Raw genomic sequence first — 144,179 nt, forward strand, 5'->3', positions numbered from 1 at the left:
ATTAGATAAAAATTCAGAAATTCCCAGGAGAAAACCCCAAGCATGTGACAACATGGCAAATGGGAGGAGACAAGTCAGAGCAAATTTCAAAACCTGCTAAATCCTTCTAAAGTCTGTTTGAAACCTCAGTCTGGTTCTCTCTCAAATATGCAAGGTACACACATACATACACACACACACACACAGAGGCATATATGCACACATTTGCACACTCCCCTTCCAGCAGCTCAAATTTCCATGAACTTAAAGAATAAAGGATGACATGACATTCCATTCTTTACAAAGGGAGGCCCTAGCTTATGTGATAAAGGGAGCACCTACCCTTAAATTGTATTAATATATGCTAATCTGACTTGAATTAAATCAAATAATGAAAATCGTGTCCAACCACAGCTGAATGCAACCTGTTGAGAATGATGCATTTCAATCCTCGAGGGAGGATATCCTATGATGCCATCAACTGAGTTCCTCAAATGAAGCTTTGGGCTGCTTTCCTTGCCTGTCCCACCTGTGGGCAGGAGTAACTCCTATAATCCAGTAGAGAGGGCCTTCGCAGTAGCAAACTCCCAGGGTTCAAGTCCTGCCTCTGCCACTCTCTGAGAGCCCTGAGGGGATGTTTCTGTGCTTCTCTGTGCATCTGTGTCCCCATGATGTGATACATAGACCATCATTAAGAGAGCACCTGGTGCTTGGTGAGCCATCCATAAATATGAGCTGTTATCATCCTTCAGTTTTCATTTGCCCAGCAGGATCCTAACTTCAAAATATAAGTTACCTGATTAAAGTCTGGGACCTGATTATTAAATATGTTACCAGATTAAAATAAAAGTCTCCCGGCTAAAACTAGCTCCAATGGTACGTTCCCCAGTAAGGCATCTTAGACTCTGAGTGAGGAGGAATCTGTGCTGTAACTGTCATCCCACCTGCATTCTCTGGGTGTCCCTGACAGCTTGGGCTGTGTCTGGGTGCTTGTACCTGCCCCCTGCGCTCCCAGTGCAGTCCCAGCCACACAGAGGTTCCATGCATGTGCTTGGCCAAGCCAAGGCAAAGCCATTTCTGGGTGTGATCAGAGATGTGCTCAGCTTGCCCAAAACCCCGAGGTGTAGGCAAACCATGGTTCTTCTGCCTGCTGAATCATATGCATGTGTAGTAACCGATTTCCTGCTGGGGGTATGGTTCTCACAGGTACAGCTCACGGTGGAAGCTGAGTAGGGAATCCGTCATTCTGACCAAGGACCTTCGGCAGCTCTTTCTAATAGATGGTCACTGCATCTGCAATAGGCATCACACATTTCAAACAGTCAACAAAGCCTTGTGCTTTCTTGCAGTAGGAGCTAAAAAGAAAAACTAAGAAAAAAGAAAATAAATTGTCACCTGCCATGACTATCACAAGAAAAACATTGGTGGGAAGCAGGGTGGGAATCCTCAAATAACAACCCCAAAAAGAAATTCCACCTTCTAGTATGGACATGATTTAAATTTTCATGAACAAATCATCTGGTTTGCACAAAGGCAGCAGTGATAGAAAAAAAGTAATAAACCACTGGGGGTGGGGAGAATCTGTGACCTGACAGGGTCCCCTGGAGGACCCCTCTGACCAGGCTTCAGTGCGTGCTCCTTGTCGCAGAGAGCACCTCCTGCACTGGGCTAATTATCTTTTAAAATTCATATCTAGAGCCACGGGCTGCCTCGTGGGATTAAGCACAGTATGCTTTGCAAATTGAAAATAAGATAGCTGTTAGGAATATACACTTGCCTCTATGATTACTGCGGCAAACAAAGGCAAAACATTAATTTACATCTATTATAATAGAGAAACAAAGCCGGAGATATTCCTTGTATCTCAGGCAAGAGATGAATTTGCAAAGGTGATGTTCCGGGAAGATGAGGTGATTGACGGGCTGCAGAGGTAAGGGGCTTTAGAGACAGTGTTGACAGACGGCTGATTCCTTTGGAGGTCATGGCATCCCCTCATTCACCTCACAGACAAGGAAACAGGTTCATAGAGGAGAGAGACAGGGTCTTTGTACCCAGAAGCTAAGGAGCATAAAGACTTTAACCTTCCTTAAATCCACATTTGATTTTCTAACAAGAAGGTAGCCATTGCATTTTTGGTTTTTAATCGGAACATTGTTACGATCACATTAAAACCCCTATAATAATGTATTTATCTTATTGAGCTTGGTGCTTACCATGTGTGAGGCATTATATCTGCTGTGGTGGGTATTATTATTTTTTCTATTTCATGGATGAAGAAATTGACACCCATGAGGTTAAGACACTTGCCCAAATTCAAACAGTCAGAAGATGGCAGTGCCCAGACTATAGCTCAGATACTTGAGTCCAGCAGCTGCTGGTGCCATCCTCCGTGCAAGGTGATCTCTAGTCTCTCATTCCAGATATTCTTGATCAAGTCAACCCAACAGGGAAAATGGATCCTCCTTTTCTCTGCGTCTGCCATTTTACTCCTCGTCACAAAACCCCCACATGGCACAGGGCACATGGCCTCATATGGGAAGGCAAAGACCATCTCTTCCCCTCAGAGCTGCTACGCCTGCCCTTCGTCAGGACTCTGGGGATATCTCCTTAAATGATCCTCTCTTCCACTTTACAGTCTCTTTCCAGTTTTATCAGCATAGTGCTCCTCTGGATCCTCATCCAGACCTTTTAGCATCTCCCTGGCACATGTACATCATGCCACATCCTCCCCATGTCAAAGGCTGGTCCCTGAACACAAGCTGCATGTAAAACCCCACCAAGTTGACCCTCACTGCTACAGAGAGCTGCCTTGACAGAGTCTCAGTGTAGTCAGATATCTGAGAGCTGTCAGAGTCTAGTGTACGGTGCGTCTTGCAATAGGGCCACTTGACTAGTAATGGGTCCAGATAAAATAGTTTCATATTGGTGGATACAACAGAGTTAAAGATTTTGAAGTAAAGGTTTTTAGAGATTCTTGGGGCACAAACTCCAAATTTACTGCTATCTAGTGAGGAACAGAATACCTTTGATTGTCTTTTACACAGGTTTTCCGGGCAGTTCCTAGAATAAATAATGAAGATATTTAGAACGTTTTACTCCCTGGGTAAGGATTTCCTGAAATAGTGAAGTCACATTAATGTAGCTGGAAAACTGTGTGGGGCAACTTGTTCTGGTTCTCTAACATGTAATTTATTTTACCTCATGTGGAGTCCCATGGGGGGCAAACCCTCTGTTGATCTTCATGCCACCATCCCCCCAAAAAAAATAAACACTGGGCTTAGGAGAGACACAGCCTGGATTCTGGTCCTAACCATGTTACTCGCTCATTGCCAGGCCTTAACGAATCACTGGCCTTCTCTGACCATCAATTTTCTCTTCTGTCCTTTCAGGCTTATTGGGAAAGTCTCCACTGCATCCCATCACTGCATGACTAAGTTTCCTTGCCTAAAATGGAGGCTTTGGGTAGTGACATGACTTCCTAGCAGAGGCAGGAAAGAGGAGGAGGGGGCCGTAGAACGGGAGGAGATGAAGAGGCACAAGGGGGCAGGTACAGAAAGCTCTAGAGCAGCAAGGTTGCTTTACTCGTGTCTGGGATTTTTAAGTGTTTTATCTGGTAGAAATGCATACAGCATTTACAAATTGAAAATAACTCTGTAAACTCAGATAAGATTGTCTCAGTAATATTGTAGCCAGAAACAGCTCACCATGGCTTCCTTTCAATTAACCATTTAAATCACAGCCCATGCAAACCCCAACCCCTGCTGCTTTATAATAAAGAAGAAAGTTAGACCGGAGCTGAAGAGTTTTGATTCACGCTGCTGAATATGGAAGATCTACAATCTCTCTGGAGCCTATAGTCTAATGTGACTCTTTGAAAGAACATTCCTGCAGCTGCTGGCAAAGATATCTTTCCCCTTGTCCCCCGCCCAACCCTTTCCTCCCGAGCTGAATGGTGATTCATTATAGATAACCCCTCCATATTAATTTTGTTTTGACTTTAACTTCGACATTAAAAAAAAGAAGAAAAAAATCTGTAAGAGGTAAAATTCTCCCCTCAAACATTCACTGCTCAGCTATTTTTAGCTGGCTTTGGTGTTTGATGCAAGAAAAAAGAAAAACCTAAATTTAGGAAAAATTGAATTGTTGATTCTTATCAAACGTCCTGGCTGTCAGATTAGAATGTCATCATGTTAGACTCTTTGTGATAAATAATACATCAGCGATTTTCTTGAAACCTTCATTTGAGTTCTTTTCCTCTGTCAATTGGATCTATCAGACGATCCCTAGGTTAGCGAAGCACACTCCGAATAATCTGCACCAAAGCGTTCTCAATGCGCAGCTGCAGGTTAGCACCGGAGTCTGCACAGACCTGCCCCCAGCAAAGGGACTGGCCAATTATCTGCACACCTGGACAAAGCAGCATGACTGAGCTGGACAAGGAGGGGAAAACAAGGCTGAGCTTGGATTCTGCTTCTGAGTAGTGCGGGGACCCAAGTATTGTTCTTTATTTCTATGAACCTCCTAGGAATGGCTTGGATAACACGTATTAGGCAGGAATGCTGCAGGGAAGTTGTGAGAACAATATGCAACACGTGTAGGTGTCAGGGCATGGAAACAGTTACCATGATTATAATAATTATTAGTAGCAGTGTGGACAACTACAGTAACTCGATAAGGAATCCACAAGGAAGTCTGACAGTGACTTTCAAGTGTGTTCTGCCCATTTCGGTCGAAGTTAATGACCGAATGGTGCCACCCCTTATATACACTAAGCTATGTAGATGGATCTAAGATCAAGATTTCACTCTCTTTTATGATAGGAGGCACAGCTGTGTTCTAAACCACTCTCAAGTGTCAGGATTCGGACTTAAACTCACAGAAGAGAACTAGAATTAAACCCTGTAAGGAGGCACAATTATATGGTAGAAACTAAACTAAATGGGAAACTCAGCAGCTTAAAATCAGGCAGGCAGAAATTTTTGATGAGTCTCTTTTCACAAGTCCCTTTCCTGCCCTTGTGCCCTCACCTTCAGATATGTGCCTAGCCTGCAACAATTTCTATCTTCTCTGAAGCCCTAAGGGGAATATGATGGCTAGATGAAACTTAGGGCAGATCATTTAAAGCAGATAAATTGTTGTTTCATACTTGTTGACAGAAGTATGAAAAAAGGGATGGAGGGAGGGAAGAGAGAAGGAAGGAAGGAAGGAAGGAAGGAAGGAAGGAAGGAAGGAAGGAAGGAAGGAAGGAAGGAAGGAAAGAAGGAAGGAAGATGTAGTACATCTTTATAGTATGAGCCATTTTACAGATACACAGCACGAGTTTGAGGTTCTTAAATCACGGACAGCTGATTGTTTACTGCTCTGTACACGATAACATGCACATAGAAGTCCATAGATATAGATTGCTGATTAATTAGATTTTAAATTTAAGTTTGGATAATGGCTGCCATTTTTATCATTGCGAGCAAACTTTATTCTGCATAATGCCCATACGACACTATCTAATCTTTCTTCTTAGGCATATCCAAGCTTCCTGAATTAAAATTGAGTAAGTGCCAGGTAGAAAGAAGAGATATTTATTATTGTATATATTGAAGGCATACAACTGGATGCTGTGATACAGGTATGCCTTGTGAAACAGTCACCACGATCAAGGTAATTAACATACCTGTCCGTCCACATAGTGACCATCTGTGTGTGTGTGCGTGCATGTGTGTGTGTGTACGTGTGTGTAGGGTGTGTGGGGGGGAGGGGGGGTTGGCAATACAGAGGGATGGACCTAGAGGACATTATACTCAGCCAGACACATAAAAGCAAATACTACAGGGTCTCCCTTACTTATGGGATATAAAGTAGAGATGCTGGACCCTGTGTTGGGTTCTCCCATGAAGCCCTTGCCTTCTTCACCAACACTGGTTGTGAGTATTTGCAGGAAACCGTAAATATCCCAGCCTAGTGGGAAACAGGCCCGAGGCTCGCTGAGAACAATAGTTGTAGCTTAAGCTTCAGCTCGTTTATGTCACTAGAACACACCTGGGAACCCAACCGAGGACTCAGCCGGGCAATCACAGGAAGGGTCTTCATCTCAGGAAGGATCTCTGAGGCCTGGCTCTGCGGGGATCCTGGGGAACAGCTCATCATGCCTAACTGCGCACCAGAGCTGGTGACTTTCTGGTCTGAGAAGGATAGTGACTCGCCTCATGTCTCTTCACAAATTAGGACCGAGACTCAATGTAGAAAACAAATTGTTTAGAACCTCAGTGTCAGGAGGGCTCTTTTAATTGGGATGCTTCCTCTTGCTTATAAAATAAGGATTTTGAATCAGACCCCTTTGTCATGCTATATGGACCTCACAGCATATGAAACTGGGCTAGTTGTGATTGGGGTAAACAGAGGTCTAGATTTAGGGGAATACTTGTAACGTCCACCAGACCCATTGCCTTCTCTCTAGTGGGGCAGGCAGGTAAAGCGAGATCCTCAGAGGAGGCCCCTGAGGCCTTGTTTCTACAGCTGAGGGCTCGACCAGCTCAGTGTTGAGTCCCGGCTTGCCGGAGGTCAGCACTCATGTTGGTCTGTGATGGGCACCTGTCCCACCCTGGACACAGGGACACAGAAGCCCTCACTTGTGTCATATTAGTGGAGAATGCAGCCTCTGCATTTAGGAGAAAGCACATGTCCATAATTTAATTCTTGGTGCCATGGCATAACTTATTTGGAAATAAAAACTTTTTCTCCTTTTAATTTTAGAATGAACTGTTTTGCTATAGATGTTTGATAAGCACAAAGCTGTCACATTTATACCAGGCTCACAGAAGTCCCTTTCATTAACTAGCCTCTCTTTACCTGAGTGATGTCCAAAACCGTGTCCCCTATATGTATTTAGACAGATTTGTATCAACATCACATTGTTACACTTGACTTCCCCCTTTTTTTTAATTATGTAAAAAAAAACCACATTAAGCCGAATCTAATTACTGCAATGTATATTAGAAGCAGGGCACCATCAAAATTTTATTTAAATTAATCAGGTTTTGATTTAAGATATTAAATTCAAATTAATCATGTAAAAATGGAAATGATCCTTGACGCGCTTCCAGCTGTGACTTCAGTCTGTTTTCTCGTGAGTCACTTTCGGGATGTCTTAGGGGGAACATTACAAAAATTCACGCCGGTGCTATTTCAATTAGAGTTATTTAGCAGGACAGATGTAAAGAATATGGTATAATTAAGAAGGAGCTGATGACATGGCTACAAATTTTCAGGATTAAAAGAAAAAAAAAATACATGAACTAGAGTGAAAATTGACTACTGGCCATGATGCCCAAGTTCAAGTGCAGGGAGGTTAAGCATTCATTAAAGACAGAAAGAAGATTTGCAGAACCACAGGACTTTTTCTCTGGAGCGACCTGCAGACTCCTGCTTTGGTGTCAACTTTGAAGTTTCATTAACAAGTGAGTACTAACTGATATTGCAATTCTTATAGTTCCTGAAATTATCTTTCCCCATGGCAATCCTAGCTGTTGACTAATTTGATTCCAGGGCCAACAGAAAGCTAGGAGCATTAAAATAATACTTCAAGACTTATTCTAAATCAAATCTAATATATTGGTGTTATATAATATTGCTTATAGAGATCCATTTATATTTATACTCATAAGCACATATATACATATTAGATATATCAATAAATTCTTAAAATAATGCTAATTCTTCATATTCATAATGTATAGGAGAGATTATAAAGTGTTTGAACATACATTGATTCATTTTTAACTGCATTTAAATGGAAGGGGCACTAGTCCTCTATTTGTGAAGGATGAGGTTGGATTTTGAAAAGTTATTAACACTTGCCCAAAGCCTCATACCTAATTGGACACGAAGGTCCAGAGCCCACTGGATCTTCTGGGCAATACGTTATTGGTATCCATATGCTCTGCAATGGCCTCACTACTGGGTGATTTTAGTTTTCAGGTCTTTAGAAAGCCCCAAGAGTCAGAATACAACTTCACGGGCCCATTGAGGGCACACCTGGGCAGAACAGAAATCCTGGCAGTGTGATCTCTGCACTGGGCCCCTCATCTGTTTCCAGTGTTTTGGCTGCACCCAGAGAGGGACTGGGGTGGGGGGTTTCCTACTAGAGGATGTGACTCAGTCTGAGTTTCAGAGTCTCAAATAATCAGTATTTCCATGCAAAGAACATGGTGTATATCCTTTCTTGCATTCCCTCTGACAAACACCATTGCTGTGTCATCTAGTCCTGATCGAACCCCTGTGGACTAAGCCTGCATCCCTCCACCCCAGGGGAGCCCACCCGGGCTTGGAGGCAAGCCAGACCTCTGGTCCACTCAGTCTTCTCAGCCATGGTGTGAAGAGCCCCAGATCCCTCTACCTGAATGTGGACATGATCCTTATCACAAGTGAACTCTAGTGTCCATAGCTGTAGGGATGCCCCTGGCACATAAGAACCTGATGGGAAAGAATCTAGCCTTGTTTTTGGAAAATATCTTTGATTCAGGAAAATGCAAGGACTATATTTTATTGGGTTTTGGGTGCTCAGCAGCTAGCATGGAAATGGAACTCAGTAGGTGCCCAGTAAAATCTTGCTCAATGAGGAAGAGAAGAAGGGAAAGGAGGATAAATCAGCGAACAAATGTTTCTACTACTGAATTTATCACAAACTCTTTGTAAATGAGGACGAAGATGCCAGAATCACTCCTCTCTTCCTCATCCCAACCGGCTTTGTGTAGCTGTCCAATCAGGAGATGTTCCCACACCACAGACATCAACCACGTGTTGTCTGGATTAACTTGAGAATTGTAGAAAGCAGGTGAATCATTGACGGGTCCTGCTTCCCACTCATGTGACATAAATGTACATAACTTCTTTTTCACAACCATGTTCACTCTTTTTAGAAAATGAATCAGGTGGGAGACTAAAATAACAACTTTTTTTTCTTGGTGGAAAATAGTCTTTGTCAGTTAAATGCTATTGCTGATCGGTCACAAATCTGGTCAATTCAATAAAAGGAGGGTTTCAAATACAAGTACAAAAATAATATTTTTCTGGTCTCTGTTTGCTTTTATTTTTCAGTCTCCTTTGACACATGTATATTTGTAACAAGCAACCTAGCAAACGGAAAGAATTTGAATTTTTACTTCACTGTTTGCACACTGAGGACCTTGGATGAGATGCTCAACCCCTCTGGACTTCAGTTCCATAGCTGTGGGTGTCAGTTGTTTGGGGGCTTAGATTTCAACCTATCACCATGCCACTTCCTGCCTCTTCCCAGAAGCAGGGACTGAATTTTTAGGGTTGTCACTTGTGGTAACTGTTCCTGACTTTGAAGATTGGGGGCAATTGTTGAGTCCCTACACTGTTCTTAGCTGGGTGAGATCATAATAGCTGGCTGGTTCTTGTAGTTTCATTCCACAGGGGAAGAATCTTAGCTTAGTAACTAACTTGACATTTCTGAGATATTGGGAAAATAATTTAAATTTTCTGATCCACAGTTTTCTCATTTGTAAAAAGAGGCTAATGACCTGTCTCTAGAAGAAAGACTGCAAAGATGAGGTGAGAAAACATTAAGCTTCTCTGACCCCTCACTCTATCACCTTGTGCACTCTTCACGAATCCTTACATATGCCCAGCAGGTTTCTGTCACAGGGCCTTTGCACCTTCTGTTTCCCTCTCCTGTGGATACTTTTCCCCTGGTCAACAACACACTTTTCTTTGTTACTTCACTCTATATGCCTCCGGTCTCCTTGACAATGAACCCCTCTCTGGTCACTCTCTCTTGTCCACAGAACTTTTAATGCTATTTTCTGCTTTTATTTTTCTTCATAGAACTTATCATCTTCTGAAATACTAGGTCTTACTTAGACAAACCTTTATTGCCTTTCTGCTAGCCCAAGATTGGGGCTAGGACTCCCTTCTCCACTGCTATATTCCCAGTGCCTGGCAGGTGGCAGGTAGTCCTTAAATATCTGCTGAATGAATACTTCTGTTTAAAATATAATGGAACATCCTCCCAGAAAATGCAGGCTATCCTGTATCCATTCTATGAATTATCTTCTTTTTGGAGAGAACCCTGGGCTCAATAGAAAAGTTGGGACCACCAGCCACCACGTTGTCATAGCTTTGTCCATGGAGGGCAGCTAAATTCCCTTGAGTGTGCACGTGAGAAGAGACAGTGGCAGAGACACAGGGAGGAAGGCCCAGGGAGACACCAAGAGTGATTGAACCGCAAGGTCAGAGGCAGAGACGAACATAGAGAAGCAGAGCTAGACGGGGGCCCCACACAGGAGAAAAACAGAGAGATGAGAACAGAGAGCAAGGGGGAGAAAAAGGAGAGGAGGAGAAAAGATGAAGAGCAGAATGGGAGGCTGAACCTGCAGCTCTGGTCCCAGCCCATCCTTCCAGGGCCTGCCTTGCACCTGCTCACAGGGCGAGCCTTCTTGCATCATCATCTCGGCCCTTTGGAAGCCGAGCTTCATTCTATTTACTCAGCTCGCGTGGTCAGAGCTGAACTCCTTTGTGAGTGGCAACATCTCTGAGTGCTCCCGAGAGGCCTAGAAGTCCCTTGCAGCACCAGGTCAGGGACAGCTAATTAATACTGAGAAGGTCTGGGTGGCTCCTGCTAATTGCTGTGGCCTCAGCAGGTCTGGCTGTGCTGTTACCTCCTCCTTAGCCCTCAGCTCCCAGGGGCCTATTCTACTCCAAGCGGAGGGCAGCAAACTTGAAGAGGCAAAAGTATCACCACATCTTTGCATTCAGTCTGGAAATTATTATAAAGAGCATAAGAAAGTATGGATCACCTTAAAGTGCCCCTAAATGGCCATTGCATGAGTAATCTTTACATACTTCACCCCATATAAATCTCACAGAAACTGAAAGGAAGACGTTGTTGTGATGCATCTTTGAAACTGGGCAGCTCGAGGCTCTGGTGAGTTCCAAGTTGGCTGAGGATGTCACAGGCCCCAGCCATGTAAACCAGGTGCATGGATCACTCCAGGCTCCACAACTGCCTCTACCTGACTGAGCAATGAAATGGGACTACAGGTTTGATTTGTAGGCCCCTGACTCCTTTCTGAAAACCTTGGGGCCAGATGTATTTCAGAAATCAGAATTTGGTACATTTTTAAAAATTAATACATCTCATGATTGTATACTGTAAACCACCACCCAGAGGGTCTGGGGTAGCACCTAAGGACAGAACACCTTAATATTTCTACAGTAAAATGTACGGCTATTCACGCTAAGTGGGAAACATAAAGGCTATCTATAGCCTCATAGTAGTTCTATCAGCTCAGGTCAGGTTTTACTAGCAGATAAATGATGAAAACGCCTTTGGTTTTTGACTATGACAGTGCAGGCCAGTGAGGGAAGAAGAGGCAAGAGAAGGCCTTTCTTCTTTTCTGTGGGATAGACAGCACGTTTGACAACTGAGAGCCTCGCACAGTTTTAATTTATAAACAGGGCACTGTTTTTAAATATAACATACATGAAAAGCAAAGAAGGTTCTTCCCCAGAGCATACGAGGGAAGACCACCGTTAACCTGGCTGGGTTTAATGTGGGGTGGTGGCCTCATGGATGTGTCACTATACTCAGGTAGTTCAACTGTGATCCTCAACTTGGAGGCAGCTGGGACTGAACAAAGGCCCAGCTCAGGGTCTGATGCCAGTAAGTGTTCTGTGAATGCTGCCTGCACTTCCTGCTGCTCGGGCAGCCTCCATAGCAAGCATGCTCCACTTGCAGACTCTGAGCATCCAATAACTGGTGACTCTTAGTGCTCCAGGTCTTTCTCTAATCAGGGACCTGGCAAGGCTGTGCATATGATTCGGAGCAGTCTTCAGGTTGCCCTCCTCCCTTGCTTTCCAGCACCTGGTTTTCCACCATCTAAGCTCATGTATCATCCTTGTTAGAAATACAGTTGTTAGAATAAGGTGGAGATGGTAGGAGAGGGCTTTCTCTAAGACTTTAATTCAGAACACCCTCTCCAAAGGTCTGGAAGGATCTGGAGGCATCTTTCACCCCACTCAAGGCGACTTCTCAGAAAGAAATAGGTGTCTCTTCACACTTAGACTTGCATGAGAGACAGGCTATTTTTTTCAAGGCCCCATAAAAACCTCTCCCTCCTTCCATCTGATAGGGTTGCTACTTCCTTTACAGTTCAGAGATCAGAGGTGCAGCCCCCAACCCCCCGCGAGTGTGCGGCAAAGGCAGAGGGCAGAAAACAGGGCAAGTTTTCACAAAGGAAGACCAAAAGCTGAGATTACGTAACGAGGTACAGTGTACCCCAGTTCATGGGCTAGCGGGTAGAAAGGCAATAGCAGGGCTTCTAGGCAGGGCATCTGCTTTCTACTTGTCTGATTCCAGCACTTGAAAGACCAAAAATCACCCAGGCTTCCTGTGGAGTGAACACCCTGGTAGCCTCCCCACGGGGGGGGGGGGGGGGAGCCTCCCCGTATGGAATTGCATCTCAGAAAAGATTTGCTGCCTCAGTTTTCTTATCCTAGGACCTCTAGGACATCTTAAAGTATGGGAACGAATCTCACACATCACAATGGAGCTAATGAATGAATTATTCCTAAGCTTATGATTTTGCAAACATCATTTCATTTGATCCTTTCCAATCTGTAGAGTTTTAGTTCCATTTACCAATAAAAACATTAAGATACAGTTTTCTCAAATAATTTGCCCAAGGTCATACACAGGGCAAGTGGTAGAACCAAGGCCAAATTTCAACTCTTTCTAACTCTCTACTTGTATTAATTTTGCTCACTATGCTAGTTTTAAAACTCAAGCTAAAATGACAAGACATAAGCAAATAACTGGGCAATAGCAATAACAGTACGAACACAATGATTTTTCCCATCAAACAGTCCATCTTTGCAAAGACTATTTTTGTAAGTAAATATTAGATGTTCCTATTTTCAACAGTATACATAATTCTCAGCCCAGGTAGCAGGTCAAGAAATAACTGTTGTCTTAATCTGCATCTAGATTGCAACCTCTCTTATAGGCCTTGGGACACAAAATGCAAAGATGAACATGTCCTGTGTCAGGGTAGGTGACATGGCCCAGGAGCCTCTCAGGTTCGCTACCTGGGTTAAGCCTCTGGATCCTAGTGGGGAGTAGTTTCACCTTTGAGACCTTCAAGAATGGGGACTTGCGTCTTTAACTGCTTGGCCGCCTGTTTTGCACAGTCTCTGCAGCCAGCCTGGCTGCTGCCCTGGGAGTCTCCCGGCCACAGGTGAGGTTCTGCGGCCCTAGCAATGCCCAGGGGGCCAATCAAGCTGGGCCTGCATGAAGTAAGATGGAGAGTCGCCCTGTGTGCTCTGGGCTCTCTCAGAAATCTCAGCAGATCAATGTCACCGTGGCTTTTAATTACACCTCCTAGGCCTCATCATTATTTCATGGCCTTTAATACGCCCAGCAGGCAGCCCTGGGCACACAGATAAACAGCCACCCAGCATGGCCTGGCCCTGGAGGTGGTGCCCACTGTGGCTTCCTGGCCCGAGGGACCGGGACTGACAGGGCTCTGGCCCTACAGAGAGCAGAGCATTTGGACATCTGGAGTCTTTGAGCATCTTACAACAGCCCTGTCTTACGGCAGAGGCTTGGTACCCATTTGCTGAGGACCTACTGCGTGCCAGGAGTAGGCCCCAGGCTGGAAGTGCTGCAGCAGTCCCACATGACTTCTCTAGGCTGTTGTCTGGCCCAGGTCCCTCTAGTCACTGGCTGCCTCTCCTTGCTTGCGGCCTTTTGCCTAGAGCAGTATTCTCAACCCAGGGCAATTTTGCCCCCAGGGGACATTTGACAATGCCTGGAGACATTCCCCGTTGTCACAACTGGGGAAGGGCTGCTACTGGCATCTAGTGGGTAGAGGCCAGTGACACTGCTAAACTTCTTACGATGTACAGGGCAGCAGCACACAGTGAAGGATCTGGACCCAAATGTCCACATGGCCAAGGGTGAGTAGCCTGGCCAGGCATAGCAAAGGACTTCCTCAGCACAGAGCCTGTAAGGCCTCCTGGGTCCGCAGCAACTTCCCAGATCACCCCCAACTGACAGTTTATTATTCAGCAACATAAATCCCTCCTCAGTGGGCTGCTCCCCACCAGCCACCCACCACGCTGAAGCCTGCCTCTTGCTTACTTCCTCTCTCAAACATTCTTCCTGGTTATTCCCACCTGGGACACCCAGGCCTCCTCCCTCAGCCCTTCCACCCTGGGGAGGGTCTGACTAGTTTGTGCTCCTCCCTTCACCACCCAGCAAACCAACAGGCTGCCTGCAGAGTCCTGTCCTTGGTTAAGAGTCACAGTTAAAGTACTGGACCTTGGGAATGGTTTGTGTTTTTAAACAAAGGAGAACATTCTGGTTCCAGCCTCCTAGGAGGGCCTCTGGTCACAGGCCCGAGCTGCTGCATTTCTCTGCATGAGTGGGGACCCTGGCTTGTGGGGGAGGCTGCGCTCTGTGCAGCTCACCTGCTCCATCCCTGGGGCACACATGCCACACATTGGGATCAGTGGTTGGGATAAGTTCATGCTCAAGAGATACCTGCTGGGTGGCACCTGCAGCTCAAGGAGTAGGGCAACGGCCCCATATACTGGGGGTGGCAGGTTCAAGCCTGGCCCCGGCCAAAACTGCAAAAAACAAAGAAAAAAAAAAAAGACTAAGAAATTTAGGTTTAGTAAAAAACATGCTCTAATTAAAAAAAAAAAAAAAAAAAAACAGAGAGAGAGAGAGATACCTGCTGTGTGGGCGAATCCCTGGTGAGTTCTGTGATGCAAAAGAAGAGCTCAACCCAAGTGGTGAAGGCTAGGATCTCCATAAGGTCAGGGATAATGGCTTCTTTATTCTTCTAATCCCTACTCCCATCCCAGGATGGCCGAACCCACACTTGCTAACCTTCATGGTGCTGTCACTGAGATGAGTGACTTACTCCCTCTCAGATCTGGTTCTTTTAATCAGTAAAATGGATACAACACAGGGACCTAAATCCAAGTGCTGGTGTCCCCAGCTCAGCCCAGGTGAGGCCTGGAATGCAGTGTCCATGTCAAAGACTCGGTGTCCCCAGAACGCAATAAGCTGAGTCCTGCTTCTGTGTGTTTGCAAGTGCCATCCCTTCTGGCTAAGATATGTCAAGTGAGGAAGGCAGAGGAGGACATGGAGAACTTTCTAGGGCTTCTTCTCAGTCCCAGTCAAGAGTTTCTGAGGTATCCATGCACGAAGCTGGAGGGATTTGACACAACCGAGAGGCAGGGTCTCCTGCTGAAGAGTCACCGATCCGGGTTCATGGCACACTCTGACCACAGGCGACCCCAGAAGAACCTTCCAAACCCTTGTGTCCCAGTTAGAATCTTCTCTTTTCACATACGCAAAGCACCACTTTTGAGGGGGCAAGTACAAACACTTCTCTGGTTCATGTTGTGATACTGGTGCTTGGCACTAAAAAGAACCATTGCTGGGATGTATTTTTTGTTTGTTTGTTTGTTTCTTAATCTGAACTGAATCCATACTATTTTTATCAGGTCAGTAAACTAATCAGTTGGCTAGCCGATTGTTGATTAGACAGACGTACCAGAAAGAAAATCACTTGTTGCTATTCGTTAGTATTAAATATTTTCACCCTTGTAAAAATATCTTCATGTTATCTTATTACTAACCATGTATTCAAAGAAAGCTGAAGGAGCTATAATGAAATTATTCCAATTGAAATATTATTGAGAAAAAAAATCCTAGAATAATGAAAACATTACAAATAATGTCTTAAATTATTCCCTCTAAATATGTAATTCACTCTCCCTTATCCTTATTCATACAAATGTGTGTGAAAATTTTAAAAACCCAGAAGTTAAAAACTAGAGGCCATATAAATGAATAGTTGATTATAATTGATATGTATTTATTTTCTTCAGTGTTATAAATGTGCTGAGTAAAACAGTACCAACAACAAAAAAAAAAGAAAATCACTTGTATTTACTTGGGAGAGATTTTGTGCATAAATAGGTTGTCACACATTCAATTTTAAAACGTCTGAGTTTACTTAAAGAAAAAATTATTTCAGGAAAGAATTCTGAAAAATTTGAAAAAAAAAATCAATGTAGGATTTTAGAAACTACACATAGGTCTCTTTATTAAGTTTCCCTCCCTCACTGTCCTTCTCTCTTCTTTTTTCTTGCCTTCCTGTAGACATTCTGGAATTCTTGCATGTTAAACAACTTCCAAAACTCTGCCTGCATGAAATTCAGGGAAGAAGAGAGTCATGATGGTCGACGTTATAATTTGCACCAAAGCCTCTTCAAGGAACTTTGTGTGTTATCAAATATCACCCTCATGATAGACCTACAGGGTCTATTTTGCACAGATTTTCTGATTTTCCCAGGTTCACAGAAATTGCAAGTTACAGATCTGGATTTTGACCCAGGTCTGCCTGAATCCATAACTGTTGCTCTTTCCCCCACGAACATGTTCATGAGGAACCCAAAATAAAAGAGGTGTTCAAACGCAATTAGTTTGCTTAGTCATTGGCTGCACTCAGCATTTTGAATTGTAATCTCAATTTAAACGGTGATGTTTCATGGATTAGAGAAGGAGATTTCTGAAAGTTTTCCCAGAATGGGGTTGAAGAACTTCATGTGTCATTTGAAGCTGGATGACTGAAACCTGGGGATCTCTAACTGAATCCTGTATGTCTCAGATTGAACAAGGGGCTTCTTTGCCTCAATTCAAGATGCTCCTAACTAAATCCTACACATCCGTGACTAAACCCTGGGCATGTCTGAGTGAACCCGGGACATCTCTGAGTGAACCCTGGGCATCTCTCACTGAACCCTGGGCATCTTTCACTGAACCCTGGACATCTATCACTGAACTCTTGGCATCTGTGACTGAACCCTGGGCATCTCTAAGTGAGCCCTGAACATCTCTGACTGAACCCTGGACATCTCTGACCGAACCCTGGACATCTGTGACTGAACCCTGGACATCTGTGACTGAACCCTGGGAATCTCTGACTGAACCCTGGCTATCTCTGAATGAACCCTGGACATCTCTCACTGAACCCTGGACATCTCTGATTGATCTGGGCACCTTTGCCCTAATTCTCCAATGTGGTGAGCACAGTGTGTGGCCTGGGCTATTGCTGGAGACCCCTGTAGGACTGATTGGTCCTCTCCCCTTCTCTTAAGGTCTCCCCTTCACATTCTATGTTTTTTGTTAGTACCCTAATATAACCCCTCACACCTTCCCAGCCCCCTCCCATTAGGATCGTTCAAGCCTTGCTCCTGCGTCACAGCATCCCCAGGATGACACAGGGCAGGAGCTGTTTCCCAGCTAATAAGCCAGTTAATGGTCTTTCAGTCCTTGGGCCCCTTTTTTCTCACCTCTGTGTGTATAAGGATCTGCCTCTCAAACTTTTTCACTTCTACTTACTCACAGGCATTTGTTTCCCTTTGTTCAAATTTTTACTATTATTTTAGTGTAATAGAGAGTGTGGGAACAAAAAACAAACAAACAAAAAAAACCTCACAACAAATCTGTAGAAAAATATGCCATTCTTACCCTTCCCCCATCCTGGAGACCCCTACTGTTTTACGCCCACCAAAGGAGCTCTCTCCTTCACATGCCTTTTGCCAATAGAACCCTGAGCTCGTGGCCTGGACGTGAGTATCACATTAGGCTGACTCGGGAGCTCTGCATGTTGGTGGAGGCTTTGGCAGAGCAAACCACAAGCCACGGTGTCAACTGACTGAACACCCACCGGGGTATACCACCTGCATATCTGCTCAAGCTGGAGGGCAGGGCAGTAAGGTCAAGTTTGGGCAGGAAGACCCAGAGCAGAGGAGGGGCAGAGCTGGCAGAGGCCCGCTCTGTCCGTGGGGCCTCCTGTGGGCTCAGGCTTCTCCCCTGCCAGGGATCCCCTTCCTGACAGTGGGATCTGGAGACCTGAGGCACACAGCCACCCTGCCATCCTGCTGAGCTTGCATTTCTAAACATTAGTCACCCTCAGAGTAGCTCCTTGTGAGGCGCCTGGATGCAGAAGTAAATATTTTTAAATGCTAGGGCTTTTCAAGGGACTTTATAAAGAAAACACACATCCACATCCCCCTCTGGGGGGAGAGTGTGGTATGCAGGATAGTCTTTGGCTGGCTGGTGCAGGGTCACCCCCTTTTAACAGAGAAAGCTCCTCTCTAGGGGCACAGCTGCCATGAAGATGCAGAGAGAAGCCGGTGGGAGCCTTCAGTCAGGAAAGGCTGGTTTTCTGGGGAAGGAAGTCTTTGGACTCATGGACAGTCAGAGCTCCTTCTCTGGCTGATTTTTCTGCAAATGTGATCTCTACTTAAGATCCAAAAAACTCAGGCTCACAAGGCGTGCAGGCTTACTGCTAAGTGGTGAAGTCAGCAGGGCCAGAGGATGACCATGTGAGTCTGGCTTTCCAAATGCTGAGCCCCATCGTCCTGCGACCCCCAAAACCCTCAGTCCTTGCTTTCTGCTGGTTGAGGAGAAATCTCCATCTTCCATCAATCAGGGGTCAGCAACCAGCTCAGAGCGTGGCCAGGTCTGTTTGTCAGTGTTGGCTGTGGAAAATTGCAGAAGAGAGCCAGAGACCTGTTGGGAAACCCCAACTCCTGGAAACCACAATTGGTGAGAGCCTCTTTTTTTTTTTTTTTTGAGAAAGAAATTGGGAATGCCTGGAAGTCCCTGGGGTTGGTGGAAAGCCAGCGCCTCAGAGCCAGCCCCGAGCCTTCAGAAACATGCAGGAGTGTGCGGCCAAAGCACTTCAGCCAACAGGTTCCCACTCATTCTAAATAATTAGGCTGACATCTGGGGATGATTTATAACCACAGTTTATTTGATGCAACAATAAAATTCCAGAGTTTGGCAGGGCGATGAAGGCTGCCGAGGCCGAAATGTGAACGTGATATTGTTAAGCTAAAGAAAATGCATCTATAAATCACATTATATATCCTTACGGGGATTGCAGATTCATGTTCTCAAGTTGACAGGATTTTGGACTCCAAACCCATTTTTACGAAATGGTCACAAGGAAAAAAATAAGTTATACCAACAAAACAAATTTGAAGAAATTGGGTGGGGCTAGGAAGAAAGGGAACTTAAAGGAGGGTCCACACCTCTGTATGTGTGAACTCCAATTACAAAGTAAAGTCAAAAAGAGGCCACGTTGGGTGATAATGTTAATTGGGGTTTACTGAACATTTACTATATGCCAGGCATGATGCTGGGAGCTGCTAAGGGCTCCTTACTTAGTCCTCACCACAGCACAACGGAGTAAGCACCACATTACGGCTGAGGCAAAGAGAAGTGATACGATCACCCCAGTCGCCCAGCTTGGCAGTGGTAGAGATGAGATGCAAACCCAGGGCCCCCACATGCTTAGCCCACAGGCTTAGCAAGCAGATGTGACAGAAGGGGTTTGGGCCATGGGGTCTGAGAAAGCCACATCCTGTCAATTCCACCTCGCTTAGCTGGGCCTGGGTGTGTGTATGTGTGGAGTGTGGATGGTGACACTTACTACTTAGAGTTGTCATTGGGATAACGTATAATTCAATCCGATAATAATATTGATCTAGCACAGTGCTTAGAGCCTCATGGGCTCTCAAAGTTTGGCAGCTTCTCCTTTTTCCTACAGAAAGTGAACTGAATTCCACTTGACTTGTAACCAGTAGACTAGGGGTTTGCTGTACTCCAGAAGGATGCTACTCTGCTCGCGGAGATTGAATGCAAGGGCTCTAAAAAAAAGTAATGTACGAGACCATTATTCCCTGTCCAGTCGCTGGTTGGTAATGAGTAACATGTAGGCCTTTACATTGTGGCAGATTAGGAGCAGACTGATAACCTGTATTCAGGAGGTCATTCACTCAGGAATTAGCCAAGGTCAATCACAATAGTCCTGCTAATTGGCCCATTTATCTGATGAGAAAGCATAGTGAGCAGGACAGCAAAGAGGGACATGAAGGCTTTTGCTCGGTGCTTAAGCCATGAGGAAGACATGCCATGTGTCCCTTCCTTAGCCCAGGCTCAGCCTAAGAGGGTGAGTCCTGACTTGTGTAAACTGGGCTGAAGCTACCCACTTCCTACAAACCCATAGCTGAGCACATCCACCCTGCCGAGACTATTGGCATTTTAGGATGGCCCCAAGGATCTAGTAGAGCACTTAAAAAAAAAAACTAACTCAAATTTTATGGCAAGTAATACTTACACATTGCAAAGAAGAAATCAGACCAAATAAAAAATATATATAAGGAAAATTCTCCTTTGTTCTGGGGATGACTGCAGTTGATGGTTTTAATTAATTCTTTGAGGAATAGTCTGCATATTATTAAGTGTGTGTATTTGCTCATCCCTTTTTGTAACACGCTGCTCTGCCCCTTGATTTTTTATTTAATTAATTAAATTGTGTTCAATTTACTTATTTAATTTGTTGTTCTGTGTCAGTCCCTTTCGCGTGACCGCATTTTTCTTTTTCATGACTGCATAGTACTCTTTTGCATGGCTGGATTATCGCAGTTAGTGACTCCTATTAGCTGAACATTCTGGTTGCTTACAGAATTTTCTTATTACAACAAATGAAGTGGCAAGGCCATCCCACTGCAAAAACCGCATCTGCTCTTGGAACTTGGTTTCCAGCAGCAAAGCAGAATTTCTGTCTCTGAGGACACCTATGTGCCGGATCCTGGAGTTATAGATCTGGGGAGACACAGATGGCCCCTGCTGGCCCTGCCTAGAGTTCACAAGGAACAGAAGGCCATTTGGTAAGTGCTTCAAAGGTAGCTCTCAGAAATCAGCATCAGTTTCCAGCTCTCAGCCCTACATCTTAGGTAATTTTGACATTCCAAAACCTTGTTCCGGGTCCTCCCTGCACTGCTAACCTCAGATAGAAAAATGAGGAAGCTGTTTGGTGGTAAATAACAGGTTTTCCTTCCATTTGAGTAATGAGAACAGAGCTGTCTTGTAGGGTTATTGTTAGGATTACTGAGGGCTCTGTGTGTACAGAGGTGCTGACGGGTGTCATCCTTACTGGGGACACCCACATACACATGGATGGTGTATAATAAAGCTTAGCGAGTGCCCTTACTAAGAGGTGAGGAAAGCACTGTGGAGTTCTTTGGATGTGAGCCCAGCCTGTCTCTAATGCTTCTTGAGGGGTAATAGGAGATTTCACAGAAGGGAAAAGGCTTTAAAAGATGAATAGGAGTTTGCCCTAAAAATAAGAAAAGAACAGAGAGAATTCTAGGATTCCAGATAGAGAGAACATAACAGACAAATTCATTCATAGGGAGAACATAGAAGGGGTGTTGGGGGAGCACCAGGCTGCAGCTAGCAAAGGGGGCTCAAGGGAAGCTTGAGCTTGGGGGACTGGTCCTGAGCAGAGCTGGGCAACATTGCAACCCCCAGTGAGGCAGTGGCAGCAGACAGGGACAGTGGCACCAGGACAACAGTGTTCCCAGACACCATTGCTCCTTCCTAAGACCTGGCTGTGCCAGAAAGTTGTTTCAAAACCTTCCCTATCACTTGTGAACACTGACTGCAGGGTTCACACCCTCTGTGTGTCCCTTGCTCGCTCTTTGTCCTTCCACAAGGTAATCAACGCATCTTTCTGCTGCAGTTTCCTCATATATATAATGAGGATGTGAGCAGCCTATTTTAATGGGTTGCTAGGAGTCATCAATGGACTAATCCACCTGCAAAGTTCAGAGTGCAAAGAAAAAGCCTGAAGAAGTGTCGTAGTTACAGGAGGACTCTTAGTAGATGGTTCAAATCTTGTAAGCATAAGTTTCCAGGATGGACTGGGCTAATGGGACGTGAAACAGACAGTCGTCACACACGTGCTGCTTCAGGGTAGGTACAGGGGCACGAAATGGCATAAGACTCTGGGCCCACTCGGCAGGGAAAACGATTTGCTGTGACTCTTGAAAGAAGACTGATAGGCGGTTTGCCAGGCTTGAACGAGGGCATCGAATCATGGGGCTACTTTTCTTCTAGAGCTTTCTGTTCCCTCCCACAAGGAGAGCAAGCCTGAGTGTTCACAACCAAGTCTCCCCCTAATCCGGATGCTTCTTTCGCCTCAACTGGCATTTATTTAAATAATGCAGCTTCGGTGGGAGGTAGGATGGGGTCGTAAGAAACATCCTGATTCGCCTTTCCCCGTATGCTGGTGCCGCTGCATAATGATTTGGGCTGGCTCAGAAGAAGGAAACTTGGTTCAAAATGTATGAGTTCATTTTTATGTTCTACTGAGAAAATTTATTCAGTGTGACTGCTTAGTAGCGGTGCCGTAAAACACCTTAATCCCTGGTTGAAGAAAGGTAATGCCTTGACAGATGTGTGCCTCCTACTTTCCTCCCGGCCATGTTTCAACAACAAACCTTTATTTCTGCTTCTTGGCTGTAGCAGGCAAGTGAAAAAAAACGAGGAGAGCAATAAAGCAGTCAGAAATCTCAGGAGCCAGGCGGCGATGCAATCGTAATGACAGATTTTTAATGTGGCGGGAGAGATTGACAAGGAAATGTCTTCGGAGCAAACGCTCACCAGATGGAATGCAAACGGTTTATTGGAGTAGAGAGGTGCAGCTGAACCGAGGAGAGGGCGGGTGGAAGGTGGTCTTTCCGGCTGCTGCAAGTAAACACACCCGAGACAGAGAGAGGGGGAAGAGAAAAGACAAAAAGGAAATGAATAAATAAATAAATAATGCCAAAAGGTGGGAAGAGAAAGGCATCATCAGGCATTGGTTGGGGGTGGCAGGGGAGAGCCCAGATAGGCCTTTTCAGAGAAGGATTTGGCATCTCCTCAAATCCCAAACTGGAAGCCAGCCTTAGACTTCCAAAGCCTGAAGATGGGGGACAGGGCCACACTGTCAAGACTAGGGTTCAGCGGACCTCCATCCTCAGACATTGTTCTGTAGCTTTCAGCTCTTCCATGATGCAGATGTTTCTGTTTAGCGAACATTTTCAGCATGGACTTGGTGGCAGGTCTTGTCTGGAAAAATCACTGCAGACGGCAAGGAGAGGGCAGCTCTATCCTTAATGAACTCAGTGAGTGTAACCTTTATTCATTCTCTTTAAAAAGATAATATGATTTATTATTAAATTGATGTGTGCAGACATACATAAATATATATCTGTCTATCCATATACTTGCTGACATATACCATCCATCCATCTATTCATCCCCTTTTCCTTCTTTTTAACCTCCGTTTCTTGTATGCAACTCATCAACTGTTTGACATAGCCAAAAAATAATAGTGCTGTCCAAATCAGAAATCTACCAAACGTACGATTTCCAGTACAACAGGTAGAATGGGGAAACCAGTTTACAAACTTCTACAAAATAATCAAATACTAATATGTTTGAGTCCAGAGAGATGGTATTACATTTAAGGGCCACCTGTTTTTAAGTATATACAACTATAGCACTGAAGACTATAAGAATGAGAAAAACAAAAAATAAAATGAATATTTAAGGAATCTGAAGACATAGGTTGGTGACATCCATGATCTGAGGTCCCCACCTATCCTGACTTAAATTTAGGGATGGTCCCAATGTTGTCATAAACCAGCTTTGACCTGGTGGAAATTCCTTCTCTTTTCTGGCCTCACTTTTTCTACCTTATGAAATCAGGTTCCAGGACAGCATGAGTCCCAGCATCCTGTTGTTAGTAACATTTTAAGATGCGCTTAAGTACAGGTTTCTGGCAGTGGTGGCTAATGGTAACTTTAAAACAACAAATCAATGAAATGACATGCAAAAGTGGAATGTGCTTTCACAAGACATAATACAATAAAAATACTTTTCTTACATCATACACGATGGATGAATTCATTTTCTCCTTAGAGGAATCCAATCCAACATGAAGATGCCCCTTTTCCACACCAGGAACTACAACCCTCCTCGTCCTCCGAAGCAAACAAATGAAACTCCATGTTTCATGAGGATGGCAAGTCAAGTTGAAACCTGTTGTCATAGCCCTGCAGAAAATGTTAGTCCCTAAGATTTCATGCCAGACGATGGGTACCAGGCATCTTGCAATGGGGAGGGGAGATGCGGTACAAGAAAAATAGAGGTTAAATGGAAGAATAGAATGGGAGATGTTACAACTCCACTTCTCGCCATCCTGGCTGCATTCTTCTCTGGCACACTCATGGTACTGATCTCTGCCAAGACCAAAGCCCATGGTGAGAAGCTATGTGCCCTGCGGGGTGGAAGGGGTTTATATAGTAAGACTGGCTTGGTGCAAAGGGGCCTTTATAATCACTTCTCATGTGACTATTTTCTAGTTCCATAGAGTGTTGAGGGCATCAGTTTCTGAGAAAAAAAAGAAATAACTGAATCAGCATGTGATAGAAAGTTTTATTTGTATTTGTACGGCATGCATCTGGTGTGTTTTCTATTCACGTTTTATCCTGCCCAATCCTACGGTCTCAGAGGAAATTGCCTGAAGCTTCTCCTCTCTCTGTTCAGCCCAGCGTTTCTACTTTTGTCTTAAAACAAATGGTCAAATAAACAAATGATTTGTTTTTCATAAACTACTGTTCCTCCAAGCTCCCACATCGTCCTGTTCACATTCACTTCTTAAAAAATTAAAATCCTGCTTGGCATGAAAATCTGGCTGAGTGAAGACATTTTGGTCCAAAAACTAAACGAGGTGAAAGGGTTAGAAGACAGACAAAATAGACAGCTGGATTTGTAGAGTATGTTTTATTGAGTATTTAAGAAAAAAAGAAAGAAAGAAAGAGGGGGAAGGCAATGAAATAAATTCTCGATTTGTTTTTGCACCACCTTTCCAAATTTATGAAAAGAGTTTTTAGTTCAAAAGACTTTTGTCTTGCAAGAAAGAGCAATGAGTTGGTGCGAGAGGGCTTGTCCCACCTCAGTTCCATTTCTGAAACGTGACTGCAAGTTAGCTACTAGGGCTAGCAAAGCCTCAACATGCCTGCCTGTGAGCTGGGCACAAGATCAGCATGACATGATTCGCTGGAAAATTACATGACTGATGTACGTGGATGGAATCCATAAGTCATAACATGCTCTACAGTCATGTCCTAATAATTATCCTAATATTATTGGTAATGGTGATGACTTGCTGCTTTCCAGGTAACTCAAGCATTTACAAATTTCTAGTACTATGTCTTGATCAAAACAGGCTTGAATAACATAGGTTCAGAAATAAAAAATCATTTCTTCGTCATTCATAAATACTGCTCCTACCTGATGTCCATTCTCACTTTCCTTTTGCATGTGTGCAGGACATAAAAACTACTTCTGTTGTAAGGGGTTTTAATGATAATTTATTTAACTGTGCTCTGCTTTTGTTTAGAGGTAGGACCTATTATGGAATTGCTAATAAGTTTTGGTGACAATTTTACTCCTCTCCCTATCCTCTGCCATGTTAAGCAGAAACAGATAGAGGGTCAAACTGGGATCAGAGAGAGGGTCGTGAAGTTGTCCATTGAAAATAACCTGAAGCAAAGTTTGAGTAGACCAGTCCCTGTGGTTAACATCCTGGGCAAGACTCCTAAATTTCCTTAGCTATGAGCTGAGTTTCGGGCTGAAGATGATTTTTAAGTTCCTTTGCTTCTTTCAGAGCCTAGGACAAAAACTCTTCTGTATTATTAAACACAAAATCTGGAAAATGACCTAGCACTCATTTTTGTTATTGATCCTAGTTATTGAGAAAGCAAATTGTGAGGCTCCCATGAAGTATAAATCAATTGTATTTCTTTTTTTTTTCTTTTTTAGAGACAGTCTCACTTTGTCACCCTCAATAGAGTGCTGTGGCATCACAGCTTGCAGCAACCTCCAACTCTTGAGCTTAAGATATACTTTATGGGGGCAAGACATGATTGCAAGAGGGACTTTACCTAACAATTGCAATCAGTGTAACCTGGCTTATTGTACCCTCAATGAATCCCCAACAATAAAAAAAAAAAAAAAAGATATTCTCTTGCCTCAGCCTCCCGAGTAGCTGGGACTACAGGTACCTGCCACAACACCCGGCTATAATCAATTGTATTTCTAAAAGTGGAATCAATAGCTAACCATTGGAGCTATGTATATATATATATACATACTCCATTTCCCGGAAAATAAGACAGTGTCTTATATTAAGGTGTGTTCCCAAAGATGCTCTAGGTCTTACTTTCAGAGGACGTCTTATCTTTCCTGTGAGTAGGTCTTATTTTAGGAGGATGTCTTATTTTTGGGGAATCAGGGTATATATATCTCAGTAATCTTTTTGCTTTGTTATTTATTAACTTTTATTTATTAACTTTAAAATAACAAACTCAGAAAATTTAGGAAATAAAAATTCTGGAGATTTGTCATATAGCCTTTTGGTATTTTAGAAATGCATGCACTTGAATGTTTCCACTAATCAACATTATAGCTTTCTAGTATTTCAGAAATGCATGCAGTATTTCAGAATGTTTCTACTTATTAACACCACTGGCTTCACACTGTGTGTGCTGTCCTATAACCATTTTCACTTCTTAAAACATGTTCCCTGCCACACACATCACTGAATACACTTCAACAACGTAATGTTTAGTTCTGCATTTTCTCTCTTCCTCAGTAGAATGTAAGCTCTGCGAGTATAGGGATTTGTTGCTTCAGACACAGCCGTATCCTTTGCATTTAGAACAGTGCCTGCAACACAGTAAGCCCTAAGTCAATAGTTTGGATAAACAAATTCATGATATTCCATCGCATGCATGTACTGTGATTTGATTTTGATCTCCTTGGGCTATGATTGGATATTTGTGGGACTAGGGTCCAGTCCGGTCTGTCCACAGCTCTGTCTCAGCACTTGTCTACTCAGGTGCCAGGTTTTCAGCAAATTCCGCTCAATGAATGAACACAATCTCCCAGCACTGGACTCCGGTGCTTCCAGTATTTTGCTGCTATAAACAATATGAAGGACACTTTTGTAGTCAAACCATTGCTAACATCTCAATCTCCCTCACTGTTTTAAGGGTAAACGCCAGAAAAGTATCAATATAATTGTTGGCTCAGTAAGTAGGTGTATATTAAAACATTTGAACCATATTGAAAATGTGTGGCCCAGAAAGTTTCCTTTCTTTTTTTTTTTAATCAATTTACAGTACCAAGAGCTGAAGAAAAAATACCTCTTTTTCTGAAGCCTCAGCACCAGAAATGTCAGATTTTAAAAGCTCATTAATTTGATAGATTAAAAATAAAGCACATTTCTCCTTGATATCATCTTCCATTTCTTTAACTATAAGGATATTTAAGATTTTTTGCATATTACTTCAATAGTGTGTACTCACTTGTTCATCTTTATTTGAGTTTTTCTGAGCTCATTAAATAAATTAAAACACATAGAAGATTTAGGAGTGGCTGAGAATACTAAGCATCCTTCAGTATTATTATAACTCATATATTATTTTATTTCTCCTTCTTTTGATCAACTTGTAAGAATTTACATATTACGTATAATATAAACTCTTACATATTGTCTAACACATAGGTTGAAGATATTTTGTCTATTTTATTTATTTGATAGATATTTTATTTTTATATTATCACGTCTACCTAGAGTTTCCTTGGATGTCTTCGGCCTTTGCAGCTCGTTTATCTCGTGAACTGTGTGGGTAGCATTTAATATACTTTTCAGACTCATGTAACATTTGCAGGCTGGATCAAATTTAGGGGAAAATGCCAGTAGGCTGAATTCTATTCAAATAAAAATTCTGTTTTGTTACCATTTACAATTTTCTTTTGTTCTTGTGTTTTTTGTTTTGTTTTGTTTTTTGTCTTATTTTTGTTTTGTCTTTTGTTTGTTTGTTTGAAACAGGATCTCACTGTGTTTCCCAAGCTGGTGTTGAACTTCTGGCCTCAAATGATCCTTCCAAAGTGCTGGGATTACAGGCACGAGCCTCTGCGCCTGGACATGATTTGTAATTTTTCAAAGCAGTTTTAGAACGTATATTTCTTTTTAGTTTTCTAATAATCCTTGCTGCCACAGATGACATTGATAGACCCATTTTTACAGATGAGGTTAATGGAGATTCGGGCATAAAGGGAGCACATATATATTAAGCAAGCGAGACAGAACTAGCATACATTCTGAATTTATTTTCAGAACTCCATGCATTTGGCTTTTTCTTTGAACACCTGAGGAAGTGATGATGATGATAATGGCGATAATGACAAGGACGGCCAACTCTAGGTGTGATACCAGAATTTCGGTGATCTCTGGTCCTCTCACATTTCCTAAGTCTGACGTATAGACAGACAATAACTTTTTCTGGAGTGCCCAATATGGGCCAGAGGCTTCCATACCCATGATCTTTGTTACTCCCGCTGCAAATTTAGGCAGTAAGAGTTACAATTCCAGGTGTCTCCCTCCCACACCTTTTAAAAGGCAAGAATTTCAGACTCCCAGGACACACTGCCAGTGAACAGTGGAGGCAGGATTCCAACTCAGGCAGTGAGCATCCAAGGCCAAGACCCTCCCCATTCAGTCTGCAGCATTAAGTCTGACAACGCCAGCTCCTGACTTTGAGTGGCAAATTATAGCCTGGTTGTATAATAGCTCTCAATCTTATTTATTCATTTTTTTTTTGAATTCCTAAAAAATCATGGCAAGTAGATCAGCATGGCCCCCTGCCCCCCGCACTGTGGAAGTTTGATAATGTATGTCCTAACCGCTTAATTGATTGATTACCTCACTGCAGCTTCCTGAGGTTCTGAATTTATCTCTAATAGCCAGAGTCAGGCTCTGCAGGCAACCGTGGAGGGGACGGGGGTCCCTTGGTGTCGATTTGCTCTTAACTGGAAAGTCATTACCACTTAATACATGTAGATTGTGTTGAAAGAAAATTATGTGTAATGAAATGAGGGAAAAATTAGTGGAGTGTTATGGGCGAAAGCAGATGTTAGGGAGGAATTATGCTAGCAGAGATAATCACCTTCGTTGGTATTGTGTGTGCTGGGGTGTTAACTGTGTGGGGGGGAGCTAAGTGAATGCAGCATCGATACAGATTCACCCCTTAGAAGCGGCAGCAAGAAATGGTCCCCCCAGGCTGGGCCTTGGTGGCTCTTCCCACTCGGATCTCTGGCTCTTTCTCCCTGCTGTCTCCCAGGATGCCTGGACACAAAAAGTGTCCCTGCTGGGGAGGAGGAAGACAGCAGGGAGCATCCTCGGGGAGGCGGCTGCTCACTGAGGCCAGGTGAGAACGGTACTCTAATTCTTCCAACAGGAGCTAAATCTGGGAAACCAAACCAAACCAGACATCCTCCCCGTCCCCCCCCCAAAAAAAAAAACCAAAACAAAAGAAGACAAAACAAAGAAAAAACCAACAAACCAACAACTAAAAAAAGCTTAGCCTGTAAGAGGATAAGGCTGTTGAGTCCTTTTGTAAATAGCCTTATCTCAAATGGAGGCCTTGAAGTGCCTGTGCTTGCGATGCCAGGGAGAAGAAAAACTCTTTGTTTTTATCTCTTAGGATCCTTGGGTAAAAGAGCTTGGTCCTCCCGCTTGATTCATTTGCTGCTGAGGAAACTAAAGGCTGCAGGGAGCAAGTTCCTTGCCCACAGGCCCAGGAGGGAAAGTTGGCCCAGGAGCCCAGGGGCAGCTCACTGCTTCTTTTAGGACCCTCCGTTCTGACCTAAGGTGAGGTGAGGTTGAAAAATGGTCAGATGTTCTAGCAAATGTACAAATACCTGCAGGCATCACAAAGCCATCCAAAGTTTGGATTTAGCCTCAATTTTCAGCACATGGCCTCTCCCGTAGTCACCCATGGGTATTTAGAAATAAATGAATTGACCGTTTTTTGCAGGAGTTCCCCGTGGAAGGGCCCAAGATGACTTGGGGTTCAAGCCTTCTTGGTCCTCTTCGCTCTTTGCTGAACTAAACAGGCTTTGCAAAACCACAGCCAGTTGTCACCAACCACCTATAAGCTCAAGAGTCAGGTTAAGTCCATTGTGTGACCATGCCCCTCAAGTCCAGTATCCCATCTATAAAAGAGGGGATGTCAGTTAAACAAAAATAATATTTATAAAGCCTTGAGCACAGTGCCTGGGGCATATAGTAAGTGCTGATTTTTCTTGTTCATATGAATAACTGTTTTGCACAGAAATATACTAATATGCTAAAAATGCACTTGTGCACGTAAAATATGGAGAAATAGAAAGAGAGATACTCTCCTGGGATTATCCAACAAATAATTTTTAAAAGTTACTAAATTGATGCATCAAAGCCTTTCATTTATAGGCATGTCTTCATCAATTAATCTGAGCAACACTACATTCTGATATTATAGACTTTTTTTTGTCAAACGTTAGGAAGACACCCTAATAATTGAAATTGTTGAAGGTGCCTACTCTACACACAGTACATTTACTCTGTTCTGGAAAGAACTGGCAGAAAAACAATGGAGAAAGAGTTTAAATAAACAAAATCATGTTACCTCCACGGACAGTGTCCTTGTATAAAGTCTGTTCTACTGCAAAAAACATTGCTACTTCATCTTACCAGCCCAAGTGGAAATGATAGAAATGTTCCTCCATCCACTTGTACACGTTTAAGACAAGTACCATGCTATGGAGGCCAGCATCATGGTTTCATCAGAGCCAGCAGCATTTAACAGAGGTCCACTACTACCAAGGAGACTGTGCGGTTTACTGGGGCTGTGAAAATGGCACACTGGTTCCAAGACAAGGTCTTGTTTGAATGGTAATAATGCTTATGGTTAAGAGCAGGACTCAATTTTACCACAGCATATTTTATTTTCTAGTTACTAAAGAAATCATATTTAATAAGGAAAAGCTGGCAAACAGAAAGTAGCTTGACAAAATACACACATGTGCACACACTAGCACAACTTATCCATAATCCACCTCCTCACCCAACATGATGCCACTGTTAAAGTGTCCTGGGTGTTCATCCACTCTCTGCTTATGGACGTGTGTAAGGGTGTGCCTGTGTGTGTGCATGTGTATGTACATGTATGTATCATCTTTGTGGATTTCATGGTATGCAATTAAATAGGTAAACGATAACTTACAATAACCAACCACAATCTGTAGAATGTTCTCAAGTTTTTATTATGTTGTATTAATCTAGCAATAAACACCCTTAATTAATATGTGGCATAACTGATTATTTGCTTAGGATAAATCCCTAAAACAGCGGTTCTCAACCTGTGGGTCGCGACCCCTTTGTAACAATGAAAATACATCCTAAATATCAGATATTTACATTACGATTCATAGCAGCAGCAAAATTACAGTTATGAAGTAGCAATGGAATTAATTTTATGGTTGGGGGTCACTACAACATGAGGAACTGTATTAAAGGGTTGCGGCATTAGGAGGTTGAGAACCACTGCCCTAAAATGTAATTTCACTGCCATAGCATGTGATGGTTTTAAACACCTTATAAACATGCAGTGAGTGGCTTAACAAGAGAGTCTAGGTAAAAAAAAAAAAAAAAGACACTAAAGTATCCTACTTACCTCTGAAAAAAATACATCTGACTCTTTGTCATGCTGATATCATAAATATTAGTGGATTAGATGCAATAATTTACCCATCAAAAATATTTATTCATCACTCTTTATGTTAGGCATATATCACAAACTATTCCATTTTAAATATCACAAAAGCCGCTGAACTAGGGATCAAGCCCTTTTAAAAAAATGGAGAACTATCTTTGCATGTTCACTAATGTTAACAATAACTTTTCAAGAACGCCATCATGATTCTAGTAGTACACATGCCCAGTACAGTGAATTTAGCAATTATTCAACCCAAAACTGTCACTTGATGTTTTATGTTTTCTGTGTGATCTTTACTTCATCATTCAACTTCTTTGAGTTTCTTTCCTTATCTGATAGTGAGAATAGTTTAACTTGGTAGAATTTTTTGAGAATTCAAAGAAATCACATAGGTAAAATGCCTGGCACATTGCTTTCATCGGTAACCATGATCAGCATTGCTACAATTATCTGCGAATTTTATGATCCTGGCAAGGGTTTTGGACAGACCTATGTTCCAATCCCAGCTGAATGTGTGGCCTTGGTGAAGTGGTTTTAACTCCCTGGTACTTAGTTTTCTCATCTGTAAACAGAATAAAGATGCACGTATGTGTCTCACTGGGCTTGAGTAATGCAGTAAGGAGAACATTTAAGTAAAAGAACTTACTTCACACACACAGTAGGAACTCATAGTAAAAACACAAGTCTTTTCTTTCCTAATCCATGGACGGCATCTATAGAAATTACACTCTTAAAAGTATCAGAACCTCCTTCCCCAGATTCACAGCTGAGAGAGTTTTCCAAGGACAGCCCAACTTGCTTTCCATTCAAAGGTGTATTAATGGCTTCAAGAGACAAGCAGACTTTCTTGGAAGCACTGGAAAACTATGATGAATGTTTCAGTGACTCCAAGATTAATTAAACTGCTCAGTTCTGGGTGCCATTAAATGAAATGGCACTGTGTTGGTGTTTCATTGTTTGTATTGTTTACAAATACAAAAAATGGAACATTTAGCTAAAGCTTTGGGCCTGTCTGCAGCTGATCACTCACACAAGGAGTCTGAGTGTGAAGCCCACACCGGGCCTTCCTCTCTGTTCACTAAGGGTGATGTTCTCCAATGCATTTTCTTTAATACTAAGACCTCAGCTCACCTTGCTTCAGCTGGGAATAAAGTGTCACTTTCAAGGATCATCCAGACATTTTACAGCATGAGCTTTGGAAAATAAACCCCCTGGGTTTGAAACTCACAATGTGATTTTAAGCAAGAGGTTTATTCCTGACCCTCAATCTCAGTTGGAGAAACTGAGATATACTAGCTCTGAAAGGTTCCGTAACTACGGGAAATAACCTGGAAAATCTCAGGGGTTATGGTGGGTCCTCAATAAAGATTAATCCTTCTTCTTGTTCTGAAGACATATTTGTTTCTATTGTTTTATTTTTATATGTTTGCTTATTGTATTTCAACATGGTAGAAAAACAATCCAACATATATTTAGAACTACTTGTTTATTTTTCAGCATTTATTTTGTATATTACCGCTTATTACTAAGTAAACAGTCGTGACTTTGAGAAGCTCTATGCCAGATGTCCTTGGAACACCATGATTCTTTATTCTTACATTTCCTAATTTTTAGAAACCATTATTTTTTGCCTTTCTCTTCGTGGTTGGCCTGCTAATAGCCAATTCTCTGGGTACTAATACTTTCATCAGCTCCCTTTGCCCTTTATCCTTTTGAGCAAGCGTAAACTCAATTGATTATCATCGTATTTATTGATTCTGAATTCAGACCCCAGTGTAGGACTTGGGCCTCCTTTATGATTAAAAGTCTTGGCTCTCAAGAAGCCCTTTCAGTTTCTTGTCTATGCTGTGGGGAGTTGAGGACTCAGATGGATGACCTACAGATAAGGGTGTCCAAGACTTGAAGTGTGGAATTAGGATAATGACATTTAATGACCTTCACATTCTAAGGTTGGATGGCTCACAAGGCCAGGTCATAATATTATGTGCCGGCACTAACACTTTCAGCTGAATTTTGGATAGTGAATTTACCAGTAGCTACCAACGTGCTTAGTAAATCTCTGAAAAACATTCCATGCAAGGCATTGGGTCACACTGCCTGCGACTAGGGTGAGCTCCAGCCATTTAACTCCATCGCCTCTGGTTCCATTGGAGGGACAGTGTGTCTTGATGGACCCTGGGGCCAACTTCAGTAAGCTTGTCCTTACCATGGTGACCCAGTGTTTTTATGTGTCCCTAGGGATCTGTGGCAGCTGAAGACCCCCAGCCAGTAGCCTCTTTCTAGATTACTCACACATCTGCTATCATTCATGGTATCACACAGATAAAACCATTTATGTGTGCTCCAAAGAAAGAAAGTTAGGCAAGTGCTACTGGAGGGTCCCTCATCTTCCAAGGGTATCAGCTTCTAATGTCGACAGGACGCCTCACACGTCATAGCTTTCTATTAGCCTCTTCTAGTAAGACAAAATGTTTTAGCATGACTTCCCACTCTTGACTCCAATCTCTTAGCACATCATCTGAGACACTTCCTGTGACAGACTTGTGCTTAAATCTATTTGCTCCTTGGCTTCATCAAGGACCCCAGAACGGAGGAGGACAAAGTTCAGGGCAGATCATGGGTTAGATGGTAGGATTGGCCGACAACAAACCTGTGTATGATTCACCATCCTCCTGCTTCTGAGCTGTGTGACCTTGGACACATTCTTAGCTTCCTTCAGCCTCAGTTTCCTCATCTCTGAAATGACACTACTAAAGGAAAAGATGTGTGTGTGTGAGAGAAAGAGATTCAGAATCCAAATATTAATACATTCTGACCATTTCAGGAGGTACAATTTGAAATCATTACCTTTTAATAAATGAAACAGCAGATATATTCCAATATTAAGTCAGACTTCTCTGGGTATATGCTCTATGCTAGAAATAAGAAACAAGAAGACAAATATGTATTTCGTGTCCAGTTACCTTGCTGATTAATAGGGGAATATATGTATAACATTTATATAGATATAAAACCCACTACATTTGGTTATTTGCTTGTAAATATTTACTTTCTCTCCATTTGCCATCCTGAGGAAGAAAAAGTTTACCCATTCTCTTGACATTAAGTTTAATTGTATGATTTTCTTTAGGCAATGGGGTGTAAAAGAAGGTAACGTTCACTGCATCTAAATAAGAGCTTTTAGATGAAGGGCAAGTTTCAGCCAATTCTCTTATTCCTGACCTCTGCCATAAGCCAACAGCAGGCAGGAGATCTTCCTTTAAACTGGGCCCCAGAATGAGAAGCCCAGTGGTGCAGATCCATATTGCACTAGCAGATTGGAGTGGAAACTCAGAACACATAGCTGCAAAGCTACAGACTCACATATAGTATCAGGTAATAAGTAATTGGGAGAGGGCCAGGCGTGGTGGCTCAGACCTGTATTCCTAGCACTCCTGGAGGCCGAGGTGGGAAGATTGCTTTGAGTTTGAGACTAGCCTGAGCAAAAGTGAGACCCCATCCATTAAAAAAAAAAAAAAAAAATTAGCTGCGTGTTGTGGCAGAAATACATTCCCAGCTATTTGTGAGGCTGAGGCAAGAAGATTACTTGAACCCAGGAGTTTGAGTTTGCGGTGGGCCTATGATGACACCCAAGCACTCTAGGTGACAGAGTGAGACTCTATCTCAAAAATAATAATCATCATCATATTTGGAAGCTGTTTGTTACACAGCATTGTTACAGAACAGCTGACAGATGCGGATAAGAGCACAACAAATGCATTTTATAAGACAGGAACTATGAGAATCCTAACAAGCATTTAGCTCTATTATGAAGTCATAAGGGAAATTGCACAGATTTTGAATTGTGGGTCAAGGATGATGGTATGAAGGGTAACTTTGTTTAGATGCTGATAACATATTTGGTAAAATATTGAGTATGAAAGGTCCACAAGTCAGTTTAGACAATGGGACAACCAGCGGAGCATGTTCAGTGACTACCTTTCCTGCATTATTCTTGAGTATGGGCTCTGCAATGGCACAGAGACTAAGGGCCTCCTTCTGGCCTTTACTTGCTTTGATTCCTTCAGGAATCCAGAAATTGATTTGTAAATCCAAAGCTTAGGCTCAATTCAATTGGAAGAAAGCACGAAAGCTCACCTGGCTCAGCATCAACATGAGATTCGTACAGTCTCTTAATATAAATTAGTATCTATGTTGAAAATCACAAATACAGATTTTTGTGTTCAGGTGCTTATTGCTGAATGGGTTGTTTAAAGGCATTTGAAAATAAAATATAATGATCATGATATTTCCTCATGTGTCTATAATGGTGTTTGTTTATAGAGTTCGTTGAAAAGAAGTTTTTGAGATACATGTATGAGAATCAAACTCGGGTTATTTATTACCTGCTATTATATAACTTTGGGAAAATCACTGAAATTGTCTGAAACTCAGTAGCCTCATTCCCAAACTGGAAAATTTATTCATATTTGCTGTGTTTTTTGGAAAATAAAATGAGACAACACTTGTAAAATGACTGAATATAAAAGTAAATACTACCTAGCCTCCCTTTCATCATTCTTCTTTCTTTCATTGCTTCTGTCTTTCTTTTCACTCCTACCTAGAAACACATATGATGTGCATGCACTTAGCCTGCACACACATTAAACAATGGTGTGTTGCACAGGCATGGCACAGTGGCTCACGCCTGTAATCCTAGCACCCTGGGAGGCCAAGGCAGGAGGATCCTTTGAGCTCAGGAGTTCTAGACCAGCCTGAGCAACAGAAAGACCCTGTCTCTATAAAACAGCCAAGTGTTGTGGCCTGTGCCTGTAGTTCTAGCTACTTGGGAGGCTGAGGCAGGAGGATCCCTTGAGCCCAGGAATTGAGGTTGCTGTGAGCTGTGATGATGCCATAGCACTCTAGCGTAAGTGACAGAGTAAGACTGAGACTCTGTCTCAGACAAAACAAGCAAACAAGAAACACCAAAACAGTACAAAACAAAACAATGGAATGTGTTCAAAATCCAGCCCAAAGCTTAGAACTTAGGAAAGAATGAGTATTTCTTTATAATAAAGTAATGTGTCTGAAGTCAGAAGGGGTTTTCTCGTACATACGCTTAACTCTGGGGATAGTCCCATACATTTCATATGCCTTTGTCCCAAATCAATAACGGTCACTTTAAACACAGAGGTGGGTAGCAATGTAGGCAGGCTTGATGGACAGAGATGCCTGCAGTGTGGGCAGATGTCTGAAGGGCTTTTCCATTAATGGAAGCCTGGTGGTCCATTATGAGAGATGGAACCTGCCAACATTATCTGAATTTTGCTCTTCGGTCAAGGGGTGTCTGCTGACTATTTTTGTTCTAGAGTGGCATTTCTTAGTAGTAACAGATGTTACCTAAAAAGACTGGTCTTTGGTCACTTTTGCTTGGCAAAATTATGGAATAAACAAAGAATTTTTTATAGCAGAAAAATCCCAGAGCTTTTAATATGTTGATGTCTTGGTTTATTGAGTCTTCATTTCTCTCTCTCTCTCCCCCTCTCTTTTCTCTCATCCTGACTCTCTTCAATCTCTCTCTTTTGTTTTATAATTTTGAATGACCTCATTTAATGCTAAAAAGACACCATGAGGTAGTTATTAGTTTATATTGATTTACTTCTCTAGACAAGGAAACTAGGTTTAAGGAAAGCTAAGCAAATTATTGCCATGATCTCAGAGTGAACCCAGATTTGAAACCATAAGGAGATTTTAACCACTACCACTTTTACCTCTTTCAAAATTCTATTGTTTACTTTAAAATCTAAAATTTATCTTGCTTACTAGCAAACAAAATCGTTGTGTCAGATACTTGCACTGTGTTTATGTGAGGATGCCATTGGCCCATGTGCCCCCTGGTCCTCCCCCGCCCCCAAGAGTTTGTATGCACCAGTCTGAGAATCAGGGGTGGTAAATGAGACTGAGATCAGAGTATCATATGGTGGCAAGTATTTGGACAAAATCAATGTGGTTCCTCAACAAAGACTCCAGGTACAGAGTTCATGTGATTAAGAACTCACTAACTATATCGTAATTCCAAATATTTAATTTAAAAAAAAACCCACAATTGGAAGGTTACAACAGCCAGGGATTTTTTCTTTCAGAAGGCCTTCAGATAGAAGAATTTTACCTTCTCTGCCTTGTTCACCAAGCTTCTCATAGAGAAAGCAAGCTGACCTGATGTTCAGGGTTTAATCGTGCAGCCTTTTTAGCCAAGCACCAGATTTATTTTAATGATTCTCTTAAGAGTGATTTCATCCAGGAGCCTCGCCTTGTCCCTTTTGTGCCTGAGTACAGATGTGCATCTAGAACACGCTTAGTTCTACGATTTCAAAGAGTGGACGCCCACTTTATGCATATGATTAATTCTACATGCGGCTAATTATACCCACAATTGACTAATTGTGGATGCAATTAGCCCATTGCAAGCCCAATTGGCCACTTGTCCCATAATTTGAAGGTGCAAGTGGACAACTGAAGGAACAATTAGATGCATGCAGAGTTTTACATATTTAAAGAGGAGGCTGGGGAGGCGGGGGGAGCAGTTGAAAATGTGGTCTTGAATGCAAAGTAAAAAATCCATATGGGTAGGTCTTTGGGAAAGAAAGTTTTAGTTCATTGGCCATTTTATTTCCATGCAATTCTCAAAGTCAATATCCTCCCACCCCCCCAAAAATTATAAAATAAACAAACAATAAAACTTCCAGCACTGACACAGCTGAAGCCAAACTTTAAATCAGTGAAAACTAACTCCTCAATCTCAAAGCCTGTGAATTCTAAGGGTTGCTAGCAAAACCAATAGCCCTCCGAGGAAAATAGCAAATATGACTTGTCTTTTGGCCAAAGCTCTCTGACTTCACTTATTTTCTTTCTAGTTATTTTTAATTTTCTTCATTAAGAAAGTTCTTGAGGTATCAATGTTTTTTATTCTTTTTTTTCTTCTAGTAGCTACATTATTCAGGAGCTCGAGAGAAAAGTGGTTGCTTTCACCTTCAACTTTATACAGTCACATTCAGGGATGATGGTATCAGAAAATATTTGCTCAAGTACATGGCACCCAAACCTATAAATATTCTCCCTTCTGTGTGTGCTTTCTACTCAGGTGTCTCACCACAGGAAGTCCAAAGCCAGAAGTAGGAGCCTAAAATAGCCAGAAATGGTGTGAAAAGTGGCACATTGTAGGCACTTAGTAAACAGCGCTAAGATGAATGCCCCTCAGAAGAGGTTGTTGAGTTAAGAAAAAGGTTTGGATGCATTTTGCCTGGTGTGGACTTGTTTGCTTCTAATGTCATTGTGTGTTAAAATTAAACAAGGTTGGGGTGGCACCTGTGGCTCAAAGGAGTAGGGCACCGGCTCCATATGCCGGAGGTGGTGGGTTCAAACCCAGCCCCGGACAAAAACTGCAAAAAAATAAATAAATAAAAATAAATAAATAAACATGTTGCTGTGATTTTCCTCATCGCTGCAGTTTATATTTTCAGAGATTTCAAACTTCCATCAGTTGGTCACACATTCAGAAATAAACCCATCAGACTTTCAGGTATCGGGAACCCCTGCTACAAACAAATGCGCTAAAACCCTGCAGAAGATCCCTCTGCACCCAAGTTTTTCCCAGATTGTGTGATCTATTAAACATGAGCCTCAAGGGATTTTTATGAGAGCAAAGAGTCTTATGCTCAAAGATAGATGGGAGCACAAATACAAAACACAAAACTCAGCCATAAAGACCCAAAAAAGCATAGTTTAACGCGAGCTGTCACCCAGTACATTTCAAATGTAATTGACCAAGGGATCCTATTTTTTACACAACAGCTAATATTGTGCTATGAAATTAGAGTTAAATGGCATGCATTTGGGGAAATGCAATCCTGGACTGTGATTTAGAGTTAAATTGATAAATTAATAGGCAACTTTAAGAAACTTGATTATCTGGTTTTCAGATCACAGGAAATTAAAACAAGTCACTTTAAGGGTTTGGGGGGTACAGGAGTGGGGCCACATAAAGGAAATCCAAAATGAAAATCAATTTGGAACCTATATCACAATTCTGTTCAGTAAGGTCATCATTCACCTCTCCAGACCTCAGTTCCCTCATTTGTGTAAAGGAAGAGCTGAGTTTGATGGACACCAAGGTACTCCTGAACCTGGGCATCTTATAACAGTCAGTGACTGAGCCCCCAAAATGCTTTACTTGATAAATTTTTCTCTCCTCTTTCTACTCAATCTCCAGCATTTGCTGCACTAGTAGTCAAAAGACAAGAGTTTCTAATGCCAAGTTTTCTGCTTATTAGTTTATGGGATAAGTCTCTTAACTTTCCAAACCTCAGTTTCCCCAAAGAGAAACTAAGGATAATAATATATCCAAAGAAGACTGCATGAGTTGATGAATGTGAAAGTTACTTAGAAATTATAAAACTCCCATTCAAGTACTAATATAAATGTCTTAACGCAATAACTAAGAAAATGCCAGGAAGGCTATGTCAACCAGTGTGATGAAAATGTGTCAAAATGTTTATAAAACCAGTGTATGGTGCCCCATGATTGCATTAATGTACACAGCTATGATTAATAATAAAAAAAAAACAAAAATAATAATGTATAGGAAACATTGTCAAAAAAATAAATATATCTAACACAAGAGAGAATATATTTTACAAAAAAAGAAAGTATAAAGCTCTATTACCATTTGTTTTTATTAAACAATATATTAGCAGTTTATAATATCACAACTAGTGATTATACCAGTGACTTTAGCACTGATTCAATTATGATTGTTAGTTATTGCTTTGTAACTACTATCTAGTACGCTCACCGTGACAATGAACCAGTGCTGTGCATGATGCATTTCAGCAGCAGATTTTGTTCTGCTAAACTTGGGGTTTTGCTTGGAGGGGAGAATAGCAGTGCTGGCCTTCGGGCCGTGCCAGGAAAATGTGTGGGCCAGATGGCAATCCAAGTTGGTCTGATAGAACATTTCTATTTCTGTGGATTCTCAAAAATGAACTGACAGGCACGAAGCAAAGTGGTGACTCATAGCCTTCAGGTCCCTGAGTTACAGCTTCTGGGCTGCAGCTTCCTATTGTCCTGGGAAATCCATTTATGGGAGGAAACAACCTAGAGCCTTCCATCCCCATTGTCATCATTGCCGTCATCGTGGCCCTCTCAGCCACTCTTTAGAAAGTACCTACTGTATGCCTGGAAGTATTCCATGTTATGGTTTATTAAAGTGCACCATGTTAATCTCTGTAACTACCCTGTATTGCATTCATTCTTATCACCATCCATTTTGTGAGGACACTGTAGGTCAAAGAGATGAAGTCTGCCCACAACCCCAGTATGCTGAAGATCCTGAATCCAGGTGCCTACTCTTTTTCTTGTGTAGCGTATTGTCTTTACAGTGGACAGTATCCTAAAGATTGTCATCCTCCTGTGGGCAGCCACTGTCATGTGTGTGTACGTGCACGTGTATTTGCGTGCACATGTGCATACATATATATGTATATCTTAATCCCACCCATCGGATATTACAGAGACTGTAATTCTGGTACAGAATATTTATTGGATAAATGCTAGCTGGCTTGAATTTCCAAATCTAAAAACTGGTCTATGGCCATATTTTTACCTTTGTAAACTGATAACGTATTGGCAGTCCCAAATTCTCATTACATAAATACAAAGGGTGCCAAAAAATGCACGCACAGTTTAAGAAAGCAAAATATGTATTGAAAACACTCAAGTCACATTTGGCTCTGCAATTACAAGAGAGAACAATATATAATGTACAAGATAACAAACATTATCGGGATATATCATTACAATTTTGAGTATTTTTGGCACCTCTGTATAGATTCAAGAGCTTGAGCAGAACTAGGCTTAGAATCTAGACATTCTGACTTCTGAACCATCATGCCACACATCACACCTCAGGAGAAAGAGGAAATCCATTTGTTCTTAGTCACTGTTTCTCCTTAATCTTTTCTTCTTGTCAAGAACATTTTAAGAAGGTTGGAATTCTTAGTATCTCAAGGTGCATTTGGGTTTGAGGTTGAGCTGTGATGAGAATCACTCCTACAACAAGAGTCCATATGGACTCGAGTGCTGTGGATGGCTTCAGGCTGGGGTGGCCATCCAGACCCCAGACTCAGAAAAATACCACCCCAGGCCCTCAGAACAGATGGGATGGACACTCAGCACAGTCATTGTGGTAGTGAGATAGTAAAGTACTATTTTGGACCACATTCTTGCAAGAGATTGACTTTTTTAGACACATACTGAGTTGTCTCTACCAAATGAACATTCTATTTAAAAAAAAGTATTATCAAATTAATAGCATAACAAGTTTTCAAGGGAGGTTTATTAGAGTCAAATATTTTAAAAGCTGTCATTTAAACAGAAATAGTTGTTAAATTGAGGAGATAATTAGGTACCTGAAATTAATCAAAGTATGTTTTAAAAAAAAATAAAGATCTATATTTGACTCATTGCAAATATCTTTCAGCTTTGTCTGTTTCCCTGTAATATATTGGAAATTGCCAATTATGCAAACTAATCTGCAAATTGCCTTTGGCCATTAAAATCCTGTTCTTCCCTTAGCATGATGGATTCTACACAAGTGTGCCCCAAATTGAAATTCAAGCTATAAGATATATGGAGTCTACAGATATCAAAATATAATATAAAAAGATGGAGATGTTAAATTGAACATCTTTATGCTCAGTTTTCTACTAGATTCCTCTTTCTCCCTTTGTTTTATTCTCTCCCTTTTTTGAATTGCCTTTTTCTACTGGCTAAATATGCCAGGATCGCACCAGCTTAATTGGCTGGGGGAATTTATAAGAGAGAATAACAAGGCTAGTGATATTCTACCAAGGTGAGAGCAGAAATGAATTGAAGTTCATTTATTTTTCTTAATTTATTGAGCATTTATTATATGGTAGGTTAGAAGGTAATGAATGGAGACAGTATATGGCAAAAATGAGGAAAGAAACAGTATATACGGTAGACCATAACAACAGTGAAATAGGTTATATGTCAGGTGAGAATATTTTCTGTAAAAACAAAGAATAGGTAAAAAGGTAAAAGATTCAGGAGGGATGGGGGAGAAGGATGAGGGGACTCCATGGGAGGCAAAGGTAAAAGGAATAATCCCATCCTTGTGGGGGTGAATATTTATGGGGTACGTGATCTCTGACACTTCTATTTCTGCTTCATCTTTATTTTTTAAATACAATTTCAGTTTTCTAAGAGCCAAAATGATGAGTGAAACAAAGGTTTTTCCTTAGCGCATGGGCAGTTCAATAGCAAAGGCAGAATATCAGGTCTTGAGCGAACAGGCAAGAGCTACAATAGTTCTCACTTACATTGGACCAGCTAAACTCAGTGATCCTTGTCTTACATCAACCCCAACCTGGAGGAAATCAGACCAACACAAGCCATACCTATTATGGAAAATACCTGTAAGTCCACCCTTTCTTTATAACCTCAGCTAATTGCATGCACATTTTCTTAACCCCACAGGTAAAATGGACTCTGCCTAAAACTGCCATGGCATAGAGGCCTTTTCTCTCTAAGATAACCACTTCACAAATTTGTTATTCTCTTCTTTTCCTACCACTTTTCAAACGTGTTTGTCTTGTATTTGTAATTCTGATGAGGTATGGTTTGAAGTTAGAGCTATCCGGATTAGAAGGAAGGTAATATCGGGCACCAGTGATGTGCCAAGACCTGGGCTAATTGTTTTTTCATAGGTCGAATCAGTTCACCCATGTTAACAACCCCAGAAGTAAAGATTACTCCCTTTGTATTAAAAAGGTCACAGAGATGATGAATTGATGAGCTGCTGAGCAGAAAGGATTCACCCTGTGGCCCTTAGAAAGCCTTGGCCATAATAGTCCAGGGCTTCTTAAATCTGGTTTCACATCTATATTATCTTGGGCTCTTTTTTAAACAATATAGATTCCAGGGCACCAGGTCCAGAACAGACAGATAGTTTGAATCTACTGGTATGTCTGGAATTCTATACAGTTTGGAGGAAAAAAAAAAAAAAAGGAAAAAAACCTCATTCTAGTGATTCCAAAGATCACCAAATTCAGAAACTTTCACTGAATGAAACATGATGCCCAGAGGGAAAGACTTTCCCAGGACAGATCTGGGGTGGGTTCCCACACGCCTGACCAGGCCATTGCATACTGAAACCAACACCACTCCCATTGCTGCCTGAGCCGGCTCCATTTTTTCCATGGCAATTATTGTCTTTGAACATGCTGTTCTGTCACTTGCTGTCAGTCTGACTCCACAGCCAGAATGTTGCAAGCATCTTTGTCTTTGTTTCCCTGACACACTCCAAGCACCAAGGATCATGCCTAGCTCATGGTGAGTTCTCAATAAACATTTGTTGAATTAATTACAATTTTTTACCATTTTTCTTGACTTTCAGGGAAAGCTATTTCCACTAGGCACGGTTATGGCTTCCTCTGCAGGATTGGACAGAAGTGACTGAAACTTCCTTTTGCCACTGTCAGTCTAAAGAATGGGGTAGGCATGGTCCCTTTCCCTACAGAAATTAGTGACTGTGGCAAGTGGGACTCCCATTTCTCCTATGTCAAAGGAGCTGCCAAAACTCTGGTGCTCAACTCCATTACTGGGTGATGCTGAAGTCTCTGCCTGCCTGGTCAGAATCTGAACACTGAGAAATAAAGGTCACTGAACACTTTGGGGTGAATGATGCTGATGGAGATGCTGGCAATAGGCTCAGCCAAAAAACAGCACTCTTATGTCATCTCACAAACCCAGCTTGAATCACATTGTTGTCAAGCCCCAGCTGTGTGACCTTGAGCAAGTCCCTTTATCTCTTTGAGCTTCTGTTTTCTCTGCTATCAAATGAGAACATCAGTCTCTATCTTATAAAAGTAGTAAAAAGGCTAGAGTAAAATAAGGTGCATAAAACTAACAAGCCAAAATAAACATTTTGACATTTCTCCGGACTATGAAGTAACAGTGAAGGGAGTAAAAAATAATTTCTCTACATGTGCATAAATATAAACATAATTTGTAACTTTACATATGTAACTTTACATATGCATTTAACTTTAGAAGTAAATGTTGATGACTTAATAAAAGAAAGAGGAGTTGAAATTCAGTTGTGGGTAGACTGATGGCCGGGCCTTAATGCATTTCCTGCACGTAGTAAATGTTCACAAAAGTGTGTTGAATTAAACTGTGAAGGGCCCCTTCCTAAGTCCAATACCTATAAACCCAACGGACGTGCCATAATGTCAAGAGTAACCAAATACAAAAGGTTCAGCATCTGTCTGCATGTCATGTAAACAAGCGTCAGACGTACCAAGACAAAGACTCCCTTGCCTGGATCCAGTATTACCAGCACATGATAATAAGATAAAACCAATGTTACCTTGGGTGGCATCAGTACAGACTACTATCAAGAGGACCCCCGATATTATTACCAGCTGCAATAAAATAGCACTTCTTTGAGTGCTTTCTTTTTTACCTAATTGTCAAACCCGAATAATATTATCAGCTTTTTTATCCTTTGAGTATTTTTCTAATAAGGAAGCACGGAGATGCATTGCAAATAAAAGCAGAAGATTTGCGGATGCAAAGCAATCGTGCAAAATGACTTTCATATCAGTTTGATAAGCAGCTGAAATTTAATAACTACATCTCTCCTATGGTGCTGGATGAAAGTTTAATACTTTTGCTTTGGCTTCTTTCTTCTGCAAGATGCTTATTCAGAACTGTAGTTTCTCCTTTATAGTCAGGAAAATGAGAGGTGCAGTGGATTAATTGAAGCTTTGAGAGGCTGGGCACAGCCCCAGCCCCAGACCAGATCAAACCACAATGACATAGAATCTAAACTGAACCAAGCTCAAGGCTATCCACGACCATTGGGAAATGGGTCAAGATGTCCAAATATCTCAAAAATACAGGTAAGATATCAGTCACTGTGGAAAGCACATGCCTTATTAAAAACTATGAAATAAGAAAAGCTCTTTATGCCTTGGTTGGGGGCAAATTATACAATCCCCACAGCCCTCAAAAAAGGAATAAAGAAAACTACTTAGAATTGAGGGAAAATTCTATATTTAAAAAAAGAACAATTCAAACCCCCAGAGCCTGATGACTCCTACACACAGAATGTCTTCAGCAGATCAGAACGCGTTTAGTAAAGAATGAATGAGCAAATAATTGAATATGTGATTGGTTTGCAATTTATAACTGGAAGAGCTCTGAGATGATATCTAACCCAACCTCCTCATTTTAGGTCTAGGGAGACCAAGATGCAGAAAGAGGTCTTGATGGCCAGATTCATATGGCAAGGAACTGAATCAGCACAGGTCCTGTGGCACTAGACATTCGTCTCATTAGCAAGATCTTCAGAATCCCAAGCCCAGGAGTCTCCCATCCCCTGGATTACCTACTCAATGTAGGCAGGAACCTGCCTAGTCACAGCTGACCAACAGCCACGGCTTTCAATGAGCCTCTTTGAAAAGCTAAAAAACCTAAAGGAGAGGGAGATGCATTTGATTAGATGTTATCTAGGCAGTTGGGAAGATGGAGTCAAAACCAGTGTTCTGTGCTAACGGATCTTTCCAGCTCCAAGTTCAAATGTGGGCCAGGAGGGGTGAGTCTCCCTGAGCTGGTGGTCTGGCCTCTGCTGAAAGGCCCGCCAAAATGGGTTTTGGGTGGCTTGCTCTTCTATTGCCCCCTACTGGGCAGTTTCTTGACTAAGAATGAAGCCGGCTGCTGCTTAAGTTGTTTTTCACAGTGGGGGCAATTGAAGTCAACAGGGCATTCTGACTCAGGTGTAGAAGAAACCAGAGATCATTTTCAAACACAGGGGCAATGCAGAAGCGAGCAGGAGCCTTCTAAAGGATAAAAATGAATCTTGATAATGACGTGGGTTACCTGTCTGAAAGACCATGGGCACGTGGCTCCCTGGCTATTTCTGCATGTATGCACGCACATGGATGGATACATGCTGAATATTGGATTTTTTAAATATAGGTATAAACAGACAGTAATACAATGAAGGAACATCTGATCCAGCCATCAGATCTAACTACAGCCTTTTAAAAGAAAATGTAACTCCAGATGTCGTCTTAAGAAAATGGATCAATTAGGCAAATGAGGACTTCCCTCATAAATCAGAAGATGAGAAGCTAATGTCCACTGCTTGCCCTGGGGAGGGGGCAGCGGAGGGGGCCAGCCAGGAGGCTGCCATTTTTATGGCCAGGTAACCCTGAGGCCTCCTTAATCTCCTGAAGTTGTGTGTTTACCTTATTGAATGCTGGTTTGATTTGGAAAGAGTGTTCAGAATGTTCCAAACCTTTTCCCCTGAAGATAATAATGCCTCAGCCTTCAGGAGTGGGACCCAGTATAAGCTGGTGTCACTATTCATAAAATAATTGAGTTTACACAAAAAGTGATTTCAGTAATAGCTGCCTTTTTATAAGTATGTACATTTTATTTAAAATTACTGACTCAAAAGGCAAGGTAGAAAAAAAATCACCTCCAACAACTTCCTGTAATTGCGAATTATTGTGAGGGAAACAGAAGGAAAAGATTTCGAAATTATGAGCCATTATGCTCCAGAGAGAGAGACAGAGAGAGAGAGAGAGAGAGAGAGAGAGAGAGGGAGAGAGAGGGGCAGGGAGAGAGAGAGAGAGAGAGGCTGTGGAAAAAAAAAAAAAAGACAGCTCGGCTTCATGAAACACAGCTGACAAGCTCGACTAAATTACCCCCGGACCATTACAAAAATCACTTAATTGCCAAGCATTTTGTTAGGTCAATTGACTCTAATTGAAAAAATAACAAAAAGCTTATTATGCTGCAAATGCGGCCGTGGAAAATGAGTCTTCTGTTAGAAGGAAACAATAATTCTAAATTTCAGCTGCTGCTAACACTACAAAGTTCAGCGTTTCCTTCGGATAGAATCCGCCTTGAAGGAGAAAGTGAATAAGCATCGATTGATTTTTTTTTTTTCCTTTTCGCTCCTTCTCCCGCCCCTTTCTTCCTAATTGTCCCCTTCTCTGCCTTGCTGACCCCCCCGCCCCCTGCTTGCCACCCTGTCCCCACATGAGTACCAGGGACCCCACACACACACACACACACATACTTCCTCTATGAGCAAATATGTACCACACTCCAGCTCCCTCCTCAGCTTCTTGTGTGAAAGGGCCAGGGACAAAGAGCAGTGGCTGGTTCCAGTGGGGCCTGGATCTGGGGGCTGACCCTGAATGTGTCCACCCTTGGACCAGGCCTATCTCCCAGCACTGGACTGTGAGGTGGGGCTGGCTTCCCCCACCCTTTTCTACCCTGTGAGCTGCTTTCTCCCTCTCCTCTCCTGGCTGCACACTGTCTCCTCCCCTCCTCCTTTAAATGCAGATAATAGAATAAGGAGAATGGCTTATGTCCACGAAATTCCCTGGAAATTGCCCCATAACACGCGCACCCCGCACTGGCCTTGATTGACATCAAGTGTAGTAATTAAAAACCCCGCCAGCTGACATAGGTGAAGGTTTATTTATAATCACACATGTTTAGGGTGCTTCGTTCAGGGTTGGTGTATTTAAAAAGATGAATCGGCCCTGGCTCTGTTATGGACCAATTATAGATTTCAATGGTGAGAGTTTATAATGGAGGTGATTTTGCTTTGCAGTAAAGTGATTATTTGCCCCTAAGACCAGAAGGATGGAATGGGGAAGTCTGGTGGCAGAGTCTTTGTTTAGAAAGCTGTGGGGGAATAAGTGCGTGTCTACGTGTACATGTGTGTGCCTGGTGTGGTCATGATGTGTGTGACTCTCTGTGTACACAGTCGTGTAGGCCTGTGTGTGTGCGTGAATGCACGGATGTCTGTGTATGGGTGTGTGCCTGCACAGTTGGGTGCTCTGTGTGTGCACCTGGGTCTATTGAAGGGGTATTGTGGAGTGAGGGAGAAAACACCTTTGTAGCCCCCTGTATAAACACAGAGCTATTGCCACAAGCCATTTCCTTGCTTGCTTTATCTTAAATATTCAAAATCATGCCAAGCTCCAAATCCAAGGCCATCAGATCTGGCTTTCATGAGGCCCCACTGCCAGAGAGGCCCTGTCCGTGAGAGCTCACAGAGCTGGGATAGAAGCTTAAGAGAGCCTGTGCCGGCCAGGCTGAGCGTTCCAGGAGGCGGAAGAGCCCCTGCCCCCCGGCCACCTTCCACACTTGAGCCTCGTGCACAACAGGATGTTCAACACCAGCGGCCGGCACCCTGAGACGCAGCCTGCAGATCCTCTCTCTGCAGACATCCGCTCCACATCGTTGCCTTTTTTAGAGCCTGGTGTCACTTACCCAGAGGGGCAGAGCCACCCATATCAGGCTGTGCTTCCCATGTGTGTGGTTTCTTGGGCCCCACAGCTGGAGACCATGGCAGGAGTGGCTGCGAAGAGCTCTGCATGTCACCTGGCGTCTTGGCAGGCGGTGGGACCCAGGGGTAACTGAGCCATTCCATGCCCATGCCGGGCCCTACAGGTGTCAAAGCACAGGAGAGCGAGGCTTGGCAAGTCAGATAAGAGGAAAAGGGGACAAACAGGAAGCTTTTTGTGGTGGTGGGGGCTTGTCCTACTGGGTTTCAGATGTGCCTGGGCCAAGGCTGCAGGACACAGGGCTTCTATAAGAAAGCAGCATAAGGATTCTGTGGCTGACCAGTGAGTCCTAAGAGCTACCAAGGTCAAGATGAGACACTGGGGAACAGTCCCCTGCCCTAGGACGCCACCCAGAGAGATTGCCTGGAAAGAAGCAAGTGCTTCCGATTAAGTGCCAGAGCCCTACTGAGAGAAATAAAAGTGAGGAATGGTGAATTCGGCACCACTTGCCAGACCAATGGGCTTCATCAATTAATCACAGCCAAATAATCACCATCTACATTAAAGAATAATACATGAAAAGGACAGGAGCCTGGCTGTAACTTATTCAGAAAGGGCTGCCTCCCTAATCCCTCTGAGTCCTGACATGTTAACTGGGTAGCGACTAATTAGATGTCAAAAATTCATAAGCGCTCTTTAATATTGCATATATCTGCAGCCGACATTTCAATATGAGAGTTGTATACACAGAAGTCACTATAGCATTAAAACACAGCAGGGTGGGAGAAATAAAAGGGAACCAATAAAAACAATGTCCCTTAAAAACCCCAGAGAGTGCCGGCTTTGGAAGTGTGTACTTTCTTATTCAGAAAAGGTATCACCTTAATAAGAATTATAGGCAGAGGGGCTTTGCTGCTCTGTGCTGCGTGGACAGAAAGGGGCAGAGGAGACGAGCTTATCAAAGGCACTGCCAGGTAAATAGTAATTTATTGTGCATGCACAATGAACATTACCCAGTGTCCTGACACTGGGTGATAATGAAAGACATGTTATTGCGGCCCCCACCAAGGGAATATCCACTCCCTCCTCCTCCCTTCTCCCCTTGTCTCTGTTGAGCAAAGAAGCCGTGATGGGTCCTGGCAGCTTCTGCCTGTTTCAAGCCATTTCACATAATATAGGAAGTACCTGAAGTTTAGTGGATTAGGTAAGTGAGTTAGTTTGCTGGCTCGGTGATATATATGTTGCCTGCACGTGAACTTATATTTCAAATGCTGGAGACCATATTTTTATGAAACAAGCCTTTTCCTGTCGGAAGAATTATAGGAATGTGATATAATACAAGGCAGTGAGATTAAAAACAATGCATCATAGCAGGGAGAAAATGCACTGTTTTATGACTTGCATCCGTTAATTGAACCTCTCAGGAATAAAGAGAAGGGCTTTGCAGGAACCTGCTGGAAAAAAAAATCACTCTTTTTTTGACTTCTAGAAGGTGATTTCTTTATTTCTGATTGTTGTTTTATTTTTGGATTTTTAGTCTTCATAAAAATACCTATACACATGCATATAGGTACACGTGCACACATACAGACAGGCGCAGAGCAGTGCGTGAATGTATGCTACTTTCTCCGTAACACGGGTCTTTAGAAAGAGCTATTTTTTCTTTTAATTCTGCTCACATTTGACAGAAGAAGAGAGTAAAGAAGTTGTGTTGAAGAGCATAAAAAAGCTATCAGAATACAAATCATTAGGTGAACAATTGTTAGCAGATTTACATACATCCCGCTAGCATTCTGGGCCTCAGTTTCTATTTTTCAGGACAGAGACAAATGAGGGATTGCCTTCCCGGCAGGTTGATTGGGGCAGGGTGCAGCACAAACATCTGCAATGCTAAGGCAGCCGTGAGATGCCAAGAGCTATATAAAGGCTATATGTCCTAATTAATTTGGATTGAGACCAGGCCTACGCCGTTCCCTGTTACATATACTGTGATGTTGATGCAGACTTATGTTTTTAGTGTCAGGTGAATTTTTGTTTTTGCTTGAATTCCTCCATGACTGCCGTGATGCAAGCCCCACAGTAGTGATCAAGGATTAGTTTCCTGGTTTGAGGAAAATCCCTTTCAAAGACAGCCCAGCGCTCCATCTCTGATTCTATCTATGCAGACTCACCACCTCCGTAAGCCGCTGGACTCATGCCTCTCTCTGGAATGTCAACTCCAAGGAGAACCTTCCCAGGAAAGAGGATGAGACCGGATTTAGGCATCTGGCACAGTGCCATGGTCAGTGGTCAATCTTTATCTGATTATACAGGGTCTTTGATTTGACATTCACTACTTAATTCAGGTTGAAAAAGTCCTTTCTGATCAATATTTAAATAATAATTAGCTGTATTCATTTGCTAGTTTTGTACCCCTGATTCTTTCTTACAATGCTAAGTAGGGTTCTTCTCTGGTTTCAGTGTTTCTTATTAATATTTCAAAACAGCAGTCTCTACCAATTTTGACCAGTAGCTAAAAATAAACAACAACAAACAGATCCCTCTTGGCTTGCACAGAGTGTAGAAAAGGAGACTTGCATTCTTTCAGTTGATTAAGATTAAAGTCCAGGTCACTTCACTCATTCACTTTGTTACTCACCCACTTTATTCATTTGCTCATTCATCTGTTCCTACATTCTCCTTTCAAATAGTTTTGGGCACAATTACCAGTACCTGAATCTGTGCATTTCCTCTTGGCTATATTGTGAAAAATAACTCAGTGTGTCCCCTTCCCCCAACAGGAGGAAGTAGCAAGGAGGGGTAGCAAGTGTACAGGTGGTTGTAGTACAGTGGTAGAAGTGCCAGGAGAGCAGCAGGTGCTTGTTTGGGGACTTTTAAGGGAATGAACAGCAGGGACGCCTAATCTAGTCTAGGAAGAGAGTGGTTAGGAGAACATCCCCAGCGGGGTCAACCTCTACTGGGAGCAGAAGGACTTAGTCTGAGATGGGAAACGAGGGTAGGAGAATTGCCAAAGGTAGAGAAACCACCACGTAGGGTTGAACTGAGAAGGTCAGTGGAGTGAATGTTTGTGTTACTTGTTCTCTTTACTCCACCCAACCATCTTCAGGAAATAATAGGTAGCATTGTTTGGAGGATCCACACCTCCTATTCTAAGCCATGTGATTTCGGTGTAACTGCCCCCACTCAATGAAGAGTGGACACTCCCTGGCTGTATGAATTGTTGTTCACATCCCTTTGGCCACCATGATTGGTTCATTAATGAGCACAGACCCCATCCTGAGACAATGAAAGGAGAGATGTTTTCTGGGATTCTGGGAAATAGACATCTTCTTTTCCTTAGCAGGATCTCTCGGGAGTCTCAGAACTCTTTCTCTTTTTCTGGGTAGTGTATGTATGAGGTTGTCATGGGAAAGAATCCTAGAATCCTTGGAAACCATTTGAGGACAGATTACTTTCACTTGAAGCATAATATTTCTGAAATGATAAAATCAGTGTGGCATAAGCTGGACTAGATTATGTTGATAATGATGTTTATGATGAAGGTGACAGTGCTGGTGTTATAAAGATGATACAGTGATGAGAACGATGGTGGTAATGATGAAGATGATGATGATGAGAAAGGTGATATGGTGATGATGGTGGTGGTGGTGATGATAAAGAAAATGATGAAACTAGCTACCATGTATTGCTTATAATAAATCAGGCATTGAGTTAGTGCTTGAAAAATAATATCTTCTTTGGTTCTTATATAACCCTGTAAGGCAGATATTATCATTTCCAATTTATAAATCGGAAAACTGATGCTTGTAAAGGGAAAGGGGTTGTGTCTGTCCAAAGTCTCCTACTTAGCGAGTAGAAGTGAGATGCAAACTCAGGGTGGTGTCGCTCTAAAGCCCAGCTGAGGGAGGAGGTGCCTCTGGAGAGGTGTGGAGGTGGGAGCCAGACACAGAGATCTCCTCACAGAATAGCCATTTAGATCTGGGTCTGGATCTTTGTGGTGGAACACCACCCGACATCTTCATCAGGACTGTTTCTCTGCCCTCCTCAGGTTTACACTTCACACGCATCTGGACTACCTTCCGCCAAAGCACTTTCCATGTTACTGCTGTAACAGGCTTCTTGTCTGCACCCCGTGCCTTTGTCCCCAAACACCAGCTGCTGACTGTGAACTCCTTGAGGGCAGCATGAGTAACAGCTCTCTAGAGAGAGAATGGGTAAATACATGTGTGTACGTGCGTGTGTAGAGCAAGAAAAAGAGAGAGAGATTGATTTGTTATAAGGAATTGGCTTTTGTGATTATGAAAGCTGATAAGTACCAAGATCCACAGCTAGTGACCCAGAGAGCTGAAAGACCCCGATATTGTATTAATAGTTCTAGACCTTGAGGTATCTCCATACTTCTTTCCAAAGAGACTATAGTAGTTTGCAGTCCCACCAACAATGTAAAAGTGTTCCCTTCTCTCCATATCCAAGCCAGCATCTGCAACTTTGGGACTTTCTGATGTGGGCTAATCTTACTGGGGTTAGGTGATATCCCAGGGTGGTTTTGATTTATATTTCTCCAATGATTAGGGATGATGACTAATTCATACATTAGTTAGCCATTCATCTGTCTTCCACAGAGAAGGTTCTCTTTATGCCTCTTGCCCAGTAATAGATGGAATTGTTTGCTTTTTTATTTTTATAGATTAATTTGAGTTCTCTGTAGATCCTAATTATCAAACTTTTGTCAGATTAAAACATGCAAATATCTTTTCCATTCTGAATGTTGTCTGTTTGCTTTGATTATTGTGCTCTTAGCTGTGCAGAAACTTTTCAGTTTGAAATTTCCATTTGTTCATTTTTGTTATTGTTGCAATTGCCACAAAAGTCTTCCACATAAAATCTCTCCCTAGGCCAACATCCTCAAAAGTTTCCCCTCATACACACTTTCTTATAGAATTTTCATCATTTTATACCTTAGATTTAAGTCTTTCATTCCTCTTGAATCAATTTTTGTAGATGGTGAAGTGTGGGTCCAGTTTTGGAACTCAAATTAGACTTCCCATTTGACCCTGCAATCCCACTACAAAGCATCTACCCAGAAGAAAAAAAATTGTTTATCATAAGGACATTTTCACTAGATTGTTTATCACGGCTAAATTTACAATCATCAAGATGTGGAAACAACCTAAATGTCCCTCAACTCAGCAATGGATTAACAAACTGTGGTATATGTATACCATGGAATACTATTCAGCATTTAAAAAGATGGTGACTTTACATCTTTTGTATTAACCTGTGTGGAGTTGAAACACATTCCTCTTAATAAAGTATCATAAGAATGGAAAAGCAAATATCCAATGTACTCAAATACTAACATGAAGCCAGTAGATGGTCTAATGCACACCCACAGAGGAAGAAAACTCATTTCAATTCAATTTTTGTAGGTGGTAAAAAGTGTGGGTTTTTCAATTGAAGAGTTTTCAACTGAGAACTCATTTCAATTCAAGTTGAGGCGGGGGAATGAGGGATGGGGAGAGAGGAGAAGGAGGGCTTGGGGTGCTCCCACTACATGGGCATAACACAGGGGTGTATGGTACACCTTTTGGGTGTGGGACAAAACTTCAGGAGGGACTATACCTAACAAATTCAAATATTGTGAGCTGGTTGTTTGTAACCTCACATTAACCTGAAATTAAAAAAAAAAAAAAAAAATAGTTCTGGCCCAAGTCTGAAGGTGTGAGAATTAGGAGAGCCTGTGGCAAAAGTTTCAGTCTGAAGGCCTGCAGGCTCTAGACTCAGAAAGAGCAATGTTTTAGTTCAAATTTGAAGCAGAAAGCAATCTGTATCCCAGCTGAAGGCAGTCAGGTAGGAGGACCTCCTTCTTGCTGGAGAGAGGGTCTGCTTTTTTGTTCTATTCAGGCCTTTGTTTGCTTAGTTAACTCCACAAAGGGGAGCGCAGTCTGCTTTACTTAAAGTCCACCAATATAAATGTTAATCACATCTAAAAACACCCTCACAGAAATACCCAGTATAATGTTTGACTGAGTATCTTCTTACCCCAAGGCCCAGCCAAGCTAAGGAATAAAATTAACTTGCAGGCAGGAACTAGGACTGTGTGCGAATATCCACAACAGTTAATTTAGTGCCTGGTAAGTAGCAGGTGCTTAATAAATACTTCTGGATGAAGTTCAGAAAACAGCCATCCTAGCTGACGATTTTTAGCAGAGAAGACATGGCATCAGGATGCATTATATTTAAAAGCATCAAAATTCAGTTGGGTGATCCCTGGCTCACCTACCAGTCATCAGCTCATCACTGGCAAACTTGACCTCAAGGGCAGTTTTAGCTCTCTCTGACTTCTGGATTGGAAGGATGTCTTCAGAGGTCCCTTTGGAACTAGGTACGAGCCTCTGGCACATGGCATCACAGACATGAGCTGCCAGCCACTGTCACCCTCTGTCCCCAGGCTCCAGTGTTAACCAGTGCTCCCGCCGCAGAGCCACTGAGCATTTCTGCAGCCTCAGTGTGCAGCTCTGCAAGTGAACTCCTTTGGCTCTGGGACATGCCATTCCCTAGGGACTTGCCACTGATCACCAAATCCCAAGACCTGTCCCCTGCTTTCAGGCCTCTTTCCAGAAAAGCTGTATTTTCTGAGTCCTAAGGTCTGTGTGCTCAGACCCCCCCCACACTGTTCCATACTGACCTAACATTTACTCTCTCCTCTAGTTCCAAGCTCTGCCTCTCCCACTTTGAGTGTTGCCCATGGAGTCAACATGCCCGAGCCTGTCAGTGACCTTAGAAATGACAACTGTAGTGAAATAAAGTGAAAAATAGAGGCTTTTTTTTGTGTGGACACACAGGGGTAGAACTAGACCTACCATACAAGGAAGATGAGAGGATGTCTTTGACTTAAAGCAAAGAGCATGCTATCCGGATACAACCAGGGACAGTTTAGGTAGGAGTGGAGAACTTGCAGCATTCCGATTTCCAGATCATTCTTTTTTAAGCACCAGAGGAGATAAGAAAAATTTCATCCTTCTCTGCTGCACCACTTTTAATAAAAAGGATTTGTTATATAAAATTTGGATTCAGTCAAAAGGCTTCACTTCAGGATCAGGAAGGTCACAAATGTCTTTGAGGCCACAATACTGTGGGCAAGTTTTTAATACCCATTTTCCCCAGTCTAGTTTACTGTGCATTTCTGCTCTCCCATGTTTAGGACACAGAGGGATGAGAATGACCCAAAAGTAGAGAGAGGATGAAGGAAGCAAAGGTGGATGAGAAGAGAGAGTTTAGGAAGCTCAAAATTATGCAGTTGATTCAAAGAGATCTTTAGGTTGAAGATGAGGCACAGGGACAGGTGTGTCCTGTGTGCACATAAATGATGTAGCTCCCTGTAGCTTTTCTTTAGTGTGTGGCCATGGACAGGTGGTGGTCCTCCCTTATTTACTTTCACTATCTAGGGGCGAGTGCAATCTCTCCAGTTCTTTCTGGAGTTTTCTTCTAGGGCAGGTTGGGAGCTTCTGCTTCATTACCTACAGTGGCCCGGTTGAAAAAAGTCAGTCATTGCAAACCTCCACTAGGTCTCCGCATATCGGACATGCCTGTCTCTTGTAGTGGCCTCCATTTCTGTCCATGGGGAGCCCCAGCACAGGCAGGAATTGGAAGGTTTAGTCAGAGGGACAGAGCCATTCTATGGAGTAATGTGAGTGACACAGGGTGCCAGCTCCATCGCACACAGGAGCAGATTATGTTATAGGTGCGGCCAATTCGCTCTTACCATGAAGCTGCTCTGCTCTGAGAACTGGCATGCACCCCTGAAATGACACCTCTGTGCAAATGTCTATGTTTGTACTTGTGCGTCCACAGATTTTTACTGAGCATCTACTGTGGGGCGGTAATATTCTGGATATAGTGGGTGCAGCAAACCATCTTTCTTGGGCTTAAGTTTGCTACCACATTAAATAAATAAATATGAATGCACTTAGCAGTTGGGATTCTAGGACACCATCAGAGGCAAAATCGAGCTCTGAGGAACTATCATTTCCTCTAGGCACTCATTCAAGTATCAGGACCACCCCCCAGTTTCCATGTAAAATGGGATCAATGTGTGCATCAGAGACCCAAGAATGGAAAGTCAGTGGAGTGGTTACTATGGGACTTTGCATAGCCCTGCTTTAACCAGTGGGAGCTCCCATCCTCCCAGGTTGAAAGTGTTGGCTGTTGTAAGCTCAAAACTGTGCCTTAACTCTGGAGAACTGCCCTCTGATGATGGAAGCTCTGGACCCAGAAATTGCATTCTTCACCCACCCACTCTCAACACATGTGGCCTGCCATTAATGGATGACTAATGTGTGGGAACAAATGGCTGGTGTCCATGTCACAAGGGGGGACTGTCTTTGCGGTGGCATTCACACTTCACAGCTTACTGTGGTGGCAGCAGGAGTAAACTAGACTGCATCTGAGACTACATCTTTGTTCAGCATCTTCATTTCCCTTTCCCTGTTTGCTTCCCTCTTTTTTAAAGTTTCCCTTTCACTAAATCACTTACACAAAGATCCCCATTTCAAGGTCTGCTTCTTGAACCACCAACCGCCAGGATGTGCAGGAGGGCAGTGTGACTACACAAGGGGTGAGAGGTGAGGTCTTCTTCCAAGTGCTTATGTAGCCACTGGGACCTAACTCTATCCTGAATGCACCCCAAATGATGGTCAACCAGCAAGCAAATGGACAACTTCAGTCCCTACTAAGTAATCCAGGAGAAGCTCCTGGTTTATTCCAGGACAGATTCTCCAAGTTCTATTGCTTTGAGCTTCTAGAGAGAAAGGCAGGGGATTACAACAGCTGCAGCAAGTCAGAAGTTGACAAAAGAAAACCAATTTGGGTTCACCCAGGATAATGCACTGGAAAGAGAAATGGATTTCAAGTTTTAAGAAGAAAGGAGAAAGTGGGTATTGGTGCTTAAATCTTTGTCCCTGAAGTCATAGCTCAAAATACAAGCCACAAACATTCAAATGTTGACAATTATTCTATTTTGGAGACTCCCCAAATGGTAATTAAAGTCATGATGGTTACCATTCATTAGAATCTTAAGAAGCGCCACTCTGTATACAATACACATTATTTCACTGGCACCCCCCAAATGCCTATTGTAGCAAATGTTATTATCTCAGTTTCCCAGATAGAAAACTGCATTTTGATGAGAGTTATCTGTGTGGGGGAGATGGGCCTTCAAGTTCGCTCTTGCAGATCCCAAATCTAGTATGTTATTTGCCAACACTGAGCAGCAGGATTTTTTTGTGCTAAGACACTTAATATGTACATGGTGAGTAATAAAGAGTGACCCCTGATGAGTGGTGCTTGGTGGCTGCTGGGCAGTGCCCAAGTCAACATTAATTGGCTCCTAAAAGCAAGATTGGTACCCTGCTGTACCTGTGCTCACATCATTACAACAAAACCCTCTAGGTATATGGGATGTGAATCGAAACAGCATTTGTGCTTTAAATTTCCCTGATCATTCCTGCAATTCTACATTTCACTTTGTTATAGCCCATTCTTTGTGAAATGATGTGGAAATAATAAATTCTAGAGAAATGGCACCCAAATTGATGGTTAAAACTTACGGCTGAGTTTGGACATAAATTCATACAATATACAGACAAAGTTTTGTGTGGAGAGGATGAATGGAAGAGGCTGGTGGTCTAGACTCTGGATGTGTGGACACAGTTATAATGAATGTAGAAACATTCACTTTCAAAAGTGTCTGTTTAGTCACAATAGGCTGGTAGGCAGAGGAGATGAAGAGTGAAAAAGCAGGGAAAGCATAGCCCAGAGCAGAGGAGACAGGCATTGTGATACCTTTGCTGGTACACTCATCCTTAGTGTGTAAGGAACAGAGTCCTCTTCTGCAGATAACTACCTTTCTGCTTTACTACTTCAAGATCTGATGTATAACTGCTCTGGGGATTTATAAAGTCCTGCTCAGCAGGTGACCCAGATGACTTAGACTCATCTCTACTCGGATGATGGTGATGGTGATGATGATGATGATGATGACAAAAGTAGCAGCAACAACCAACAACCAACCGACACCGTCAAAATGCTTCTCAGTAAAGACTAAAACTGGACCCAACCCCCATTCTAACCACTTACAAAAATTAATTCACTAATGGATAATATATTAAAATCTAAGGCATGAAACAATCAAAATCCTCAGAGAAAGTGTGGGGAAAACACTTGAAGTATCAGCCTGAGGAAAGATTTTATGAAAAAAACTTCTGTGGCAATGGCTATCACAACAACAATAAACAAATGGGACTTAATTAAACTGAACAACTGTATAGCTAAGGAAACAACAACCAAATGAAATAGATAACTTTCAGAATGGGAAAAGATATTTGCATATTATGAATCAGACAAAAGCTTAATAACTAGGATCTATAGAGAACTCAAATTAACCAAGAAAAAAAAGAGCCAACAACCCCATAATCACTGGACAAGAAACATGAAAAATAAAACCTTCTCTAAAGAAGACAGACAAATGGCTAAGAAACATGAAAAAATGCTCATTGTCTCCAATTATCAGAGAAATGCAAATCAAAACCACCCTAAGATATCACCTAACCCCAGCCAGAATGACCCACATCACAAAATCTCAAAGCTACAGATGCTGGCATGGATGCGGAGAGAAGGGAACACTTTTACACTGCTAGTGAGACTGCAAACTAATACAACATTTTTGGAAGAAAGTATGAAGAATCCTCAAAGAAGTCAAATTAGACCTCCCATTTGATCTTGTAATTCCATTATAGGCATCTACCCAGGAGAAAAAAAAAAGTCTTTTTATCATAAAGACATTTGCACTAGACTGTTTATTACAGCTCAATTTACAATCGCCAAAATGTGGAAACCTAAATGCCCATCAACCCAGGAATGGATCAGCAAGCTGTGGTACATGTATCCCACAGAATACTATTCAGGCATTAAAAGAGATGGAAGCTCTAAATGGATGGAAGTGGCACACGTTCATCTTAATAAGCATCACAAGAACGGAGAAGCAAGAATCCAATGTACTCGGGAGTGAGAGAAAAATGGCGGCCGAGTAACAGCTTCCCTGCAACTGGGCACTGTGAGTCTGGGGAGATAAGAATCCAGGCATCTCTGGCTGGTGGGAGCTGCCTATAATCATACCTTTGAGGACACAGGGAATCAGTGAGAGACTTCTGGACCCCAAAAGGAGGACAAAAACAGTGGAAAACTGGCAAGTGGCTGCGTGTGTTCCATTGGTCTAATCCTGCCGGCAGCAGTGAGAATGCAAACTGGAAAGGCCTTACCTGTGAACTGTTTTGTTGTTTTTGGACTTCGCACTAAGTTGAACTGCCTTGGGGAGAGCTTGGGCAGGAGTGTGGAGAACTTTGGGTGCTGTCTAGGGCTCCAGACTGAACCATTAAGCCAGACGGAGCTAATAGTTAGGCTGTGGGCCGCAGGGAGCCATTGTGAGACAACTGCCCCGGCAATCTCTGCCCTCAGGGTCAAAGAGCAAGGATCAGGTGGGAGCCAGTAATCTATTGATGGAGCAGCCCAAAGGTTGGGACTGAGCCTCCTGACAGCCTTAACCCTCAGGGGCAGAGTGAGACCGGTTTGGCACACTGGGTAAGTGGATAGCCACTTCAGCAATGATCCCAGCAACAAGCACTTTCCTGGGAAAGCTTCTGCTTAGACAAGTTTAGAAGTTTAAAGTGCCTTTTAAGAGGGCTGAGGAGAGATTTAGGGTCTCGACCCTGTGGGGTTTGAGAAATCAGCAGAGGCCTCCAGTCATATCAGCATTGTGATTAACATCTCATTACCTCAGAAGACCACCTGTTACCCAGACAATATTCAACAAGATACTGGAGTTTTTTGTTGTTGTTGTTTTGTTTTTTAATTTGAACCTTTTCCCTACAGATTTTTTCTTTTCTTTTTTCTTTCTTTTCTTTCTCCATTTTTCTAATTTAAATACAATTTCCCATTGATGCCTTTTTCAATAATTACAACTTCATTTTTGCTAGTGTTTTTTCCCCTATTATTTGTTTCTTCACCCAATCTTATCCTGTAAAGTTTTCTGTTTGCTTCTTTTGGTTTGATTGATAGCACTTTTGTCTTTCTTCTTTATTTGGTAGAGGTGGGGTACTGTGTCTGATCAAGTTAGAAAAGAGCTGCTGACCTCAAGGGAACCACCCAATCAGGCACCCCCAGAGGTTCGGGTTTTTTTAAGACTGTGTTAAAGTACCCTACTATACACCTACATTGCTCTGTCTCCCTCTTTCTGTGCCTCTCTTCTTTTTGTCAATATTCCCTATTACCAACTCCCTCTCCTTTCACTATTTTCCTTTCTTTATTTTCCTTTCTTTTATCCATTCTTGCTCTTCAACCTTCTCATTCTTCTGGTCCTGTACCAAAAGGACTCATTGAAACCCTAGTCCACAGGCATGGGAACTTAAAGAGCAAGGGAAAGTGAAAGGAAAATTAAGGCAAGGAAACATATAAAAGAAATCACTCATGAGGAAGAATCAGCAGAAAACTCCTGGAAACATGAAGAACCATTCCAGAGCAACTCCTCCAGGGGACCATGGGTAGCTACTGCAGAGGATTCCATCTATAAAGAAATGTTAGGAATGACAGAAAGGGAATTTAGAATACACGTGATGAAAACAATGAAGGAAATGATGGAAACAATGAAGGAAACTGCTAGTAAAGTGGAAAATAACCAAAAAGAAATCCAAAAACAGAATCAAGTAAGAGATGAACAATATAAAGAATATAGAAAGGATATAGCAGAGCTGAAGGAACTGAAGCAGTCAATTAGGGAACTTAAAGATGCAATAGAAAGTATCAGCAACAGGTTAGACCATGCAGAAGAAAGAAATTCAGAGGTAGAGGACAAAGTTCTTGAGATAACTCAGATAGTTAAAGAGGCAGAAAAGAAGAGACAGCAGAACATTCACTGACAGAATTATGGGACTTGATGAAGCATAAACGAGTTATAGGAATCCAACATACAACTCCAACATATGAGTTATAGGAATCCTAGAAGGGGAAGAAGAATGCCCCCAGAGAAATGGAAGCCATACTAGAGAATATTATAAATGAAAATTTCCCAAATATCACTAAAGATTCTGACACACTCCTTTCAGAGGGATATTGGACCCAAGGTTGCCTCAACTCTAACCAAGCTTCTGCAAGACACATTGTGATGAACCTGTCCAAAGTTAAAACAAAAGAAAAGATTCTTCAAGCTTCCAGGAGTAAGTGCCAGTTGACCTATAGGGGCAAATCCATCAGAGTGACTGCAGACTTCTCTAATGAAACTTTCCAAGCAAAAAGACAATGGTCATCTACCTTTAATCTACTTAAACAGAACAATTTGCAGCCTAGAATTCTATATCCTGCTAAGCTAAGCTTTAAAATTGATGGAGAAATCAAATCATTTAAGGATATACAAACATCGAGGAAGTTTGCCAAAAAAAGACCAGCTCTACAGAAAATATGTCAACATGTTCTACACACTGACCATCACAATAGATCAGCAGCAGAGTAAGAACTCAGAAATTAAAGGACAGAACCTAATTTCCACACTGTTGCAAAAGATAAAACTAAGCAATGGACTCTCACAAAATAAGATGAACAGAATACTACCATGCTTATCAATTATCTTAATAATGTTAATGGCTTAAATTCCCCACTGAAGAGACATTGATTGGCTGACTAAATTAAAAAATACAAGTTATCCATTTGCTGTCTGCAGGAAACACACACGGCTTCAAAAGACAAATTAAACTCCGAGCCAAGGGTTGGAAGACAATTTTTCAGGCAAATGGAATTCAGAAGAAAAGTGGAGTCGCAACCTTATTTTCAGATACATGTGGATTTAAAGCAACTAAAGTCAAAAAAGACAATGATGGTCACTTTATATTGGTCAAGAGAAAAATACAACAAGAAGTGTTTCAATTCTAAATATTTATGCAACCAATTTAAATGCTCCCAAAGTCTTGAAACAGACCTTACTCAGTCTGAACAATATGATATCTGATAATACCATAACAGGGGACTTTAACACTCCTCTTACAGAGGTGGACAGATCCTCTAAACAGAAATGAAACAAAGATATAAGAGATTTAAATGAGACCCTAGAACAACTGTGCTTGATAGACGCATATAGAACACTCCAACCGAAAGACAAAGAATATACATTCTTTTCATCACCCCATGGAACATTCTCCAAAATTGGTCATATCCTGGTACACAAAACAAATATCAACAGAATCCAAAGAACTGAAATTTTACCTTTTATCTTCTCAGACCATAAGGCACTAAAAGTGGAACTCAACTCTAACAAAAACATTCGACCCCACACAAAGGCATAGGAATTAAACAACCTTCTATTGAATGACAGATGGGTGCAGGAAGAAATTAAACAAGAAATTATTAACTTCCTTGAGCATAACAACAATGAAGTCACAAGCTACCAAAACCTGTGAGATATAGAAAAAGCAGTTTTGAGAGGAAAATTTATCGCTTTAGATGCCTACATTCGAAAATCAGAAAGAGAGCACATCAACAAACTCACAACCCATCTTATGGAATTGGAAAAAGAAAAACAATCTAAGCCTAAACCCAGTAAAAGAAAAGAAATATCCAAAATCAAATGAGAGATCAATGAAATTGAAAACAAAAGAATCATTCAGAAAATTAATGAAACAAGGAGTTGGTTTTCTGAAAAAATAAATAAAATAGATAAACCATTGGCCAGACAGACTAGAAACAGAAAAGTAAAATCTCTAGTAACCTCAATCAGAAATGATAAAGGGGAAATAACAACTGATCCCACAGAGATACAAGAGATCATCTCTGAATACTACCAGAAACTCTATGCCCAGAAATTTGACAATGTGAAGTAAATGGATCAATATTTGGAATCACACCTTCTCCCTAGACTTAGCCAGGAATAAATAGAGTTCCTGAACAGACCATTTCAAGCACTGAGATTAAGGAAACCATAAAAATCTCCCCACAAAAAAATTCCCTGGTCCAGATGGCTTCACACCAGAATTCTATCAAACCTTCAAGGAAGAGCTTATTCCTGTACTGCAGAAATTATTCCAAAAAATTGAGAAGGAAGGAATCTTCTCCAACACGTTGTATGAAGCAAACATCACCCTGATAAAAAACCAGGAAAAGACCCAACTAAAAAGGAGAATTTCAGATCATTTTCACTCATGAATATAGATGCAAAAATTCTCAACAAAATCCTAGCCAATAGATTACAGCTTATCATCAAAAAAGTCATACATCATCACCAAGTAGGTTTCATCCCAGGGATGCAAGGCTGGTTTAACATATGCAAGTCCATAGACGTTATCCACTGTATTAACAGAGGCAAAAATAAAGATCATATGATATTCTCAATAGATGCAGAAAAAGCATTTGATAAAATCCAGCATCCTTTTCTAATTAGAACACTGAAGAGTATAGGCATAGATGGCACATTTCTGAAACTGATTGAAGATATCTATGACAAACTCACAGCTAATATTTCACTGAATGGAGTAAAACTGAGAGCTTTTCCTCTTAGAACTGAAACCAGACAAGGTTGTCCTCTGTCACCTTTACTATTCAACATAGTGCTGGAAGTTCTAACCAATACAATTAGGGAAGACAAGGAAATAAAGGGAATCCAAATGGGAGGAGAGGAGGTCAAACTCTCCCTCTTTGTTGACGACATCATCTTATATTTAGAGAATCTCAAAGACTCAACCACAAGACTCCTGGAAGTCATCAAAAAATACAGTAATGTCTCAGAATATGAAATCAATGTCCACAAGTCAGTAGCCTTTGTATATGCCAATAACAGTCAAGATGAGAAGCTAATTAAGGACACAACTTCCTTCACCATAGTTTCAAAGAAAATGAAATACCTAGGAACATACCTAACGAAGAAGGTGAAGGACCTCTATAAAGAAAATTATGAAATCCTCAGAAAGGAAATAGCAGAGGATTTTAACAAATGGAAGAACATACCATGCTCATGGATGGGAAGAATCAATATTGTTAAAATGTCTATACTTCCCAAAGCAATCTACCTATTCAATGCCATTCCTATTAAAATACCAACATTGTACTTTCTTTTTTTTTTTTTTAATTTGGCCGGGGCTGGGTTTGAACCCACCACCTCCAGCATATGGGACCGGCACCCTACCCGCTGAGCCACAGGCGCCGCCCCCAACATTGTACTTTCAAGATTTGGAAAAAATGATTCTGCATTTTGTATGGAACTAGAAAAAACTGTATAGCTAAGGCAGTTCTTAGTGATGAAAATAAATCTGTAGTACAGATTTTAGGCTGTACTACAAAGCCATAGTGGTCAAGACAGCATGGTACTGGCACAAAAATAGAGATATAGACACTTGGAATTGAATAGAAAACCAGGAAATGAAACTAACATCTCACGACCACCTAATCTTTGATAAACCAAACAAGAACATACCTTGGGGGAAAGACTCCCTTTTCAGTAAATGGTGTTGGGAGAACTGGATATCCACATGTAAAAGACTGAAACTGGACCCACACCTTTCTCCACTCACAAAAATTGATTCAAGGTGGATAAGGGACTTAAATTTAAGGCACGAAACAATAAAATTCTCAAAGAAAGCATAAGAAAAACACTGGAAGATATTGGCCTGGGGAAAGACTTCATGAAGAAGACTGCCATGGCAATTGCAACAACAAAAATAAGCAAATGGGACTTCATTAAACTGAAAAGCTTCTGTACAGCTAAGGAGACAACAACCAAAGCAAAGAGACAACCTATACAATGGGAAAGGATATTTGCATATTTTGAATCAGACAAAAGCTTGTTAACTAGGATCTATAGAGAATTCAAATTAATCCACATGAAAAAAGCCAACAATCCCATATTTCAATGGGCCAGAGACATGAACAGAACCTTCTCTAAAGAAGACAGATGAATGGCTAACAAACATGAGAAATTGTTCATCATACCTATATATTAGAGAAATGCAAATCAAAACCACCCTAAGATACCATCTAACCCCAGTGAGAATGGCCCACATCACAAAATCTCAAAACTGCAGATGCTGGCACAGATGTGGAGAGAAGGGAACACTTTTTACACTGCTGGTGGGACTACAAACTAGTGCAACTAGTGCAACTTCTTTTTGAAAAGAAGCATGTAGAAACCTCAAAACACTCAAGCTAGACCTCCCATTTGATCCTGCAATCCCATTACTGGGCATCTACCCAGAAGGAAAAAATCCTTTTATCATAAGGACACTTGTGCTAGACTGTTTATTGCAACTCAATTTACAATCACCAAAATGTGGAAACAGCCTAAAGGCCCACCAACCCAGGAATGGATTAACAAGCTGTGGTATATGTACACCATGGAATACTATTCAGCCATTAAAAAACATGGAGACTTTACATCCTTCGTATTAACCTGGATGGAAGTGGAAGACATTATTCTTAGTAAAGCATCACAAGAATGGAGAAGCATGAATCCTATGTACTCAATTTTGATATGAGGACAATTAATGACAATTAAGGTCATGGTGGGGGTGTGGGAAGGGGAGAGCAGTGAGAGAAAGAAGGAGGGAGGGGTGGGTGAAGGAAGAGCAGAAAGAGGGAAGGAGGGAGGAGGGTGGGGCCTTGGTGTGTGCCACACTTTTGGGGGGCAAGACACAATTGCAAGAGGAACTTTACATAACAAATGCAATCAGTGTAACCTGACTTATTGTACCCCCAATGAATCTTCAACAATAAAAAAAAAAAAGAATCCAATGTACTCAATTCTAATATGAAGGCAGTAGATGAGCTAATACAAGTGGGGGTAGGGGAATGAGGAAGGAGGGAGGTGAATGGGGTGTCGCTGTGTATGGCACACCTTTTGGGGGCAGGACATAATTATAAGAAGGACTTTATCTAACAATCAGTGTAACCTAATTCTCAATGAATCTCAAACAATAAAAAAAAAATGCATCTCAGTTTTGAGTGTTTAACGCTTTTCCACATGAGGCACTAAACAGAATGTAAAAGCTAGAAGTTCTCTTTGGTTACGAAAAAATGAAAAAAGTAAAGAAAAGAACATTTTTGAGGACCTTGATTTGTAGGCAGGTCAGACTGAAGTTGTGGGTGACCTACTACTTGCCATGGGCTTCTGAAGTCATGGCCAGGCTTGTGAATCTGAGCCCATAGGAAGCTGGCTGGCACAATAAACAGGCACATCATTTAATACTAATAGCAGCCCTTGTAAGGTACAGGGTATAGTCCCCATGAAGAAAAGAAGGCTTGGAGGAGTTAACTGGCTCACCCAAAGCCACACAGCAAATCAATAGCAGGGTATGGATCAGGAAAGCATGCATTACATCTTCCTCAGGAATAGGTAGGGTGAATTCCTGAAGCTCAGGAGCTACTTGACAGAAAATGAGCAGAATAAACGTCTGATCATGTTTTCAAGATGCTGGTTGGGCCAGTCGGCCTCTCTTTCTCTCCCCCTACCTGTGTAACAAAGTGTCACTTTTCCCCTGAGACAACTGAATTATTACTTATAAGGAAAATTCATAGACAGGTCATTCTAAGTAAGCACCTCGAATACAGTGCCAGAGTCGATAACTCCAACATCACATCCCGATGACTCTTTGGAATCCGTGAATCTGCTTCCTTTTAATATATTTAAAGAAAATCATTCAGAGGATAAAATAAACCCTAAATGAAACAAATACTCTAGATTTTTTTAAATAGCAGATCCAAATTGAGAGGTGCTCCTATATCCAACTGAAAAATCTCAAAAAAAGAAACATGCCTTCCTCTTTAAACTAAAATGCAACTTGTTGTAAAGCAGAAGACTGACTCCCACTGAGATTTCTGAAAATAAAACCAGCATAAAGATATGAAACAGAAAGCAAAGATAAAATGAACTTTTCAAATGAAAGATGCAAAATTTACTTTATTGCAAAATTGTTAGTATTGCATCTGCTATGCGTGTTTACTTCAAAAACAAAAAGAGAGAAAATCCAGTGGTGTATAAACTGAAAAATTTTGGAATTAATTACTGTTAAGTAAAATGACCATTTCCAAAGACATACCCATAACTCAATATATTAGCAACAATTTTCTATATATTAGCAACAATTATTTAGAAAATATTGTGGAAAATTTAACTAATTCTCTCCAGAAACCAAAAAATGTAACTGGTCTGAAGTACTATGCATACAGCACTTATAAAGGGAACATTACATAAATTTATTACTCAAATATAATCAAGGACTGGATTTAGATTCTAGGTCATTACTGCCTGGTAGGTAGCATTTTCTGCAATTCCAGGCATTTGCCCTTGACAGTCTCTCTGCCCCAAATGCCTTTACTCCTGATTTCATAATTGGTTAAGGGTTCATTTGCATCCAGGTCAGATATAATCTCAAAGAGGGTTCACTTACTTCTTTATTCAAAGTTTCTCACTGTGATATTGTTTTCATAATAAGATATATATTTGGTCTTTATTTCATTCCTCCTCTGCTCCTAAAACCCTTGTTACTGTTTTAAGTGCTAAGCGTCGTATTTAGGTACTAAGGACATGGCTGGCGGCTGGGAAGGCCTGGACGGTCTCTGGATGGACTGGTTGCCAGGACATTCACTCTTGTGTTTGGAAGATTAGAACGTTGCCTCCCAATGCTTGTTTCTGAGGTAGGAAGAAGGGCTGATGATTGAACTAATCACCAACGACCAATAAGGTGTCAATCATGCTTATGTAATGAAGCTACCATAAATCCCCAAAAGGACAGAATCTTCCAGACTGTTGAACACATAGAAATTTCTGGGGTGTGGCTCTCCTGGAGAGGACACAGAAGGTCTTTATCCCTTCCTTCCTACCCGGTCCTATGTACCTCTTTATCTTGCTGTTCATTTGTATCCTTCGTAATATCCTTTATAATAAAGTAGACATAAGTGTTTCCCTGAGTTCTGTGAGCCACTCTAGCAAATTAATCAAACCTAAGAAGGGGGTAATAAGAACCCTGATTTGTAGGCAAGGCAGACTGAAGTTGTGGGTCAGTGACTACTTGCCCTGGGCATCTGAAGTCAAGGGCAGTCTTGTGGATCTGAGCCCTTAGCTCATGGGATCTGATGCTATCTCCAGAAAGTTAGCATCAGAATTGAATTAAATTGTAGGATATCCAGTTGTGTCCAGAGGAGAACTGATGTGTGAGGAAGTCCCCATGTATCTGGTGTCAGAAGTATTCAGAACTTGTGAGAGTAGAAATGACGGTTTGGCTTTTCTTCTCTCTTACATCCACCATCAGCCCAGTCACTTTTGTCACTTTACCCTATTCTTCTGGGCATTTACCATTATTTGAAATAATTTCATTGACTTGTTTACTTATTTGTCATCTGTCTCTTTCACTATTAAAACTCCATGGAGCACAGTTCTTTGTTTGCTCATTTCTATGTCTGCGGAAGAGTTTATACTCAACATATGTGTGTTTAATTAAACTTGAAAGAAAAAGCTTGGTTTATCTAGAAAGACTACATTGTGCAAAGGTAAAAATTCTCCTCTAATATAAATAATAGGTTCAACTAGCTCAAAATCAAATTTCAAATGCGTTTCTAAACCAGCATTTTTCAACCTCTTTTATCTTATGGCACACTTGAACCTATACTTAAACTTCCATGGAATACGTAAATTATCTTGTTAAAAAAAAAAAATGTTGGACTGGGCATGGTGGCTCATGCCTTTAATCCTAGCACTTTGGGAGGTCAAGGCAGGTGGATTGCTTGAGCTTGTGAATTTGAGACCAGACTGAGCATGAGCAAGACCCCCATCTTTAAAAATAGCAAGGCATTGTGGCAGACGCTTATAGTCCGAACTACTTGGGAGGCTAATGCAAGAGAATCACTTGAGCTCAGAAGTTTAAGGTTGCTGTGATGTTTTGGCATTCTACCCAGGGTGATAAAGGGAGACTCTGTCTCAAAAAAAAAAAAAAAAAAAAGTCAAAAAACAAGAATATATACACTGTGCTCTGAACTCCTTTTAAAAATAATTTAATTAATGACCTTTAAAAATTTGGGAAGGACATGGATTAAAAATCACTGCTCTAGACTGAAGAATTGGGAGAATGAATATAGAAATGAAAGAAAATGCAGACCAATATTTTTGGAAGACAAAGTAGTGGGCATCTAGTTTAACTATGTCACAAAACATTTTAGAATCCTATAGCATTAAGAGAAATAGAGCAAAAGCCCAAGGACAGATGGCAATGAAAACAGCAGCCCTTAGCAGTAAATCACAATGTATACAACCAAAATGAAATATGGTAACATAATAAAGAAGTTAACAAAAATGAAATAAAGCAGCCTATCTATGATAAGGAAGTAAGTGAAATGTTGTGATGGCCCTCAAGATCCACACTCCCTAATGTACATACCCTACATAATCTGACCCTCCACACACACACACACAGACACACACACACGCACACACACACACACACACACACACACACATACTCCTGGGTGTCATCAAGACTAGTGAATATAATGAACTGGAGCCCCTCTCAGTAGGTTACCTGATATGACATAGGTGAAGAAATTTTTTTTTTTTTTTTTTTTTTTTTTTTTTGTAGAGACTAGAGTCTCACCTTATCGCCCTCGGTAGAGTGCCGTGGCGTCACACAGCTCACAGCAACCTCCAAATCCTTGGGCTTAGGCGATTCTCTTGCCTCAGCCTCCCGAGTAGCTGGGACTACAGGTGCCCACCACAACGCCCGGCTATTTTTTTGTTGCAGTTTGGCCGGGGCTGGGTTTGAACCCGCCACCCTCAGCATATGGGGCCGGCGCCCTACCCGCTGAGCCACAGGCGCCGCCCAGGTGAAGAAATTTTACAAATGTAATTAAAGTTCCTAATCAGTTGACTTTGAGTTAGGAAGAAGGGAGATCACAAGAAGTAGGCCTAACCCCATCAGATGAGACCTTAAAAGAGACAGGTCCTTCCCAAAAGTTCAAAATGCAAGAAGGGTTATGGAGGGGACCACCTGGCAAGGGTCTGGGCACAGGATGCAGGAGCTGAGAATGAGCAAGAAAATAGGGAGTTGGTCCTAAAAGGAAAGGAAATAAATTCTGCTGGCAATCTAAGAGATCTGGAAGCAAATCTTTCCCTAGTCAAGCTTCCAGATGAGGACACATCCACAGATGCCTGGATTATACTCTTGTGAGGCCCCAAGTAGGCCCCAAGACACACTGTGCCCCACTTTTGATCTACAAAACAGTGAGTTTTAAGTGGCTGCCACTTTCAGTCACCAAGTTTGTAGACTTTGCAATACAGAAATAGAAAATGAATGCCATGGCAAAGGGAAGGACAATATGTGTGTATGTATGTACACAAGCCTTATACCCATACACATGTACACACACACACACACACACACACACATAAATATGTAAATGGGACAGTTCATTAACTATTTGAGAAATATTAGTATGGTTTGGCAGAAAATACTCCACATCAAAATAAATTCAAGAGATTAAATAATTAAATGAACAAATGAGAAACTGTGTTTCCTTAGTTCATTAGGGTTGCTATCACGGAGTTCCACAGACTGGGCAGCTTATAAACAGCACCAATCTGAAATCTGGAAGTCTGAGATCAGCATCCCTGCATGGTTGCATCCAGTGAGGGCCGTACTCCTGGCTTACAAACTACTGACTTCCCATTGTGTTCTCACATGGTGGAGAGAGAGAATGAAAATGCTAACAGCAAAGTGTTTACGTCGTAAATTTCTGTATGACAAAATTAGAAGTGATTTTAAAATTTCTTCTGTAGATTAAAGAGCAAAAGCCCAAGGACAGATGGCAATGTACTTTTCTAAAAATGTACTTTTAGAAAATTATTGTACTTTTCTAAAATTATTCTGTTAATGTTAAGAATATATGAAAATAATTAAATATATTAACATCTCAATGTGTTACTATGGCAAAATAGTAAGTTATTTAATAGGATCAAATATATTTTTAATTTTTTGTAAATATTTAACGATAACGGGAGCTATTAGAACACAGAGGCATATGTATGCTGTGATAACGACTGTGTAGAAATGTTGCAAGCACATGGATGATTAAAGATTGGAAAACACCATGTTGCCATTAAAATAGGTTTTGTTTTAGAATAATAAGAATGAGAAGAGTAACCTCCTTTTGACTGTTTCATATTTGGAATAAATATGTCTCTGTAATATTTACATATTGATACAAGATTTATTAAAAGACAGATAGCTCTAGATACAGGTTGAGCATCCTTATTGATTTTTTTCATTTTTATTTATTTTTTATTGTTAAATCATAGCTGTGTAAATTAATGTGATCATGGGGCACCATACACTGGTTTTATAGACCATTTGACACATTTTCATCACACTGGTTATCATACCCTTCCTGGCATTTTCTTAGTTATTGTGTTAAGACATTTATATTCTACATTTACTAAGTTTCATGTGTACCCTTGTAAGATGTACTGCAGGTGTAGTCCCACCAACCAACCTCCCTCCGCCCATCCTCCCACCTCCCTCTCCTCCGTCTCCTCCTTTCCAGTATTCTTAAGTTATAACTGGGTTATAGCTTTCATGTGAAAGCCATACATTAGTTTCATAGTAGGGCTGAGTACATTCGATACTTTTTCTTCCATTCTTGAGATACTTTAGAAAGAAGAATGTGTTCCAGCTCCATCCATGTAAACATGAAAAAGGTAAAGTCTCCATCTTTCTTTAAGGCTGCATAATATTCCATAGTGTACATATACCACAATTTATTAATCCATTCGTGGATCGATGGGCACTTGGGCTTTTTCCATGACTTAGCAATTATGAATTGGGCTGCAATAAACATTCTGGTACAAATATCTTTGTTATGACGTGATTTTTGGTCTTCTGGGTATATACCTAGTAGAGGAATTACAGGATTGAATGGCAGATCTATTTTTAGATCTCTAAGTATTCTCCAAACATCTCTCCAAAAGGAATGTATTAATTTGCATTCCCACCAGCAGTGTAGAAGTGTTCCCTTTTCTCCACAACCATGCCAACATCTCTGGTCTTGGGATTTTGTGATATGGGCTAATCTTATTGGAGTTAGATGATATTGGAAAGTACTTTTGATTTGCATTTCTCTGATGATTAAAAATGCTGAACAATTTTTCATATGTCTGTAGGCCGTGCGCCTGTCTTCTTCAGAGAAGTTTCTCTTCAAGTCCCTTGACCAGCCTATAATGGGATCACTTGTACTTTTCTTGCTTATACGTTTGAGTTCTCTGTGGATTCTGGTTATTAAACCTTTGTCAGAGACATAACCTGCAAATATCTTCTCCCATTCTGAGGGCTGTCTGCTTGCTTTACTTACTGTGTTCTCGACTGTGCAGAAGATTTTTAGTTTGATCAGGTCCCAGTAGTGTATTTTTGAAGCTTTTTCAATTGCCCTGGGAGTCCTCCTCATAAAATACTCTCCCAGACCGATTTCTTCAAGGGTTTCCCTGTACTCTCTTCTAGTATTTTTATAGTTTCATGTCTAAAGTTTAAATCTTTAATCCAGTGAGAGTCTATCTTAGTTAATGGTGAAAAGTGTGGGTCCAGTTTCAGTCTTCTACAGGTTGCCAGCCAGTTCACCCCAGCACCATTTGTTAAATAGGGAATCTTTTCCCCATTGAATGTTTTTAATTGGCTTGTCAAAGAAAAAATAATCGTAAGTAGCTGGATTCACCTCTTGGTTCTCTATTCTGTTCCAGACATCTACTTCTCTATTTTTGTGTGCCAGTACCATGCTGTTTGATCACTATTAATTTATAGTATAATCTTAGGTCTGGTAGCATGATTCCTCCTGCTTTGCTTTTATTTCTGAGTAATGTCTTGGCTATATGAGGTTTTTTTCTGATTTCATATAAAACGAAGTCTTATTTTTTCAAGATCTTTAAAGTATGATGGTGGAGCTTTAATAGGTATTGCATTAAAATTGTATATTGCTTTGGGTAGTATAGACATTTTAACAATGTTGATTTTTCCCAGCCATGAGTATGGTATTTTTTTCCATTCGTTAATGTTTTCAGCTATTTCTTTTCTAAGAGTTTCATAGTTCTCTTTATAGAGATCTTTCACATCCTTTGTTAGATAAACTCCCAAATATTTCATCTTCTTTGGCACTACTGTGAATGGAATAGAGTTCTTAACTGTTTTTTCAGCTTGACTATTGTTGGTATATATAAAGGCTACCGATTTATGAAAGTTGATTTTGTAACATGAGACGCTGCTGTATTCCTTGATCACTTCTAAGAGTTTTATAGTAGAATCCCTGGTGTTTTCCAGATATTCAATTATATCATCTGCAAAGAGTGAAGGTTTGATCTCTTCTGACCCTATATGGGTACCCTTGATCACCTTTTCTTCCCTAATTGTGGTGGCTAAAACTTCCATTACAATGTTAAAGAGCAGTGGAGATAATGGGCAGCCTTGTCTGGTTCCTGATCTGAGTGGAAATGATTTCTACTTAACTCCTTTCAATACGATATTGGCTGTGGGTTTTCTGTCGATGGCCTCTATCAGTTTAAGAAATGTCCCTTCTATACCAATTTTCTTAAGTGTTCTGATCATGAAGGGATGCTGGATATTATCAAAAGCTTTTTCTGCATTAATTGAGAGAATCATGTGGTATTTGTTTTTAAATTTGTTTATGTGCTGAATTATTCTTATAGATTTACGTATATGGAACCAGCCTTTAGACCCTGGGATAAAACTGACTTGGTCATGATGTATAGTTTGTTTGATGTGTTGCTGGATTCTGTTTGTTAGGATCTTGTTGAATATTTTTGCATCTATATTCATTAGTGATACTGGTCTATAATTTTCTTTTCTTGTTGGGCCATTTCCTGGTTTGGGGATCAGGGTGATGTTTGCTTCATAGAACACATTGGGTAGTCTTCCTTCTTTTTCTACATTTTGGAACAGGCTGAGTAATATAGGTACTATTTTCTCTCTAAGGGTTTTGTAGAATTTTGACATGAAGCCATCTGTTCCTGGGAGTTTCTTTCTATGGAGATTTTATATGGTTGATGGTATTTCAGAACTTGATATTGGCCTGTTCAACATTTCCACTTGATTCTGGCTAAGTTTTGGAAGGTGATGTGCTTCCAAGTATTGGTCATTTTCCTTCAGATTTTCATATTTCTGAGAATAAAGTTTCTTGTAATATTCATTAAGGATTTTTTGAATTTCTGAGGAGTCTGTTGTTATTTTGTCTTTGTCGTTTGTGATTGATGAGATTAGAGATTTTATTCTTCTTTTCCCGGTTAGGTTAGCCAAAGGTTTATCTATTTTATTGACCTTTTCAAAAAACCAACTTTTTGATTTATTGATCTGTTGTATAATTCTTTTGTTTTCAATTTCATTTAATCCTGCTCTAATTTTGGTTATTTGTTTTCTTCTACTGGGTTTGGGTTGGAATATTCTTCGTTTTCCAGTTGCTTGAGAAGTCCCATTAAGTTGTTAACTTCCTCTCTTTCCGTTCTCTTGAGGAAGGCTTGCAGTGCTATGAATTTCCCTCTTAGGACTGCCTTTGCGGTGTCCCTGAGGTTCTGATAATTAGTGTCTTCATTATCGTTTTGTTCCAAAAATTTGGCAATTTCCTTCTTAATCTCATCTCTGATCAAGCTATCATTCAGCATAAGGTTATTTAACTTCCATGTTTTTGTATGAGTATGCAGATTTGTATTAATACTGAGTTCAACTTTTATTCCATGGTTGTCTGAGAAGATGCAAGGAATTATTTCTATTCCTTTAAAAATACTGAGGTTAGACTTGTGACCAAAGATGTGATCAGTTTTGAGGTATGTTCCATGAGCTGATGAGAAGTATGTGTCTTCAGCTTTGTTGGGATGAAATGTTCTGTAGATATCTGCTAAATCCAAATGTTGGATGGTTAGAATTAAATCTAAAATTTCTTTGCTCAGCTTCCTCATGGAGGATTAATCCAACACTGCCAAAGGAGTGTTGAAATCTCCGACTATTATGGAGCTGGAGGAAATCAAGTTGCTCATGTCTGTTAGAGTTTCTCTTATAAATTGAGGTGCATTCTGGTTGGGTGCATAAAAATTAATAATTGAAATCTCATCATATTAGGTATTATCCTTAACAAAGAAAAGTGACCATTCTTATCCTTCCTTACTTTTGTTGGTTTAAAGCCCATTGTGTCTGTAAATAGAATTGCAACACCTGCTTTTTTCTGGTTACCATTTGCCTGAAATATGGAGGACCATCCTTTCACCCTGAGTCTATATTTATCTTTTAAGGTAAGATGTGACTCTTCTATGCAGCAAATATCTGGCCTGAGTTTTTGTATCCAGTCTATAACCTGTGCTTCTTTAGTGGACAGTTTAAGTGGTTCACATTAATGAAGAATATTGATAAATCTGGTAAAATTTGGGGTATCGAGTTTTTCAAAAGTCCAGTGGACATTTTCAATCCTTTCACCACTGTGGAAGTTGGAGTTTGATCAAAAGTAACTGAGTGAGTGAGTTTACTTTTGTGGTAGAGGATTGGGCTGGTCATTATGGAGGATAGGTCTGAGAATATCCTGAAGAGCTGGTTTGGTTATGGCAAATTTCCTCAACATGTGAATGTCATGAAAGTATTTAATTTCTCCATCATAAATGAAACTCAGTTTAGCTGGATACAGGATCCGGGGTTGAAAGTTATTTTGCTTTAGGAGACTAAAAGTCGATGACCACCCTCTTCTGGCTTGAAAAGTTTCAGCAGAGAGATCTGCAGTCATTCTAATATTCTTCCCTTTGTAGGTAATGGCTTTCTTATGTCTGGCTGCTTTCAGAATTTTCTCCTTCATATTAACTTTAGTGAAGTTAATTATGATATGCCTGGGCAGTGTCTTATTCAGGTTGAGTCCTGCTGGGGTTCTGAAAACAGTCTGCTATCTGAATTTCAGCATCTCTTGGCATGTCTGGAAAATTGTCTTTCATAATTTCATGGAGATGTGCCACTGTGCCTTGTGAGGTCACTTCATCACTTTCAGGGATTCCAATGAGGCGGGTATTAGCCTTCTTTGAATTATCCCAGAGCTCTCTGAGAGAATGATCCATTTTTGCTCTCCATTTCTCTTCCTCTTTGAGTTTGGGTGCATTCAAAAGTGTTGTCTTCAATTTCAGAAAACCTTTCTTCTTCTTGCTCCACTCTGTTACTGAGGGATTCTACTGTATTTTTCAGATCTTTGAGGGCTGCAAATTCTTGCTTCAGTGCGTCAAAATCTTTGGTGGTTTTGTCTTTAAATTCGTTAAATTCTTGAGACAACTTTTGAATGTCTCCTCGAATTTCTAATTCCAAATTTTCCTTTATGCTATTAATCTTATTTGCAATCCAAATTCTGAATTTGATTTCTGATATCTTGGCCAGCAGTTATGAATGGGATCTTCAGTTACATCTGCTTTATCTTTCCTTGGGGTGGGTTGATCTGTTCTGGTTATTCATGTTACCAGAGTTTTTCCGCTGACTCTGCCCCAGGATTATTTTACATCATTTGATTTTCCCCTGAAGCTTTGTTGAGGACCCGTACAGTGCTATGGCCTGAGAAACTGGGGCCCTGTTTGATCTGGTGGGGCTAAGTGGTTCTGTCTTGTTTTCAGCTGGTCTCTGTTTGACCCTAGTGAAACAGTTACTCTGGGTTGAAGTCTCAGCTGTGGAGACTTCACCACCGCCCCCCACAGGCAACAATTGGAAAAGGAAAATCAAACCTTCCTATAACCACACACCTAGGGCACCACTTAAATAGTCCTCAGGCAATTAGCTCAGTTCAAAAGGTCCAAATCAATTGTCTCAGTCAGCACCTGTCTCAGGTGGCAGAGTTTAAAAGGTCTGTGGCAACTGGATCACAGGGGTCTGATGACAACTCAGATATGGCTTGCTCTGGTGCTCCATGGAGTCAGGAGAACCCACCCAGCAAATAGGTCAGTCTGGGAAGGTTGCTGCCTCCTGCATCCCCTTGCACCTCTGTCACACCCAGTCCTGATAGCCCTGCAGGACTGTGGCCCAGTTGCTTATAGTGAACAAATACTCTAGGGGTTTGCACCTGCCTGAATCACAAGGAAATCTATTTCTGCTCAGCCAGGTCACTGCGCTCTGCCTCTATCCAGCAGGGGGAGGTGAGGCCTGACAACCTCAGATGCATGATGGAGGCTGGGAGGTGTTCACTCAGTTCCAGCCCCACGCCTGAGTGATGTTACTGACAGAACAGAACAGAACAACTTTACAGGAATTTGTTTCTGACCCTGCTAAATTCCCCTGCAGAAGAGGAGCTGTTTTGAGTTCCCAGAGCCTGCACCTCAGGCCCTGTCTTTGCTCCTGCAGGTTTGTGTTCAGTTAGCTGTCAGTTCTAGCCTCCTGTCTTCCTTTGTCTATAGGGTGATAATCCCCTGAGGGCTGGGTGCGTCTTTGGCTCAGTAAAGCGTTCCTCTGGGTCAGCCCCGCTGTGGGAACTTCTTGGCTCTGTGCATGCGTTTCTAGTCCCCGCGCTCTACCCAGGCTGGTACCGCTTCAGGCAAACCCTTTACTCATGGGGGCCTGTGTTTCTGTCCCAGGTCTGTTCCATGCTGGTTGCCACGTGAGAAGATGCCCAGCCCACTCTGGTTGCCCAGGGAGACAGGGGGTGTGGCTTCAGAATATCTGGGAGTGAGTCCTATTGTTGCCCGAAACAGCTGCTGCTCTGTACCTCAGGCAGAGGTTTTCTCCTCACTCCCGTGCCATAGAATCAGCTGCAGTCTAGGCCCTGTCTGCACCCCTCGAGAAATCACCCAAGAATCTGGACTCCTGGGGGACAGGCCTCCAGACCTCAGAGTGAGAGTGGAGGGGAGTGCTAGGAGCTCAGAGTTGCAGGTCAAGTATATATACAGTTCTATACAGTTTTATGCTTGGCAGAAGAACACTATGGCACCCTAGTAGGGGAGGTAGGTCCAGTTTTTAGAGGGTCTCTCCCATGGAGTGTAGTGGAAGGACCTTTGAACTCTGCTCATTTGTTTGTAGGGCATTCCGAGCCATTCTCATGGGGGAGGGGACTCCTGTCTGCTTGGTGATGGATTTTGTACCTTTTGTTTGTATCCTTGGGGTCGCAGCTCGCCTCAGCAGCATTGATGTGCATTCTTCAACTTTCTCTCTTGGTGCAGCTCTAATCCACCAGGTTTACTTGCTAAATTTCTGTCCTTTAACTATCCTTCTGGGTGGGAGTTTCTGTGTAAAGCTGGCTTCAGTCAGCCATCTTGTCACTGCCCCAGGTTGAGCATCCTTAATACAAAAAACAGAAATTCGAAATCCTCCCAAATCCTAAACTTTTTGAATGTTGACATAATAGGACAAGTGAAAAATTCTATACCTGACCTCATGTGACAGGTCATAGTCAAAACACGGGTGAACAACACAGAGTTTATTCAACATTGACAGAAGACCATCCCCATCCCCTTTTCAGCTCCAATATAGCTTTTCTGCACATCTACAGATTACCCTACATAAGCCGGCTCTCAAAAGGCAATCAAATGGCCTGAGTATAGACCACAATGCCTCACTTGTGACCAAGGCCTACATATATCACTACATTTGCTTGCTTGTTCTCCCCTTGGTGGTGTGAAAATATTATTGAAAATGTCAAAAAGGGCTGTAAGATAGCCACAGGGCAATAAAAATATTCAAAAATTAAAAAATATATATGAAATGTGAAACACTTCTGGTCCCAAGTATTTCATATAAGGTATGTTCAATCTGACATGGAGCTAGAGCTAGGGATGCTTAGGCATGGAGAAAGCCTTGTCATCAGTTTCTATGGCTTCTGTAACAAAAGTCCACCCACTGGAAGCTTATACCCATACAACTGCAATTTCTATTCTCACAGTTCTGGAGGCTGGAAGTCCAAGATGGGGTGACAGCAAGGGGAGTTTCTGTGGACGTCTCTCTCCTTGGCTTAGGCATGGCTGTCCTGTCCCCAGTCTTCCTCTGTGTGTCAGTGTTCTAATCTCTTTTTGTAAGGACATAGTCATATTGCATTAGGTCCACCCTAGTGAAGTCATTTTTACTTAATTATCCCTTTAACGACCCTATCTGCAAATAGAGGCACAGTCTGGGCTACTGGGCCTTAAGGCTTAAACATATGACTTTGGGGGTGATGGGACTCAATTCAGCCCATACCATTGTAACTCCTTCTAAGCAAAGAACAATTGATGTGAAATTTTGTATCTTTCTGAGGAGTGGCCTTAGGAAAATTACTTAATATAATGGTGATAACATTTTCACTGTTAGTTTTAATTTGCTCTTTTAACCTTGATTTTGTTAAAGGGGTAACTGTTACTGTGCCCTATGTATTATTAGGATTTTCATTAAGATGATGTGTGAAGAACATCACAGGTAGTTTCCTGTGCTCAGAAGGCATTGATGGGGTGTGCTTCCCCTTCCCCACTAACTCTAGGGCCTAATCAGTGTTTCCCAGATTTTTCTACCCAGGTTCTCTATCAGTAGGGGAGCCAGACCTTGAGGCAAAATCTAAAGAGAAACTCCACAATGTTTCTCTTATATTTACTTAGATGCAACAAAAAATGTTGACCTTTTCTATAATAGATATATATTGATGATAACAGAACATTTTCAACTCAGTGATTTAAAATTTCTCTGGGAAAACAAGCCACCTTTCCTTTCTGTCCTTAGAAGCAAGTGGCTGTATATCCCATAGACACAAATTTCTGATGAAGATATGTATTCCCAGAGGAGTAATACCCCAAGCTTTTCTTCCATCCTAGAATTCCTCATAGTATGCCCTCAAAAGGAAGAAAGATAGAAAGATCAAACCATAGACTGGTATTAAAAAATTATTCAAATGAAAGGGTAAAAATACCTAGAAAAATATTTCAAAAATGGGCAAGCAACCATGCCCAAGGACAAATAACAGAAGGGCAAATAGATTTAGAAAGCAAGTGTCAAAGACTAGGAAAGGCAGTAGTTGAGTCAGACACTTATTAGAAGGGTTGCAAAATAGCAGGTTCCACCTGTGTGAACTTTTTGGGGGCCCATACAAGAGTTGGCACAAGAACATCTGTACACAAACATATGCCTCTGCTTCTTGCATTTATTTTCTCACAATGGAACTCAGAAGGTGGGAATTCCTACATTTAAGTATTGGACATAAGAAATAGTCTTGAAGATTAACCTGCAGTGGAATTTTTCCACAAGGAACCACAAGCATTTCTTTTATCCAAATGCTCATGACAGCCCCCATCCAGTGGAGGCATAAACTCCATGGACCACTGATGACCATCACAAGGACAGGACAGAACCCATGCCAATGACATGATTTTCCTATCAAACAACCTTTGGAAAACACCCACATCAGTTCTTTGCTATTTAGTCATGTGGCTCATCGATGTTTATTCATATAAACAAAAATAATTTGCTTTCCTCAGTTCCATTAGCTGTCTTAGTATCTGCTAATGAATAAGCCTCCTGCACTTCCCAAGGAGGAGGCAAGTAGATGGATCACTGTCTATGTACTGAGGTGAAACCCACTCAGAGAGGAGCTGATGACTCTGCCGGCTCTCAGGGAAGTGCACTGAGTGGATGAATGCATGCAGAGACCATACGCAGGGAGGTGAATGTTCACCTGCATAAAGGGTGATCGTGAGCTCACTCTAGGGTAGAGGTTAAACCGAGGTCTTATATAAAGAAAATCAAAAGAAATAGACACTGTAGGACTGGTTAGACCAGGGATCAGCAACCTTCAGTTGGTGACAAAATCTGGTCATGGACTCTTTTTGTATGTTCCTCCAGCTAAAAATTGTGTTTTTTAAATTTTAAAGATCTAGTTTAAAAAAAAACACACACACAAATACAGAGACAGAGAAAATAATATGGAACAAAGACCAAATAAGGTCTACATATCCTAAAATATACATTATCTGGCAATAAAAAAGAGTGACCTCCACTCCTTTCCCCTGAACTGGCTGATACTTTTTATAGTAGTGATTATGAATTACTTATGGGTCTTACATTTTCTATCCATTAGCTTCCTGGTCACTGGGGGAGAATGGTTTTAGAACTATAAGCTAATCATAGGAAATATTCCTTAATTACCTTTGATATGCCTGTGATAAATATGAGATTTGTATGCATTAACTAACTGCATCCACGTGATGACTCTTTTAGAGATGTACTCTATATACTCCCAAGATGAGACAACTAAGCAATGGGGACACTAAATAGCCTGGCCAGGCACACAACTAGGAAATAGTGTGAGCCAGGATTTGAACCAACACAGTCTGTACTTAAGATATATAAACATAGATGAGTTATGATAGGTTAACATGCTACAATAACAAATCATTGAGGTGCTGGGTGCAGTAGCTCATGCATATAATCCCAGCACTCTGAGATGCTGAGGTGGGTAGATCGCCTGAGCGCATAAGCTCGAGACCAAGCTGAGCCAGAGTGAGACCTTGTCTCTAAAAATAGCTGGGCATTGTGGCAGGCACCTGTAGTCCCAGCTACTCAGGAGGCTAAGGCAAGAGAATCACTTGAGCCCAGGAGTTTGAGGTTGCTGTGAGCTATGATGCCACTGCATTCTACCGAGTGTGACAAAGTGAGAGTCTCAACACCCCCACCTCAAAAAAAAAAAAAAAATCACTGAGAATTTTATGTGGCTCTCAATAGGGAACAGTCATTTCTTGCTCATGCTGTGGGTCCATGGTGTGCTGGCATGGTCCCTCTGCAGGCTTCCTTGTCTCTGGGACCCAGGATGAGGGTGCAGCCTATCCCTAGAACATTGCCCTTATGCAGCAGAGGGGAAAGAGAAAAAATTCCACGTCAACTTCTAAAGCTTCTGCTACATGTGCTCCTTCAGGTCATATTTTATCAGACAGAGCAGGCCAAATGGCCAGGCCTAATGACAAAAGGTCAGAAAAGTGTAATCACCCCTCAGAAAGGACAGTGATTGCCAGCATGCTGCAGTTTTGTCTGTGTAGAACATGACACAGGCTTCTAGCCAGTGTCTTAATGTCCCAGGACTTTGGCCACAGTCCTCTAGACTGGCTATGGTGACCTGACTCCTTTCACTCCTCTTCCCTACTATTTTCCTGAAGTGAGAAGATGTCAGCTGGTAGTAACTTTCTCTCTGCCTCTCTCTTTTCATACACATATAAAAATATTTATATATCTGTATGTTTATTTATTTGAAGGAATTGGCTCACTCAATCATGGGGGCTGGCAAGTCTGAAATCCATAGGGCAAGTCAGAGGGTCAGAGGTCAATAAGAATTAGTGTGTCAGTGTTTAATCTGAAGGCTGGAAACGAAGGAAGAATTTCTATGTTGCAATCTGGAACCATAAGTCCTTCCTGGGAAACTTCAGTCTTTGCACTTTATACTTCAACTGATTTGAATGAGGTCTACCCACTTATCAGAGGATGGTCTGCTTTACTTAACATTGACTGATTGTATTGTTAATTACATCTAAAAAATACCTTGACAACAACTTCTAGACTATGATTTGACAAAAACCTGGGCATAGGCTAGCCAAGTTGATACTTAAAGTTAACCATCACATTTAAGAGCCATGCTTCAGTGGAAAAGTCCTACCACTAACCTCATACCAACCTCATAGTCTTTGGCTCTTAATACTAGTTGACACTAGATGTGGTCATAAACTCTCAAATGTCCTAATGTTTCAAATAGACTTCAATTTGTCTTTTGACTTATGAAGTCCAAAATAATGTTCCTAATTGATAAGTGGCTTTCTTCCACATGGTGACTAAGGAGCTCAGGCACCTTTCTTTAACTTGTGCTTCTTCAACATTAACACAAAATTTTCAAAATCTCTGTGCCTGTTTCCATTGAGCTTTTGTAATGAGAGAAAAAAAAAAAAAAAAAGAAAGAAAGAAAGAAAAAGAAAATTGGTTGCTTGTGGAAGTATTTGGTAGACCAGGAAGGAATTACTACAAACCACTTCAGCCCATAGCTGTTAGCTAGAACTCAGTCACACAGCCATGGCCTATCTCTGAAGAATATAGACAATATTGTCAAACTTGTACCAGAAAGCATAAAGAACAGGATTGGTGATCTTCAATCTGGCCTCTGCCTTATGTCTATACCATGCATCCGCCAAAGTGATCTTAAATTTTAATTTTAACAGAGATATGTGGGGATAAGATTATAGCAAGTTATGAAAACTTTCTGTACAATAGTTTCTTCACTTGTAAATTGGAATGAACTTCTTCTGATGTGAGGAATAAATAAATTACAGCAGTAACAGTGCCTGATCCTGGTTAAAGGCCCAACATTTCTGTTTGCTTTTAAACAGCTGAAAAAGATCCATGTTTCTTGAAGATTTGGCAATCTCACCTTCAGATTTCTTTTCACTAGTTCTAGAAGGAAAAGGAAAGAGTTAAATATTTCAAGATTTTAAAAAATTCTGCATATCTTTAGAGTCTGCGTGGAGAGTGCCTCTGAACATCTTTATGGCTAAAACCTCCAAAACTGAGTCTCATACCTAAGAAACCAGCTCATCTTTGTTAGAATATGTTTCATGTCTTTCTGACCCTGTCAACAGCTCTGCAAAGCTAATTTGCTAATTTCGTGGTTCATCATCACTTCCTCTTACATGAAACTGACAAAAGTCAACTTTGTAAAAAAAAATTTGATTTTAGTCCTTAATCCAAGAAGTTGCAATATTTCTGTGGTTTCCTGATGGAATTAATAAGAAGCGTACCTAATTGCATATTGTACATAGAGGAGATAGATTATACTCGCCAGTCGGTATCCTTCTGTGACTCCTTATGAATGACACTAAAGACTCTGTCTCAGCTAATTTGATGACTGAATTCCTATGATCTATCTATGATCCAAACCCAACTGTGGTCAAGGAACCCAGAAGTCAGATGTCACATATCACCTTTGTCAGTCTCAAAGGAGTTGTGTAGCATCCTCATGGTTTCAGACAGTTGACTTGGCTTTAGACTTTGATTCTAACACTTGCTAACTTTATGATCTTGTCCAAATCATCTGCATTGTTTGAGCCTCAGTTTATGCCTCTGTAAAATGTACCTGTTCAACCTACCTCCCATGTGATGCTAATGAATTAACATCATTAATGAATTATTTTAAATGAATCTTTCTGTAGCAAAGTTGCTGGGCCATATTAGGTGCTCACTCATGCCTTGGTGTCTTTCTGTCTCCTGAGGTATAGAACAACTGCTCTTTACTGCATGTCACCTCACTGAGTTTTACTAGTTAAAGCATTTTGTTTGCAAGCAGAAAAAAGCAACACAAGCTGAATGAAATAAAATTTGGGTATTTTGTTCAATTATACTATCATGTCTCTTAGAGCCTCAAGGTGGGAATACCTTCAATCCTTGGACAAGGCATGGGATAGCATCTGCACAGCCTAGGGAATAGAGCCTTTGTGTCATATTTCAACTTCTTTTTGTTCAATCCAACTCCTTCTTTTCTATGTTCAGATATGTTTTATTATCTCCATTCTTTCTAACTGGAGGAAGATATCCATATCATACATCTGAATTTATTTATTTGCTTTTTTATCTATTTATTTATAGATAGAATCTTGCTCTGTCACCCAAGGCTAGAGTGTAGTGGTATCATCAAGCTCCCAGCAACCTCACATTCCTGGGCTCAAACAATCCTCTTTCCTGAGCTTTCTGAATAGCTGAAACTATTAATGTGCACCATAATATCCAGCTAATCTTTTCTTTTTTTTAGAGAGATGGGGTCTCACTCTGGCTTTGAATGGTCTTGAACTCCTATCCTCAAGCAATTTTCCTGCCTTCTCAGCCTCCAAACATGTTGAGATTTCAGGCATGAGCTACCATACCTGAACTGATAGCTTAGAATTTTTTTTATTATTACATCATAGCTGTGTACATTAATGTGATCATGGGGCACCATACACTGATTTTATAGACCATCTGACATGTTTTAATCACACTGGTTAACATAGCCTCCCTGGCATTTTCTTAGTTATTGTGTTAAGACATTTACATTCTACATTTACTAAGTTTCACATGTACCCTTGTAAGAAGCACCGTAGGTGTAATCCCACCAATCACCCTCCCTCCGTCCATCCTCCCCACTCCCTCCGCTCCCTCTCCCTCTTCCCCATTCTTAGGTTATAGCTTTCACATGACAGCTATAAATTAGTTTCATAGTATGAGTACATTGGATACTTTTTCTTCCATTCTTGATATACTTTCCTAAGAAGAATATGTTCCAGCTCCATCCATGTAAACATGAAAGAGGTAAAGTCTCCATCTTATTTAGGGCTGCATAATATTCCATGGTGTATATATACCACAATTTATTAATCCATTCGTGGATCGAAGGGCACTTGGGCTTTTTCCATGACTTAGCAATTATGAATTGGGCTGCAATAAATATTCTGGCACAAATATCTTTGTTATAATGTGATTTTTTTTGTCTTCTGGGATATACCTAGAAGAGGAATTATAGGATTGAATGGCAGATCTATTTTTAGATCTCTAAGTGTTCTCCAAACATCTTTCCAAAAGGAATGTATTAATTTGCATTCCTACCAGCAGTGTAGAAGTGTTCCCTTTTCTCCAATCTACGCCAGTATCTCGGGTCTTGGGATTTTGTGATATGGGCTAATCTTACTGGAGTTAGATAATATCTCAAAGTAGTTTTGATTTGCATTTCTCTGATGATTAAAAATGCTGAGCATTTTTTCATATGTCCCATACATTTTTTTTTCCTTTAGTTAGGAGCCATTCTAGTATTATAGAAATATAACTGAAAAATTCAAATTCAAATTCAAGTATCCCAGCTTATGTCAGCTGTTCACACCTAATTCATCCCACTGGGGCCATTGTATGGCTTCTGAGGTCCCCTTTCTGTGAACAAAGGAGGTAGCTAAGAAGATGCTATTGAGTATAACAGAAACCCAAAAGAACATCTACTACAGTAGGAGTTTAAGAAGGATTTTTTTTTCCTGAAGAAAGTAGATGGGAATAAATGGAATTTCATCTACCTCTTTTTTTCTCCTATGATTCCAAGGACATGAAGAAATCACCCTGGCATTTGTTGCAGGTCAGTAGAGAATTGGCAATGTAGGATGGAGAGGAATGCATTTTGTATATTGGTCTGCTGCAAGCATTTTTGGAAGCCTCTGGAAGCTTAAACACCAATGGAAGTATAGGGGAAGCTTCCTTTACACAAAGTACACAGTTGCAAAATGAGAAAGCATCACACTTGGCTCCACATTTAATCCTCTCTCTCCAGTAAGGTGGATGACAAGAGGATCTGACTGGGGTGCGTGGGAAGCTTTGTACTGTTGGCCCAAATGGGATGCAGGGGAGTTATGGGAACTGCTAGCACTGCCAGTGGTGAGTCTTAGGCAGAACACTCAGCAGGTTTCCAAATAAAAATGTACTCTTCCTGGGCCGAGTCAATTAATTGAGGGATTTCTTTTCCTATAGGAGAAACATAAATTCCATTTATGTGTGAAATGCTAAATTTCAAATAAATAGTTTAATTCTGCACATTCTAGAATATATTTGTTATTAGAGAAACAAAAAGAAAAAAGTTTTAGTGTCAGCTCCCTTGTGAAAAGAGAGCATTTACAAATTAAAATAAATAAACATATAGATAGATTAAAAACAAATAAACAAAAAATTTTAATAGACTTTGATGCAATGAATGAATATTGACATTTAGAGAATCTAACTTTTTATGATTATTATTATTATTTTTGAGACACAGTCTTGCTTTGATCCCAGGCTGCAGTGCATGGCTGCTAGTGTAGCTCCTGCAGCTTTGTCCTCCCAGGCTCAAGCAGTCTTCCCACCTCAGCCTCCCAGAGTGCTGGGATTATTAACATGAGCCTCATGAGTCACTATGCTCAGCCTTGAGTGTATAATTTTAATTGTCTTTTTTAGACAACTTTTTTCTAGATGATTTCTATGAGAAAGACATTGTGTGTCTGTATATTTCTCATTTAATAATTACAAGTCCAGGGCGGCGCCTGTAGCTCAAAGAGTAGGGCGCCGGCCCCATATGCTGGAGCTGGCAGGTTCAAACCTGGCCCCAGCCAAATAATAATAATAATTATTATTATTATTTTTGCTTTTAGGATTTATTAGGCAATAATAATTATTATTATTATAAGTCTACTATGTAGGTGATAGCATTTCCATTTTACAGATTCAAAAATATTAAGATAAGAGAGATCAGGTACTTTATTAGAGATCACGCAGCTTATAAAAGGACAATCTAAGGTATGTACCCAGTTTGTCAGACTCTGAGAAAGGGCAATTAGGGAATTGGTTCAGAGTCATATTCTCTAAGTTAAGGATTAAATTGGCCATAATGTCACAATAATATCTAGATTATTTATCAGCAAAAGGTATTAATAGCTCTCTAATATTCTCTCAAAAATTCTAATTACATGAGTCATTTTTCCAATATAAAATTAAGCACATCTTCAGTTTAGGACCAGGGGAAGTATCTTTACAAATGAAATAAATAAAAATAATTTAAAATAGTTGAAACAATGATTTTCAAGGATGGAGAATGATGCAATAAAAGGCAGGGGTCCCTGAGAGATGGGAAACAAATTAAGTATGGCTCCAAACTATACAAGTTTATTGCCTAAAGGACTTGGCAGTCTCCTTGAGTTGGAGAATATTGTTGGAATAATACCAAGGTGACTGGAGTTCACGTTGTGGAATTTTAGAGGGAAAAAAGAGGCACAGAGAGAAAACTCAAGAACTATAGTGGGTTCCCTTCAATCCTTTAACTGAGTACTGATTAGCATGTGCATGTGAGTAATGTCCCCAAGACTGGGGAAGAACCACCTAAAATGATCATAAGAAATTTTCCCCAGAGCTCACACACACGGGAAGAGCTCCTGTTCCCACCAGGTAGAGTGGAAAACCAACAGGGAGTATACTCATTAGTGTCCCCTTTGCAGTAGGACATAATCTAAATGCTGCTCTGGTCTTGCTTAATAAATCCTAAAAGCAAGATCCAAAAGAATCAAACTCTTTCCAAGTAGCTACACCTCAGTATAACACTTACTAATATTTATAGCAATATAAAATATCCAACATTCAACAAAACAAAACTTCACTGTCTTCAATATCTAATAAAAAAAGTCACTAGTCATTCAAAGTAGAAAGAAAATATGAGTCGTAATAAAGCTGACTCAGAAATGACACAGCTGGTAGAATTAGCTGACAAGGCTATTAAAACAATCATTCTAACTGTTTTTCATGAGTTGCATGTGTTCAGTGATACTGAGGAATGAGTATGGTGGGAATAGGACATGTAAAAAATGCGCAAACCAAACTTCTGAAAGAAGAAGTGAAAACTATAATGTCAGAGATGCAAAGTACATTGCACAGGAGTGAACTTGAAGATATAATAATAGGAACTATCCAAAAAGAAATACAGAGAGATAACAGACTGAAGATAAAAATGAACAAAGTATTAGTGACACATCAGACAACTTCAAATGGCTTAAAATACATGTTACTGGTGTCCTTGAAGAAAGACAGGGCAAAAAATTACTTGAAGAACTAAAGATGTAATTTTAAAAATTTCATGGAAACTGTTTTCTATAGATCCAAGCATCTCAATGAACTTCAAGCAGAAGGAATAAAAGATGAAAATTAGAAGATGCTGTGAAACTGAATGAAAATTAGAGCAAAACATAAAAATGAGTGGGATATAGCTAAAGTGGTACTTAGAGGGAAATTTATACCACAAAAAAATGCCTATACATGTATTAGAAAAGAAGAAAGGTCTTACATAAGTGACTTTCATCTTAAGAGACTGGAAAGCTAAAATTCCACCCACTTTAAACATGACCACACACCATAAATAAATAATATTGTGATCCAATTGATGTACACAGCCCCCTTTTCTCCACCCAGATACAGACACGGACTTGGGACCTGCAGGGTAAAGTCCTAACATTAGCACTATGTATGTGATCTTAGGTAAATAATGCTGGTCCTCTAAACCTCCATTTTCTCCTCTGTAAAATAAGCCTGGATCTTGAGGACAGGGTGGGAGTTCTCAAAATGAACAGAGGTATAGGAGTGACATTCCAGGGACAGGGAGATAACATACAATGGTCTGAAGACATCCAGAAACATAGTGTCAGAGCAAAGGGTGTGAACACAGAGTTTAATATGTTTGGTTGGTCCTAAGGAAATGAATAGATGTAAGAGGTGTATATGATCCTAGGCCTAACCATGGTCAGCCTCACATGACATCCTGAAGACAGAGAAGAGCTGCCCCTGGACCTGAATCCAGGTAGTGACCTCACTAGAGGCCCATTTATCCAAAGACCATAGTTGTTGTCTTTGGATAATTTGAATCATATACTTCAATTAGTCATAAAACCCACATAGTTTATAAGGTGAATGAGAAATTAGAGAATTTTGTTCCACAGAAACACAAGAAATGCATAATTTGATCTGTTTATCTTAGAGGTGTGTCCATGCCAATTCATTACGTGGGTGTATTGATTCAATGAAAAATTTATCTTAGTGCATAAAGTTTGTCCATAGAGTCCCTAAATCAGACAAAGCTCTCAACTGTGTATTCTTTCTTAGAAAGACTCTTAAAGTGTTTTCAGAATTTTTTTCCCTTTGAGTCTGATTCACTGGATTCTGAAGCAAAGATTATCACTATTAAAGCATAGAAAGAAATACACACGTGTGTCTTGCAGAAAATATCCAGGGTTTATATGCATATATACTCAAAGCAAGTGCTCAGTGGGTTGTCACTTGAGCCAAGATTTAGTTAAGTGCTTCTGGGAATGTCAAATATTCTCCTGCTTCCATTTCTTCCTGAAGAAAGTGACAAATGCTCATCTTGGTCATTGGAGCACAAAATTAGCTGAGTGCTTCAGGGAAAGGGCAACAAGGGAAGAAACAAACAAGAGGTCAGAGACCCTGACCCATGTGGGAAAGAATAGAAATGCCTGGGGACAAAAGACTCATCTGTCATGGAGATCATGTTGTCTGCAAAGCCAGGCCTATTTGATCCTGCAATAGTCTCAGAAGTTCCTCCTGTCCTATCCAAGATGTGGGTAGAGTGTGGCTGATCTAAAGCCCAACCTTGACATGGCTTAGCTGTTTATTTCAAAAGATCAGGGATTATGCTGTGTCTCATGTCTTGTCCGCATTTGTGACTAATGTTTTCTAAAGGACCTAATATCATCCACAAAAAGACACAGAGGAGGACGTCTGAGCTATGCCTTCACTCACATTCTCTATGTGAGTTTCTGTCAACTGTGAATAGCAAAGACTTAACTGACAAAGCTTGAATAAGTTAGAAGTTGATTCATTTTCCTTGTGCAAAAGCTCCAGAGGTAAGCAGCGTGGGGATGGTATGGTAGCTTAGTGTCTTCAGAGAACCAGCTTTCCTTCATCTTTCTGCTCTGCCACTTTGCATTGGCTTCCCTTCTCAAGCTAACCCAAGGCCCAAGATGGCTGTTGAAGTGCCACCCATCACAGTAGTATTCCAAGAAGAAAGAGGAAAGAAAGGCAAAGAGGACATCCACCTTGATTTTATGAAGCTTTATTGGATGTCCCTTTTAATATTTTCCAATTATAGCTCATTTGTAGGAACTTAGTCACATAGACACACTCAGGTGGAGGATAGGTGTTGACAGTCTTTCTTTCAGCTCAGTACTCTGACCACCTAGAATAAATCTGGAATCTTCTTAGGAAAGAAGAGGGGAATGGTTCTTTAGTAAGCAACTAATAATTGACTTTTTGACTTCCAACTAGTATGTACATGTCCCCGTTAAAAGACATGACCTGGTTTTTATTGTTAGGGATTCATTGAGGGTACAAAGAACCAGGTTACACTAATTGCATTTGTTAGATAAAGAACCCCTATAATTGGGTCCTACCCCCAAAAGGCATAGCATGGTGGGGGATGCAGAGAGAAGAGAGAGGGAAGGAGAGAGGGAGTGGGTGGGTCACAGTGTGTGGACATAACCTGCTTTTCAAGGGAAAAAAAAATCTCTCTTTTTAAAAATTTCATAAAATAGGGAACAAGTAGAAAGAAAAAAGAAAACCAGTGGCCATAGTCCACTACTAGAAATAAATACAATACAGGTTTGATGGTTTCCTGTTACTTTCATTTTAATGTATTTATTTAAAATTTTTATCATATGGCGTATACAAAATAGCATGTACTTATTTTAAAATAGAAATTGTGTTTCTGATTATAATATTAACACTAGTTTCTTAAAACTAGAAAACTAAAGAAAAGTATAACGAATCAACTGAAATTCAATTATTTGGTCTTAACAGCCAGATATAGCAATCTCTGCAAGTATTCCGAGGTATTTTCATTTTTTACATTGTTGATGTCATATTGAATATAAGCTGATTTTAAAAGATAATAAACACAGGTAGATTCATAGATATCACTTGAAATATGATTGGGCTTGAAGAGATGTAATAATAGATATCACATTTCATTGATTCTAAGACTATTTTTTACATTTTAACATCTCTGAAATTGGGAAGCATCTTTTAATTAATGGCAAATTGTAGTTTAATTGACATTTTTTTCCTTAGTGGTACATAAAACAATGATACTTCTTGTGATTGATAATGAATTAGATTTGGTGCAAGCAGTAATATATGTCAGTAAATAGTTTATTAGTTGTTCAAATTAAGTCATTCAATGTAAAATTTAAAGAAGCAGATAGTTATTCAGCAAATCCTCAGGCAATAAAATATGATCATTATTTTTCTCTATCTAACATGGGTTTTGGGGGGGGGGAAGGGAGATAAAAATATACCTTGGTGACATGGCAAGTCTCAAATGTGACCCAGAATGGGTAGTTTGGAGTCAAACTATAAAGCTTCTTAGAGTTTACACAGTTCAATAGATAACTAGCAGACAGTTGCAGCATCGATTTTTTTCTGTCATTTGCATGGTGAACTGGATCATTCTTCATGATTGTCTTTTTTCCCCTCCCTGTAAGAAGATCATACATCCATGGACACTCCCATATAACTTGTAGTTCCTCCCTGCAGGAGATGGACACCTCCCTGCCCCACTAACAGAGCTTAGCTGAGCATTCACTGAGGTTCACTCCACCAGTGGAGTAAGAGCAGATTTCCAACATATTCAAGCCAAAGCTGTGACAGTGGGCTGTCATCAGCTCTCTTGTCCTTTTCTTTCTGCTGTGAGAATGTGTCCCAACAGGAGCAGTATCTTTCATCTAAGTCTAGAAAGAGGAAGGCATGCAAAGCAGACCAGAGCCTCCACCCTGAAGCACGCCACGGGGGAAGATTCACATGAACAAAAGTAGGCTGTTGTTTCTACTTTGTGCCACAGAGATCTGGGAATCATTTGTTGCTTCAACAAAGCTGACATCTAAGAGGTCATGGAACTTGACATGAAAAATAATGGCTGCAAAATGAGACCCAGGAAATGAATTTCCTTATTCAGTGGCAAAATTCACCCTCCAGTTACCATATCTATTAATGACAGGCAACACATGACCCAAGCAGATTTGGGGCTCTAACCCAAACACAGATAGGCCTACAAATAATTCTGCTTCAAAATAGAACCTGACAAGCTACGACTGACAAATTTATCTATTTTCCTGCAGCTATAATATTTCCATTCTTGAGTACTTTGATTTGGATTTATTTTTGAAGAAACTTGAATTCTTCATTATTTTTTTTCTAAACAGAGTTTGAGTGAATGGCATTCTTTTCTGAGGGTTTAAAAAGATGACGATGCCTTTCTATCACCTTCCTCCATGGAATGAAACATTGCCAGTTATTTAAGGGATGAGTCACAACTGTTCTCTTTACAAAGTTTTAAGATAACCATCAAATCATTTAGTGTTGGGAAGTTAAAAACTGTATTTATTTGTAGGCAACTTCTTCATTAACCAGATATACATTGACTTAGTTTTCATCCATCTTCTGATATTTTTTAGGATAACATCTTTAGCCTTAAATTTCTTTTTATTGGATTTCCCTAATCATGGGCTAAACTTTAATTTACATGCTAAGTAAACTTAGGAACATTTTGTTTAGTTGTGATCAAATTATAGCTAGGTATCTGAAAGCGTAAGTATGTAGTAGGACAAATTCAGGTTTCATTCACTAGTTTAACATTCACAAATAGTTATTTGTCCCTGTTTTTTTTTTTTTTTTTTTTTTTTCAGGAAAATTTCCTGCGTAGTGGTTACAGAGACAAGGTTTTGAGTCTCATAGAACTCAGAGTTCACTAGAAGACAAGACAGCAAACTAATAAACATTTAACAGCCCGATAAGTGATGAGTTGGAGTTTAATCTTTGCCCTTTCATACTTGTTCATTTATGGCAGGTTAATGCTTTTTGTTGGGCTTAGGATTCCCTGCTACATATGAATATGATGTATCTCAAAGAATGAGTGTCTCATCTTTACTAAAGAAAGCAGCTAAAATACTGGTGTTCATTTGATATTTCAGATTGATAACATTTACACCCAATAAAACCTGTCATTCAATACTATGAGGTCTAAGAGTTCCTAAGTTTTTACCTATATTGTTCACTGATACTTCTATGATTCCAGGAAAATCCCTGGGATATAATAGGTGGTCAGTCAATATTGACTGAATGGACCAAAGATTGCAATTCATCTTTGCTCCCCATGACTATGATCGGTACATCATTTTTCTTCTTTATGTTCTCAGAAGGCATCCAAAATTTCTACTCCTCAGCAGAGAATTACTTTCCACGGGGTCAATTCCTTCTTTTTGTCTTCCATAGTCCTTGTTGGGCTCTAGTGTGAGCTCCATCTCTATCATCACACTCTGATTTATTTCCCAGTGGTTTGTTCTCTGCTCTATTTCCACTTCTATCTCATCCCATTGTGCTTCTTAGGTACGGTGTTATTTTTATTTCGGGAGGTAATATCTTCTTTCTTCTTATCCTCTGAGGAAAGCTTATCACTCTTTAGGATACTCTGATATGTCCTTTTTATTTAGAGGCCTATTTCTTCTCCTTTCTGAGAATTGTTTTTTCCTTTTTTTTTTTTTTACATGCTTCTACTTCTACTTAAAAAATGAGAGAGCTGATGTTGATTAACACAGTGACCTGTGAGTTTTCCTTCAGCCCCACTTGCATCCTGCTATGAGGACAGAAACTTTCCTGGGTTTGCAGCCACCCTCTGATCAATAGCTGAATCTAATTCCTGTGTCTTATCTGTTTTCATCTACAAGTACTCTCCTAGGTGATATGGGACCATCAACTCCTCCCCTTTGCTCTGGTCAACCAAAAAGACAAAATAAATATGACCAAAATCTGCAGCGTGACCCAAGGACCTCAGTGCCTAAGTCTCATACCATGTATTCTTCTTGAAAAGTTTTTTTATCTGTTGGCTACTTTCATGTTTCCTTTCTATCCTCCACTTATGATGTAAATTCCTTGAGAGCAGGGCATTGATTACTTTGTTGGATGCCTTTATATCTTGAACTTCAAAACATAAGCTGTGTATTCCAGAATTGACTTGAGAAGCCTGCATCTCTGCATCTCTGGGGATATTAGTTGTCCCCCCCAGTCCACTTCTATTTTCTGCCTGCCCATATGAGGTTGATGCTAAGAAGGGATGCTCGACAAACACTATTTCACCCCCAAAGCATCAGCAGCAGCCGCTTTGGAAGACCCAAACACTCCATGACAGAAGAACCCTGAGAAAATTGCAAAAAAAAAAAAAAAGCATTTTGAGACATATTTTGAATATCATATATCACTCTTTTCAAGTGTACAATTCAACAATTTTTAGTACATTTACCAAGTTGTGCAACTATCACCATAAATCAATTTTAGAATATTTTACCACTGTAGTAAGATTGCTCATGCACATTTCCTGCCAATTTTCCTTCCATCTATCCCCCTTACTACCCTTTCCTCAAGCTTTCCCTGTGCCCCAGGCAACTAGTAATCTGCTTTCTTCAGCTTTACCATTTCTGGATAACTTATATAAATGGTGGTACACAGATTGTGACCTCTCATGTCTGTATTCTTTCCCTGAGCATGCTGTTTCTTTCCTTTTTGTTGTTGAATAGTATTCCATTGCTTGAATGTACCACATTATGTCTATCCATTTGTCCAAACTTTTTGAGGTTGAATTTGTAATTTAGTACAGCTTCAAATTATGTTTCAGCAGAATTTTAGCTCCTATGAACATGGGAAACATCCTCTTATTTCGTCCAAAAAAATTTCAAGAAATCACTGAGGCATTTTGGAGAGCTTCAAATCAACCATGATCCTATAGTCTGCCCAGCCTTTGCACACATCCATTCCCTATGTACTTAGGAAGGTCTTAAGAATTTGGGCCATAATTTTTGACCTCCATTTTTCCTTTGCAATTCATGAAATCAGCTTTTTGGCTATGCCCATTTTCATTCTCGAAATCAATCAATAATGGGGACAATGGACATTGGCTTAGGGTGGAATCAAAGAGTAGGAGAGGCTTAGAGACTTATGCTCTGAACTTCTTCATTTTACAGATGAGAAAACTGAGATCCCTACAGAGTAGATCTTGCTTAGTCACATTGTGGAGGTATAGAGGGTCAGGAACTATCCTCTCAGTGCCCATCTTCTGATGAGGAGAGGACTTCAAGCCCAGAGTCCCTTTCCTGTAATATGGGAAGTGTCTTTTGAATTACCCTGGCTGCAAAATGAGGAGAAAGCTATGGCTTTGTGACTACTTCTCTTCCATTTACAATACATGTCCACCTATATCCTCAGACTCTTGAATAACACATAAGTAGATAAACAAATAAGCAGTAATTTTAAAGATCATGATCTTTGTCTTTCAGATAGTAGAAACTTTCTGATTTATATAAGAATGGATAACAGGGAAGAGATATGTTTGGGGTAGAGAAAACATGCCAGAATCATGTGGTTGAATCTGTTACCTTCTCCAGCACTTTCCCAGGGCCACTTGCCAATGAACCTATAGGAAGTACCATGTGGGCGAGGGCCCAAAGCCTGTGGGCCTTGTCCTCTATGCCCTAAACACATCATACATTTCCTGGAGCTGAGCGACACACACCCATGAGTGATCACTCAGGGCTCAGTCCAGTCCAGTTCAAGGAGGCAAAGAACAATTTTCTTTTACAAAGCAATTAAGATTTATTGCAAGTGACTTGAAGGAGTCAGATTTATTCTTCACAGGGACTTGCAGAGCCCAGTGAGAGCCTAGTTTGTGTCAACAGGCTTTAGTCAAAGTCCTAATGATGTTTACATATGAAGAGTTTCATTATTTGGGCTTAAGAGCTACTTACTATTACCAGACTGTGGCATAATAATAATAAATAGGAAAAAGACTATAAATTAAAGAGCTAATATGAAAATAGATGAAGCAAGGTGGAGACAAGATGGCTGACTGAAGCCAGCATTCCACAGAGGCTCTCATCCAGAAGGAGAGTTAAAGGACAGAAATTTAACAAGTAACCTGGTGGATTAGAGGTACACCAAGAGAGAAGGTTGAAGAATGCACATCAAACCTGCTGAGGTGAGCTGCGACCCCAAGGATATAAACAAAAGGTACAAAATCCATCACCAAGCAGACGGGAGTCCCTTCCCCCATGAGAATGGCTCAGAGTCCCCTGTAATACAAACGAGCAGAGTTCAAAGGTCCTCCCACTACACTCCCTCTAAAAACTGGACTTACCTCCCCTACTAGGTTGCCATGGCATTCTCCTGCCAGGCATAAAACTGTATATATTCTCTACCTGCAATTCTGAACTCCCAGCACTCCCCTCCACTCTCACTCTGAGATCTGGAGGCCTGCCCCCCAGTAGTCCAGATTCTTGAGTGATTTCTCAAGGGGTGTGGACAGGGCCTAGACTGCAGCTGGTCAGTGCTGATTGTGCAACACGTGAGTGAGGAGAGGATGGTGGCTGAGAGGGAACCACACCGGAGTGGCGGCGCCCTGAGGTGCAAAGCAGCAGCCGTTTTTGGCAACAATAGGGCTCACTCCCTGATATTCCGAAGCCACACCCACTGTCTCCCTGGGCAACCAGAGGGGCTGGGCATCTTCTCAGGTGGCAACGACCATGGAACAGATCTGGGATGGAAACACAGGCCCCATGAGTAAAGGGTTTGCCTGAGGCAGTACCAGCCTGGGTGAGCACAGGGACTAGAAAACGCACGCCCAGAGCTGGGAAATAACCAGGGAGGGGCTGATCCAGAAAACTGCTTTACTGAGCCTAAGATGCACCCGGTCCTCAGGGGATAATCAGCCTATAGACAAAGGAAGGCAGGAGGCTAGAACTGATAGGTAACCGAATACAAACCTGCAGGAGCAAAGACAGGGCCTGAGGCAAAGGCTCTGAGAACTCAAAACAGCTTCTCTTCTGCAGGGGAATTTAGCAGGGACAGAAACAAATTACCACAAAGTTGTTCTGTCCTGTTCTGTCAATAACATCAATCAGGGGTGGGGCTGGAACTGAGTGAACACCTCTCAGCCTCCATCATGCATCTGAGGTTGTCAGTCCTCACTTTCCCCTGCTGGATAGAGGCAGAGCGCAGCGGCCTGGCTGAGCAGAAATAGATTTCCTTGTGATTCAGGCAGGTGTGAACTCCTGGAGTATCTGTTCACTAGAGGCAACTGGGCCACAGCCCTGCAGGGCTATCAGTGACTGGGTATGACACTGCTGCAAGGTGGGGCAGGAGGCATCAACCTTCCCAGACCAATCTATTTGCTGGGTGGGTCCGCCTGACTTACAAAGCACCAGAGCAAGCCATATCTGAGTTGTCACCAGACCCCTGCTATCCAGTTGCCAGAGACCTTTTAAACTCTCCCACCTGAGACAGGTGCTGACTGGGACAATTGATTTGGACCTTTTGAACTGAGCCAATTGACTGAGGACTATTCAAGTGGTGCCCTAGGTGTGTGGTTGTAGGGAGGTTTAATTTTTCTTATCCAATTGTTACCTGTGGAGGGTGGGGTGACATAATTGCTGGTATTTCTCCATAGCTGAGACTTCAACCCAGAGTGACTGTTTCACTAGGGTCAGACAGAGACCAGCTAAAAACAAGACAGAACCACTTAGCCCCACCACGCCAAACAGATCCCCAGTATCTCAGGCCATAGCACTGTACGGGTCCTCAACAAAGCTCCAGGGGAAAAATCAAATGTGTAAAACAACCATGGGGTGGAATCAGCAAAAAAAATCTGGTAACATGAATAACCAGAATAGATCAACCCCCCCCAAGGAAAGATATGGCAGATGTAACTGAAGATCCCCTTCATAAACAGCTGGCCGAGAGGTCAGAAATCAAATTCAGAATTTGGATTGCAAACAAGATTAATAGAATGGAGGAAAATTTGGAATTAGAAATTAGAGGAGCAATTTAAAAGTTGGAATTAAAAATTCGAGGAGAAATTCAAATGTTGCCTAAAGAATTTAACAAATTTAAAGACAAAACTACCAAAGATTTTGATGCACTGCAGAAAGAATTTGCAGCCCTCAAAGATCTGAAAAATACAGTAGAATCCCTCAGTAACAGAGTGGAGCAAGCAGAAGAAAGGATTTTTGACTTTGAAGACAAAGCCTTGGAACGCTCCCAAACTCTCAAAGAGGAAGAGAGATGGTGAGCAAAAATGGATCATTCTCTCAGAGAGCTCTGGGATAATTCAAAGAAGGCTAATATCTGCCTCATTGGAATCCCTGAAAGTGATGACGTGGCCTCAGAAGGAACAGAGGCCCTTCTCCATAAAACTATGAAAGAGAATTTTCCAGACATGCCAAGAGATTCTGAAATTCAGATAGCAGACAGCTTCAGAACCCCATCATGACTCATTCCGAATAAGACATCCCCCAGGCATATCATAATTAACTTCACTAAAGTTAATATGAAGGAGAAAATTCTGAAAGCAGCCAGACGTAAGAAAGCCATTACCTACAAAGGGAAGAGCATTAGAATGACTGCAGATCTCTCTGCCGAAACTTTTCAAGCCAGAACAAGGTGGTCATCGACTTTTAATCTCCTAAAGCAAAATAACTTTCAACCCTGGATCCTGTATCCAGCTAAACTGAGTTTCATTTATGATGGAGAAATTAAATATTTTAATGACATTCATATGTTGAAGAAATTTGCCATAACCAAACCAGCTCTTCAGGATACTCTCAGACCTATCCTCCATAATGACCAGCCCAATCCTCTACCACAAAAGTAAACTCACTCAGAAACTTTTGATCAAACTACAACTTAAACAGAGGTGAAAGGATTAAAAATGTCCACTGCACTTCCGAAAAACTCAATACCCAAAATTTTACCAGACTTATCAATATTCTCCATTAATGTGAGCAGCTTAAACTGTCCACTAAAGAGGCACAGGTTACTGACTGGAAACAAAAACTCAGGCCAGATATTTGCTGCATACAAGAGTCACATCTTACCTTAAAAAATAAATATAGACTTAAGGTGAAAGGATGGTCGTCCATATTTCAAACAAATTGTAACCAGAAAAAAGCAGGTGTTGCAATTCTATTTGCAGACACAATAGGCTTTAAACCAACAAAAGTAAGGAAGGATAAGAATGGTCACATCATATTTGTTAAGGGTAATACTCAATATGATGAGGTTTCAATTATTAATATTTATGCACCCAACCAGAATGTACCTCAATTTATAAGAGAAACTCTAACAGACACGAGCAACATGATTTCCTCCAGCTTCATAATAGTTGGAGATTTAACACCCAATTGGCAGTGTTGGATCAATCCTCCAATAAGAATCTAAGCAAAGAAATTTTAGATTTAAACCTAACCATCCAACATTTGGATTTAGCAGACATCTGCAGAACATTTCATCCCAACAAAACTAAATACATATACTTCTCCTCAGCCCACGGAACATACTCCAAAATTGATCACATCTTAGGTCACAAGTCTAACCTCAAGAAATTTAAAGGAATAGAAATTATTCCTTGCATCTTCTCAGACCACCATGGAATAAAAGTTCTCAGTAACAACAGGAATCTGCATACTCATACAAAAATATGGAAGTTAAATAACCTTATGCTGAATAATAGCTGGGTCAGAGATGAGATTAAGAAGGAAATTACCAAATTTTTGAAACAAAACAAGAATGAAGTCACAAATTATTAGAACCTGTGGGACACCACAAAGGCTGTCCTAAGAGGGAAATTTATAGCACTGCAAGCCTTCCTCAAGGGAACGGACAGAGAGGAAGTTAACAACTTAATGGGGCATCTCAAGCAACTGGAAAAGGAAGAACATTCCAACCCCAAACCCAGTAGAAAAAAACAAATAACCAAAATTAGAGCAGAATTAAATGAAATTGAAAACAAAAGAATTATACAACAGATCAATAAATCAAAAAGTTGGTTTTTTGAAAAGGTCAATAAAATAGATAAACCTTAGGCTAACCTAACATGGAAAGAAAGAGTAAAATCTCTAATCTCATCAATCAGAAACGATAAAGACGAAATAACAACAGACTCCTCAGAAATTCAAAAAATCCTCAGTGAATATTACAAGAAACTTTATTCTCAGAAATATGAAAATCTGAAGGAAATTGGTTAATACTTGGAAGCACGTCACCTTCCAAGACTTAGCCAGAATCAAGTGGAAATGTTGAACAGGCCAATATCAAGTTCTGAAATACCATCAAACATACAAAATCTCCATAGAAAGAAAAGCCCAGGACCAGATGGCTTCATGTCAGAATTCTACCAAACCCTTAAAGAGGAACTAGTACCTATATTACTCAGCCTGTTCCAAAATGTAGAAAAAGAAGGAAGACTACCCAATATGTTCTATGAAGCAAACATCACCCTGATCCCCAAACCAGGAAAAAGCCCAACAAGAAAGGAAAATTATAGGCCAATATCACTAATGAATATAGATGCAAAAATATTCAACAAGATCCTAACAAACAGAATCCAACAACACATCAAACAAATTATACATCATGACCAAGTCAGTTATATCCCAGGGTCTCAAGGCTGCTTCAATATACATAAATCTACAAGTATAATTCAGCACATTAACAAATTAAAAAACAAAGACCATATGATTCTCTCAATTGATGCAGAAAAAGCTTTTGATAATATCCAGCATCCCTTCATGATCAGAACACTTAAGAAAATTGGTATAGAAGGGACATTTATTAAACTGATAGAGCCCATCTACAGCAAACCCACAGCCAATATCATATTTAATGGAGTTGAATTGAAATCATTTCCACTCAGATCAGGAACCAGACAAGGCTGCACATTATCTCCACTGCTCTTTAACATTGTAATGGAAGTTTTAGCCACCACATTTATGGAAGAAAAGGTGATCAAGGGTATCCATACAGGGTCAGAAGAGATCAAACTTTCGCTCTTCGCAGATGATACAATTGAATTTCTGGAAAACACCAGGGATTCTACTACAAAACTCTTAGAAGTGATCAAGGAATACAGCAGCATCTCAGGTTATAAAATCAACATTCATAAATCATTAGCCTTTATATATAACAATGATAGTTAAGATGAAAAAACAGTTAAGGGCTCTATTCCATTGACAGTAGTGCCAAAAAAGATGAAATATTTGGGAGTTTATCTAACAAAGAACATGAAAGATCTCTATGAAGAGAACTATGAAACTCTAAAAAAATAAATAGCTGAAAATGTTAACAAATGGAAAAACATACCATGCTCATGGCTGAGAAGAATCAACATTGTAAAATGTCCATACTACTCAAAGCAATATATAATTTTAACACAATCCCTATTAAAGTTCCACTGTCATACTTTAAAGATCTTGAAAAAAAAGATCTTCGTTTTTTATGGAATCAGAAAAAACCTCGAATAGCCAAAACATTACTCAGAAATAAAAACAAAGCAGGAGGAATCACACTACCAGACCTCAGACCATACTATAAATCGATAGTGATCAAAACAGCATGGTACTGGCACAAAAACAGAGAGGTAGATGCCTGGAACAGAATAGAGAACCAAGAGATGAATCCAGCTACTTACCGTTATTTGATCTTTGACAAGCCAATTAAAAACATTCAGTGGGGAAAAGATTCCCTATTTAACAAATGGTGCTGGGTGAACTGGCTGGCAACCTGTAGAAGACTGAAACTGGACCCACACCTTTCACCATTAACTAAGATACACTCTCACTGGATTAAAGATTTTAAATTAAGACATGAATCTATAAAAATACCAGAATAGAGTGCAGGGAAAACCCTTGAAGAAATCGGTCTGGGTGAATATTTTATGAAGAGCCCACCCCCCACTCTACCCCCCCCCACTCCCTGCCAATTGAAGCAGCTTCAGGAATACACTACTGGGACCTGATCAAACTAAAAATCTTCTGCACAGCCAAGAATACAGTAAGTAAAGCAAGCAAACAGCCCTCAGAATGGGAGAAGATATTTGCAGGTTATGTCTCCGACAAAGGTTTAATAACCACAATCCACAGCTTATCAAATGTATAAGCAAGAAAAGAACAAGTGATCACATTGCAGGCTGGGCAAGGGACTTGAAGAGAAACTTCTCTGAAGAAGATAGGCGCACAGCCTTCAGACATATGAAAAAAATGCTCATCATCTTTAATCATCAGAGCAATGCAAATCAAAACTACTTTGAGATATCATCTAACTCCAGTAAGATTAGCCCATATCACAAAATCCTAAGACCAGAGATATTGGCGTGGGTGTGGAGAAAAGGGAACACTTCTACACTGCGGTAGGAATGCAAGTTAATACATTCCTTTTGGAAAGATGTTTTGTGAACACTTAGAGATCTAAAAATAGATCTGCCATTCAATCCTTTAATTCCTGTACTAGGTGCATACCCAGAAGACCAAATATCACATCATTACAAAGATATTTGTACCAGAATGTTTATTGCATCCCAATTCATAATTGCTAAGTCATGGAAAAAGCCCAAGTGCCCATCGATCTACGAATGGATTAATAAATTGTGCTATATGTACACCATGGAATATTATGCAGCCTTAAAAAAGATAGAGACTTTACCTCTTTCATGTTTCCGTGGATAGAGCTGGAACATATTCTTCTTAGTAAAGTATCTCAAGAATGGAAGAAACAGTATCCCATGTACTCAGCCCTACTCTGAAACTAATTTATGGCTTTCATATAAAAGCTATAAGTCAGTTATAACCTAAGAATAGGGGGATGGGGGTGGGGGGGAGGATGGACAGAGGGCAGGTGATTGGTGGGATTACTCCTGCAGTGCATCTTACAAGGGTACATGTGAAACTTAGCAAATGTAGAATATAAATGTCTTAACACAATAACTAAGAAAATGCCAGGAAGGCTATGTTAACCAGTGTGATGAAAATGTGTCAAACGGTCTATAAAACCAGTGTGTGGTGCCCCATGATCGCATTAATGTACACAGCTATAACTTAATAATAATAGTAAAAAAAAAAGAAAATAGATGAAGCTTGCATTCTATCAAGCAAGCATAGTTTATTATTAATTTTATGCATTATTTACAGTGATAGTTAAACATATTGATCTTAGCAAAGCAGGAAGTGATGTTACACTAACAACTAAATTTGCCTAAGAAAAAGGTAATAATTATTAATTAGCAGAAATTACTGCTAATAAGGGTGGGGGAAGTGTAGAAAATTTCTGATTAAGAAGAACTGACACTTTCATAGTGTTGTGTAAATTGCCAGGATTTTAAAAATACATCTGCCTTGTATGATATTTAAAAAGAAAAAATAATGTGTCAGGCACATAATTACTAGGTATATCTAAGATGCAAACCTTTTTGTTGTTCTTTTAATCACTTGGAAGAAAAGGAGTCAATGCTTAGAAGATTTTTGCCCTTTTCTGTGGATAACAAGTAAAATTAACTAACAGCTCAATTATTCTGTTAATGAGGCAATTCCCTCCCCACTCGCATAAATTTAATTTATTTATTTTCTCTAATGTCCTTCCTGCTGCCATTAATCAGCTATCCTTCCAGAGGGGAAAAAATTACACCCTAAAATGGGGAAAGGTAGGAGAGTAAGGATAAGATCAAGGCTGATCATATTTCACAACGTAAAAGCGGAAATACATTGTAAACCATTTAAAAGGGGGTAAACTGAAACCCCCAAAGGTTGCCTGGCCAGCCTATGGACGCAATCCGGAAGTCCAGTTTTCCCTGTGTTGAGAGGTTCATGTTATTATCTGCCCTGGAAGGTGTCTGGTGAGGCACATTCTTTGTAGACTCTTATTTTCCACTAAAGTTTCTCTATTTTTTGTCTTCCATTTTATTAAGCAGTTAGTGATTTAAAGCTGCACCAGGTAAGAAGTACAAGTGGGATAATTCTGGGCAAAAGCAGAGAATGTGACTAGTTAATGAGAGCAGTCTCATTCCAGATAAATAAACATTTTCCTTTCGGATTTTTGGAATGTTGGCAATTAGTCAAGAGTTGTCTTTGTGTCTGAGCATCCAAAGAAGTTCAAGATTCACAGGTCAGGAGCGGGGGCCTATAAATGTCCATTTTGGTGCCAAAGTGTGATAGTTGAAGTCCACTGCTAGCACCTGAGTTAGACTCCAGATAAAATTGGTCTACAACTCACCCATCTCCTATATCCTTGACCTCAGAGGTCTTTTCTAATTTTCTAAGTCCAATCTCTACTTAAAATAATGCCAAGCACATATTTTCTCAGAATTAAATTGTTTTTCCACATTTTCTATGATTTATCATTGCCAACAGCACCACCATCACTGCAACTTAACAAATATACTCTGAGCACCTTATGGTCAAGTTCCTTGCTCTGCTGGAGAACCCAGTTGTCTGGATTCTGCTGTCTCAGTGTCTTGTGAATTTAGTTGCTATTTTCCAAATGCAACTTTGTCCATTGAGGATCCACCCTTGGGTCTTCTGACGCTGCTTGGATTTCTGCAAGGTCCTTCTCACCAGACTCCTGGCCTTCCTGCTCTTATCCCTCCACGCGCTGTGGGGTTCTGCTTCCAGGCTGATCTATTTCTTCAGCTATGCATTCTTAGTTTTTTGTTGTTGTTGTTTGTTTTTTCAAATCATAATAATAGACACATTCTCGTTGTCAAAATATCTAAAAATAAGTAGTATAAAGTCAGTTATAAGTGCTCCTTTCCCCAGTTAAACACAAGCCTGCTCCTCTCTGAAGACTCCCAGACTGTCTTCTATTCACTGAGAGGTCTTTGTAGGCAGAGCATTTTTTGCTTGTTTGTCTACAGGAAAGGGGGACATTGATCTATTTCTGTGGCTTACTCTTTTCATCCAGCAATGGCAAAATTCTAAGTCAGTTCTTACAGCTGCCAAGTAACTTATTTTCAATGGCTTTTCAATAGTCCAGCGTTTCGGATGTAGGTTACTTTTTTTTTTTCATCTACTAGAGGACATCCAGAATTAGTTTTGGTGCTGTTCTTGCTATTACAAGCAATGATGCAGTGGACGCATCCTGGTGCAGACATATGGTTGGGACAAACAGCATGCACATTTAAAACATTTTAAAAGCTGCCTGCCAAAATTCCTCGCTACAAAGACCATACCAGTTTATAAAATACTCTGCGTGGCTGTCTGTGGAAGTACAGGCTTCATTCCTCTCTCTTCAGTTTAGAGATATTATCAGTATTTTACAGGGAAACCTGATAGTGCAACAACGCCATCACATCGCTTGGATTTGCATTTCTCTGACTATTAGTGGCCGGCCAGTAGCAGTTCCCCTTTTGCAAATTAATATTTAAAAGTATTCAAAAATTGGCTCATTTTTCAATTGAGTTGTATTTAAAAAATAATATTAATATTTTTATGTTTTTAAAATGGCAAATATGTTTTCTCAAACTGTTGTCTTTTAAGTTTTTATATAGAATCTTATGACAGAGAAAAGATTTGTATTTTTGTCTATTCAACCACGCCAGATTTTTCTTTCTGGTTTCTAGTTCTTGCATCTAGACTTGATAAATTCAAGTTCTTGGGGTTGGAAGACATAAAACAATTCCCAAATTTTATCTATCTGTCTATCCATCTACATATATTTCAGATATATGACACATATATTAATGCACGTGTATACAAACACACTTTCTTATCGCCAGTAATTTTTATATCTGTGATGAGAACTTTAAAATACAAATTTAATATGTCCCTTATAAGTGTAAAATGCATTATTGTTCTTGTCTTCTACCTTCTTCCTTTTCAAAATAAAGTTTACACTACACAGGTCCTCCTCAAAGAACTTGCCACACTTCATTCCTTCCTGCTCTGCCTCCAGCCAGATGTATAGGAGAAGAGGCTTCATTCCAACCTTAAGGGCCAAGCTATTTCATGCCTCAGACTTATTCTCACTGTCTGTTCTACTTGACTGATGCTAGGCCTCTGAACTTCTCTGCATCCTCCTCTGTAACTGGCCAGAAAGAATGTCTAGGTCTTGAAAGATCAAAGAAGGAATGGCAGAAGAAAGAGAGAATGAAGGAAGGGAAAACACAGCCACGTGTTGACTGTTTAGCAGGAAATTTTTCAAAAATCCTTCCTAGTTGTGGTGGGAAAAGACAGGGAGCCAGTGCATGGCAGGGGGGATTACGGTGGACTGGGCTTTTCCGTAGTGACCACTCACACCTTCAGAGCTCTTTATTTCTCAACAGAAGTTCCAGTATGCTCTAATTTTTTGTTGGCTAATCTACCCAAAGGAAACGTCCTTAAGCAGCTGAGGACCAGCACACTGGAAACTGGAAAGGAAGAGAGTGACTTCCTTGGGGATGAAGGTATGTGCTTTGTGGCACCTCCCCACCCGCCCGAAGTCCTTCTGCAATTTTTGCCATCTCTGGAGTACACTGAACAGTTTATTGAAAATTCTAAGGTCTTCTTTCCTGTCCCTTAGCATCTCGTATCTCCTCTCCTCCTAACAACCTCTGCCTGTATGGGTCTTCTGGGAAGTTCTCTGCCTGGGTCAATCTGCTTCACTACCTAAGGCCAGGGGTGATCATGAATCTCCTTTTAGATGGACACACTTGTGCTGACCATTCACATATCCTCTGTGTATCAACTCTCACAGGGGGCTTTCATGCCCTCTCTACATCTAGCCCTCTCTCTCCTCATCCCTAACTCTAACTTGAGCTTGCAGTCTACCTGTCCTTAATCCTAAACTTAACCTCAGAGAATCTATCCTAAACTTAATTTTATCTTGCCCATACCTAACCTGAAAACTAACTTCACTTTTCCTCTCTCCATCCATAAATCCTACCTCACTTTACCCAATCCTAATCTTAATTGTAGCTATTACTATGTAGTGTGAAACAGGGATAGATGGATGGATGGATGGATAAATAAATGGAAGGGTGAATGGATGGATGGATGAGTGGATAATGAATAGATAGTGGAGTGTGTGTGCTTATGTTTTGGGACTTGTGGATATATCATGATCTTTTTTTTTTTTTTGTGAGATAGAGTCTCACTTTATCACCCTTATAGAGTGCTGCAGCAGCATAGCTCACAGCAACCTCAAACTCCTGGGCTTAAGTGATTCTCTTGCCTCAGCCTCCCAAGTAGCTGGGACTATAGGCACCACCACAATGCCTGGCTGTTTTTACAGATGAGGTCTCGCTCTGGCTCAGGCTGATCTAGAAACTGTGAGCTCAGGAAATCCACCCAGCTTCAGCCTTCCAAGTGCTGGGATTACAAGTGTGAGCCACCTTGCCCGGCCATGATCATGTTTATAATAATGACCATGAAATGACTTACTGGACGTCAGACCTATAAGAAAAGTGCCATGTGAGAAGCCTGCACTGGGGCAGTGGTAGAAGAAAAGGAGGGTGCAAATATAAATTAAAGGCTGTTTTTTAGGAGTCAGTGATGTCATCAGCAAGGAAGAGAAAGCTGTTGACAAAAACAAATGATGCAGCTTAATGGGTATGTGAGCCCACATCTCTTTGTGATGCACAGAAGTTAAAATATTTCATTAGCACCTGTTGCACGTTTTACATAGAGTCAGGTATTGGGGCTGTGAATGTAGTTGGTGGCACACAGCTGGCTTCAGGGTGATGACACTAAAGCTATTAATCTAAAGAGAACTGAGGACATAGTGTGATAGAATGATGCTGTTTTGTTGTGTAACTCATTAAGTCAGTAACTCAAAGCCACCTCTGTGCATCAGAATGGCCTGGGGGAATTAACAAAAACACACATACAAAATATCTAAACTCTTTTCATCTGATCTGCAATGGGCGAGGCATTGTTCAGGTGATTCCAATGTGAATCCAAGGCTAAGGACTACTTCATAAACACATTAATTAATAAAATTCAGCAAGAAAAATTCATTCATCTTTCCAAATGGGTGTCACCTTTATTTGGTGAAGCTTTATTTGCTTACAAAACCAGCCAGTCCTCCCTTTCCCAATTCACACAGAACTTGGCTCATAGCTTTATTGACCATGAATGTGCCTGCACCAGGGGCCTGTCTCCCCTCCCATCACTGTGACCATAGCCTGCAGGGTATAGAAACCCAAGGACAAGGAGAATTTCAGGGAACCAGTTACAAGAAAGGCCATGGTCATTCCAGGAAATGTGAGGATATATTACTACCTTTCCCAGAGGTATATGCCATCCCTTCCCTTTGAGCAGCTACCTTGTTCTCTCTGCAGGTTTCTCTAAGTACTTGGGTAGTAAGATGGCTAGGCAAACAGAAAAATAAAGGAACAAATAGTAACTTCATCCCCCAATTCATTGCCTGGCCATCTTGGGACAGGTATCCATTCCTGTTCCAATTAGCTGAGGCCTGGGACACAAAAATATGTGCTGCTAGATCCTCTTTCCCCTCGGAGGCAGCAAAGGGAAAGTCTTCAAAGTGGCCAGGGGTTCGTGTCTTTCAAAGTCAGAAAGTGACCAGGGCTTCATGTCATTCACCTCCCAGTCAACACAGTGTCTAGACAGGGCCTGGCACATTACAGGTACTCAGGAAAAACTTTATGACTCAAAGCCTAGAACAAAAGAAAGTTTAGAGCCTGGCTAATGAGGGGAATAATTTTCTTTCAAGTTACAAGGGCTACAGATTTCTTTCTTAGAAATAGATTGAGAAGATTTCACAAATCTGAGTCACCTTAATTGGGTGGATGGGGAAGATAAGGCATTTTCCCTTTTCTAATGCGCTGCCTCCCAGATAATCAATATCCCACTGAAGGGGTCCAGCCATCCATGCTGCCTGACAATGTCTAAATGCAGTGGGAACTTGGAATTCGTGAATGTGACCTTGCTTGGAAACAGGGATTTTGCAGATGTAATTAAGAATTTGAGACGCTTTCATCTTGGATTTAGAGTGAGCTCTAAATCCAATAACAGGTGTCCTTATAAAAAAGAAAGGAGATAGAGATTTGAGATAGAAAAACGGGGGGAAGGCCATGTGAAAACATAGCTGAAATTGGGCTGATGCTTCCAGAAGCCAACACATGTTCCGCGTCACAAGGATCTGGAGTTGGCAAGGAAGGATTCTCTCCTAGAACCTGGGAGCATGACCTTTCCAAAACCTCGATTTTCGAATTCTGACCTCCAAAACTATTAGAGAATGAATTTTTGTTACTTTAGGCCTCCCAGTTTGTTTTAGTTTGTTACTACTACTCTAGAAAGCAAATATGGGTACCCAGAATAGAGAAGTCACATTTTTCTAAGAACTCAGAGAACATATGTTTCATCTCTTTTGAGTTTCAGTTTATTACTAAGGGCTCATCCTAGACAAAGTCATGGCAAATTAGGGTTTTTTCTTAAGTGTGTGATTCAGACCATGTTTTTTTAGGAGAACAAAGAATAGTGGAACAATTTAGAGTTGCGTTCTGACCTTTGGCAATCCAGACAATGTGTGAGGCGCCTTTCATAGACTGCCCTCTTCAGGTTTCAGAACCGCCCACTAGACAGAGAGGCGCTGTGAGGTGCGGTGACTTGGAGCTACCCATCTCGACACCATGAGATCTGCCTGTTTTGTTTTCAAGACTTATAGATCTATTAATCAAGTTCCCCAAAGTAGGCAATTTTTACACATAGTTCCGTCTACTCTGTGCCTTTCTAGATGAATAAAGTCCAGACTATTTTAGTAGAAAATACATAAATACATAAGGAGAGTATTATTCTTCATGGGCAATCAATTTCCTCCATTAAAATATTCTGGTTATCATTCCCAGTAATGTGTACGTGCAAATATAGCTCTTTCTTTTCTGCTATGAGGAAGCAGTGTAACAACTACCTCACCTTCCGTCAAAAGAGACGGCTGTCCCCACCGTGTCCGTGAGCCCCTGTCTGCAGGGTACTTCATTTCAGCCCTGGGCACCCCCATCTCACTTCCCCTAATTTTTGTTTATGTGAAAACTTCTTCTCCCTCTTCCTAGGCATTGTCTTTAGGGAAAATCAATAGAATAAAATCACTTTGCACACTTATTATTATTGTCATTATTTGCGCTGATAATAATTACTCTGTGGTTATATCGGTTGGACTATCACTAGTATCACAAGGAAATACCACTCTCTTGTTTACACCTTAATGCAGGAAACAAAGTGACAATAATGTAAGTGGATTACGTTTTACCTGGTGCTCTCTGCTGCACATCCCTTGTATTTCTGCTCAACTCCCCAGCTCCATGGATGTTATTATTTGAGGACTGACGATGGGTAGGCTCTGAAAAGAAAGTCTGCCTCCCCTCACTGTTCAAGAGAGTGGTTTTGATCACCCTTAAGCATGGAGGCTGTGTGTTCATTAGGTCTTTTCTCCAATTATCCCCAATCCTTTCCTTGTGGGCACATGAAGTCTTATACTGTCCAGTGAGTTTGGACAGACATTTTGGGCATCACTTCCAGGTTCTCCAGGTAAGATGCTGTCTTACCTGGAGAATTCTCTTAACCCTCTGGGTTTGTACCTGGGAATGTTTCAAATAGTGACAATTTAAGTCCTTCTGAACTGGTAAATAATGAGGACTACTATACCTCAAGAAAATCTCCAGTTACACAGGGTGAGCATGTAGCAGGAGCCATGAACATATGTTTGTTACTTTAATTCACTGAGCTAAGGGAGATTTTTGTTTCTGCAGCAGAACCTGACTTTTCCAGGCTCCTGGACAGAGCATGCCCATAGGGTACATGGAGAACCTGCCCATCTTCCAGATGGAGCTCCACCTTTTAGTGACTATGAAACCGCAGGCCAGCCAATGGATGTGGTGTCAACTCCTTTCTCACCTCCAACAGGCTCTAATCCCCTGCAAGCTTTAGATGAAGTAATAAATGTTAAACAACTTCAAATAAAATGCAAATTCTAAATGGCATTGTGGTTAAGCTGCTCTTGGAACTTAGCAATCTAATGATTTTATAAATATTCTTTTATCTTAGCTTATCATCTCTCATATATTCTCTCTTTTAATTATAAACTATTTCAGATGAAATAAAAATTAGATAAGCAATAACAGAGAAACACAGATTGCACCTAAGTATTAAAGAGAAAATTGCTTTTTAGCTGTTCCTAAAGAATAACAGTCAGCAAAAGTCATTAACTTCACCCCCTACCTGTCCCATAGCTTGAGTAGAAAGATTTTTAAAATGTAATTTTTATTTTTAATTCTTATCAAAGTAATCTATGCACATTGTCTAATGAGTCAAATAGCGCACCCACCTCAATCTTATCCATTACCAAATCCGGTTCCTCAGAGAACACCACTTATAGTTCATTCGTCTGTTTATTTTGTCATATTTACAATTGCTGTGCTCATGCTGCTATTTCTTGAGTTTTCCTTTTTAAGCATTATTTATTATCTTTCTTCCTTAGTAAAAAGGCATGCTAAAGGGCCCAGGATTTGTCTGAGAGTGAGCAGGAGACCGTGGGAATGAGTCTACTCATGAGTTCTTCACGTATTCCAAACACAGGGTTAGCTCTGGACTGGAAAGGCTCACAGAAGGGTGAGCCTCTCACTGGGCAGGTGCTCGGCAGGCCCCAGCTCCCAGGATAGTGGGAGGGGAGATATGACAGACGGCTAGATTTGCCTTCAGGTAGCAAGCATGGTGTGGGTCTGGAGAAGAAAGATTTGCTAAAGCCATCTTTGAGGGGTGCTTGGGCCTTCTCTACCCAATTCTGCATTATTCCTCTCCCCAGTCTATCTGTAACCCTACTGAACCTGCCCCTGAGTCATAAGAGAAACAGAGAGAGAAAGACAACCACAGCAGCAGATGCGGTCTACACAGTTCCAGCTCCGTGTTGAAGACTGGGTCCAATTCCAACAGGGGTCATAAAGAGGCTCTTCCATTAGTTTGCATGTTCACATTCCTAGTTGACTTTGTCTTAAAGCAGAGATTTTCAACTGGTGTGTCATGAGAGGATCTTAGGTGTGCCACACAAATTTTTAAAGAACATTAATTAAATTATTTCCAAAAGAAGTTCAAAGCACAATAAGTATATTCCTTTTTATGCTATTTTTTTCTTTTTCTTTTTTTTTTTATTGTTGGGGATTCATTGAGGGTACAATAAGCCAGGTTACACTGATTGCAATTGTTAGGTAAAGTCCCTCTTGCAATCATGTCTTGCCCCCATAAAGTGTGCCCCACCCCACTCCCTCCGTCCCTCTTTTTTTTTTTATGCTATTTTTTTTTAACCAACATAATTTAAGTATGCCATAGAAGTTTATAGGTTCAAGTGTGCCATGAGATTAAAAAAAAAAGGTTGAAAAGCACTGACTGTTTTAGAGGATTCACTATCTTTGTTTAAGGACTTGCTATAAGGGACCAAAGATGTTGCCAGCAGATGGAATCTGTTTTACTGCAATCCCACAATTTCATTAACAGCTCTCTTGGGTCCTTCTGGAGTAAAGCAGATGCATCCAAAGGCTTAGAAATATTCTGTAGTCTAAATGTACCCTTGAAAAAATGGGGAGAAGTGAGAAGTAAAAGGAAAGGAGAAGAATAAATTCAGAAGAGAGAAACTGCTCTGCAGTTGACTATAAATCCTTTCTCTCATGTTTTGTGTCGTATTTATAATTCGCCTGTGCTATCGATGTACTTAGTAAACAACCTACCAACCTACATGGTACAGGTGGGGAGATGGTCTGAGGAACTTTCCAGGAGGCATCCTGAAATAGTGGGAAGTGAGTGGAGCTAAAACTCAAACCAGCTTTGTATTAGGATTTCAGCTCTTCCAGTTGCTAGATGAGAAAATGAACATTAAACAACCTTAACAATATGTAAACTTCAAGCATTGTCATGCTTAAGCTATTCTTAGACTTAAGTTATTTGGAATTACGGGCAAACTACTTGTCTTCACTGAGCCTCACCTTCCTCAAATATAAAATATAAAATGGTGGCAATAAAAGTTGCTTCATAATTTCTGATGAGCATTTAGGGCAATGCTATCTACATGCACCTTCATTGTTCAAGTGCTCTGTGCATATTAGCTCGGGTATAACAAGCTCATGGGGTAGCTTCTACAGTGACCACCATCTCCGTCTTCCAGGTTAGAAGAGGGCCTTCTCTGTGAGCCTGAGCGATGTGCTCATCCTCCCTGTGTTTTGGCTCTAGTCAGTGTGATGTGAGGGCCTGAACTCATAACCACTATACTGTACCCCCTTCTACAGCATGTAATGAGGCTGCACAGACTATAGATCCTCCATCAATGCTGGTGTCTTAGAGCAACATTCCTAGGATCACATGGGAAGAGGTGCTAGAAATTCCTAGCAAACAAATTCCCTGGGATTTTTCCCAATCTATCAATCTCCCGTGATCTTTCCTAGCAGAGCCTGGATTGTTTCAGTATATATATTGCCAGTATGCCGAAATCCCTTATTCTCTGCCTTTCATATCTAATCTGGGTAAAAACCAAATTCCCAAATGAACTCAATGATTCACTCTTCTTTATTCAGAAAGCAGCTGCTGCTGAAGGAGATCGCCCAGCAAAGAAGAATGCTTTAACATTCAGCCTTAAAGCAGGCTCACACCTGTAATCCCAGCACTCCGGAGAATGAGGCAAGAAGATTGCTTGAGGCCAGGAGCAACAGCTCATGTCCACACAAAAAAAAAAAAAAGAAAAGAAAAAATTAGCTGGGCATGAAGTCCAGCTGTTGGACTTTGCACCTATAGTCCTAATTACTTGATACCGAGGCAACAGGATCACTCAAGCCCAGGAGTTTGAAATTGTAGTGAGCTATGATGACACCACAGCACTCTAACCTGGGTCGCAGAGCAAGACCTTGTCTCAAAAGAAAAAAAAAAGTAGGCTTACCACTTTCAGGCAGCCCCCTAGCATTTCACTGGTCCACCAAAGCCCCATTTTCACGACAGATATTGGAGAACTTACAACTCTTCTCAAATCTCTACAGCCACCCACACAGCACACGGAAGATGTCAGAATCTCCTACTGCTTTGGGAAACTTGAAAGGATGGGATGAGAACTCCTGTCACCTTCCCCTGAGTTTCACAGCTTTGACTTACCCACATCTTCTCTTTCTGTCCTTGTAACTTCAAGGTGGCATCCCGGCTTCTGATCTAAAGTTATTCCCCTCCCCTCTTTCCAAGGCAGACTTCCTTACTCACTTGGGAATCTTAAAATCTCAATTCTTCCTTGTCTCTCCCCAGCACCTTTCACTAGATCCTTCACCTCCATACTAGATCACTTGCTTACCATCTTCCCATTTATACAGAGATAGAAAAACTTCATTCTTCTCCACTTCCCAGACAGCTTCTAGAAAGAGTGTCTTTTACCCTACAACTCCCAGCACTCACTTTTTCTCCTACTTTCACCTGTCCTCTGCCCACATTTGCCCTCCAGATGGGTCTCCCTTTGGTCAGAGAGGGCATTCAGTTCTGTTCAGCCTTCCCCAAGCTTCCAGGACACAAGACTTCCTCTTCCATCTCCAGAGTTCTTCATCTCAGCCCATCCTCTCCTGCAGCCTCAGAATGTGGAACTCTTTAATCCTGAACTCTGTATTTTTATTCTGCACCTCTTCCCTAGAACAACTCTTTCATATGTCACTTCTAGCGGGGAGGTCCTCCAGGACAGATGCAGGAGAAGAATTCTCTTGCCCTATTTTTCTAGGCACCCTAAATAAATGAACAAAACACTGAATGATCTCTTCTGGAAGCTTCTGGCCTCTGCACACAGCAGAACATAAACGAAAGGCTGTGAGTCTCACCCCAGGACTGTTCCCCTACAATCAGAAGGCGCAGGTTGGAGACAGCAGCAAGAAACAGGCCTCACAGTCACACCTGGATATTCTCCTCTTTTGAGACCTGGGGGCACCTGGATACTTTCCAGAAGGGGAACACCTGGGTCCCCCATGGTCTGGACAGATGCCATATGCCTTTGCCTCCTGCTAAATTTTCAGCACAACAGCCAGTGCTGTGAGAAACCGCAGATTCCAACACACGAGGTGGGTGGGAGTGGGCTCCCACTCCACCTTTCTGAAACCAGGCAGGGACACCATCCCTGCCTCTTGATAAGCTCATTTTCTTCTCCAAGCTGTTAACCATCCCAAACACACACACACGCACAGCAGTGATCTGAACCCCCAATTCCCAATCGGTGGGATTGGTTGACTTGCTCAGTGAAATGTTCAGACAACAAAGAATCCGAAAGTCAGAGGTAAGAAAATGAGGGCATTTTCTACTGTTATGTAAGTATTTACCATGTCCGAAAGCACACTATCGAAAAAGAGGGTAGGAAATGAATGTAGCTATATTTTGGGTACTTTTAAAAATATATGTATATGAGGTATCTACCCCCAGAAATCCAGTCCTGTTTTATATTCACCATTCAACAGTTCCATGTAGGCCAATAGCTTCTGAATGATTTAGGAAATCTGGCTGTATTCTGTGCAGCTGTTAACATCAGCATCACAGCCATCACTTATGAAAGGTAATAGCAATAGTAGTTCTTTCTATTTTAGAATATTTTACAAGCCACTCTTAGACACATGGCCCACAGGCCAGGACCTGATATTATTGCCAGGTCCTACATTGCAGACCAGGACAAGGGGGTCTCACCCCAGAGCCGTTTTTTCCCCCAAAGAGGACAAGTGGCTAGGACACAATCACACAAATGAAAAGTGACAGAATGAGGCTTACAGGACCTTCCTCAGACCCAGGTGCAAGACCGATTCAAAACTCTCCCCATGGGAAGTTTGAGGTATATGCTCACAATTTATTTTATTAGAGAGTAGCATTGAAGAATCTAATTGAAAAAAAATTATAAAATTATAAATCAGATCTGCCATTCCCAAGAGAATAGGCAACCTATTCGTATTTTGAGATGAATTAAGTGTTTCTTCTTTTTTTTAAGCTTTTTTTTTTTTGTGGTAGGGGACAACAACAACAAAAAAAAAATGCAAAACTTACTACCTCTAGTCACACTCTCTTTTTATTCCCTCCCTCCTCAGGGATTCAGGGCCATACTTTTGCCTTAGAAATATGGTCACTATCCCTTTAAATAATAATAAAAACTTTCTCTCCATTCTCTATTTTCTGAACTCCATCTCCAGCCTCTCAGAGACTGTGGAGCTTTGCCCACCATCAGTGCATATTCCGCACTGGGTAAAAATCATAGATGTTGATAGAAATAGCCACGGGGTGTGCAAGGAACCCATTCCGTGTGTCAGGAGAGTTGGGGCTCCGTGAGATGAAATGTCAAAGGGAGGCAGCTCTCCCAGTGGGAAATGACCTTAAGAAAGCCCCGACCTCGCCAAAAATGACCTTTTTCCAGCAAGAAACATTAAAATTACAACCATATTCATGTCTCAGTTTCAAAAACAATATGTATTTCTCCGCCACACTCCTTTGACTTGGCAACCTACATATCTTAAATAAAGATATACCAAAGCCCTGTTTCTACTTGACAGCCCTGAGTTGATATATTTCTGTCTGAAGACATCCGCAGAATGAAGCTGCTCTTTTTAATTCCTCAGGAGGCCCATTGGAGGTCCATTTTATTGCTATTTTAGCTGAATGTTTTACTACTAGATCTGTATTTAATATTTCCAGTGTGGCCTCATTTTTGGAATTTTTTCCCCCCAAATCCCACAGGCATCCTTGTATTAAGTAAAATATATGCCTTATCAATGTGTTGATCAAACCAAAAACTCCAAGGCCTTTAAAATGTGCTGTGGAGAACAGTCCACATCTGATAGTGTTTGGATCTTCAAGTGCCAAAGTGCAAAGTGACAGATCAGGGGAGAAATTTCTTTTATAGCAGTGACAGAAGAACTAATTCTAGCTCAAAAGCCACATTGAAAAACAGGCTTTGAAAGGCACCTTATTCTAGTTTATTATTCAGTCATGTGTTTGTTGATTGTTCATCTGTCTGCTTTCTGACGCTTTGCCTATATGTTAAATTCATTTTGCGGGAGTCAGTGCTCATTCAATGGACCCTGGAAAGCCTTTTTCTTTTAGCTAACTAAAACAAAGATTTGAAATTACCTGTTAGTGTCGGAAAGGAAGAAGGACTTCAGAGCTCTCTAAACTGTGTGTGTATTTCTCCCTAAAGATATTCAAGATAACATGGATACAAATGTTCCAAGGACCCAAGCCAGGGTGGTGGCTCAAACCTATAATCCTAGCTCACTGAGAAGATGAGGAAGGTAGATTGTTTGAGTTCAGGAGTTCAAGACTAGCCTGAGCAAGAGAGAGACCCCTGTCTCTATTTTTAAAAAAAGTAGAAAAACTAGCAGGCATTGTGGCAAGTGCCTATAGTCCCAGCCTCTATAGGAGGCTGAGGCAAGATGAAGGGTTAGAGCAGAGGTTCTCAACCTTCCTAATGCCGCGACCCTTTAAAAAAGTTCCTCACATTGTGGTGACCCCCAACCATAAGATTATTTTCGTTGCTACTTCATAACTGTAATGTTGCTACTGTTATGAATCGTAATGTAAATATCTGATATGTAGGATGTATTTTCATTGGTTGGGACTCACAGGTTGAAAACCGCTGGGTTAGAGGTTGCTGTGAGCTGTGACGCCCAGTCACTCTACCCAGGCAACAAAGCCAGACTCTGTCTTAAAAAAAAAAAAAAAAAAGGTTCCATTTGTTTATTTTTGTTGTTGCAATGGTCACTGAAGACCTCTTCATAAAATCTTTCCCCAGCAGACATCTTTGAATGATAGTTTTATTGAATATGCAGTTCTTGCTTGAAAGTTAATATCTTGCAAAAACATGGAAGAGGTTTCTCCATTGTCCCCTTGCTTCTGTTATTTCTACTGAGAAGTCTGTTGTCAGCTCAGTGATGTTTTTCATTCTCGCTACTTCTAGGATCTTATTTAAAGTTCTTCAGTTTTATAACAATGTGTCCAAATGCAAAGGTTGCTTTTGTTTGTTTAATTTGGCTGGATATGTATTGTACTTTATTGTCAATATTCCGTATTTCTATAGTTTATAATACAGAAATACAGAATATGTCTTTCTATTTCCTTGCTTCTTTCAAATATTCTGGGCATTTCTTCTGATTTCTCTTCATATTCAGTAATTTTTAGTTTGTGGCATTTAATGATTAACCCTTCATTGAATTTTGGAATTTCAATAATTGTATTTATTTATTTAGAGACAGGGTCTCTCTCTGTTGCCCAGGCTATTATCAAACTCCTGGCCTTCTGTGACCCTCTCACCTTAGGCTCCAAAAACACTGGTACTGCAGGTAGGAGCCACCATGCCCTGACAATAATTTAATTTCTTAAAGGCTACATGATTCTCTTTTTCAAATCCCCTTGGCTATCTTTGATAGACTTTAATCTTTTCCTAATTTTTGTATTCCAACTTTTATATCTTTAAATATTTCACATATGCTTATTTTTATATCATATCCATAATTCTGTATTTGTGTGTGAACATACATGTTTGTAGAGGAATTACTCCTGGCATATGATCTCCATAGTGAATTTCCATTTGCTTTTGCTGAGGGCCAGAAAATGCTGCAGACCTGGGGCTCTTTGTGTCCTCGTAAGGTTTCTGATCTAACCTGTGGGCTTCAGGGGAGCTCTTCCACCTTGCCAGGGTCCTGGGCTTGGTTTCCCTAACAGAGTTGCTTATGGCTTACATTCCTTCTTCTAGTCTTAGTTCGGTCATTTTGTTTACATATTTGTTTCTTTTTTTCATTTCTTAGAGATTTCTTTTGTAGTTTATCAATCCCAGAGAAAAACATTAAAATTATTTTCATTTAGGTTTACATTGTTAATTTCTAATTAACTCAGGATCCGACTATATTGCAGTTGAGATACCCCTCTGGTCACGTTGCCTGCCAAGCTACAGAAGCCTATTTGCTGGAATCATGAATCATGTCTTGGGGGATATTGTTGACTCCATCATTTAGTGTCCCCTGGACTTCCATGTAATGATAGCAAAAATAATAATAATAATAATAACAACAATACAACACTAGACTTTACAAAACTCCAGAGACCATGCTAACCACTGAACAAGTGATGTCTCCAGTCCCCTCAACATGATGAAGCTGCATTTATGAGAGTAAAAGTGAATCGTGTTTCTTTATCATAAAATGAGTTGATAATGGAGCTGAGATCAAAAGGGGGCTGGTATGATATTTCTGCACATTTACGACTGTGCCATTGTATGTCTCAATTTTAAAAATATAAAATTAAATAAACTTTTCAGGAAAGTTGTTTTAAAACTATAGTAAGAAGATACATTAATTTTCCTCAAGAAATTGACCTGATTTCTCTTTCCAAAATGAAAATATTTCATGACTGTTCATGTCTCCACTTTACTTAGGACACCAGGAAGCTGTGTAACAAACTGGAAGGTCAACTTAGTCAAGTATGGTTGCCATTGTTATTTATATCCCCCCTTAGTCATAACATTCTAGCTTTATGTGGATTTTATTGTATACTCATGGTATCATTTTGTATTTTTAAGCATACCATTTAAACATAAGTAAATAAAGAAATAAAAATTAAATATCATAGATACATGATTGCCTTATAGAAAGGTTTAATTAGACAGAGTTTATATTCAAAGCACAAATAATATTCTAGCAGGTCGAATGTCCACGTCAGGTAATATTCTAGTTTTATTTCTAGGGAGTGAATTCGCTTCTAGCATACCAGGTGACAAAACACACACACAAACAAAATGACAGTAAGTACATTTTAGTATTTTCAGAAACTTTACAAAAGGTTTTCCTTCAGTTTGTTCTTCATTCTTGGCAATCCTTCCTGGGTGCCTTTGTTTTTATACATTGTAGAGAAAAGAAAAGGGCAAACTGAGGCTTTGTACTCTGCCAATGCCACGGGAATAACACATTTCTTTATTATAAGGATTTGGCTCATGTGATCATGGAGGCCAAGAAATGCCATTATCTGCTGTCTGTAATCTGGAGACATAGGAAAGCCACTGATGCAGTTCTGAGAACCAGAGAGCTAATGGTGAAAGTTCTAGCCGAGGGCAAGAGAAGAGAGCATTGTCCCAGCTCCAGCCCTTAGGCAGATTATTAGCCCTTCCTCCAAGCACCCTCACAAACACACCCAGAAACAATGTTTTAATCTGGGCACTATGTGGCCCAGTCAAGTTGTGGAATAAAATTAGCACAAGTACCAAGTGAGAGAAGCAGGAGGAACTAGTCTGGAACTCTCTCTCTTTCTCCCTTTTGCTTCCTATATTGCTAAAATAAATAAATACTGGTCATTTCCTCTTTCCCAGCTTCTGGGAATTGCAGGCAATGTCCTTATATCTGTTTTACTTCTTGATACCACTACTCTAAACTTTTCTCTGATTAAAAGAGAATCATCTATTGCTCTTCCCTTTGAAATTTAATATTTTGTAATTGTCTTTCTATTTGGTCCTGGGGGCTCTGAATAGGTACTGACATGAGTGGCCTCAGCACCCATCAGCTTCCCCCTTCATTTAAATGTCAAATGCTAATGATAAAAGTCTCCTCATTTTTCCCCTACTCCTAGAAATCTGCTCATCTTCCATTGAAATGGGGCCTCTGCTCTTGGAAGAGTCCTCTGTTTCCCTGCAAGTTTTGCTCTAGTCAAATAAATTAACATCCTTTCTTGGCAAAATACTGTATTAGACGTGATGTTCTTATCATGATGTTTTGGAATACTCAGAAGACTTAAAGCAGAATACGAACTTGTATTTCAAAAATGATGATGCTTACTACTCTGTCATGCACCAGACTATGTGCTTTTCAGCATTTTCTCTCATTTGATTTCCATAACAATTTGGTGGTGTGGGTACAGAGAAGGAAACTGAGGCTTAGAAAGATGAACTATTTAGAGTTACCCAGACTGTAAGGGGCAGAGCAAAATGTCAAACTTTGATTTCTCCATTTTTGAAGTACAAGCTTCTACCTGTGGGTGGTTCTGTATTTCCAGAAATACTGATGAGGTCACATTTTGGGGCTCAGGACTTGCCACCATGGCACCCAGCAGGATCCCTGGAATGGAGAAGGAAGCCCAGGTGGGCAGGTGAAGACTAAGGTGGAGGGAAGTGAGGATCCTGCCAGGCAGTCAGAGACCAGGATACAGTAACAGGCACCATTTGGGAGTCAAAGAATCTAGAGATAAGGTGAGGGCTGAACAACCCAGAGCCTGGGTATTAAAGCAGACTGGAAGCCAACCTGAGGATTCCTTTGCACAAGGCTCAAAACTGTTTTCTGAACAAAGCAGTTTCATGAATAAAGCAGCAACCTGGGTTTCTGGGTGCTGGGAAGAGGTGAATTGGCAAGGACAGAGAAGGCTGGGCAGTCAGGACAGCTGACCAGGTGGCAGAGTGGCAGATCAGTGGGTTAAGAGTACACCACTTTAAAATTCTAAAATCTCTCTTCCATGCACTTGCTATGTGACCTTCACCAAGCTCTTCACCTCTCTGAGCACCAGGTTACTCATTTCTAAAATGAAGAGGACCATAGTTATCTCAAGGAGAAGTTTTAAGAAGCAAATAATCTGCAAAGTGCTTGTCATGCAATGGGCCCTCATTCTGTGAACATACATTCATTCTTCTGAGACTTCCTTGGCATGAGTTTCCTCTTCTGAGACTTCCTTGGCATGAGTTTCCTCTGCTGTAACAATTTGCACATAGTGGCTAAAAGCAACACAAATTGATTACCTAAAAATTATAGAGGCCAAAAATCCAAAATGGTTCTTACTGAGCTATAATCAGAGTGTTGGTGAGGCTGCTTCCTTCTGGAAGCTCTCAGGGAGAATGTTTTCTTGCCTACATTCCTTGGGTTGTGGTCCCTTTCTCCATCTTCAAAGCCAGCAGTGTAACGTCTCCAAATCTCTCTTTTTCTACTTTTGTCTTCCCTTCTTCCTTCTGATTCTGACCCCCCGCCTTCTTCTTCTTAGGACCCTTGTGATGGCATTGGGCCTACCTGGGAAATCCAGGGTCATCTCCCTATCTCAAGATCCTGAACTTAATCACACCTACAAAGTCCCTTTTGCCATGTGAGGTAGCCCCAAAAGTTTGAGGTATGTTATACTGTTGTGGAGACCTCTTTATTCTGCTGATTCAATACTGCAGGAACTGCAGAGTCCCAAAGACAGACATGAGCCCAGGTCTACGACAAGGTTTGACGGGGAAGCACCACAGAGAAGGTGCAGGGTAAGTGGAATTCTGCCATCACACTTTGTGGACCATCCAGAGCCACTCTCCTGTTCTACAGCTGAGAAAATTGAGATCAGCAAGGCGAAATTTCTTGCCCAAGGGCATGGAGAAGAAGTTTGAAGTGACTTCAATTTTTAACATAAATATGATAAAGCAGCAAATGTGAATTCTCTTGATTTTTATTTATTTATATTTTTTAAGGCCTCAAACTTCAGTTGTTTATATTCTTATATCCTGTGTCTGTATTTGTGTTTTATCTTAACCATTGTCATTTTCTGAAATTATCTGGTTTTTATTTGTTTTCTTTATAGTTTCCTGTACTCTTTCAAGCATTGCTAGTTCAACAAGAATGTATTGGATAGATGGAGGGATGGATGGATGGATACTATTTATTAAGTGTGATGCTAAGCAGTTCCTATAGCTTGTATCAGTACTATTATTATTCCCATATTACACATGAGAAACAGAGGCATTGAGAGGTTACCTAATGTGATTAAACTCAAAAGCAAGCGACAGATTTGGGCTTAGAACCCAGGCAGTCCACTCCTGAGCTATGAAGAACTTCACCCCCTGCTGGGCAAATTCTGGCTCCAGAGCTTGCATTTTACAGGGCAGTGGATACGTGCGGTTACTTTCTGGAAGAGAGTGATCTTAAGCCTCTCACTCCCACGTCTGTTCTGCTCTGTTCACAGGCTTTGAACTTCAGTCTAATCCAAGTTAGCAGCACAGAGCAGCTCCTGGGAAATTGGTTCACACGTGCCGATGGGCCCAGTAGCCCAGAGCTAACCCACTTGCTGTCTCTGACCACAGAGCAGCAGACAAGAACCTGGGTTTGTGGGCATGAGTGTTGGGAGGAGGTCATTGTGTGTGGGCCACACATAGCTGGAACTCAGTCTGAAACTGACATAGAGGAAAAAGGAAGGCAAATCACCCTGGATGTGAATTCACTGTCAACTCTAACATGCATTAAAAAGATATAAGCCAGGCATAGTAAATAGCCACTGCACTCCAGCCCGGGTGACACACTGAGACCCCATGTCAAAAAATAACATAAAAACATCCCTTTACATATGGCTCTAGATTTACACTTTAAAATAGCTCTTATACTCAACATCTGATTGCATCACCTTAAGTAAACTTATATAAACTTATATAATAAAATTTAATAATCCTATTTAACAGAAAAGAAAACTAGGGATCAGAAAAGCAAAGCATCCTGCCCATGCCTGTGGCTGTGTAGCTAATAAGTGCTACTCTGATTTGAAGTATATTAATGTCTCAACACCAAGCGTCTTCTTCTCCCATGTTGTGGGCTGGATGGTGGCCCCCATAAAGATGTATCCATGTCCTGATCCCCACAACCTGTGAATACTGCCTTATACGGCAAGAGATGTGATTATGTTAAGGTCATTGGGAGAAGACAGAATTCATCCTCATTATTTGGGTGGGCCCTCAATGTAGTCACATATGTTTTCATAGCAGAGACGCAGAGAGAGTTTTGAGGAGTGATATGACCACATGCCAAGAAACATCTGGAACTGCTAGAAGCTGGGAGAGGTAAGGAAGGATTTTCCCCTGGACACTTCACAGGGAATGTATCCCCATTGACACCTTGATTTTGAAGTTTAGCTCTAGAACTATAAGAGAACAACTTTATGTTGTTTTTAGCTACTCAGCTAAAAACTATAATTTAGCTTTGTTAACAGAAGTCAAAGGAAACTAAAGCATAGATACCCCACTATACCTGGCCATCACTAATCGGGAAAATTTCAAACAAGTCTGGGCTTTATTAACCAACAATGATATTTCAACAAGAAGTCCTCAAGAGAGCATGATTATTATACATTAAAAACATACTTTAAAACTTTAAAAATAAAATCTTTATATAAAATGCATATACTACACAGAAGTACATATTTACAAGGTATATGCCTTTCATCAACGTGAATCACCAGTAACTAGGCCTTTCTGATGGTGTTATAGTGGAGTGTGTTCTTTGAGATAAGTAAAATGATTTCTTTAAAATTATCTTTAAGGCTGACTTGCCCCTCTTTCTGGCCAATTCCCCTCAAATTATTTGGGTTCAGAGTTACCTTACGGTAAGGGAGACTGTATTGCATAAAATTTCCCAGGGAAATTCAGGGTCTTCTTATGAAGAAACACTTTCCAAATGATTCCAGGTAAATATGAGTACACATGACAAAGGCAGGTACCTGTCACCCCAAACTGAAACACACAACAGGGGCTTAGGCTCCACTTGGCCAGCCCTGTCTTCCTAGAATTTAATCTATCATCAAACCTAACATGATGGAGAATCATAGGAAAAGTGGCAGATTCTAGAAAGATATCCTGCAGCTGCAAACATAGGGTTAGATTTCCCTTGAAGTCCTGTGCAGGAGAAATAACTAAATGCTTAAAACTCAAAGCCAATCTCCATCTTCTTTTTATGCTAGTAATTTGAAACAGTGGAGAGAGAGATTATGCAATTCACCCACAGAGCTGAAGCCCTGATTCCCAGTGGACTGAATAAAATCAATGATTCCTGCTGAGTAAATAAAACTTAAAGGGCTTTACAAGGCCTGGTCAAAAAGGAACTTTGAAGTGTTGTTCCTCAAACACTAAGTGCTAGAAGATTCTAGGAACCTAAATAAAGATGACGATGGTGGCAGTGATGATGACGCTGATGACAGTGGTGATGGTGATGAGGTAGAGATGATGAAGGTGACAGAGGTGGGAGGTGAAGGTAAAGAAGCTGAGGGTGTGGTGGTGGGATGGTGACTGCAATGACTGTTAACCCACGACCTTCTGATTCTAAAATTATATTCTTTGGGGTAACACAGTTTTATTCAGTTCTTGGTTCAGTTGAAAAAAGCATATTCTGAATTATTCCCCAAATTTTCAAATTTATTATTTCATCCACTAAACATTTTTCAAGTGCTGCCAATATTCCAGGTGCTGTCCTAAGCCCTGAAGAGCAAATTTTGATAAAATATAATCTCAAGGAGCTTGGAGTTGTTATACATGGAAAATCTGTGCCCCCCCTCAAAGTCCTGTATTGACATCTTAACCCCCCCAGTATGAAGGTGGGGGTTTTGGTGAGTGATTAGTTGTGTAATGGGGTCAGTACCCTTATGGAAGAAGCCTGGGAGAGCTCCCTTCCCCCTTCTGCCATGTGAGGACAGATAGAAGGGCTGTCAGTGAACCAGGACACAGGCCCTCAGCAGACAGGAAACTTGATGGTGCCTCGCCCTTGGACTTCCCAGTCTCCAGAACTGCGAGAAATACATTTCTGTTATTTATAAGCCAGGCAGTTCATGGTATTCTGCACTGGCAGCCCAGAAAAAAGGGTCTAGGAGTATAGACTCAGGTCTAACAGAATCATAATACATGTAGCGTTTAGGAATAGTTATGATGTCCTGGGAGAGAAATGTAGTCAGTAGGAAAGTGTGAAGGGCCATTAATTTCCCCTGGATATTCAAGGAAGCCCATGGCCACTGCATAAGAACACTGTGAGAGTCACCCCTGCCATAGAGAAAAACAGGTGAGACAGGGGGTCATGAAATAGCAGACCCCTGCCCATCCCTGTGGGCAGGTGAGCAGTAATGAGAGTGATATGTGTGCGAGCACACGTGTGTCCATGCATAAGGCATGAACATACATATACATGTGTGGTGCTATGTGTGTTCTGTGTATGAATAGGCATATCTGCATGCATGCAGCATGTGTGTTTATGTGTGGTAGTACATATATACACACACATATATATGTGTATTTGGTGTGTGTAGCTATGCATGTGTGTATGTGTTCAGAACACTTACGGTTTGTATGTGCAGGGAGGGGAAAGGGAAAGTGGGTACCAAAAATCTTAAACAGTTTACATGTGGTAAGTGAGATCAACCAGTCTGAGTTTTCCTACCTTCACTAGTCACTAGAATTATTGGGGTGTTTATTTAAATGAGCAACGTCTGAGGTAGTAAATGAATGAAGGAGTAGCAAGAGTTCATGACTTTTACAACATGCCAGTCTGGCACTGAGCCTGCTTCGTAGGTAATCTCCTTTAATCCTCAGGTTGACACTGTTACTAGCCCCCATTTTACAGGTGAGCCCATGAAGGCACAGACTGTCAAACAAGGTGCCAAAATGGCCTGGCCAGGTTCCACACCAGGCATTAAATGGGAAGCCCCACTATGCAATGACACATGGGACTGGGTGGTGTGGACACATCCCACACCCATGAGAGTTTGTGGGTCTAGGGAGTATGAGTACAAGCGTGCTGATGACGAGGAGGCCATAGCCGGTGCCGATGACTAGACTCACAGTCACATGGGCATTAACGTACCTTTGCCTCTGTCCCACATGGAAAGTGCAGTCTGGCCTCTTGTTGGCATTTCTCAGCTGTGGGGCACTGACATTACGCTGTCCCTCTGGTATTTAGAAGCAGTCATCTTGCAAATGGGCTCAGGGGCCTGGGGCAAGGCAAGCTTCCTGCTTGGTAAATTACCTGATTTTCAAGGATTAGGAAACACGTGTGAAGCACCTTGTGATTCCCCACAACATAGTGGGCATGTGATAATCAATGGTTTTGTTCCTATGAAAAATGTCTACCTGATGGGTATTTAATGGTTTCCTCCACTCTTTATCCCAAATGACTGTCTTTCTCCTAGGGTTCTCTAGACATCCTTAGGACTTTAGTTCTTGCCTCTAGACCATCCTTATTCTATGAAGCCTGTAGCTGCCATCACCAAGGACTGTAACCGGTCACTTTCCCAGTACTCCAGTCTTTCTAAAATAATCCCAAGCTTTGACTTCAACTTACAGTTAGAGACCTACCTGATCGCTCATTAACTGAGCATCTATTAGGTGGCCATGTCTGAAACCAGAAAGGTTTCTTTTACCTATTTGAAAGATGAGGAGGTGGAGACTCAAAGATAGGAAGTGGCTTCCCCAAAGCCACATGGCTCATGGCATAGATACACTCTCAACAGCCTCTGCCTGAGAAGCTTGTTAGAGGACATCAGGAACTTAGGCAGATAGGTCCACACACACACAGGTGGACCCTGTCCCTTGCCCCTGAGCTTCCTGCTGGAAAAGAAGCTCTCTGACCCATCCCTCAGGCCTTCATGCCCTCCTCACAGGTGATCAGGGAGGCTTCAAGAGAAATGATACCTGAGCAAAAACAAAGAGAGGAAATGGCACCATCAGAATTATCTAGAAAATAGCCCATGCAAACTGCTATGCATTATGCTTTTTTTAATACTTTATTTCTGTTAGCTTATTTGGTTTATTGTTTGATTCACCTAGAAGAGGGCATTCACTCTTCTGCACCTAAACAATGCCTCTTACCTACGGCGCACATGTGCACACATGTATACATATAAAATGCATAGTATTTCTGGAATGAAAATTCTGCAGGCAAGTATTCTTGCCAAGTGGGCCAGGCACTCAGATGATTTCAAGAACTAACAACCTGATTAACCCAGATCAATAGAATATTGACCTGACTGAGTCATGATTATAATTTCTCTTCTTGACTGCATGTCATTTCCCTACAATAACATATACTTGACTATCTTTCAAAAACACTATGAGGTGAGTATCGTCCCCTTCAGAGGGGGCAGAGAATCTGCTCAGCATTATCATGCGAGGAAACAGCAGAGTTTGCATTGTCTCCTGGGCTACAGTGACTCTAAACTCTGTGCTTAACCCATTGCAAGAGCCAATTTGAAGTTTATTTCGCACCAGAATCTGAAGTGGGCCTTGTAATGGGTAGAGATTCTCAGGCCCCAGCTGTGGGGTTTCCGATTCCAGAGGCCTGAGGAAAGACAGAGGAATCATGTTTTCCACCAGTACCCACAGTGGGTTCTGCTGGTTTGGCCCACGGGCCTGGGTTTGAGGACCCCCAGACTCTGGCCTGCCCTCTCTATTGAAATACCTGATGAGAGTTTGGTTGGAATTTCCATTTGACGCGGATGGTGGATGTTTCTGATTGTCTATGTGTTTGTGAGAGAGAGAGCGGAGGGTGGAGGCAAAGTAAACAGGGGAAAGAATAATTGATCAGAGGGATTTTATTATTTTATTCCCCCCACCCCCAGATATTTATAGCACCAGTGATGGTGCAAAGAGACCCCTTGACTCTAAACTCTCAAAATGCCTACGTGGGAGTCAGACTATAATTTACTTTTCTAAAGATGCCTCAATTATATCCAAGGAAAAGCCTGGTTACATTTTTAAAACTCAGGAGCAGCAGCTTTTAAATTTATTCAGACTAATGAGCACATATAAATGGGGCGAATGCTAATTTGCTAGAGTTGGTGGCGGCGGTGGGAGAAACACAACAAGAGTGTCATAGCCGGGGAACAAAGTGAATGGGTGATGTGAGTGACAGTAAAGATTTCTTTTAACATCACTAAAAGGCGGCTGAAGTGACAGGAAAGAGGACTGATGCAGACTTCTGCAGCACTGGAGAATTTGTGTACCATCAGGAAGGGACACGTTGACTTGTTACCAACTTAATTCAGCAGAGCCAGGATAGGGGGCCAGGACCTAAGGTGGAGGGGCGTCCACCCTACTCCCTTAGAAGACAGGGGCCGCTGATGACAGTGCCCGGAAGATGCGGCTTTCCATTTAACTAGAGGTCCCTCCTTTTGCAAATTTTACAGGCATCAGGCACATGGTTTTGATCTGTTTCCATAGATCTCAGAAATGAATTTAGCCTCCTCCGGAGACAGCTTCCACTTAGGATCATCTCGAAGGGAATGAAATCCTAAATCAAAACCCATCGGTGTACACCTGGATTTCAAGAGCGCTGCTCCCCAATCAAATCTGCAGGCTTCTGAAGTTGGAAGCCTCCAGCTCAGGGAGAAAGCAGTGGGAAGCAGAACTCTGAAACCTTAAAAAGTGTGGCTTTGTGGCCTGCAATTATGTTTTGGGCAGAGGGGGAGGTATTTGAATGGAATGCAGGCCCCAAAGCAGCTCAGGTCTCCTGTATTCATTGCTTTATGGCAGAGGCAGGCACCTTCTCACAGTGTGTGCTCAATCTGTGTTTACCCATGACCTTGTGGGAACCAGGACCTATATTGAATGCACCCCTGCTTCCCTTCCCAGACTGTCTTCTCCTCACTCTGCCTACATACCTCCTGAGGGCCAGGTTATAAAGACAGACACCACTTGTTATGGACTGAATTATCCTCCCACCTCCGATTCACATGGTGAAGCCCCAACTCCCTATGTGACTGTATTTAGAAGTAGGGCCTTTAAGGAGATAATTAAGGTTAAATGAGGTAATAAGGGCATAGAGCTAGACCAACAGAAGGGAAGGATGCCCTTATAAGAAGAGGAAGATGCATCAGAGCCCTCTCTTTTCAGATGTGCACAGAAGAAAGGCCAAGAAAGATTCAGTAAGAAGGCAGGCAGCTGTCTGCAAGCCAGGAAAAGAAGACTCACCAAAACCTAATCCTGATGGCACCTGGATCTTGGACTTCAAATGTCCGTCATTTAAGCCACCCACCCTGTGGTATTTTTATGGTAGCCTGAACTAAGCCATACAAAAGGAGTCCCATGCTTAGGCAGCATCCCGGGTTCTCCCTCTGTTTGGAATGCCTTTTCGCCTATCACACACTTGGTCATCAAATGATCCTCAGTTCAGTGACCTGGCAGACCCCCTGGATTTCCCTAGATTGAAAAGGGTAACCCTACTCAATGCTTACTTCGAAACCCATACCTCTTCTCTTATAACATTGAGTACACTGTCCTGAAAATATGGCCTTACCTGATTTGCCCTCAACTAGTTTCTAAATACCCGGAAGCCATGGACTCAGACTTATACTTGGTGTTTGCAGAACCTAGCTTAGTATCTATCAGGGGATCAAATTTTCATCACTGATTGATTGATGGATCAATAAAATGGATAGAGAAATAAACAAAGACTGGGTGGATGCACAGACAGATGGATAGATGAATGGAAGAATAGGTGAGTGGGTGGATAGATGAAAGAATGGAGGGAAGAAAGAAGGAATGGATGGGTGAATAAGTGGGTGGATGGATGGATGGATGGATGAAGGAAGGAAGGAATGGATAGGTGAATAAGTGGATAGATGGAGGGATGGATGGACGGATGAATAGATGGATGGATGAAGGAAGGAATGGATGGGTGGATAAGTGGATGGGTGGATTGATGGATGAGTGGATGGGTAAGTAATTAGGAAGATGGATGATGGACAGGCAGGTAGGTGGATAAGTAGGTGCTAGATGAATGAGTGCATGGATAAATAGATGAATGAATGGATGAGTGGACAGATAAGTGGGTGGATGGGTGGATATGTGGGTGGCTCGATGGATACATGGGTGGATTGGTGGATGAGTGGGTGAATGAGTTGGTGGACAGCTGGTTCATTGGATGGGTGGTTGTTTAAAAGTCTATTGTCTTTCCTGGTATAGAGCACTCAGCAGCACATAAAATAAAAAGGAGTTGCTGTGGTTGGAGCACCAAAGTGGACTTCTCCATTGCACACCATTCTCTTCATCAAGCTTTGTATCTGAAGTGTCTTACTCAGTCCTTTACAGCATTCAGTAGATTTTCTTAAATCTTTGCCTGGGAGCTCTCTGAATCCTTTCTTTACATTGAATGTTGTCACATCCCATTGCTGGGCTAATTTAAATTCAAAGTAGAGTCGTCAGAATAATGTGAAAAAGCAATAACTGTGGACCAGGCAATTCAACAAATGACTTTCTCATTTAATCCTCACAAACAAATACCTGGAAGTTGGTATCATTAACCTCATGTGATAGCTGAAAACCATAAGGCACAGCCAACTGAGGGCAAAGATGGGATTCAAATCACATCTGTGCAGCCTTAGTCCAAAATTGCAAGATGAATGGGAAGCCCTGGCTGCCGTGTGCCTTCTTGAAAGATGGACACCAGTGGTATCTGGAATTGCACCTGCATTTTCTGCAAGAAGAATTAGGCTTGGAGATATATTTCTCTTTGAAATAGTTTACTAGGGGACATTTCCTACTGTGCTGAAAGCTGACCTCTTGGACAAACACAGTATCATAAAAATGTGCTATTTGCTACAAGTGCGTTGGGAGTTTTAAATCACCAAACTAAAGTACCCCAGGCTCTGACAGTAAAATTCTCATTCAAAGAAGGACTCAGCTTCACAACATAATAAATTATATATGACTGGGACATATAAAACATTTAAAGATATACAGAATTTCTCTGCATTTGTGTTCAGTGAGAGAGTTCAGCTATTGAAGTACTGTTTTATGTCAATCCTGATTATTTATAAGAAGAAAATAGGCTCCCTTCTCCCCTCTCACCAGTGAGAACCAACGAAACAAGTTGCTTTTCTCCAATATTCTAGTGTTCAGATTTTATGTTTTATTTTTTCTTTTATTTCCAAGTATGTGTGGGACTATAAGCATCGCCTTAGTGACCGCCAAAACCAAGATAATTCAACATAAACAGCAGAGACCATGCATTAGAAAGACTCAAGGGGGCCTATGTAAGATGGGTTAGGGTCAGGATTAGGAGCTATTGTTAAAAAATGAAGCTTAAGTAAATAAACACTGTACTTACCAGAACTACTTTTTATTTTTTTTTTTAAAGGTGCTGAGTTTAGAAAGACATGCATTAAAATGACTGAAACATGCCATTTCTATATACAAGGTAACATTCACAGACCTGGCACATGGTAGATGGTGAGTGACAAGTTCTTCTGCCTTTCTGGACAGAAAGATGATCTTAGCATCAAGCTAACCCATTAGTGTGTATTAGACAGCATTGTTGCATTAGAACTCTAGGATGAACTGTCCCCAAATTCAGAGGCTTGAATGAAAACAATAACAGACATCTTCACACAGGAGTTTACAGCAGTTTAGTGGTGCTAGGCTGGGGCTTGGCTGAAAAGCTCTCATTCAAGATCATGGTCAGATGGATTTATATTTAGACTGAGAATTGGGTTCAAGTCTGTACTATATGTTTGCACCTTTTCTTTAAACTTGAGCTGCTGGAGGCATGCTCTGTTCATGCCAAATGTCAGGAATCCCAAGAGTTTCAACAAAAACAGGCAATGTCTTCTGAGGCATTGGCTAGAAACTGGCACTTTGTCCTTCTAAGCTATTCCATTGGCCCAGTCAAGTCAGATGGCCAGGCCCAATACCAGTGGTTCAGGAGAATACCACTTTAGGGAGTGGCCATGGGCATGAATGTGTAATTCACATACAAGGAAAGCATAAAGAATTGTAAATCACTTCTTTGACCTCTCTTGGGCTTTTTCTTTCCCCCAAATCCTAAGTTGCTGTGAAACTTTGAGTAAATCATTTCTATCTCAAGTGAGGATCTGACCTCAAAGTTCCTGTGCTTTTCACCATTATCTCTCTGCCCACCAGCAAGAAGAGAGAGCGGGTTGGGGGAGGAGAAACAAGCAAAGTCTGCAGGTTAGGCAATATTTTTTTAAGTGAGAACGGGAGTTAAAAGCACTTTCCAAGTATGCAGACAGCTCCATTCATGTGCCTTTCACCTTTTGCCAAGCCCACATTCCAGGGTAGGTATTCAGTTAATCATCTTTTTTGCAGAAACTTGATCCAAACCCTCAGGTCCCTTCACTGTGATTTAGTCTATTTTTGTTTCCTGAAATCCCATCTGTTTTGCCAGCCCTGGAAGGGGAATGGTGAGGTCTCTAAACAGGTGAAAGCCCCTAGTCTTCACTTGAGTCAGAGGGGCCTCCCACAGCCAGGACGCTGGGCACAGTCTGGCTCATAAAGCCAGACAGAGCTCCCATCCCAAGTTAATTACAAGGAAACCCTGAGGCTGGGAGGGGTGGGGCTCAAAGACCACAGCTGGCTCAGAAGGGCTAGACTGAGGACCCAGACTGATTCTGACCTTACCCCTGACCTTTAAGAGCTGCGTGAAGCTAGACAGCATTCCTGGGCTTCAGAGAGCTCATGTACCAATGTTAATGCTGATTGTTATTACATTATATGTGTTATTATATTATATGGTTATAAAAATAGAGCATAGCATTAGCACAATATAACATTACACCAGGTTACATGTGCACATGTATTATACACTAATGTAATGATAAATTATAGTTTTGTATGATACATAGCATAAGGATATGACACTATAATAAAACTATAACATATAACATTAACTTAATATGGTATAAATATAAATACATTATGAATATATTCATATAATTTAGTTACTTTGTATTATATGATAACATGGTATGTATATAAAGACAGAAATATGTTATATATGACCATAGGAAATATATTATGCAATAGACACTAAAATTTGTAATGTATATAATATTTTTATGTTATAGGATTCTTGCTAGTTTTATTACTATGACCTTGGAGTAATGGGTTTGTACTAGAGCTGAGATTCCTACCCTTGTTTCTGTAAGTCAGGAGCACGTGTGCTTAAACTTTGCAAGCAGTGCTCCCCTTTATGAAATAAGGTACTTTATTAAAGATGTGCTTCCAAGGCCCCAGGTGCTGTGAGAGGCAGAGCCTAAAGGTAGGAGATACTGGTGGCTCTGGGGTAAGACAAAACCAAATTGGAGTATCAGCTCTGTTACTTAGCTCTTGGCCAGGCCTCTCTTGAAGTCTGAATTTCCTCATCTGCAAATGGTGATCCTTTTAACTCCGAGATTACTAAAAGGTATGTGAATGCAGAGACATTCATACTTAGGCATCCAGCATATACTTAAAATGTAACAGGAGTCAAAAGAATATTCGTGTCTTGGGGGCATAGGCACAGGATGGGGGTCCCATAGTTTCACATGAGCGCCAGGCCCCAGTTCACCACCTGACTACCCTTGGATGGGTCTCCTAAACTGCTTGAGACTTTCCCACTCTCTACAAGGAGCACAGCAAGGCCCGCCATGTGGTGTTGTGGGGAGGCTAGTGGTGACAAAGCACGCAAAGCCCTGGGTTCTCAGTAGGTTCCCAGTAAATGGCACTTTGTTTATAGAACTGGGACAAGTTCCACTGTGGCTGGTGGATAAATAAGGCAGCAGTGTCATTATGAGACTCAAGCATCTCCATGCTCACCCCCGTTCCTGGATTGCCAGGGCTACATGGGAGGACCCTTGGAAGACTGGGTGGCGTGGGGCGCATCTGCTGAGGCTATGCTCTGCTGTGAGGCTCCACAGAAGACACAGGGATGCAGTGTGCAAACCTGTGGACAGTTCTGCTTGTGCCGGCACCAACTGTCATACCCACCCAGGCCCCCTTGTCTCTGCTCTCACAGTTCCCACCTGAAATGCCCAGCCCATGGACTCCACTCAGTGCCATCTCACGCGTCTGTGTAGGTTCATTGCCAGTGCCTGCTGTCCTCCGTTCATTCTTTCCACAGACATTTACGTGAACTTGTGCTGTGCTCACTGGCAGTCTCTGGGTTCCTCCAAAAGGAAGTTTCTTTTAGTCTTTCTCTTAGTCCTTGTCACACCAAACCTCGCAGGAGCATTTGCTCTCCGCATTCCATTCTGGGTCTCCTGGACAGTGGGGACCTGGCTGCAGACAGGTTGCAATACTAAAAAGAATTTCTATTGTCCATGCCCTTAACATTTACTGTGTGTACATGTAATTGGAGGAAGCTACAGCAGTCACTAGGTGCATGCAACCACTCAAATTCAAATCCAGTTGAAATTAAACAGAATGAAACATACAGATCTTCCATCTCCTGGTCCGCATTTTGAGTGCTCGGTAGTCACATGTGAGTTTTGTGTCACACTGTGCAGAGAGAATCTCTCTCTCTGGCACTGCTCAAGACCCTGTGTCCCCCTTGGACCTCTGTTAGTCCCCATTCACTGTGGCTATTTCCTTTAAAATTGTAACTGATTATTTATACGTTTTTTTGTTTACGGTTGTTACTTCCAACCAGGCCATGAGCCCTGGGAGGTAGGGACTCTGTCTATCTCTTTTATTACTTCCACCACCAGGCTTAGAATAGGAATAGTTCACAGGGGATGCTGAAAACTTATTACTAAAGTGAACAGGTGGGAAGATGAACCTCTATATCCCCTTGATTTGACTTCAAATCTACATGTGAATTGACTGTCATTTTGGTGAGAGAAGTCCACTGTGTGGTCACAGCTCTTCACAAGGACACTGTGTACCATCTCCTCAGCCCTACCTGTCCTCACTGGTGCTGCATAGATCTCTCCAGCTCTGGCCACACCTGCTCACTTCTGCACATGTGAGGTCTCAAGCCCCTGGGACATCCTCTGACATCACATTCCTGTGACTGAATCCCAGCCAAACTTCCAGGATCAAGTGGAAGGCCATGGTCAAGAAGACTTCCTAAATACAATGCCTCCCTCTGTCTCCTTATCTTCTCCCCCCTCCGAAAGGAATTAGGAATGACCTCTTTCCACTTTGAACACCTTGGCTTTTACACCTGCTGCTCTGTGGATGGTCGGCTTCATGCTCATTTGTTCTTGTTTGTATCTGCTATTTGAGAGCAGATTCTATGTCTAATGTAAATTCATGTTACCAGGCTCTCAGAAAATCATTTAACACATGGTGGAGACTTAACACATATTATTTGAATGAATATATGAGTATATTCATAAATATATGATATTTATGATATATGTTTATGATAATATATTCAGAATAAATAACTTTTATTTTATTTTATTTTTTTTTAAGACAGAGTTTTACTCTAGCCCCCTGGGTAGATTGCTGTGGCATCGTAGCTCATGGCAACCTCAAACTCCTGGGCTCAAAAAAGCTTCTTGCCTCAGCCTCTTAAGCAATTGGGAGTACAGGCTTGTTAACACCATGCCTGGCTTATTTTTCTATTTTTAGTAGAGATGGGGTCTCACTCTTGCTCAGGGTGATTTTGAACTCCTGAAATCAAGGAATCCACCTGCCTTGGCCTCCCAGAGTCCTAGAATTAGAGGCATGAACCACTGTACCTGACCAATGACAACTTGTTAAAACTGTGATTTTTCTATTTCTAAATGGTCATGGTCACTAGTAACTTTATTCTCCTTATGGTTTACTCATGACTTTTTTCAGTTCTTCAAGAATTCATGCTAAACCCTTACTGTACCTTACTTGAATCTTAGAACCATATTAATTTTGGATCTAAAAGTATATACCTTACATCAATATTTCAAAAACGAAGCTGTAAATACAGACCCACCCATTTATACCATTCTTATCATACATTCAGGAGTATGAGAACATTCTTTGTGTTTAAGGCTTGTGAAATCTTGGCCCATCCAATGTGACATTCCATTCTTTGCTCATCCCAACCCTGCCATCTAGGATCCTGTTGAATGCTGGCTTTCCAAAAATCACCAACACAACCTATCTATAGGAAAACCTAAGTTCGTTGCCTATGAAGTAACTGAAAATCTCAAAGGAACGTATAGAAGCAGTATCTCGAAGAGGGAGGCAATGTTGGGATTTATTCCAGATTGAAATTTGCTTTCAGGCAGGGCTTCCAATTTGGGGCTTGATTGGGTTTAGGTAAAGCTCAAGGTACAACAGTCCAGAATGGATGGAATTAGTAAAGCAAGAAAGGCATTAAAAGAATGCTAGGGTACAAACTGTTGATGTTTCACTGAAGAAGAGTTGATGGTTCTTTGGGAAGTCCACTTAAGGAACAATCAAATCATGAAGCCGTTTGCCTGTTGCAAAGACTTGTTAACCAAGGCAGCGGAAGAGTAAAGTTGTGTTAATGTGGAAAGTGAATTGAGTTTGTGGACAGATTTACTGGGTTTCAGAAATTTGTCTGAAATTGATCAGACCTCAGTAATCTGACCCAGCTGTGTGTGGGCAGATGTTTCTATTTCTCTAGCCACGGTAGACAGAAGAGGAACAGAGAGGTTGTACTTTGCCCAAAGTCACATAGCTTCTTGAAACAAAATACTGTTTCCTTCTTTTGTATGTGTAGATATGTGTAAAATGAGTTCTTGAAATCTGCATTGTGAATTAAGGAGTCCTCCCTATCTGCAGGGAACCCACCCCCACAAGGAAAGAATGGGGGTGTAGAAAACTGTTCTTCCCTGTCGACAAGCCACATAAGTCCTTAATTCTAGTGCTTTTTGAAAAACTGCAGTAGATTTCTGATCTATTAAAATGTTATGTAAGTGGAGATTATAAATACACATCGATCAATATTTTATTCAATTGTCTTTCCCTGTTTGAGCCACCTTCAAGGCAGGTGGCTATTCAGAGCCTTGGGGATTGTAAATGCTGGTTTGCAGCTAGTACTTAGTGACTTAATTTTATTCTGTGAAATATTGGAGGCATGTGGAAAGGTGCTATTCTCTTTCAGGGAAGTAATCTGTGGGATGAATGCTAGATTGAGTATTAGGGCTAATGGAACATGTTAATAATATAGCAGGTTAACACTGCTGGGTACTTACAATGAGGCTTCACCGAGGCCCTGATAGAAACGTTCTCCTTCATGTTCACGCTTGGAGACTCCTTTCTCACTTCACTGACACAAATGAAACGTTGTGTTCCATTATCTACTGCAGCCACAACACAGCACCCAATATAAAACTCTGCCTTCTCTCGCTTTGCAGGCTCATCTTTTTTTTACACTGTATGTGCATCTTGTCTGCAAATTCTGTTCAATCCGCTCCACCCTCCATGTAATGAGAAAGACACTCAGACAAGACTGTTAATGGAAAACTCCTAAGGATTTTGAAGCCCCTTTAGAAAATCATGAGGAACAGAATCCTAAAATTAGGAGGGTCAGCAAAGAAAAAGACAGCAAGGAAAACAGCATGGGAGACTTTTGAGCAGAGGCTGCTCTAAGAGGGAACACTCACAGGGAGGGGCATTCTTACCCAGCTTCACAAACTTGGCCATCAGAGTAAAGACAAGGTCCCTGTCTGAACAACGCCTTCCTCCCTGGTGTAGTTCTGACATTAGAGTATGGATTTAAGGTCCCTTCCTGTCTGTAGGGAACCCTCCTGCCCACCCAGCTGCAGACTGAGACTAACAGTCCCTACCTAGCAGGGATGTTGTACTGAATGTGGTCACATACAGGAAAAGACTTCGTAAATAGTAACATTTGGAAGGGTGGTATAATCCACATCACACAACAGTGAATGTACCTGAGTGATAGGATTAATCCTTATTTTAATTTTTATTCTTTATAATTCTTTGGCATTTGCACTCATGGACATGCTTTTTTCTGTTACCCAGGAATAAAAGCTGGAATCAGAGATGCCTGTGTATAAAGGGAAGTTTGATGATGGCACTGTCATTCCAACTACTTTATTTTACTGAAATCAGATCATTTACCGTATCGCTAGCTATCATCCTATTTACCGTTTTAATGTCTTTAATTGGTCCCTCCCTTTCCAACCTCTGTGGAGGAGGAGGGCAGGGAGTTTATTTCAATAACTCTGCCTTCTCAGCCAGGGCTACCCTGAGATTTGCATTGAAGGAGCAAAAGTATGAAGGGAAAAGCTAACCCGCACCCCAGTTCCCTTCATACCCTAGCCCATCCTGCGCCAGCCAGGGACCTGGGGTAAGGCTGCAGGCCACATAGCCTGTAAGTGACCGACAATTGCTCCTTGTCACTGGTGGTGCCACCCTCTCTTTAGAATGCAGTCAAGGAAAAGGCAGCAGAGGTTGGTGTTGTGGCTTTAGGCAAGGAATTCTAGGGCCTTGCTTGGATAGGGTGATTGGGAAGGGGGATTGGGCTCTTGATGGGCTGGCCCATCTGGCTTCAGGAAATACCCCTTGATGGAAGGGCTGAGACAAAAGGACAGTCCAGGAGGACCTTCTAGAATGCTGGGCCTAATTCTGACCCCCCACCCCAAGTGCCCAGCATAGGGGTGACACTGTCCTAGTGTACTGTGGTCTCTGCCTGAGACACTACAGTCACAGTTTCTAGGCTGCAGACTGGGACCAAGCCATGGCCCACAAGGAAATGGGCTTCACAGCAGGAGGTGTGTGGTGAGGGTCAGCAAGTGAAGCTTCATCTGATTTATAGCCATTCCCCATCACTTGCTCGTATCACCACCTGAGCTCTTCTTTCTGTCAAATCAGTGGTGCCATTACATTCTCCTAAGAGCAAGAACCCTACCACACATGGGAAGGATCTAGGTTGCTCTCCTTATGAGAATCTACTGAGGCAGTGAGTGGCTGTAAATGCAAATTATCATTAGCAGAGGTTTGACTGCACAGACCATAATAAATCAATTGCTTGTAGACTCATATCAAAACCATCCCCCATCCCTCTCCCCAGTCCCTAGAAAAATTGAATTCCACACAACTGTTCCCTGGTGCCAAAAAGGTTTGGGATCACTGCTGAGAAGTATCCCATGAAACTCGGCTTAATAAATGCATGAATGAAGTGGGTCACAACATGGCATCCATGGTTCTAAGAATGACTTAAAAAGTAAAGATAGGGCAGTGCCTGTGGCTCAGTGGGTAGGGCCCTGGCTCCATGTATCAAGGGTGGTAGGTTCAAACCCGGCCCCAAACAAATTGCAACAAAAAAATAGCCGGGTGTTCTGGCAGGCACTTGTAGTCCCAGCTACTTGGGAGGCTGAGGCAAGAGAATCGCCTAAGCCCAAGAGTTGGAGGTTGCTGTGAGCTGTGATGCCATAGTACTCCACTGAGGGTGACAAAGCGAGACTCTGTCTCTTAAAAAAAAAAAAAAGAAAGTAAAGATGAAAACGTCTATAAACTTCGCTATGTTTACTCTGGAGATGAAAAAACTGAAGTTTGGAGATGCTCTGAGATTTGCTGGCAGCCACATCTTTGAAGTGTCACTGTTGGCACAAGCAGGTCCTCTGTGTGTTGTTTGGGGATGCCTTTTTTTCCTGCATTAATTACTTTATGCCCAAAGGTGCTTGTTTCTTATTGGAAGTTTAATTCCATGTGGGTTGGGATGGGGTGACAGCAGAAACCTTGATGCTGGGAAATTTGGTAGCATTAAAGAGGAAAAATAAAAGACACGTTGGAATGCTCTTTTCCCTGGCTTCCTAAGTTATGAGGAGCGAGAAAATCTCGGAAGAAAACGGTTTATCACACTCATGGTCGTAGGACAGATATTTATCACCTGATCCACTTCGGCCTTGTAGAATGAAAGCAGAGGCCATAAACCGTGCACAGAAGAGGGTGAAAACTCTTGCATTTTAAGAATTCATTGAAGACGACGTGAAAAAGTTGTTTGGATGCTTTATTATGTGTGGGAGGATCGTAAAACCCAGGCCCAGCTACCAACAAGGGAAGTGCGGTCAAAGAGAAGGCTGAGTGCAAAGGGGGTGGTGCTGCGATTAAATTTGAAAACCGCTCTTTATAGACACATTAAAATCATGCACAAACCAAAAGGATGAATAAGCAGCTTTATTCGGTCTGGATCCTGCTGCTGTGAACACACACACCTGGAAAAGATCTGTAGTTTCTCTTTCAGCTAGGACATGAGGGTGCGTGCAAGTTAACTAATGTGGAAATGCCAAGGTAGCATTCATTTATTCATTTGACAAATAGCCATTAAGTGCCACCTGCAAGCCAAACCCTGCACCAGAGGCTGGAGATATAACCATGGAAAAGGCAATGCTCCCTATGTGGGTGGAGCTATTGAACTTGGGATAATGACTATTACCTGGGAAGATGGAGGACTAGAGGGGAAGGGTCCCAAAGTCTGATCCTCTTAGTGTGGAGGGATGTTATCTGCCTATGACTGATCTTATACTCCAGGCACACTTTTTCTTTATAATCATCATGGAAGTGGCATATGTTTATGGACTTTTTCAAAGCTCAGAAAAGTAAAAAGGAAAATAAAATCAACAATATTATGGCACAAAACAATAGATTACACTGAATTTGCCTATTCTTCTTTTATTAACCTCTGCATATATTTTGACATTGTTCATATCACTTGCTATTTTTGCTTAAATAAATATGTATATGCTATTATAAATGCTTATTAATATTATTTCCATGGTTTTTAAACTTCGTATCATATTGGGGACACTGCACATTGGAATTAGGGTAGACTTCTGCAAAACTCCAATGCCTAGGAACCCTCTCCCCTAATACTAAACTACACAGAGTCTCGGGATGGGTTACAGCCCTCAGTATATCTTTAAGTTCCTGGGTAACTTTGATGTGCAACCAGCACTGAGAAACCATAAATAAGTTAACTATTTTTCTTTTATTATTAGACAATTGAATTGTGCCCAAGTTTGCTTTCAGTAATAAATAATCCTGTAATGAACCTCTGGGTGGAAAGCATGTCAGTATTCAACATTACTTCCTCAGCATAGAATCTGAGCAATGGGGTTACCACATCCCAAGGAGGCACCTGTGTTCATGCATCCTGTTTTCTTCTCATTTCTCAGAAAGAAAATAGCTATTACGAGGTGGTGCAACAATGTAGCAGAAAGGCCAGTTGTGACTCAGAAAGTTTGAGTCATTGGTTCTATTTGGCCCTAAAGAAGGTGACTTTTTCACTATATCCATACCACCTGGTAGGACAACCCTTCAAAAATTTGTATCTGTTTCATTCTTGAGGCAAGGCTGGTTTTCTCAGACTTGTGCAATTCTGGACGATCTGAATGTGTCTGGAGAAGACAATGTTATGGCCCCATTTGTTGCCACAGACAATGGATAAGGCACAAGTGTTCTGTGCTTACACCACAGAAATCAATCAAAGCTAAATTATGGCCAGAAAGGAAAAGTTTAGAATAAAAACTGAAAACATAATCATTTCATTGTCATGTCCACTTTGTAGATGAAGAAACTACAGTTCGGGAATTAGGATAACTTTAGTCTTCCTAGTGTTTATGCCAAGATCAGACCCCAAAAGCCGATGGTTGTTATACTAGTCTTTGATTCAGAAGAGAAAAAGAAAGCTACCTGGGAGTCTTGTTGAAAATGTAGATTGCCTTAAATATCCTGAATCCACAAGTCAAGAGTCAAAACGTTCCAGAACTCTGTATTTTGAATCCTGAGTAACCCAAGGGATTCTGGAACAGGAAACTCTGGGCCTCCTACACCAGGTTTCCTTCTCTTTTCTTCTTCTAGTTTCTGATGTGTTGTCAGCTGAAGTAGAACAGCATTAAGTCAGGGCTGCTTGGGGGGTCTCCTTTCAAGATAGAACTTTCTGTGAGGGGTGTAATTAGCTGGAAGCCTCCTATTGCCATATCTTCTGGAAGCAGAGGCATCTACTGGGCTTGCAACAAAGGCCTGACTCCCGGGGCTTCTGTCAGACAATGATTAGAGATGCTCTTGGGGGCATAGAGCCAGGCCACTCTGCCCTGCAGTGAAGCTCCACAACCAGGGAATCCGGGCTCTGCTTTTCCATCAGCCTGGCCTTCACCTTCTCAGAGCCTCACTGTAGTCTCAGGCTCTTCCTGCTCCACCCTCCTTCCTTTCCTCTCCCTTGTCACAGGTATGAGACCCATAGAGCCTTTAGTCTGAAGTAGTTTGGGTGCCTACTTCCTGGAAAAAAGCTAAGGTAAGATGTTAGGCACTGAGGCAAAGACTCTCCACACCAGTGGCCTGCACTGCGGGATGCAAACCACAGCCAGTCACGTGAGCATTGTGTACATCCTTGGCCAGATCTGTGCTCAGTGACATCCATTGGTGGCTTGCCATTGGCCATGGTAGAAGTGTTTACATCACAGAAATTAGTAAAGAC

This window comes from Nycticebus coucang, chromosome 9, assembly GCF_027406575.1.
Source record: "Nycticebus coucang isolate mNycCou1 chromosome 9, mNycCou1.pri, whole genome shotgun sequence".
Taxonomy (NCBI): Eukaryota; Metazoa; Chordata; class Mammalia; order Primates; family Lorisidae; genus Nycticebus; species Nycticebus coucang.